The sequence below is a fragment of the Balaenoptera acutorostrata genome, chromosome 1, assembly GCF_949987535.1.
Source record: "Balaenoptera acutorostrata chromosome 1, mBalAcu1.1, whole genome shotgun sequence".
Lineage (NCBI taxonomy): Eukaryota > Metazoa > Chordata > Mammalia > Artiodactyla > Balaenopteridae > Balaenoptera > Balaenoptera acutorostrata.
This window is the reverse complement of record NC_080064.1, coordinates 33,210,395-33,336,671: the sequence shown is the minus strand read 5'-3', so window position 1 is coordinate 33,336,671 and position 126,277 is coordinate 33,210,395. Positions and strand designations below refer to the sequence as shown.

General features: G+C 39.7%; 5 protein-coding genes across 22 annotated transcripts; all 5 read right to left on the bottom strand.

The window, feature by feature from the left end:
• Positions 1–11,770: 11,770 nt before the first annotated feature.
• Positions 11,771–30,773, bottom strand: LOC103001588 (zinc finger protein 239-like). Of its 7 annotated transcripts, none has more exons than XR_009005525.1 (6): positions 30,709–30,767; positions 29,896–30,078; positions 29,676–29,731; positions 27,466–27,532; positions 19,742–19,868; positions 11,771–17,192 (listed from the first exon to the last, which is right to left on the bottom strand). XR_009005525.1 is itself a non-coding variant. In XM_007164688.3 (4 exons), exons 2-4 carry the CDS (start codon positions 29,688–29,690, stop codon positions 16,837–16,839), a joined length of 498 nt encoding a protein of 165 aa, XP_007164750.1. In that variant the 5' UTR covers positions 29,691–29,731; positions 30,709–30,773; the 3' UTR covers positions 11,771–16,836. The 7 variants fall into 7 exon arrangements, 1 of the variants encoding a protein (XP_007164750.1); XR_009005526.1 differs by lacking the exon at positions 27,466–27,532 and having other exon boundaries at positions 11,771–13,565; positions 13,646–17,192; XR_009005528.1 differs by lacking the exon at positions 27,466–27,532 and having other exon boundaries at positions 11,771–13,759; positions 15,513–17,192.
• Positions 30,774–41,651: 10,878 nt separating this feature from the next.
• On the bottom strand, positions 41,652–58,987 carry LOC103002217 (zinc finger protein 684-like). 2 transcript variants are annotated; one of them, XM_057539158.1, is made up of 5 exons: positions 58,873–58,987; positions 52,054–52,162; positions 48,290–48,416; positions 47,499–47,594; positions 41,652–43,087 (listed from the first exon to the last, which is right to left on the bottom strand). In XM_057539158.1, the coding sequence occupies exons 2-5, from the start codon at positions 52,054–52,056 to the stop codon at positions 42,162–42,164; spliced, it is 1,152 nt and encodes a 383-aa protein (XP_057395141.1). In that variant the 5' UTR covers positions 52,057–52,162; positions 58,873–58,987; the 3' UTR covers positions 41,652–42,161. The 2 variants fall into 2 exon arrangements, with proteins under 2 accessions (XP_057395141.1, XP_057395092.1); XM_057539109.1 differs by lacking the exon at positions 58,873–58,987 and adding an exon at positions 52,703–52,786.
• A 1,066-nt stretch (positions 58,988–60,053) lies between these two features.
• ZNF684 (zinc finger protein 684) lies at positions 60,054–97,267 on the bottom strand. Of its 7 annotated transcripts, none has more exons than XM_057530026.1 (6): positions 97,200–97,267; positions 96,318–96,373; positions 71,440–71,477; positions 66,220–66,346; positions 65,799–65,894; positions 60,054–61,644 (listed from the first exon to the last, which is right to left on the bottom strand). In XM_057530026.1, the coding sequence occupies exons 3-6, from the start codon at positions 71,452–71,454 to the stop codon at positions 60,740–60,742; spliced, it is 1,143 nt and encodes a 380-aa protein (XP_057386009.1). In that variant the 5' UTR covers positions 71,455–71,477; positions 96,318–96,373; positions 97,200–97,267; the 3' UTR covers positions 60,054–60,739. The 7 variants fall into 7 exon arrangements, with proteins under 7 accessions (XP_057386009.1, XP_057386012.1, XP_057385986.1 ...); XM_057530029.1 differs by lacking the exon at positions 97,200–97,267 and adding an exon at positions 96,478–96,532; XM_057530013.1 differs by lacking the exons at positions 96,318–96,373; positions 97,200–97,267 and adding exons at positions 71,846–72,204; positions 72,904–73,048 and having other exon boundaries at positions 60,055–61,644.
• EXO5 (exonuclease 5) lies at positions 90,421–97,276 on the bottom strand. 2 transcript variants are annotated; one of them, XM_028163805.2, is made up of 4 exons: positions 96,748–96,886; positions 96,478–96,647; positions 96,318–96,373; positions 90,421–91,919 (listed from the first exon to the last, which is right to left on the bottom strand). In XM_028163805.2, the coding sequence occupies exons 1-4, from the start codon at positions 96,819–96,821 to the stop codon at positions 90,798–90,800; spliced, it is 1,422 nt and encodes a 473-aa protein (XP_028019606.2). In that variant the 5' UTR covers positions 96,822–96,886; the 3' UTR covers positions 90,421–90,797. The 2 variants fall into 2 exon arrangements, with proteins under 2 accessions (XP_028019606.2, XP_028019609.2); XM_028163808.2 differs by lacking the exons at positions 96,478–96,647; positions 96,748–96,886 and adding an exon at positions 97,200–97,276.
• A 5,173-nt stretch (positions 97,277–102,449) lies between these two features.
• On the bottom strand, positions 102,450–118,869 carry ZFP69 (ZFP69 zinc finger protein). Of its 4 annotated transcripts, none has more exons than XM_057532009.1 (7): positions 118,220–118,869; positions 116,266–116,749; positions 114,817–114,902; positions 109,007–109,133; positions 108,577–108,675; positions 106,562–106,669; positions 102,450–105,214 (listed from the first exon to the last, which is right to left on the bottom strand). In XM_057532009.1, the coding sequence occupies exons 2-7, from the start codon at positions 116,390–116,392 to the stop codon at positions 104,079–104,081; spliced, it is 1,683 nt and encodes a 560-aa protein (XP_057387992.1). In that variant the 5' UTR covers positions 116,393–116,749; positions 118,220–118,869; the 3' UTR covers positions 102,450–104,078. The 4 variants fall into 4 exon arrangements, with proteins under 4 accessions (XP_057387992.1, XP_057388000.1, XP_007164757.2 ...); XM_057532017.1 differs by having other exon boundaries at positions 108,577–108,672; XM_007164695.2 differs by lacking the exon at positions 106,562–106,669.
• Between the last annotated feature and the right edge of the window lie 7,408 nt (positions 118,870–126,277).

Here is a 126,277-nt window from a genome sequence, read left to right as displayed (position 1 = left end):
AAAATTAGTTTGATTAAGTCTTGAATGTTGCTTATTCAACTGGTAGGGGGAGTAACTCTAGTCAGGGGAGTAACGTGAAGGCAGTCAATGTTGTGTGACTTTATTCCAACAACAATCAGCTGCTGAGTACAGCTGCTGAGTACAGGCCCAGAGTCAGAGTTGGGGTTATCAAGGGTTGGAGGTTTTCTAGGTTAGTATGATGGGTGGAGAGAGGGGAGAGAGTTGAAGCTTTTTACAAAGATTTATAATGATGGAAAGGTGGAAAGTGGAGACAGGAGGGGAGAGACAGATAGTGGAAAGTAAACGGCATCAAGTCCTGGGAGACCCCAGTGGGGTTGAAGAATTATTGGAGTGTAGGTACCAGAGAACCTGAACTGGAAAGACGGGAGGTGGTGGTCAGTGATGTTAAGTAACTTCTGTGAAGTCATAAAGCCACCAAGAGGGGAGATGGTGGCCTTCCGTCAGTTAGACTGGTAGTCCCCAACTCACGCTCATTGTTTCTGTTCTATTACGACCACTTGGAATAAATCTGACCTTTCCATCTTCATAACATTCCCTCCTGGAAACTATGGTGTCAGCTTGAATGAATACTATATTTTCTACCACCAATTTTCTCCTTGTTTTCTATAGTTTTTCTAGGAAATAGCTCTTAGGTCCTCCCATACTCTCCCTTCCCACTTATGCTGAGCTAGGTCTCCATCTGTCACATACTTTCTAAATAATGTCTCTGCCTGAAACAACCAGTTTTGTTTATTCCACACCTGGTATAAAACCTTAAGTGATTCCTTATTCACTGCTTCAAGTCATAGATGTCTACCTAATTTTCTAGGCCATCCACACTTTCTTCTGCTATTACTGAGAGCCTTCCATGAAATCTGAGTTCCAGTTACTCATAGAAGATGAATAAAGGGAATCATGCTCTATGTGATCTCATTGATGTCCTCAAAAGTAACAATTCTTATTGAAGTTTCAGAATGCTCTGAGTGATGCATATAGTGCTGGCCAACCTGGGCTAGCTCCCAGAGAGGACACGCATTTCCAGTCCAACACAGAGGGGCACAAGGAGGAGGAATGAGCAGACCAGCCTTTCCCATCAGATTGCCTGGCACAGGACTTGCACTCAATGCATTCTCCTTAAATGAGTGAATGGCTTTCAATGCACGAACATTTACTAAATCTATCCATCCAATTAGACTGCTAAGGACAATTCATGGTTGAATTTAAGTCAATTTGAATAGGTAAGTGAAGCTCTGGAAATTTTAAAAGCAAGTGAGGAAAGTGGCTTCAAGGACTTTATGGCTATAGAAGGTTAACAGTATTTGGAATGAAATGAATATCAAGATCATACAAATTCATTTTGAGGATTGCAATTCATTTAACTAGAACAATATGACTAAATTAAGCAAAGCGTGGCTCTGTATCCCAAATGTAGAGAGGCGCTAACAATTATATTCAGAAATGGTAGAGAAGCAATTATACTCCAATAAAGATGTTAAAAAAAAAAAAGAAAGAAAGAACTGGTAGAGAGGGAGATTGAGAGACAGGGAGAGAGTGCCAGCTACCTGGTACTACCAAAGCTACCTGCTTTGTACTAAATTCCTCTACTTATACCATTAAAAAAAGAACTTATTTTATATATAAAATAGATAAACAACAAGGACCTACTGTGTAGCGCAGGGTAATAACTTAAAATGGAAAATAATCTGAAAATGAATATATATATTATATAATCATACAAGTAATTATATATATAATCACTTTGCTGTACACCTGAAACTAACAAAACATTGTAAATTAACTATACTTCAATTTAAGAAAAGAACTTATTCAATGCTTATTTATTTTTGTCTCCATTGAGAGTCTTTTAAATAAGTCATAGTCATACTTTTTTTTATTGAGGTGTAATTGACATATATCATTATATTAATTTTAGATATACAACATAATGATTCAATATTTGTATATACTGTAATATGATTATCACAATAAGTCTAGTTAACATCTGTCACCATACATAGTTACAAAAATAGTTTTTTCTTGTGATGAGAACTTTTAAGATTTACTGTCTTAGTAACTTTCAAATGTGCAATATAGTATTATTAACTATAGTTACCATGCTGTACATTTTATCTCCATGACTTATTTACTTTATGACTGGAAGTTGTGCCTTTTGATTCCCTTCACGCATTTCCCCCCAACCCCTCTGGCAATTACCAATCTGTTCTCTATGGTATGAACCTGTTGTTGTTGTTTTTAATATTCCACACATAAGTGAGACCATAACGTATCTTTCTCTGTCTGACTTATTTCAATTAGCAAAATACCCTCAAGATCCATCCATATTGTCACAAACAACAAGATTTCCTTCTCTTATGGCTGAATAATATTCCCTTGTGTGTGTGTGCACGCGTGTGCATGCATGCATCACATTTTCTTTATCCATTTATCTATGGATGGACATTTAGGTTGTTTCCATATCTTGGTTATTGTAAATAATGCTGCAATAAACATGGGGGTGCAGATATCTTTTTGAGTTAGTGTTTTCCTTTTCCTCAGATAAATACCTAGAAGTGGAATTGCTGGATCATATGATAGTTCTATTTTTAACTTTTTGAGGAAACTCCATACTGTTTTCCACTGTGGCTGTACCAGTTAAGCCATGGTCGTCCTTGATGTTTGAGTGAAAGAACTTGCAATCAGAATTCTGGATGGTGAAGGGACTACACACAAGAAGCCCATCAAGGATTACCAAGAACTACACTCTTTAGAGATTATTTAGCAGCAGGATAGCCCTGGCTTAAGAGATGTTACTCCTTTCCAATTCTGAAGCTCAGCATGAAGGCAAAGGGCAGATGAGAAATAGATCAAAAGTAAAGATGACAATCGTAGTCACTTGAGGGTAACATTTCCAAGATTTGGGGAATAGGGACAATGGGAGAGGAGAAAAGTAACTCCCTAAGTGAAACCTGATAGCCATTCCAGGACTTAGGCATTAATTTAACAAAGCTTAACACAAACTAAAACTTTAACGAAAATAACTATTTCCTATTTAAGAGGAAATTTTAAGTTGGGAGAAAGGCTTGCTAAAGAAGTTGATTTAGCTGCTTATGGGTGAATTTGCCAAGGATGCTTTGGTGTTGCAGATGGCCCAGGTTAGCTGGAGGAACCAGAGGAGGTAAGGGGAATGGTTTGTCTTTATCCTCCATAACCTACCCATGTGGACTGATCATATTAGTTGCTTAATAGTAGATTATTAAAATAAAGGCTTAAGCTGCAAGGCTATATTGTACAGCACATGGAATACAGCCAATATATATATATTTTTAATTTATTTATTTTTTGTTTATTTATTTTTGGCTGTGTTGGGTCTTCATTGCGGCGCGTGGGCTTTCTCTAGTTGCAGGGAGCAGGGGCTACTCTTCGTTGTGGTGCGTGGGCTTCTCATGGCGGTGGCTTCTCTTGTTGCGGAGCACGGGCTCTAGGCACGCAGGCTCAGTAGTTGTGGCACACGGGCTCAGTAGTTGTGGCTCGTGGGCTCTAGAGTGCAGGCTCAGTAGTTGTGGCACACAGGCTTAGTTGCTCCATGGCATATGGGATCTTCCCGGACCAGGGCTCGAACCTGTGTCCCCTGCATTGGCAGGCGGATTCTTAACCGCTGCACCACCAGGGAAGCCCGTATATAGCCAATATTTTATAATAACTTTAAATAGAGTATAATCTATAAAAATATCGAATCTATTTTGTACACCTGAAACTAACATAATATTGTAAATCAACTATACTTCAATTAAAAATAATAATAAAGCTAAATAATTCTCCTAAAGGGACTTCCCTGGTGGTCCAGTGGTAAAGAATCCACCTTCCAATGCAGGGAACGTGGGTTCCATCCCTGGTTGCGGAACTAAGATCCCACATGCCATGGGGCAACTAAGCCCGCATGCCACAACTACTGAGCTCATGCACCTCAACTAGAGAGCCCGTGTGCCTCAAACTACAGAGTTCACGCTCCCTGGAGCTCGCACGCCACAACTAGAAAGAATCCCACACATTACAACGAAGAGCCCCCTCCCTGCAATGAAAGATCCCACATGCCACAAGGAAGATCCCGTGTGTCACAACTAAGACCCGACACAGCCAAAAAACGAAACAAAACAAAACAAAAAACAAAAAAACCCCAAAACTCTCCTAAAAATAAATTTTTAAAAATAAAATAAAGGCTTATTTGTTAGGGTGCAGTGAACCCTCCAAAACAGTGACTCCCCTCTATCTCTGCCCCCAAATTTCTCACCTTTAGTCCCAGATGAGTGTGCTGGCAAAGCACTTGGTGAGGAGGCTTCTCCTGACCATGGCTTGTCTCCTGAAGGGACCTCATCCTTAGCTGTTTGTTGATTTCAGGGAAGCCAAGGTGTTAAATGTCTTAAAATGTCATCAAAATAGGATGGACAGGGACTTCCCTGGTGGTGCAGTGGTTAAGAATCCGCCTGCCAATGCAGGGGACACAGTTTTGAGCCCTGGTCTGGGAAGATCCCATATGCCACAGAGCAACTAAGCCCATGCATCACAACTACTGAGCCTGTGCTCTAGATCCCAAGAGCCACAACTACTGAGTCCTCATGCCACAATTACTGAAGCCCGCTCACCTAGAGCCCGTGCTCTGCAACAAGAGAAGCCACTGCAAGGAGAAGCCCACGCACCGCAACGAAGAGTAGCCCCAGCTCACCACAACTAGAGAAAGCCTGCGCATAGCAATGAAGACCCAACGCAGCCAAAAATAAATAAATAAAATATATAAATTGAAAATAAAAACAGGATGGACAGCACAGTAGCCCTGCCCTGACAACTGCTCAATCTTTTTTTATCTCTTTGCCCCTCTTCAGCCTGTTTTCAGAAGTAGATACCTGCTCCTTATTTAATGCTATGGAATGTCTCTGAAAAAGTATCAGAGCCCCATCTTAAGGTTTCTGTAGAGAACCTGGGAGTGGGTGCTTGGAGCTTATTGGTTCACTCACTCGTATGTACCATGTCAAAAAAGGGGGCTTATTTATTATAGGACCAACAGCTTCTTACTTATAGAGCAAGTGTTCCAGTACCAGAAACATTTTTCAGTGAGGAATTGCTGATAAGTGCAAAATTATTTTTATACTCTTTAAACAGTACTTGAGGAACATATTCATTGGCCCTAAGGGTGAGCACAGATTGCTTTGACAACTCGAATTGTGAAGCCCTCTTCCTGTGTGGTTCCTTTACTTCCCTTGATCATGACCCCAGTAAACTCTGTCAGCATCAGTACTTTAACAGGATGTTCCAGACCCCATCTTAGTTGCCACGACCAAGATTCTGAATCAGCCATCCTCTAGGATGGCCAGATTCCATTTAGAAAAGGAGTATAAAGCAGCAGTTCCAAAACCTGGAACTTAGATGCTCAGTCAGGCCTTCTCACAGAAATGCTGAATCTCAGCCTCCTGGGGTGGAACCCAAGATAACTATATTTTTAACAAGCTGCAGTTGATTCTGATGCCCAGGCACATTTGGGAACCACTGATACAGATTCAGATTAGGCTATAAATTGCATATTTATGCCACTCCATATGACTAATTACAGTAAATAGGCTGATGCCAGAGACAGCACAAATTATTTCAGTGACAGACTGAATTTATGCTCATGTGCCTAATTTAATCATAATTGTGCTAAGGATAATTTAACCGTTATCCTACTTGACTATAGGAATTTCTCAATCTGTTTATATTTTTATATATAATAGACTCACACCAGATTCCCCTTATCAAGTTGTATGTTCCCACAGCAAACCATGTTTAACGCTGTTTGAAGCTTTAGAAATAACATCATTTAAAAGCCGAGTTGTGGCTGCTTGTGCCCATAAGTTTTCATTTATGGTCATCACCCATCTCATCATGGGTGATGTCAGAGAGCCCTTTGTTAATATTTCCTTGGGCAGCCAATGTGCATTTTCAAGTCTCCTGAATTTTACCTCCTACTTCGATCAATTTATTGGTAGAAATTTCTGTATTCAGTAGGTTCAGCACACTAGTAAAATGCCACCTAAGATTTTGTTTCTTTTTTTAACTTTATGCAAACATCCCATAGAGCAGTAATTCTCCAACTTTGGTACACATAATAATCACCTACAGGGGAAGGAGGAGCCTTTACAAATGCAAATCCTTGGTCCCCACACCTGTAGACTGATTAAGAAGACGTGGTTGAGGCCCAGGAATCTGCATTTTAACAAGTGCGCCCCCCCCCCAAGATAATTATGTACCCTGAAGTTTCTGTGCACTAAATACTAAGGTATTATTTACACTGTAGTACTCACCTTGAGTAATTCTGATATAGGTGATCTGCAAACCACACTGTGAGAAACAAGGATACTCACATAAGAAATGGGAAAGTGGAAAGTTTCACCTATCTCAAGACAAGATTTTAGACAATACATAGGACATCATCACCCAGGAAAAGCAGCATTGTGGACCTACTTCCGTGATTACTTACATTCTTGGCAGAATCTTGTACCACTGGACAAGTCATGGTATGAACCCAACTCTTCGTGAGGTTTTTTTCAGTCTCATTATGGGTCCAGGATGTTCCATAGATATAATTCTTTTCAACTTTTTTTTATTGCTCCTTCATAAACAGAACCTTAAGGTGATTGCTTCTATATCTTGTAACATTAAAACACTTGACAGATAATATTTTCACTTAAGTTTCACTTAGGCTATTGGTATGGTTTATTTCTTATGTGCAACGTCATTATGAGTTTTAAAGTTCTAGGTGAACTTCCCCCCCCCCCCCCACGATTGTCATATTTGTAATAGGTGTCTCTGCTGCATGTCTGTAACTTACAGTTTTGACCGTCCTTATTATCACATCGATTATAGAGGATTTCTCTTCCACGTAGATTCTACTAAAGGTGAGTATTTCCTTTCTGACTGAAGTCCATATCACACTTGTTCATATCAATTTTTCTCTTGTGTGGATTCTCAGATGAATGTGAAGTGTTGAAGTCTGAGAGGAGCCTTACCACACTCATCACATTTATAGGGTCTCTCTCCCCGTGGGCTCTCTTATGAATGCCAAGTTTCACACTCAGAAAAATTCTTGACTGTGGTACCACACGTACCACACTGATATATTCCTCTCCCGAATGGGAATGGGGTGTATAATGGAGAAGAGTGGAGCACCTGGTGAAGCCCTTACTGTGCTCTTCATGTGGATCTGGTTTCTCTCCCATGTGGACTCTGATGACCTCTAAGATCAGCAGCTCTGTAATAACTCTCACCACCTTTACCTCCTTTATAGGGTTTCTCTCCTGCATAGATGCTTTCATGATTGCAAATGTTTTTGTACTGGCTGATACCCTCAACCCACTCAGCACATTTGCAAGGCCCTTCTACTGTGTGAACTCCAAGATTGTTAGAAGTTTTTATTTTAGCTCATCTAAAAAGGGTGTGTGCTGGACTTCCCTGGTGGCACAGTGGTTGAGAACCTGCCTGCCAATGCAGGGGACATGGGTTTGAGCCCTGGTACAGGAAGATCCCACATGCTGTGGAGCAACTAAGGCTGTGTGCCACAACTGTTGAGCCCACACGCCACAACTACTGAAGCCTGTGCGCCTAGAGCCCATGCTCCACAACAAGAGAGGCCACTGCAATGAGAAGCCTGTGCACCACAACGCAGAGTAGCCCCCACTTGCTGCAACTAGAGAAAGCCCACGCGCCGCAATGAAGACCCAATGCAGCCAAAAATAAATAAATAAATATGAATCTCATGCAAATAAATAAATAAATAAATAAAAAGGGTGTGTGGTAGGAAGCTTCTGATATGGCTCCCATGATATTCAACTTGCTTCTAACAAATAGAATAAGAAAAACTAACAATATTAATTTCCCTTTCATTTTCTTAAACTGAAATGATATGGTAATGGTGATGGGGATGCTACTTCTGTGATCAGGTTACAAATGACTGTGACTCTGTCTTGCTGGTCATCTCTTTCTGGCTCTTCTTGCATGTTTGCTCATGGAGAGAGCTACCTGGCCAGGGACTAAGGGCAGTCTGCAGCCAACAGCCAGTAAGGAACTGAGGCACACAATCCAACAGCCTCAAGTAACTGAGTCCTGCTAATAACCATGCTTGGAAGTGGATCCTTCCCCTGTTGAACCTTCATTTGTGACTGCTGCCCCAGCCAACACCTTGACCGAAGCCTTGTGAGAGACTGAAACAGATGACCCAGTGAAGCTCTGCCTGGACCCCTGACCCACAGAAACTGAGTTAATAAATGTATGTTGTCTTAAGCCACTAAGTTTTGGGGTAATTTGTTACAGAGCAATAGATAAATAATACAGCGTGTAGTGATATCTCATTGGGGGTTTTATTTATTTATTATTTATTTATTTATTTTAGGCTGTGTCAGGTCTTAGTTGCAGCACATGGGATCTTTCGTTGCAGGGCGTGGGCTTCTCTCTAGTTGTGGTGCTTGGGCTCCAGAGCTTGCAGGCTCAGTAGTTGTGGTGCACAGGCTTAGTTGCCCCCTAGCATGTGGGATCTTAGTTCCCCAACCAGGTATTGAACCCGCGTCCCCTGCACTGGAAGGTAGATTCTTAACCACTGGACCACCAGGGAAGTCCCTCTCAGTGTGGTTTTAATTTGCATTTCCCTAATGACTAATAATGTGGAGCATCTCTTCAGGTGCTTATTTACCATCTGTGTACCTTCTCTGGTGGACTATCCATTCACATATTTTTTTTTAAATCGGGTTGTTTGCTTTCTTATTGTTGAATTTTGAGAGATTTTTAAAAGATATATTCTGGCATATTCCTTTGTCATACAAGTGTTTTCTCCTAGTCTGTGGTTTGTCTTTTTATTCCCTTAACAGTGTCCTTCACAGAGCAAAAGTTTTAAATTCCGATGAAATCAATTTTTTTCTTTCATGGATTGTGCTTTTGCTATCTTATCAAAGAACTCTGCTTAACTAGAAGTCATGAACATTTTCTCTTATGTTTTCTTCTAAGAGTTTTATAATCTTATGTTTTACATTTAGATCTCTGATCCATATTTTTGAAAAACAGCTTTATTAAGGTATAATTCACATACCATACAATTCACCCACTTAATGTGTAAATTAAATATTTTTTAGTATATTAAGAGTTGTGCAACCATCACCACACCTAATTTTAGGACATTTTTATCCACCCCCCCCAAAAACAAAACCCACACCCATCAGCAATAAATCCCCTTTTCCACTTTCTACCTTTAGCCCCAAGCAACCATTAATCTACATTCCATCTCTTCAGTCTCACTTATTTTAAGCATTTTATATAACTTGAATCATACAATATGTGATATTTTGTGACTTCTTTCACTTAGCATATTTTCAAGGTCCATCCATGTTGTAACATGCATCAGTACTTCATTTCTTATTATAGCTGAATAATAGTCCACTGTATGAATATACTATATTTTATTTACCCATTCACCAGTTGATGGACATTTAACTGTTTCAGCTTTTTAGTTATTATGAACACTGCTGCTATGAACATTTGTGCACACATTTTTGTGTGGACAAATGTTTTCGTTTCTCTTGGATGTACCCAGGAGTAGAACTGCTGGGTCTTTTGGCAACTCTATGTTTAACTTTTTGGGGAACTGCCAAATTGTTTTCCAAAGTGGTTGCACCATTTTACAGTTCCACCAGTAATATATGACCGTTCCAACCATCACTGCTTGTTACTGTCTTTTTGATTAGTGACATGCTAGTGAATGTGAAGTGGTATCTCACTGTGGTCTAGCTATGATCCATTTTGAGTTAATTTTTTACAGTGTAAATTGTAGATCAAGGTTCATATTTTTGCATATAGACGTCCAGTTCTAGCACCATTCATTGAAGACTTTCCTTTCTCTACTGAATTGCTATTGCACCTTGGTCAAAAATCAGTTCATCATATTTGTGAGTCTATTTCTGGGATTTCTATTCTGTCTCATTATTCTATGTTATCCTTTTGCCCAGATTACACTGCCTTGACTGCTGCAGATTTATAATATGTCTTAAAATCAGGTATGAGTCCTCCAGACTTTGTTCTTCTTTTTCAAAATTGTCTTGGCTAATCTAGTTCCTTTACCTTTCTATATAAATTTTTGTTTGGGATTGCATTAAATCTATAGGTCAATTTGGGCAGAACTGCCATCTTAATTAACTATATTGAGTCTTCTAATCCATATGCATGATATGTCTCTTCACTTTAGTTCTTTTTTCACCTCTTTCCTTAGCACATAAAACCTCACATAATTTGTTATATTTATACTTAAGCATTTCTTTCTCCTTTGGAACTAATACAAATGGTACTGTTTTTTAAATTTGTGTTTCCAGTTGTTCATTGCTAATATATAGAAATACAACGGATTTTTGTATATTGATCTTGTATCCTGCAACCTTGCTAAACTTTTTAGTTCTAAGAGCTTTTTAATAGATTCTTTGGGATATTTTACATAGACAATCATATCATCTGTGAATAGTTTTACTTCTTCCTTTTCAACTAGAATGCTTTAGTTTTCTCCAGACTTACTACATTTGCTTAGACTTCCACAGCAATATTCAATAGGAGTAATGACAGTAGACATTCTTGCATTAATTTCCAGTCTTAGGAGGAAAGCATTCCATCTTTCACCATTAAGTATGATGTTAGCTGTAGTTTTATTGCAGATGACCTTTACCAGACTGAAGAATTTCCCTTCTATTCCTAGTTTGCTGAATTTTAATTATGAATGAATGTTAATTTTTTAAAGTGCTTTTTCTGGACCTATTTATATGATCATGTAGTTTTTCTTAAATCTGTTAATGTGGAGAATTACATTGATTTTCAAGTGTTGAAATCAGTCTTGTATTCCTGGAATGAACACCATTTGGTTATCTTTTTTATATATTGCTGAATTTCACTTGCTAATATTTTGTTGACGATTTTTGCTTCTATGTATGGAGGGCAGAGATATCGGTTTGTAGTTTTCTTGGATCTTTGTCTCGTTTCGATATGAGGTTACTGCTGGCTTTATTAAAATGAGCTAGGAAGTATTACCTCTTTATCTTCTGGAAGAGATTGTGAAAAATTGTTGTTGTTTCTTCCTTAAATGTTTAGTAGAATTCACCAGTGAAATCATCTGGACCTAGAGTTTTCTTTTTTGGAAGCCATGAATTAGATGTCTTTAATAGGTATAGGACTATCCACTTTATTTCTCCTTGAATGAGTTTTGGTAATTTGTGTCTTTCAAGAAATTGGTCCATTTCATTTAAGTTGCTGCATATATGTGCACAGAGTTGTTCATGGTATTTCCTTATTATACTTTTAATATTTGTAGGGAGACTAGTGATGTCCCCTCCTTCATTCTTTATGTCAGGACTTTGTGTCTTCCCTCTTTTTATCTTGGTCAGTCTGGCTAGATATTTATCAACTTTACTGATTTTTTTTTTTTTAAGAATCAGCTTTTGGTTCCATTGATTTTCTCTATTTTTCTGTTTTCGATTTTATTAATTTCTGCTCTTATCTTTATTATCCCCTTCTGCTTGCTTTGAGTGTATTTTGCTCTTCTTTTTCTAGGTTATTTAGTGAATTACCCACTTTGGAGACTCCAGAACCATAGTAACAAATCCTGATTAAAATAGGCCAAAGAAAAAAAAAAAAAGAGGAAATCAGACAAATCTATAGATGCAAAAATTACATATAAAACATTTTATTAAGATAATTAATCATAAAATAATAAAGAGGAACCAATATTATAATATCAATAAATGCCAAAATGACATTGGATCTCATTCAGCGTTATTTTAAAAATAGGTAGAATGTTCAAATCAAAACTACATTAAGGGGCTTCCCTGGTTGCACAGTGGTTAAGAATCCACCTGTCAATGCAGGGAACATGGGTTCAAGCCCTGGTCTGGGAAGATCCCACATGCTGAGGAACAACTAAGCACATGTGCCACAACTACTGAGCCCGCGTGCCACAACTACTGAGCCCGCATGCCACAACTACTGAAGCCTGTGCACCTAGAGCCCGTGCTCTGCAACAAGAGAAGCCATCACAATAAGAAGCCTGCGCACCGCAATGGAGAGTAGCCTCCGCTCGTCGCAACTAGAGAAAGCCCACATGCAGCAACGAAGACCCAATGCAGCCAAAAATAAATAAATTAATTAATTAATTAAAAAAAAACTACATTAAGAATACGAAAAGAAAAAAAGTACAGGAAATCCTCACTCTCACTCCTGTCCTCCCAGACAATTATTTTATTAGTCCCTTGTTTATCCTTCCAGTGTGACATTATGCAAATATAAGCAAATATGGATATATATTCTCATTCTCCTTCTTACATAAAATTCATTATATATATATTTCTATAAAATATATATTTATATACACATATACACATTGTTCTTCACCTTGCATTTTTCATTTAATAATATATCTTGGAGGTATTTCCATTTCAACAAGGAAATTTTCCTTACTTTTTATTACAGCTGCATACCATTCCACTGTGTGGATATAGTTTATTAAACCAGTTCTCTGTTGGTGGACATTTGTGTTGTTTTCTATTTTTTACTATTGGAAACAATGCCAAATATTTGCGAAGCATATGTACAAGTGTATCTGTGGGATAGAGTCTCAGAAATAGAATATCTGCATCAAAAGGCAAATGTATCTACAGTGTTGGTAGATATTGTCAAATTCTTCTCCATAGGAGTTGTTCCATTTTGCAAGCCCCACGGCAATGTATGAAAATGCCTACTTCTGTATGCCTCATTAACAACAGTTGTTTTTTTTTTAATTTTCAATTTTTTGCTAATCCCATAGGTGAGAAATGGTATCTCAGCATGGTTTTGATGTGCATTTCTCATATTATGAGAAAAGTCTGTCATCCTTCCATACATTTAAGGGCCATTTGTATTATGTCTGAACAGTCTCTTCACATTTTTTTGTGTGCTTTTTCTTCTTAATTAATTAATTAAATTTTGGCTGCCTTGGGTCTTTGTTGCTGCGTGGGGGCTTTCTCTAGTTGTGGCGAGTGGGGACTACTCTTCGTTAAGGTTCGCGGGCTTCTCATTGCGGTGGCTTCTCTTGTGGTGGAGCACGGGCTCTAGGTACATGGGCTTTAGTAGTTGTGGCCCGCAGGCTCTAGAGTGCAGGATCAGTAGTTGTGGCGCACGGGTTTAGTTGCTCTGCAGCATGTGGGATCTTCCTGGACCAGGGCTCAAACCCGTGTCCCCTGCATTGGCAGGCGGATTCTTAACCACTGCACCACCAGGGAAGTCCCTGTGCTTTTTCTTCTTGATTTCTAAGAGCTCTTGATAAATAGGCAGATGAATCTCTTTGTCTGTGATATGGATTGGAAATATTTTCACCAGTTGTAATCTTTTATCCAGTTTGTATTCTTCTTCAGGGAATTGGTGAGGGAAAGCCTTCCTCTTTCCTAAAGCCCTCCCTCAATGTCTCTTTCCCACTCAGTACTCACTCATTCATTCATTCATTCATTCATGAGGATTCAACAGAACATGGATGAAGGCAGAGCCTGGGGGGAAAAAAGAACCATTTCATGATCTTATATACCCCACTGAGTTGACACTCCATGATTAAACCAGTTACACTTACTTTTGTTTCATAATGTTTTCATATTTTACAATAGGCATGTATCATTTTGTAATTAGAAGAGTTAATACTGTTGTCAGTAGGGATTGGGAAGCATTAGAGACTGCTTGCAAAATCCTGAAAAACATAAAATAGAAAATAAAAATCATCCATTGACACTATTAATATATTAGTATATTTCTTTCCAGTTTTTTCCTCTATGTATGTGTCTTTATATCTGCTATATTATGCAAATTTTCCTAAGTCATTAAAAATGATTCAAAAACATCACTTTTCTTGTTGGAGAATACTGCATCATAGAGATATACTATGATACATTATGATATCCTCTGGATTGTAAAGTAATCCTTTCCTTCTTTTAAAAAATGTAGAAATAACACATGGTAATGTGTACCTTTTACACATAATTTATTTGATTATTCCCTTAACACAGATTCTTAGATGTAAAATTTCTCAGTCAATTGGCATAAACATTTTAAAGGCTTTTGATACATACTGCCAAATTGCATCCTGCGAGGGATGCTGCCAAAGTATTCAAGGGAAATTTAATTTCTAATAAATGCACTGAAATGCATTTATTAGAAAACAAGAAAGGCTAAAAATAAATAAACTCTAACCATGTAACTCAAGACGCTAGAAAAAAAAAAAAAGATACACCTAATAGAAGTAGAAGGATATAATAAAGAATGAAAAATTAACAAAAGAGAAAATAGCATGTAAAAGCTATTTTACATGCTACTATCTTGATTAGGGAAAATATAAGTAAACCCACTCCTATATACATTTAGTAAAATGGCAGAACATGCTTCTGCTTTTCAGGATTTTGCAAATTCTAATTTTAAAACTAACCAGAGAGAAAAGTCAGGCTGTCTCAAAAGAAACAATAATTAGACTAATAACAGACTTTTAATAGCAGCACGAGAGGTTAAGGAATTATTGAGAAAAATTAAATGCCAATTTAGAATTCTATACCCAGCTATGCTATAATTCACAAGGGAGAAATAAAGAATTTACTACGCTCAGACATACTTGCTGAAAAACTACTGAAGGATTCATTTATTTTACTTACATAAGAAATACTTTTATAAGGCTTAGTATGTGCCTGGCACTATTTTACTCATTCTACAAATATTAATTCATTTGATCCTAATAACAATCCCATGAAGTAAATAATACTATCATCTCTCTTTTACAGATGGAGAAATTGAAGCACAAAGAAATTAAGTAAAAAACACATTGCTCTTAGGTGAAGGACTCAGTGGAAATGTTGACCAACTTTCTCTGTTCCCTACCCAGATTTAGAGATGACACTGGGTCACTGACCTTTTCATAACCTCTACTGGTCCAGGTCTTCCCTTTTCATTGCCAGACCCCCAGGCTGTTCTCTAGTTAATTTATGCCTCCTGAAGGGGGTCAAGCTTATTATAGCCTGCATATATGATCCTTCCTTCTATTGGAGGAATAATGGTCCCACCTGACTTGGGCCACGTGGGGAAATGACGGGGCATAGAGTTGCCTTCCAAGGCCCCTCACAGCAGCTCTTCCACCTCTGGTCCCAATTGGCCCTGATGCCACTGGGGTCCATCTCTACCCACTACAGACCACACTCTGGTCAACATAGATCTCCAAGGAGAGCCCTGTACTGGAGGTCGAGACACTTGCTAGAGACTTAGGAGAAGCCTTGGGGCTTCCCACCCCCATCAACCCCCCCAACTACCTCCCAGGCACTGTTCTTTTCCTTTTCCCTCTAACCATTCCCTACCCTTTCAGACTTACTTTCCTCTCCTCTAACTCCCCTCTGTAAACCCTGACCCAGCCCCCTTTTTTTTAGCTATCTCTTCTATAGACACTTACCCTGAAGATGCCTCACCTGGGGATTTCTATAATCCATGGTGCGAAGCTCCCAGCAGCCTGATGACATGATGGGCAGGGAGACACTCAATCAGGGCCAGGAGGCTTCCAGTCTAGAAGGGCACTTTCCAGGTAAGGGGCGTCTCTCCCAAAAGGAAGACCATGTTAATCTTTGGCCCTGGATAACTCATTGGTTATGTCTAACATAAACCTCTTTGAGATGAAATATAAAACAAAAGAAGAGCTACTGCTACCAGATACTGGCGGAGTCCACCTTATGTGGAGGTGGTCAGTCCAGAGCCTGACACATAACTTCATTAGGGTACACATAGGATTTTTTTTTCCTGAATAGATACACATTCTAGTGTATGAGTTTTGACGAAAGTATTTTCCTAGCTGATATAGTTTTGGGGGTGTGGATTCTTATGCTGAAGACATGTATTTTTAAATTTACTGCACCGATTTAATAATTTGATCATTTATCTCTAAGTCCATTAGTATAATCATCAGGTTCACAGGATTTCTCTCCTGCAGGGATTAACTCATGACAAAACCCATGATCTGACTGTGAACACACTTTCTAAAAAGGCTTCAACATGTTGACCTTGAAGTCCTTACCCCACTATCACACAAATAGGGGTTCTCTCCCACATGGATTCTCATTCAACAAATATTTACTAGGTGACTACTCCTGCCAGGCACTGTGCCAGGAGCTGGGGACACAATGGCGAGCAAAGCACACGCAGCTGCCCTCTCTTGGAGCTGCCAGAATCATGGTAGAAACAGGCTCTCTGGGGAAGGGGGAGATATGCACACACCTACACCTGCAGGGTTTTCTCCCACGTGGAGTCAGATGGAGGTGAAGGCCTGACTCGCTTCTCACGCGCACAGGGTCTCTACCCCGCGTGGACTCTGATGTGCATGAAGGTTTGTGCTGTAACAGAAGCCCCAACCACAGACACTGAAATCAATGGTTTCTCCCCTGCGTAGATGCTCTGCAGAGAAGCTCTGTGTTCCAAAGAAACCCTTTACCACACTTGCACATTTGTAACATTGCTCTCCTGTGGGGACTTATGGAACTCAAGGTTAGCGCTCTTTCCAAAGCCCTTACTACACTTAGCACATATAAATGGGTTTTCTCCTGTATTAATTCTTAGATAAACTTGAAGATCTAAGCTCTAACTGAAGAAACCCTTATCACACACCCATCACATTTACAGTTTCATTCTCTGGAGAAAGTGAAGATTCACTGTGATCGAAATCCTTCCCACGCTCCTCACACCTACAGGTTTCTCTCCTGTGTGGACTTTCTGATGAGCACAGAAGCTTGTGCTTTAAGGGTTTCACATTGAAACGGTTTCTCTTGTGTGGACCCTCTGATGCTCTTGGAGGTCTACGTTCTGTCTGAAGCTCTCACAACACTTCTCACATTTGTACGGTTTTGCTCCAGTGTGGACTCTCCAGTGGATGCGAAGGTTGGGGCTCTGACGGAAGCCCTTGCCACACTCCTCGCACTTAAAAGGTTTCTCTCCTGTGTGGACCCTCTGATGCACGTGAAGATTCGTGTTATAACTGAAGCCTTTACTGCATGTATCACACGTGAAAGGTTTCTCTCTCATGTGGACTCTCTGGTGGATGTGAAGGTCTGTGCTCTGACTGAAGCTCTTGCCACACTCGGCACAGTCATAAAGTTTCTTTCCTGTGTGGGAAAGGGGATGCTTTAAGAATGAGAAAATGTTTACAATGACAAAAAAATATGACTGTCAAGTTAAAAGACCTCAATGGAGGTTGTAAGCAATAGAGTATCAGACTGGAGAATGTGAGAAACTATGTTAGTGGATTAAAAGATCAACTTGAAGAGGAGACTTCCTGGTGGCACAGTGGTTAAGAATCCGCCTGCCAATGCAGGGGACACGGGTTCGAGCCCTAGTCTGGGAAGATCCCATATGCCGCAGAGCAACTAAGCCGGTGCACCACAACTACTGATTATGTGCTCTAGAGCCCGTGAGCCACAACTACTGAGCCCACGCTGCACAACTACTGAAGCCTGCGTGCCCCAGAGCCTGCACGCTGCAACTACTGAGCCCACGCACTGCAACTACTGAGCCCACGTGCTTAGAGTCCGTGATCTGCAACAAGAGAAGCCACTGCAATGAGAAGCCCACACCGCAACGAAGAGTAGCCCCCGCTCACCACAACTAGAGAATGTCTGTGTGCAGCAACGAAGATCCAATGTGGCCAAAAATAAATAAAAATTTTTAAAATAAATAAATACAAGTTCTTTAAAAAGAAAAATGATCAACTTAAAGGGTTCTGCTAGGACTCAGAGGAAAGGATTTTAAAAATGGAATTATGATCTCGAAGCTCTTATATATTATATGTATAAGAGATTCAAAAGGAGAGAAGAAAGAATATGAAATAATAATAATAGTAAATAATGAGAATGTACTTAGTCTGAAAGAGAACTTGATTCTCTTAAATTGAAACTATTTTCCCAGGACCACTTAGGAGTGCTAAAAAAAAAAAAAAAAAAAGACAAACTAACATATACACCTACCGGAATGAAACTTATGAATTTCAAGGATCAAGAAAACATAAGCATACAAAACATTAAAAAAGCAAAACAAGCTACTCCCTTGAAAAGAGACTAAGACTGACCAAAGACAATAGTACAATATTTTCAGAGTCTTGAGGGAAAAAAGACTATCATCAAGCAAGCTAAACCTAAACCAATGATTCCCCTACAAGGACAAAAGGAAGGAAAAAAAGGGGGGGACAAAGATGTCCAAAATTTGTCAAAATAAAAACTCGTAAAAGGGAAGACATGAAATATAAAAAGTAGAAATGAATAAATTAAAGCTTTTCCTTTTTTTCCCTCAACAAAACCTCATGAAATATCAAGGGAAAACTCCCATGAGCTGAAGGCTTCAGAGATGAACGGGCTCAATGACAGGCAAATATAATTACTGGGGGGGGGGGGTGGGGGGAAGAAGGGGGCCGGGGAGGACTGCCTAGCTAGGCACATTCTGGTAAAACTCCTAAATTCCAAAGAAGGGAGAGACGAGAAAAACAGGTTAAACAAACAAAAATAAGATAAAATAAAACTGAGAAAATTACTAAACGAATGAATCAGATCAGAATCAGCAATATCTGAGGCTTAAAAACAAAGATACAATGGCTAGAACATTCTCAGGGAAAATGATTTTGAATCTAAAGGTCTCTACTCAGTCAAACTACTATGCAAGGGACTTCCCTGGTGGCGTAGTGGTTAAGAATCCGCCTGCCAACGCAGGGGACACAGGTTCAAGCCCTGGTCCGGGAAGATCCCACATGCCGAGGAGCAACTAAGCCCGTGCGCCACAACTACTGAGCCTGTGCTCTAGAGCCCGCGTGCCACAACTGCTGAAGCCCGTGTGCCTAGAGCCTGTGCTCCGCAACAAGAGAAGCCACCGCAATGAGAAGCCCGTGCACCGCAACGAAGAGTAGCCCCCGCTCACTAGAGAAAGCCCGAGTGCAGCAACAAAGACCCAACTCAGCCAAAAATAAATAAATTTAAATAAATAAATTTAAAAAAATTAATTTCAGTATATCAATACATCATACAATGGAATATGATATAGCCAGTTAAAAGATCAAGATAGGTCTAAATATTTTGACATGTAAAGATATCTAACATGTTACTAACTAAGAGGAAAGTTGCAGAACTAATTTTTATAACATAAACAGATAAATACACAAATAGAAACAAAACAAATATGTATCTGTGAGCTTATGTATTTTCTGTCTGCTTATATGTAATATAAATAGAAAATAGTCTGAAAGATACTTTTTACTTTATATGCAGTATACTTTTAATACCTTTCTAATTAAAAAAGTAATTACAGGGAGGGGGTCATGGGGAGTGACTGCTTAATGGGTATTCTTTTAGGGTGATGAAAATGTTCTGGAACTTGATAGAGGAGGTAGTTACACAACATTGTGATGTACTAAATGCCACTGAATTGTACACTTTCAAATGGTTAATTTTATGTTATGTGAATTTCACCTCAAAAAAAAAAAAAGAAAGAAATATAAATGGTGGAGGGGGAACTCAAGTTTTTACTTAGTAGCAACATTTTTCTTTCTTCAATAGTGATTTGAACACTCTGATATTTGAATCTCAAGCCCTCACCTAGTTAAACACTTTAAGAGCTCACAGCTTTCAACAACCAAGGGAACAAAAATTCTCCAAAGAGCAGTTGTCCTCACCCACTGAGACCAGGTTGCCATAGATCTCCAGTATCACCTCTTTGTACAGGGCCCTTTGTGTGGGGTCCAGCTGCCCCAACTCCTCCTCGGTGAAGTCCATGGCCACATCCTTGAACGTAACAGGCTCCTAAGACACCAATGAACAGTAATTCCTCTTCAGTGAGCAAACATCTACACCAGCTTCTGTGGTACAAAGGGTACAAACTTGGCAACACTGAGAAAGGTAGACAGTATAAAGGGGACTTCAGAATTTTGTCCTAAGCCGTAAGAATAATTTAAAGAACAATAAAAAAATTTTAAAGATATGTATATCTTTTGCAGAGGCTCACCAACCCTAATAATATGAGGAGCTCTTAAAAATCAATTAAAATGCTCCCGTTAAAAATGGACAAATGATAAATAATCTGAATGAGTAATTTCAAGAAGAAAAAAAAATTACCAATAAACACATGAAAAGACATGCTGCCTCACAAATTATCAAAGAAATGGATATTCAGATAACGAGGCATTATTTTCCCCTATCCTTGGAGCAAAGATTAAGACTGGGGATTAATACCCACTACCAGTGACAGTATGAGAACACACATACCCCCATATACTGTTGGAAGGAGTATAAATTGGTATAAACTTTTTTGGAGAACAATTTGGCAGTATTTATCAAACATATCTTTTGATCCAGCATTTCCAATTCTAGAAATTCATCCTCATAAGATAACTAATGACTTCCTTGCTGATAAACCCAATGGAAAGTTTTCAATCCTTTTTATGCTTGACTCCTTGGCATTATTTGGCCCTGTTGACCACATGGTCTTCCTCAAAACTCCTCCAAGAGTCTGGATATCATAGTATCCTAACTCTCCTAAGTCTCTGTTCAATCTTTCTCAATCTCCTTCTCTACTGGTCAATGTGCAGGTTTCCTGGCTTGGATCCTAGGCCTTCTTCTCACTCTCCCTATGTGATCTCATCTATTCTGATAGCTTCAAACGCCAACTGAATGCTGACAACTCTCAAACGTACTTTGGCTGCCAAGACCTCAAGCTATACCTAGAGTTCCAGACCCAAATATCTCCTTGGTGAACATCCAGAGTGAAGCATAGTGCCTGATCTACAGTAGGTAATCAATAAATTTCTACCAAGTGAAAGAAATATCTATTTGGATGTCTCAAAGACATCTAAATCAATATGCTCAGTTCTGACTTTATCTTCCTTTCCAAAACTGCTTCTCTCCCAATGCTCTCTAACTCAGGAAACCCCACCTCCAACCACCCAGATGTTTAGGTCAGAAAAAAAAGAGTCATCCTTGACTTCCTCTCTCCCAGCCCTCACATGATCCATCACTAAATCTTCTAAAATATCTCTTTTACCTCCACTGCCCCCACTTTATTCTGAGCCACCATGATCTCACCTCTGCCTCCTAATTGGTCTATACCATCCTGCCTTCCTGCAACATAATCTCTACTCTGGCTCCTCTTTTTGTGCCCATTCCTTAAATATTAATATTTGTGTTCCTCAAGATTTTTCTCTGGTTATCTTCGTTTTCTTCTCTTCTCACATATCAGCTGGATGATCTCAACCAAGCCCATGACTTTAACGACCATATACATGGTGACAACTCATAAATTTGTATCTTTCACCTGGATCTGTCTCAGACCTTGATATCTATCTACCTTCTAGACTTCTTTAATTGGATGTCCCACAGGTGCTTCAAACTGTCTTCTAACTCCCCTCTGCACACACAAACACACACAGAAACACAGAGGCTCCATCTCCTCTGTTCCTTATCTCAGTGAAGACTATCACCTTTCACCCAGTTGCCCAAAACTTGCATTTCAGCCTTAACTACTCCCATTCCCTCACTCTCCACCACTATATACAGACCCACAGTGTTATATATGTTTTAGATACATACTTGGAAATGTCCATATTCTTTATGTACTTATTTATCTACAAAGCCAAGTTCTATTCCATTTCATTTCAAAGTTATATTTCAACATAAAGTTCATTTGACGCTGGCTAATTAGCCAGGCTAACTGATACCTTTATTATTAAACAAATCCAAGGATTCTTTGATCTATCATTCTTTTTGGAAGCCCAGCACCTTTAAACATTTAATTAGGAAGATATCATTTCTATTTTCAAGCAAGCTTGTAGATTCTTAGACTATCTTAAAGACTAACCACCAAGTGTAAATATAGCTGCATCCATACCTGAACAGAGTGGCTAGGTATTAAAATGCCCTTGATAAGAATTGGCAGTTTGGGGAATAGACAGGAAGGTGTCCTATGAACTGAAAATGATTTTATGAGATTACTTAAAAGCTAGTGCTTTCCTTTCCAATCACTGCACTGTAAAGAAGTCTAATATGGGTACAGCCACTGTGGAAAACAGTGGTTCCTCAAAAAACTAAAAATAAAACTACCATATGATCCAGCAATCCCACTCCTGGGTATATATCCAAAGAAAAGGAAAACACGAATTTGAAAAGATACATGCTCCCCAATGTTTATAGCAGCACTATTTACAATAGCCAAGATACGGAAGCAACCCAAGTGTCCATCAACAGATGAATGGCTAAAGAAGATGTTACACACACACACACACACACACACACACACACACAATGGAATACTACTCGGCCATAAAAAAGAATGAAAATTTCCCATTTGCAACAACATGGATGGACCTAGAGGGTATTATGCTTAGTGAAATAAGTCAAACAGAGAAAGACAAGCACTGTATGTTACCACTTATATGTGGAATCTAAAAAAAACACACACAAACAAAAGCAAATGAATGAATATAACAAAACAGAAACAGACTCGCAGATATAGAGAATCAACTAGTGGTTACCAGCGGGGAGAGGGAAGGGAGTAGGAGCAAAATAGGGGTAGGGGAGTAAGAGGCACAAACTACTGTGAATAAAATAAATAAGCTACAAGGATATATTGTACAGCACAGGAATATACCCAATATTTTATAACTTTAAATGGAATATAATCTATAAAAATTTTGAATCACTATGTTGTACACCTAAAACTAACACAATATTGTAATTCAACTATACCTCAACTTAAAAAAAAGTCTAATATGAATGAGGATGTGATAGATCTTTTAGTGTGGTTATTTGTATTTATTATGGTTCTAAGAAGAAAGACTAAGTTGTATTGTGGGAAGGCTCTACGAATGAAATTCAATGTCTTTTATAAAGCTTTGAAATAGTTTACTAGTGATCTGTCAGTCTTGAAATTCAAGCATCAACGTCATTAATACTTAGTCTACAATAACTGTAACTCATTTTCTAAGACTATATATTATGTGACTCAAAGGCACACTTAAGACTTATGTTCTGTATATCTATCCACTGTCTTAATTCTGTTTCTCAATCATCACAACTTATTTCCTATATAGAGCATTCACTGCAATGCAGTGAAGTAACAGAAAATTTGTAAGTCTAGAAATACAGCAACTTTAGAAACAAAGTTGATGAAAATAAATTCCCAGTAATTAGGCATGTTCACACTGTAGTACTAATTTTCAATTCTTAATTATGAGAAGCTTTTAGGAACTGGCTGTAAAGGTGAAAATATTCAAGTTTGTCTTGAATAAAGGGACACTGCTAATGTTTTGTCTATTTGACCCTAAGAATTCAGACTGATAACAGCTGGCATTAGAAAATCTATTAACATACATAATCATAACAAGTAAAAAAGGAAAATCCATATGACCATCTCACAGGATGGCAAAACAGCATTTAATAAAATAAATCAAATTCTAATTTAAAAACATTTTATTTTTTTTGGCTGCACTGTGCGGCATGCAGGATCTCAGTTCCCCAGCCAGGGATTGAACCCGCGCTCCCTGCACTGGCAGCATGGATTCTTAATCACTGGACCACCAGGGAAGTCCCTAAAAACACTTTTAAAGGACATTGGTCTAGTGAAATAAACAGACAAAACATAAACCCAAATGAGAATAACAGATTATCAATATGTAATGATAATATTTTGACTTGGTCTTGAATATCGGGAGATTGAAAATATTTGTAAAGGAGTCTGTTTTACAAATTTAACCAGATATGAATAATGAATGATCACATCAATTAAATTCTGTCACTTTCTAAAATTTATTCTTAAATATAGTAGGAATGTGTCATTATAAATGCCTAAAAGCACAGTTTTTAATGCCCAACCCTAGGTTTTATTTCAGCTATTAAAGAAGCAACATCAAGTGTATTTAAGGCTGTATCACTACAGATTGTGCTGAAAAATCACTTGCAGTGTTGCAATGTCTCACATCTATAATGATCCTACACATGGTGAGTAAGCAGTACAGGCACACATAAACTAGCTGCTGATATAAATGAAACCTCTAAGCCTATGATCTATTTGATCTCATGTAAAGAAATACATTTTTTGGTTCTTCTTCATATTCCTTGTTTGTAAAATGTCTGTGCAATACAGCTGTACTATTTATTCACTTGGCTGAGGATTTTTTCTAAACAGTGTATATTCTTTTTATATAATATAAAAAATGCAGTGGCAACTTTGAGTCTCTAATCTAGCCCACTAGTTTGACGAAGTGCTGGCTTGTATGTCTAGGCTAGACACTTAAATTATAACTTTTTCCTAGGGTATGTACTGACATAATTAACATTCATCTATGGAAAGAAAACTTGATGATAAAACAACACACATTTCAAATAACGCCCTTCCTCCCACTCTTGCAATGAGAATCACATTTCATTTGCTATTTTTTTCTGATAACAAAAGTGCTATTATGGAAGATAAGAGAAAACTACAAAAAAAAATACAAAATATATAATCATATTGCCCCCAAATAACTACTATTTACATTTTGGCATATACATGTAAGTTTTAAAACTTGGGGATATTCTTTACAACTTTTTAAAACATTTTTCAATTAAAATATCATGAACATTTTCCCCATTAGTAAATATTCTTCTACACCTTGTTAATGGCTGTATAGTGGCTCTTCTCATGGTTATATCATAATTTATTTAACAATCTCCCAGGACTTCCCTGGTGGTCCAGTGGTAAAGAATCTGCCTTCCAATGCAGGGGATGCGGGTTCGATCCCTAGTCAGGGAAGCAACTAAGCCCACGTGTCACAACTACTGAGCTTGTGGGCCTCAACTAGAGAGCCACAACTAAAGGGAAAACCCGCATGCCACAACTAGAGAGGAGCCTGCGCGTCACAGCAAAGAGCCCATGCATTGCAACGAAAGATCCCGCGTGCCGCAGCTAAGATCCAACACAGCCAAATAATAAATAAATATTAAAAACAAAACAAAACAACAACAAAATCTCCCTATACTGGACACTAAAGTTACTTACCATTTTTCAATACCATAATGATACTGCAAGTTATATCACTGTATTTAAATTATATGCACTTATCAACTCTTTTTCTCAGGGTAAATTCCTAAAAGTAGAAGTGTTAGCTCAAAGACTTTTGTTAGGTTTGTTAGGTAAAGACTTCTGACACATATTTCCAAAGCCCTCCAAAAAGTTTGTAGCAAAATGACATTTAGTTTAAAAGTATTTGAGTGTCCTGGTTTTACCAGTAGGTATTTTTTAAAAACACATCTCTGCCAACTTGATAGGTGGCAAAAATACCATTTCATTATATTATAACATTTCTTGGATTACTAGTTAAGTTGAAAAATAGTAAACCAGATGTTACAAATATTTATAAGATTTACAGGTCAATAATATCATGTCACAAAAATAAGGAATTTCACCTAACTGGAAATAAAGAAAAAGGACTACTCCTTTCCCCACAACTGAAAAGGAAAAGTAAGAGAAAACAACCCAGTGAGCTGAGGGCAGAGTGGCAGGCAGCTGGAAAGGACGAGTTGCCCTGCAGAGATGCCAATAGCAGCGCTGCTGTGGTATACGGAACCTTATGCCCGCTGCAGGGTGGGAAGCTTAGCCTGACCTGGGACCTCTGAGGAACTGGGACCATCCCATGTTAGTACCATCCTCTAAGCTACTGGCAGAAACAGAAGCATATTTCCCCTGGAGAAAAATTTCCCATAGGACTAATATATATAAAGATCAATCAATGAGCTCACAACTAAAGTCATCAAAGGGGAGAGTGAGCAGAAAACAGATTTACACTACCAACAACTATAGATATTTAAACTATCAGATACAGAACCAGAACAACAATACACGAATTATTTGAAAAAATAAAAGATGCAATTATAAGATGATAAAGCAAAGAAATTATCTGAAAATAACATGCAGTTGTGAAAAAAAATAACAAATGGAATGTCTAAAGATGCATTAAAAAGAAACTTCTAGGAAGAACGTATTTCAGGAAAAAGAAAAGTGATCCCAGAAGGAAAGCCTGAGACAGAAGAAAGAATGGCAAGCAAATAAATGATAAACATATATGTAAATCCAAACAAACATTGTCTGTATAAAATAATAATTCTAATAATATCTAATTTATTAAGAGGACAGAATTAAAATGCAAAAAACAGGACTTTCCTGGCGGTCCAGTGGTTAGGGCTCTGCACTTCCACTGCAGAGGGCACAGGTTCGATCACTGGTCGGGGAACTAAGATCCTGCAAGCTGCTTGGCAAGTCCAAAAAAATAAAAAGTAAATAAAATGCAGAAAACAATAGCTTTTAAATCAATGGGGGATGTGATCAGTAGTAAAGAGTTCCTAAGTCCTTGCATTATTCTGAAAGAGGTTAACATATTGTTTAAACCTAGGCTTGCAAGTATGCACAATAAAATTTCAAGGGTAACCACCAAACGAATGGATATAAGTTATAAATTTCAAACATGTAAAGAGGAAAAAAAAAAGAAAAAAACCCTCTCCACTTAAGAAACAAACAAAAAGAAAGGTAAGAAAGGAGGGGAAAATACAGGAAAAATGGACAAATAAAATTAAAGTGCAAGACAGTACAAACACATCAAATATATCAATAACTACACTAACTGCAAACAGACTAAACTTGCTAGTTAAAAAGGTGCTGATTATCAGATTGAGAGTGGGAGGAGATAGAATACAGCTATAAGCAGTTAATGAGAGATATACCTAAAGCATAAGGCCCTGAAAAGGTTGAAATAATGGAAAAAGATAAACCAGGTAAATAATAAACAAAAGAAAGCAGGAATAGCTATACTAATATCGAACAAAATAGATTTCTAGACACAAAACATCACTAGTGATATAAAAGGTCACTACATAGGGATAAAAACTTTAATTCTCCATGACGATATAACAACCCAACTTGTATGTACCTCATAAAACATCCTCAAAGTAATATATTTTTTAAAATGGAAGTACTACAGAGAGAAATTGACGTATCTACTACTCAAAGAGATTCCACACACTTTTTTTCTCAATTCTCGATGGGTCAAGCAAACAAAATCAATAAAGATACAAAAATTTTAAACAAGTCAGATCTTACAGACACATATAGACAGCTTTAAAAATTGTATAGAAGTATTAAAAAGTAGGGGGAAATGCTGTAAGTAATTTCCAATTAGCATTATTATCTATGACCTAGGCTGCTTAGCACCAGATTTCTGTTGGTAACAAGAAAGTTGAGATGCTCCTTTACCATGCAGACGAAAAGCCCTCAGACCCTCTCTGGTAGAAGAGAAAGAACACCCATAGCCCAGCCCAAGGGTCACCCTTGGATTTTAAAGAACACAAACCCTGTTCAATGAATAAATACACTCACTTTATTTGGGAGAATCCTGCGGCTTCAAGATGTTTCTGAAGATCAGTGTTCCGTTATGGAAAGAGCACTAGATATGAGGAGTAATAGATGGGGGTTTAAGTTTTGTTTTTTCCAAAAGTAACCATCTGACATTGGATGAACGTAAGGAGGATGATAAGGATGATAAAGATTTATTCAATAGATATTTATTGTGTACCTACAATGCATCAGATATTGTTCCTGACTCTGGGGATACATTAGTGAATAAAACAGACAAACACCGCCCCGGTGGAACTAGCTTACATTCTATCAGTATGTGACAGGGAAGAAACATAATACATAAGTATACTACATAGTAGGTTAGAGGGTGATATGAAGGTTAATTTTATATGTCAACTTGGCTGGGCCACATTGCCTAGATATTTGGTCAAACATTATTCTGGATGTTCCTATGAGGGTTTTTTAGATGAGATGAACATTTAAATGGGTAGACTTTGAGTAAAGCAGATTGCCCTCCTTAATGTGGGTTGTCCACATCCAATAAATTGAAGGTTTTAATGGAATAAAGACTGACCTCCCTAAAATGAGAATGAATTGTGCCAGCAGAAGGTCTAAAAAAAAAAAGTTGGTACCTACCCACTTACCTTTAGAGAATATGCATTCTACTCAAGCACACATGAAACACTGTAAAAACTGATCATAAACTAGGCCATAAGGCAATTATAAACAACAAAAAACAGTGAAGACTTGAAAGAGGTATGGAAGTTCATATACAGGTATCCTTGCTATTTGCCACTTCGCTTTCATGAAAGACCTACATTAAGACCTACATTAGCGGGCTTCCCTGGTGGCGCAGTGGTTGAGAATCTGCCTGCCAATGCAGGGGACACGGGTTCGAGCCCTGGCCTGGGAAGATCCCACATGCCGCGGAGCAACTGGGCCCGTGAGCCACAACTACTGAGCCTGCGCGTCTGGAGCCTGTGCTCCGCAACAAGAGAGGCTGTGATAGTGAGAGGCCCGCGCACCGCGATGAAGAGTGGCCCCTGCTCGAAGCAACTAGAGAAAGCCCTCACACAGAAACGAAGACCCAACACAGCCAAAAATAAAATAAATAAATAAATTCGAACCTTGGCATTAAAAAAAAAAAAAAGACCTACATTAGCACCTGTTTTCGCTAACAGAAAGAAATCTGAAAAGCATTTTCACTTTTATGAAGAAAAACAAAAATCAAAAAAAGCATTCAGCATTTGTTTTGCAAAGAGTCATTACAGAAGCAGCACATACCCAGGGCTGCTAGAGTGGCACTGCCAAACTTCTTCCCCAGGAACTTCACTCAGCATCAAGCTTCCATAGCTTTGAACTGTGTCTGTGAGCATCTGTGCTTTATCTCGATTTATTTCGTGTGTCCATTAGCAAGATGTGTCCTAAAGTAATTGCTTCTTTCCACCATTTCGGCTTCGGAAAGGTTTCATAGGAACACCCTACTTTCAGATAGCGGGGGAAACCTGTAGTACTCAAATTTTCTCTAGCTCACCTCCTTTAGTCTTCCTCAATCACCCCAGTGCACACTGATTTTTTCCCCTCCTCTAGCACTGTTATCACTGAGTGCAGTCTTCAAACTGACACTTAAGAGTGGCTTTTCATATTACTCATTGTATATGTGAGTAGTAATCACTATTTTATACATGTACATATTAATCTCCCCCAAAGAAACCACACACTTTGAAGTAAGAATTGTATCTAAGTCAATTTGTTTTGCTCTTACAAATAAATGAGCACAGAGCAGCCATGATGAAGTAGATAAATGAATGAGCAACACGTTAGGGAGAGAAGAGACCTAACCTAAAGGAGGGCACCAGGCAAGAAAGTGCATTCCTTTCAGAGTCCTTCATTTCACAGATTAGGCCCAGCCCTCAAGATGTGCACAATTTAGGCTCAGTCCCTGGATGAGAAGACTTGTCCACTGACAACATGTACAGCATAGGCAATGGGCCTAAAGACAAATCTGGCTCCACCATTTAATAGCTTGGTGAACTTTACAGGTCTCTAAACCTCACTGAGCCAGTTGCTACATCTGTAAAATGGAAATAATGTCCACTTCTCACAACTGTTGTGAGTATCAAAAGAAAAAGTCAACGTTGAGTATATCCAGCACATCCATAAATGTGTTTCCTTCTCCTTTTCTTCAAGAGTATATATACCGGGACCGAGAAAGGAAACCTGCATCTCACCTGGGAATTGGTCATCTCTTCTTCCTCAGCAAGGTCAAGGAGTTAAGGAGGCAAAGCTGGAAAAGAAAGGAGCCATGAGACAAGCCTGCCTTGCAGCTCCCAGAGTGGCCAGCTGGGACACCTGTCCAGCCTCGCCCGAACCATTCCCTCAACCAGCCTGCCCTACGTTGCCTTCTCTTCTCCACACTACAGACTGTTCCCTGTTCTCTGAAGGTGTCACCTGCCCCAAGCCTTGCTGAGGAACGTCCACAGCCCCAGCAGCTCCAGAACCACTTCCTCCTCCAGACCCCGGTCTCGGCTAGTAGTTTTGGCAGGCAGCCTCAGGTCACAGGTGTATCCTCTCAAGATGGGGTCCAGCTGCCTGAGGAGATGCGGTCTTCTTTCCTACCAGCATGGCTTGTTCCTGTGGGCTCAAGAACAGCAAGAGTGCCACAGTCGGAAATCCAGCCGGGCTCAAAGTTACACTAAGCGTCTCCCAGGATACATACGGAGGAACTCCGGCTAGGGAACTCTGGACACCGGGACTGCAAAGCCGGCGGCCAAACACTTGAAGGAGAAACCCGAGACATCAGAGGGTGGAAGCGCCCGCACACACTGCTCTGGGGGAGATACGCGGCTGACCCGCCCCGCCGATATGCTGCGATCGCAGCCCCAACCTGGGGGCGCCCACAGCCGGGAGCAGCGGGGCACAGGGGGCTGAGCCAAGGCTGGAGTCTGAAGGAGAAGGGGATCCTGGAGCCACGGGCGGGGGTGGGGGGCTTCCATGAACGCTCCTGTCTGCGGTGAGCAGAGCCGGTGACTGTGACTGCTTTAGAGAACCTGGTAGGATCTGACCCTCCACAGCCAAATCGCGGGTGACACACTCTTTCGGGGACCATCGCTCCCGGGGCCCCAGACTTGGGGCTTCAAGTCCCTCAATCCCACCCCTACTCTGGCCCTCTGATATCCATCTTCCCTTTGACCCACAGTTCCCCTCTGAACCCCAGTCTTGCCGGAAGTAGCTCCTGCCGCTGCCAAGAGCCGCCAGACTCACCTGGCTCAAGCCGGGTCTCGAGTCTCTGGTCTCCCAGCGCGGGGCCAAGCCCGCTGGGGCTGTACTGCGCCTGCGCGGAGAGAGCCCGGCGTCTCCCACAAGACCCCGCGGCGCGCCGCCTCGGTCCCTGCCGCCGCTGTCACCATCGCCTGTGCCCCTGGCTGTGGCGTGTGGAGGGTTCTCCTTCAGCCTTGCCAAGGGCTAGAAACGCCACTTTTTAGTTTCAGTTCCTGGGATCCTACAGTGGCAGTGCCATGTAGAAGCTTGCGACCTACTACGGAGCTTTGAGTGGGAAGGGGAGGGTGTGCAGGCTGGGTGAGTCTGCGCGCTGGGACTTCTCCCCCTCACGCTTGGGAGCCTGGCTTTGTTGTCAAACCCAAGTTCATGTGCCCAATCAATGCCCAGTGATACCAGGGTTTGGAGCCAAGAAAAGTCTGTTGCAGGGCTGAGCAAGGAGAACAGGGCAACAGGGTGGCTCATGATCAAAAGAGCTGCAATCCCTGATGACTTGGAGGAAGAGTGTTTATACGCAAAATTTGGGGGGGTGGGTTTGCAGAGCGTGTGACCTTCCTCTGATTGGTTGGTGGGAGGTGTTCCAGGAATCTCAGTCATCAGCCTTCTGGTTCCAACCAGTTTGGGGTCTATGTGCTTATGCTTAGCATAAAGTTACCATCCTCTACCTGGGTGGAGACCTTAGTTCCTGTAGAACTAAGAGATACAAGCTGCATTGTTTCTGTATTCCCTCACTCCCCTTATTAGTCACTATTTGAATCTGCCCTTTGGAACTCAGGGAAGGTCTAAGAGGCTGCAACATTTTTCCTACAAACAAAAACTGGGGAAAACAGAAAAGCTTTCGTTCTTGGGAGGGCCCCACGGGGTCCTGCTCAGTTTCAATCCCCCCTTTTCTTTGCTACTCCTCAATCATGAGGGGAACAGGTGTTGGACAAAAAAGGGAATAACATTTTGGATAGATTAATCATAAACTCAGCAGAGGAACGTGGTTTTAGGGGCACTCAGTTTCAGCTTCTTGGGGTTGGGGGCTGAGAAGGGGAAAGGGACTGGCATCTCTCATTTGGCCAGTGGTCCTTTCCAGAATGTCCCCTCATATGCACCTCTGGGCAGGCAGGTGTTCTAAGGCAGGGTGGCGAGGGACCTCTCAGTGCGGCTCGCCCTCCCGCACGGTTCTCGGATGGGGAGGCCTGGCCCCGTGTGACATCTTCCTATCCTCTGCATCCGTCCCCTGCCCCCAGCTAATGTACTCAATATGGTGGCCCCTCTGCCCTGCTGTTTCTATACAGGCTTCACTCCTTGCAAGCAGCCCCAATCTACATGGGGGAATCTCTTGCAACCCTCTTCATGGTACCAACTCAGGTCCTTGGGCTCTTTAATTAATAGAAATGGATAAGAGGCCAGATGAGAAAATCAGGCAAGGCTTTATTGAGACTTGTGCTGCAGCATGAGGGAGGGAAAACAAGTAGAAGATTCCCTTGCTCGCTACCGGAGGAAGGGGGTGAGTTGGTACGTTATACGGGGTGAGGCTAGGGGCAGATGGGTGGGTCGGCTGGAGGGGTGGCTGAGGTGACCTGCCCACCCCCTTGGTAGTGCTGAGTGCAGGGATAATGCGCGGTACCCTGCTTTTGCTCCCGGCACCTCAGAAGTGGCAGTTGGTTTTTGGCCTTTTTGTATCTTACTGTTCATAATTTGCCCCAACTGTGCATGCATGCAGTTATTTTTAGTCCCTTACAGTTTCTTTGTATTTTGTTGCTCAAGGAGACGTTTGTCCAGGTGCAAGCACTCCAGTAAAGTGTCCTGGGTCCCAGGTCCCAGCCTATCTCACTCACTTGATTTTTGTAGAGAAATGCCAGGGCAGTCTCCGTCACGGCTGACTCATGACTCTGCTGACTCCCATCCCCACCCTCCGACCAATCTTCCGGTTATATGAGGTTGTAGGGCTTATGGGGCAGGTCTGAGAAGATGGTTGAGGATGGAAATGTCGGTTTGGTCACCCTTTAACAAGTCCTGGAAGCAGAGACGTTGTCTGACCCCCAATTATTTGTGCCTCTTTTTACAATGTGGGGTACTTAATGCCTCACCTGTAAATCCTAGTTTCTATCCTAGGCTAAAGGACAAATCCCACTTAACATCTGTTACATAACATCCTGCACATGGATGTATCAAAAATTTAAACTATTCTCCCATTGTTGAACCTGTAGCTGTGGTAGTCAGCCCTATTCACAAATATTCTGGGTTCCCTCTTCTTTCCAGTACATGGTAGGATTGCAGTTTCCCATCCCTTGGAAGTTAGTGGTGACAATGTAACTTGTTTGGCTGCAAAATATGAGCAGTAATGTGTGCCACCTCCAAAAGGAATCTCTTAAGAGCCAATGCACAAATTGTCATGTTTCTTTTCCCTCTACCCCAGAAATTGTAAGTTCATTGTGGCAAGCAGCCTCTAAAATGGCCCCCAATGATCCCCTTCTCCTGATATTCAAGCCCTCGTAATCCCCTCTCCTTGAATGTGCACTGAACCTGGTGACTTGCTTCTAATGAATAGAATATGACAAAAGTGATGGGATATCACTTCCAAGATTAGGTTACAAAAAGACTCTGGCTTCCATCACGCTTGGCCTCTTTACCCTCCGCTGCTCCCTTAATCACTTTAAGAGCAGCCAGCTGCTTTGCTGTGGGATGTCCACGTGGTGCCTGGAGAGGGCTGTGTGGTAAAGAGCCGATGTATCCCGCCTGGTAGGACCTGAGGCCTGCCAGCAGCCACGAGTTAACTTTGGAAATGGATTTTCTGAGGCCTGCCAATCATCACATAAGTGAACTTGGAAGCACGTCCTTCCCCCTATTGAGGCTTGAGATGACTGTAGCCCCAGCAGACACCTTGATTGCAGTCTTTTTTTTTTTTAAATGAAGTTTATTTATCTAGGCCATGCAGCATGGCTTACAGGATTTTAGTTCTCCAACCAGAGATTGAACCCGAGCCCTCGGTGGTGAAAGCGTAGAGTCCTAACCACTGGACCGCCAGGGAATTCCCGATTGCAGTCTTAAACGCCAGAGGATCCAGTGAAGCTATGCCCAGATTCCTGACCCACAGAAATTGCGACAAAATAAATGTTTCTTGTTTTAAGCCACTAAGTTCTGGAGTAATTTGCTATGCAGCAGCAGATAACAAATACATTCAAGATGGTTCCAGAGTGGGGCAACATGGAGCTGAGGCCCCAGCCTGTCCAGCCTGGGCAGGTATTAAGGGTGAGAAACAAATCTTTGTACTTACAAGCCACTAATTAGATTGGGGGGTTGGTTTAGTACTACACTAACCTTTGCAAGTGTAAGTAACACAATGATAAACATCTTTGTACTGAAGTCATTTACTATATTTCTAATCATTTCCTTAGGACAGATTCATAGAAATGGAATTGCTCCTTTAAATGGTATGACAGGGACTTCCCTGGTGGCGCAGTGGTTAAGAATCCACCTGCCAATGTAGGGGACACAGGTTCGGTCCCTGGTCCAGGAAGATCTCACATGCTGAGGAGCAACTAAGCCCGTGCGCCACGACTACTGAGCCTGCGCTCTAGAGCCCGCGAGCCACAACTACTGAGCCTGCATGCCACAACTACTGAAGCCTGCACACCTAGAGCCCGTGCTCTGCAACAAGAGAAGCCACTGCAATGAGAAGCCTGTGCACCACAACGAAGAGTAGCCCCCGCTCGCCACAACTAGAGAAAGCCCGCATGCAGCAACAAAAACCCAAGGCAGCCAAAAATAATAAATAAATAAATAAATAAATAAATTTATTAAGTAAATAAATAAATAAGTAAATGGTATGACATTTTAAGACTTTTAATGCACATTACCAAATAATGGTCCAAAAAGTTATGTTGATTTACATTTCCACCACTGAGGGGTAGTTTGATTCACCAAACCCTGACCAGTTTATTTACCTTTCAGTCATAACTTATGTGTTGATGAAAAAAACCTGTTCATTACCTCCTCCAAATTATCTTTTAAATATAATAGTTTCTGTCTCCCAGTACCACAGTCTTGGTTCAGGCTTTCATCATTCCTTATGTGGCCTACTGCAGTATTCTACTCAATGGCCTTGCTTTCTGCAATCAATGTGCCACTCAGCTTGCCTAAGTTATCCTTCAAAAAATAGTAACCTGGTCATTAGTCTCCTTAAACTACTTCAATGCCAACCCGTGTATTAGTTATAATAGACTAAACTGGTGTAACAAATAGATCTTACAATGCATTGGCTCAGGAAAATAGAAGTCTATCTCTTCCTCATTTCACAGTCTGGGTAGGTGGCCCATGTTGGTGGGTAGCTCTTTTCTGTGTGGTCAATCAGCGACTGTTTTAGTCCATTCCGGCTGCTATAAAAAAATACCACAGACTGGGAGGCTTATAAACAAGAGAAATTTATTTCTCACAGTTCTGGGGGCTGGAAGTCTGAGATCAGGGTGCCAGCACGGTCGGGTGAGGGCCCTCTTCAGGGTGGCAGACTCCTTCTTACATGGTGAAAGGGGCTAGGAAGCTCTGTGGGGCCTCTTTTTTTTTTTTTTAAGGAAACATAAATAAATGCATTGACATACCATATTCACAATGGAAAGTACCAATATTATAAAGATGGCAGCTGTGCCCATATTAACTCCTAAATTCAGTTCCAATCAATAACTGAACAATGAAAACATTTTTCATCACAGACATTTTCAAACTTCACAAAAAAGAATAGTGTAATGAACTCCATGTACCCATCAACCAGCTTTGACAGTTATCAACATTTTGGCAATCTTGTTATAATTACAGGTATTTAAGGGGAACTGTGTGTTATTTTCCTGGAGAATTTTAAATCAGGACCAGAAATCATCATGTCATTTTGCCTGTAATTACTATAGTTTGCATCACTAAGTACTTATTTTTTAAAGCCATAAGTACTATTCTATTATCATACCTACACAAATGAATAGTTATTCCTTAATATCATCTAACTTTCCATCCACATTCAGATTTCTCAGGTTGTATCCAAAGATGGCTTTCTACAGTTGGTGTATTTGAATCAGGATGTAAATAGTCATTACATTGCATTTGCTTTTGTCCTTTAAGCCTCTTTGGCCATGTAACAGCTTCCCTTCTTTTTATTTCCTGCAGTCTATTTGTTGTGTGTGTATGTGAAGGAAGGGATGTGGGTGGGTGTGTGTTCCAGTGGTATGTGTGTGGGGCCTCTTTTATAAAGGCATTAATCCCAGTCATGAGGGCTCTGCCCTTATGACCTAATCCCTTCCCAAAGGCCAAACCTCCTACTACTATCACCTTGGTTATTAGGTTTTCAATATATTAATTTGGGGGCGGTGGGACACAAACTTTCAGACCATAGCAGTGACCCAGACTGACAGTGGCTCTGCCCTTTTCAACACAATGCTTCCAAAGTTGACACATTCCAGCCCCTAGAAGAGCACCTCCACTACTAAAACACCATGCTCTGTCGTCTGGACTCCAAGGCAATTGCCTCTTAACTGGTCTCCCTATTTGCCCTCTTGCCATCCCTACTATCCATTTCCCACACACAGTCAGAGAGAACTTTCCAAAAATAAACCAGACTATACCACTCTTCCGCTAAAAATCTTCAAAACCTTCCCATCACATTTAGAAGGAAATCTCACATAATCTGGCACCTGTCTAATGCACAAAACTCACCTTCACTTCTCTGCTCCAGCCACACTGGACTTCTTGCTGATTCTCCACAGGCCAGGCTCACTCTTGCCTCCGGACCCTTGCACAATCTTTCCAAGGCTCCCTCCTTCGCTGCATTCAGGTCTCTATTTAAAAGTCTCTCCTTCTCAGAGGTCTTCCTTGGCCACTCTACCTTAGTTTCCTATTAATTCAATCACCTGACGGGGTTTTTTTTTTTAATGTTTTACTTATCAATATCTGGGGTTATTATATATTTGTTTGATTATTGTTTTTTGAGTTGAGTGCTGGCATCATGCCTTTTTTTGCTCACTGCTATATAATCAGTATACAGTCAGAACAGGGGTCAGCTCTGGTTTGCTGCCTGTTTTTCTTTTTTCTTTTTTTTTGGCCTCACTACACAGCATGAGGAATCTTATTTCCCCCATCAGGGATGGAACCCGTGCCCTTTGCAGTGGAAGCTTGACCACTGGACCACCAGGGAAGTCCCCTGCTCACTGTTTTTGTAAATAGTTTTATTAGAACACAACCACACTCGTTCGTTTACGTGTCTATGGCTGCTTTCATGCTATAGCAGAGTAGTTGTAACAGAGACTGTATTGCCCACAAAAGCCTAAAATTTTTAATATCTAGCCCTTTACAGAAAAAGTTTGCCAACTCCTGATCTATAGCAATTAATAAGGATGTATCAGCTTTCTATTATTTGCTCAGTGGATCTTGTTCCATTCCTTTATTTTCCATCCTTTCTGTATGATTTTGCTTCAGTCTTCTTGTATGCAGTTTATACCTGGATTTTAAAAAACAATCTAGTAGTCTCTGAAAAAGTATGGATTTTTAAGGCCTTTCTGGTTAAAAGGAGGAATAAAGAGTATCTCTCTTACCATCTTGATTAAAATATAATGAAGACAGAGAACCCTGATGCAAGAGAAACAGCTGCTCTGATCTTAAAGATACTTTCTACTGCTGCTGTGCTATATGAAACATCTTGCTCAAAAATCAGACTAAATCCCATCTCTGTCCAAAAGAAAGGAGTAACTGTTATACTAATTAAACACGTTTACTACCTTCCTAGCTATAGTTAATTTCTAGACTTGAAAAAATTATTTGAAGAAAACATTTTTTATAAGAGATAGTATTACTTCATGAAATAATATGACAATATCACCAATTTATCTTCTTTCTTCCTTCCTTTCTCCAGAAAGGCACCAGCTCTTTCGATTTGGGGTTAGGGAGAGCACCTGATTATCTACCTTTTGCAATGTAAGTTATAAGGTGCTTCTGACATATTTATTTAAAAAAAATAGAACGTTATTATTCCGTAGGAAAGGTGATTTAATCCATTTGCATTTATTGTGATTAGTGATATACTTTGACACATTCCTGTTGTTTTATTTTTGCTTTCTATTTACCATGCTTTTCCTTTATTGCTTTGGTTTTTCTTTCCTGTTTTCTATTGGATTTACAGCTCTCTTTATCCTCTTTTTTCTCTCTAGTGATTTGCGACCTAGTCTATTTCTTTCAGTGGTTAACCTTCAATTTTTAACATGCATATTCGACAAGGTATAAAGTTAGTATCGCTATCCTTTCCCAGATCAAGGATTTTATAACACTTTAGCCCTGATTCCTCCCACTTTTCCAACTTTATTCTCTAGAATATTCATTTTACCTTATTTCTAGCCCTCTCCCAAAGCAGTCATCATTTAAATTACTTACACCCAACATAAACTCAGCTTTACCAACTTGTTTACAACTTGTTTGTTCATCGATACTTCTTGCATCCTGCTCTTCTCGGGTGGCTGATGTTAATGCTGGTTTCTCAGGAAAATGAGATTTCAGGTGATATTTTCATCGAGATATTTTTGGCCTTCTATATATATATATATATATATTAATAAGCAGGTATTATAAAAGCATTCAAAAATAAACCTATCTTCAAACTGGAAAAAAATCAACTTAATGTCCGTGTATAAACACTTAAACAGAGAAAAAATAGCATATTTGAGTGTTCCTGTTAAAAGGAAAAAAGTTAAAGTAAAAATATCTCAAAGTGTAACATTCTTGAGGGAAGGTGGGTGTGAAAAAGGATAATCTGCTTGCATTATGCATGACTATTTCAAACATTTTGGACAACTAGACAAAGGCACAGACTTCCAATGAAGAAAAATGGGCTTCTGGGGATATAAGATCATACTTGACCTGAGTGTAAATAACATTTTGGTTTTCTTCCTGCCAAAATCATGTTCTGGGGTTGAGGTCATACAGGAAAAGAATGAAGTCAATGGTAGAAAGCTCCCCACGTAGCAATTTTTATGTGTCCAGTACTAGAGTCCAGGTGTCAAAGAAGTCTGGAAATGTGAGAAAATAACTTTTTATTGTTCTTTTTTCAGATAAATGGTCATATCTCTAGCTTTAAATATAGAAGTACTTTGCCCACAAACATGTCTGAAGTTGAAAGAAAACATGTTAAACATATTATTTGAAAATATAACTAGTTATTGTTTGACATTTTTTCTTGCAGCATTATTTACGATAGCCAAGACATGGAAGTAACCTAAGTGTCAATTAATGGATGAATGGATAAAGAAAATGTGGTATATACACAATGGAATATTACTCAGCCATAAAAAAGAAGGAAATCCTGCCATTTGCAACTACATGGATAGACCTGGAGGGCATTTTGCTAAGTGAAATAAGTCAGACAGAGAAAGACAAATACCATATAATCTCACTTATATGTAAAATAAACAAAACAAAACCCAAACCCACAGATTACAGATAACACATTGGTGGCTGCCAAGGGCTGGGAGTGGGGGCTGGGCAAAGTGGGAGAAGGGGGTCAAAAGGTACAAACTTTAAACTTCCAGTTATAAAATATCTAATAGGGATGTAATGCACAGCATGGTTAATAGTTAGTAATACTGTGTTGCATATTAGAAAGTTGCTGAGACTAGATCTTAAAAGTTCTCATCACAAGAAAAAAATTTTAGTAACTGTGTGTGGTGATGGATTTTAACTAGACTTGTGGAGAACGTTTTGCAATGTGTACAAATATTGACTCATTATGTTGTACACCTGAGACAAACATGATGTTACATGTCAGTTATATCTCAACTTTTTAAAAAAGATAGGGAATTCCCTGGTGGTCCAGTGGTAAGGACTCTGCACTTTCACTTCTGAGGGCGTGGGTTCGATCCTTGGTCGAGGAACTAAGATCCCGCAAGCCACACCCAAAAAAAAAAAAAAAAAAAAGAAAAGAAAAGAAAGATAAATTGAGCAATATATTAAATATGTTCAAGAAAGTAAAACACTACAATAACTTGTGATCACAACAATCACCAACAACAGGGTCTTGGCAGATATAAGAGTCTTCCAAATATATGTAAATGTCTAGTACCCCTTATCCTATTTTATTCAATAAAAATGTATATGTTTTATTAAAAGTACTTCAAATTCACTTGACTTTACTTAAAAATAATTTGTATATTTGATTATTATTAGACATGATTTTCTGCACATCTCACAAATGTGAGCTCTAGACCCATGAAATGCATTAGAATTAGTGAGAGTCATGATTTTGTTTTATTGCCTGACAATGACTTGGTTTAAATAGAAAAAAAAATTTTTTTTCTTTGTTTCAACTTTTTAAACACCTATTTAATTTTGTTTCATTATGGTTCATACTTAGCTAATTATTTTACTCTGTTAATTAAGAAAGGGAACAAATAGTTTAATTCAGAGCTCAGATCATAATACCAAATACTCACTCTAGCAGCAATGAGACAGTCCCCACCCTCCAAGGGTGTCTGTCTTCTTGCTGTCTTAAACTTTATATTTGCTCAGATACTAATATTACTGCTAAAGTCAGGAGCTGAGAAAGAGCTAGGAGGGGAAGAGAAAATGTTAAATAAGGCAAAAGAACAGCTTTAAAGGGAAGTGAGAGAAAAGGCAGTCAAAATTGAAAAAAGATCCCTGAGTTTATAATTAATTTACATATATACTTCTGTGGTTTGCCAAGTGATTTGGTGTGACTACCTAAGTTTAATTAGCATACAGTCTCAGAATGAAAACTCTGTAAGACAAGGCTTCACTTAGATTTGATGGATATTCAGAAAATCACTCTCATTCACGTCTGTCATCATCACCCTGCAAAAATGTTAATGAGGGAAAACAATTCCAAGTTCACACATATAATCCCAAAACTTATGTTTGCAAGAGAAAACCTGATTTTGTGAATATAGGTTCAAGCTCAATGCAGTACCTAAGCTTCAACCAAGTCTGAAGAAAGGGCTTAAAGACTCATATTAGCAAGCAACACTTAAAGTGAAATACAGCATTTTCACTTAAATCATTGTGAGTTCATGTGTCTTTAAAGGCAATACACAGAATTTATGTAATGTCAAATTATAAAAGAGTTGCTAAGAAGTTCAAGGAAGCAGAAACACTTTTCGATATAGCTTGATATGATACCTATGGTAGTCACCTGGAAATTTCCAAACAAGCCTGAGATATCTCTGAATCGATTTCCTAAACAAAAAGGTAATAATTGATTTTAATAATAATATAGACAATTTAATTTTATTTTAATCAATAATATTGATTTTAATAATTTCCTTCCAGAAGTCTCACAAAGTATTGTGACACCTAATTTTTCTAAACTAAGTACCCCAGTTATATACTGCTTTAGGTTCACTCCTACTTATGCAGCTGTTCCAGTAAAATAGGATGGCTTTTATTTATGACTATTTATCTGGAAAAATGCCTCTTTCCCTGTACTAAGTGCTTAGAGTAATACAGAACACAGCTGTTTTCTTTCTTCAGTGTCCGGTTAATCAGGATTAAATACACACACGCACATACACACACATGCACACACACACGTTTTGCACAGAGAAGAAAACATATTACACAATGTCCTTAGCTGAGCAGAGCAGAAGACTTCATAACTGTCCCTGACTATTATTTAAGAGGAGGCTCAAGAAGGCTCAGTAACAACTGCCGTAACTACTCATAAGTGCCATGAAATGGTTAGAGATCAAGTTTATAGCACTGACCTTCATCCTACATAATAAACCATATTATTTCATTTATATTTGGCAATTCTGGATATGGCGATTTTAGGCTTTGAAGAGACAATGATGGTGTTTACCAGAGATCTTAATAGCTATAATTTTAGAAGGGGTTTAAGTTTTATTTATACATTTTTTATTGTAGTAAAATATACAGAACATAAAATGTACTATCTAAACCATTTTTAAGTGTGCAATTCATTGGCATTAAGTACGTTCACAATGTTGTGCAACCATCATTATAACAGATATAATTTTGTATAATGTGCATAGCATATATTTCAAACCCACGGTTATACAAATTTCTTAAGCAGTGCAGACATTTGTATAAATTGTGTAAAAATCATAAATCAGGGGCAGTGTACACATGCAATTATAGTCAGTCTGATGCCTTAATTATTCAATTTTTTCACAACTTCCTCAGTTTTACTGTCAAGTTGTCTGTAGCTCAAAATTTTCTGTTATCTTTTCAATAAAATTAGTAATATCACTTATAGAACATGAATTTCAGAACATGCCTTTCCACATTTATTCAACTGATAGGGTTTTTCTCATGAGGAATTCTTTGCTGCTTCAGTAAAAGGCTAATTTTAAGTTTCCCACATTTACAAAGCTCCCTTGTTTTTATGACTTCTTTGATGGAGAATGAGATGTGTCTTCCAGTTAAAAGATTTCCCACATGTGTTGCATTTATTTTGTTGCTCTGCTGTGAGTTGAGTAATGTTTAAGGAGATGTGATCTCTTGATGAAGGCTTTGCCACATTCAGTGCACCCGTGGGGTTTCTCGCCTGTATGAATTCTCTGATGCATGACCAACACTGATGAGTCTGCAAAGGCTTTGCCACATTCTCTGCATCGGTATGGTTTCTCGCCTGTATGGATTCTGGAGTGTTTATAAAGGGATGAACTGTACTTGAAGCTTTTCACACACTCCTTACATTCAAATGAGTTCTCGGGTGTGTGCGATTTCACATGCTGAGTAAAGGAGGAGTTCCAGGTGAATGATTTCCCGCATTGACCACATTCATAAGGCTTCTCTCCAGTGTGGAGTCTCTGATGGACCACGAGCTGTGCTTTATGCGTAAAAGCTTTCCTACAATCACTGCACACAAAGGGTCTCTCTCCACTATGAATTTTTTGATGAGCTGCAAGGTGTCCCTTACTGTTAAAGGCTTTCCCACAGTCACTGCATTCAAAGGTGTTTTTTTTCCTTGTATGCTTTTTTTCATGTCTAATGAGACGAGACTTCTTTTGGAAGCCTTTCCCACATTCACTGCACCCAAAGGTTTTTTTCCTTCTGTGCTTTTTTTCATGTCTAATAAGACACAACTTGTTTTCGAAGGCTTTTCCACATTCCTTGTATTCATAAGAGTTTTCTCTGATATAACTTTTATTATAACTAAGAAAGTATAAGTTAGGTTGCAAACACTTTCCATTTGATTCACATTTATGTTGTTTTTGTCTTGAAGAAATAAAATTTATACTCAGATTACAATTTTGGACTGTCTCGTTGGTCAGTGTTTTCTTGAAGGTGAACATACCTTGGTTCAAAAAATTGTCTTTGCTTCCTTCTCCTTCCTGTCCCTCTAGCTCATCATCAAGTAAGCAGATAACTTCTAAAAAGGAGTAAAATGAAATATTCTCAGTTCTCAGTTACTCCTTCCAATATCATGTAATAGAAAGAAAATTTTAAAGTCTATGTTTTCGGGCAAGGATGCCTATTCTGACCACTTCTAGTCAACATAGGACTAAAGTCCTAGCTAGACCAATTAGGTAAGAAAAAGAAACAAAAAACATCCAAACGGGGAAGGAAGAAGTAAAAGAATCTCTGTTCACTGAAGACATGATCTTGTATTCAGAAAACCCTAAAGATTCCATGAAAAAACTGTTAGAACTAATAAATTCACCAAAGTTGTAGGATACAAAATCAACATACAAAAGTCAGTTGTCTTTCTATACCCTAAAAGCAAACAATCTGAAAAGGAAATTAAGAAAACAATCCATTTACAATAGCATCAAAAAGAATAAAATAAACTTAACCAAGGAGATGAAAGACCTGTACACTGACAACTACAAAACACTTCTGAAAGAGATTAAAGAAAACACAAATAAATGGAAAGACATTTTCCATTTTCTGTGTTCATGGACTATTGTTAAAATGTCCCAAATGTACCCAAATGTATCTACAGATTCAGTGCAATCCCAGTGGAATTTTTTGCAGAATTTGAAAAAGCAATTCTAGGGGCCTTCCCTGGTGGTGCAGTGGTTAAGAATCCTCCTGCCGGGACTTCCCTGGTGGCACAATGGTTAAGAATCCGCCTGCCAATGCAGGGGACATGGGTTCAAGCCCTGGTCTGGGAAGATCCCACATGCTGCAGAGCAACTAAGCCCGTGCACCACAAGTACTAAGCCTGCACTCTGGAGCCCACGAGCCACAACTATTGAGCCTGCATGCCACAACTACTGAAGCCCATGTGCCTAGAGCCCATGCTCCGCAACAAGAGGAGACACCACAATACAAAGCCCGTGCACCGCAACGAAGAGTAGCCCCGCTCACCGCAACTAGCGAAAGCCCATGCACAGCAATGAAGACCCAACGCAGCCAAAAATCGATAAATAAAATAAATAAATTTATATATATATAAAAAAGAATCTACCTGCCAATGCAGGGGACAAGGGTTCGAGCCCTTGTCTGGGAAGATCCCACATACTGCAGAGCAACTAAGCCTGTGTGCCACAATTACTAAACCTGCACTCTAGAGCCCGCAAGCCACAACTACTGAGCCTGTGTGCCACAACTACTGAAGCCCACATGCCTGGAGCCCGTGCTCTGCAACAAGAGAAGCCACCCCAATGAGAAGCCTGTGCACCGCAACAAAGAGTAGCCCCCACTCGCCGCAAATAGAGAAAAGCCCACACACAGCAATGAAGACCCAATGCAGCCGAAAATAAATTTTAAAATAAATTAATTAACTAAAAAAAAAAAAGAAAAAGCAATTCTAAAATTCGTATGGAACCACGAAGGACTCCCAAGAGCCAAAACAATCTTGAGAAAGAACAAAGCAGCAGGCCTCACATTTCCTGTCTTGAAACCACATCACAAAGTTACAGTAATCAAAACTGTACTTTATGGTACTGGCATAAAGACAGACATATAGACCAATGGAAAAGAATAGAGAGCCCAGAAATAAGCCCATGCATATATGGTCTTCAAGAAGTGTGCCAAGACAACACAATGGGGAAAGAATAGTTTCTTCAACAAATAGTGCTGGGAAAACAAGATACCCACATGTAAATGAGTGAAATTGGACCCCAATCTTACACCACACACAAAAATCAACTCAAAATATATTAAAGACTTAAACATAAGATCTGAAACTATAAAACTCCTAGAAGAAAAGATAGGGGAAAACTTCAGAATATTGGTGCTCACAATGATTTCTTGGATAGGGAACCAAAAGCACTGACAACAAGAGCAAAAACAGACAAGTGGTACTACAGCAAACTAAAAACTTTCTGTTAAGAAAAGGAAACAATTAATAGAGTGAAAAGGCAACCTACAGAATGGGAAAAAATATTTTAAAAACATATATTGGATAAGTCGTTAATATCCAAAATACATAAGGAACACTTACAACTCAATAGCAAAAAACGGGCAAAGAACTTTAATAGACATTTCTCCAAAGGAGACATACAAATGGTCAACAGGTATATGAAAAGATGCTCAACATCACTAATCATCAGGGAAATGCAAATCAAAACCAAAATAAGATATCACCTCACACCTGTTAGGATGTCCATTATTAAAAAACAAAAAAACAAAATAACAAGTGTTGGCAAGACTGTGGAGAAATTAGAACCCTGGTGCACTGTTGGTGTGCATGTAAAATGGTACAGCCACTATGGAAAACGGTATGGAGTTTCCTCAGAGTATCAAAAATGGAACCACCATATGATAAAGCAATCCCACTTCTGGGTATTTATCAAAAAAATTGAAAACAGGATTTCCTAGAGATATTAGCACTCCTGTGCTCACTGCAGCATTATTCACAATAGCCAAGAGTTGGAAACAATCTAAATGTCCACTGACAGATGAATGGATAAAGGAAATATGGTATATGCATACTTTAAAAAAGAAGGAAATCCTTCATATGCTACAACATGGATGAACCTCAAGGACATTAGGCTAAGTGAAATCAGCCAGTCACAGAAGGACAAAAACTGCATGATAGCACTTACATAAGGTATTTAAAATAGTCAAACCTATATAAGCAGAAAGTAGAGTAGTGGTTGCCAGGGGCAGGGAGGAGTGGGAAATGGCGAGTTGTTCAATGGGTTTTGAGTTTCAGTCCTGCAAGATGAGGAAGTTCTAGAGATCCCCTGTACACCAATGTGTATACAGTTAACAATATTGTACTATACATTTAAAAGTTTGCCAATGAGGGTAAGTTTCATATTATGCATTTTTTTTTTTTTTTTACCACACACATGCAAAAAGTCTCTGGTTTCAGGTCTAGTCTCCCATTCTGGACTATAAAACAAAAAAGAAATCTGTATTTGTCCTGCTCTGGGCATTAAGAAGAAACTGCTGAAATGGAGGCTTCCGGAAAACAATAATGAGAACAAGTAGCTTTTTCTATTTATAAATATGACTTTCCATTCTGTGAAAGACGGTAAAATAGGCACAAAGTAATGTTATAACAATGACAAAGAAAGTTAAAAAGGGCTCTTAACAAGGATGCAGAGTAGCTCTGAGAATGGGGAGAGCCATTTCAGAGGAATGAATGAGGAGGGTAACCAGGGGAACAAGGAGATAAAGGCATTCTGAGAAATGAGAAGAGCTAGATTGGGTTGGGGAAATTTGACCAGAGTCAAAATCTACAACATCTAAGAATTAAGTTATCCTGTTAGGATGCTCCCGAGTCTCCTTCACACACTTCTCCTTCTCCTTCCTCATCCTGCACACAACCACAAAAGAACTGTCAAGCCATTAACTCCCTTTTACCTATAGGCACTTTCCTATATCCTCTCTAGCCACCCAAGCCACAGTTGAGGCCTATTTGTAGAAAGTTCTCCAACTCCGCTTCTAGCTAGGATTCATTCTCCGATGTCTACACATACCCAGGAACACAGAGGCTCAGTAGAACGTTGAAAAGAGACCAGATGTCAATTCTTTTGCTTCTATCATCAGTTATTTCTACTACTTGATAAGAATTTTTCCTGATAAATAATCCTATTTTTTTATAACCTCTTTCAACCTTCCAGATGTACTAGCCTCCAAAACTCTCCTTTGCCCCTGACACCACACTCTTTAACTCAAATTTCGCATTCTGGTTTCCACACATACAGATTCCATGATTTCTGGGGATCTGAACCATAAGACTCCTAGGCTTTACCAACTTTTGCCTTTATATACTGTGTGGTTAAGAAAGTTAACTCTGACTATTGTTACTATGGTGCCACACCATGTCGAAAACAACATCATCACTGCTCAAAACTAATGCGAAGTCCACTGATATAATAATGTTAGGGAAAATGGAGGAGAAGGCAATTCTTCACTGCTTCTGAGATTGCCTTCCATCAAGGGAGAATCTTATTAGTGTGACAATTTGGACTCTTACCTCATTCCTTATGTCTCAAATAAACACAATCTGATTACATTATTAGAAACTGATGTATGGAAAGATCGGCCATCATGTTGAGGAGGGAAGAAGAATGAGGATTCTAGGAACCGAGAGAACCAACAAGCACTTCGACGCAACAGGCAGCGTGAGGAGCCAGAGCAGAGAGGAAGGACATCCTCCCAAACAAGAGCTGAGAAACAGAAAGAGCAGCCACGTGGAAGAGTGGAAGTGAAGGTGCCATCTGGGGATCTGAGGATGTTGTGTCAGGTGTACCCAGTCACTTTCAAAGGTGTGTGGCTTTAAGAGGTGCTTCCTGAAAAGTATTTCAGAGGTGCCTGTCCCTCACTCACTAACTGAGACCTCAGTTCCAGAGACTCTCATCTACCTGCTTTCTCTGACTCACCTGGAGAGCGCCAACGTGGGTTCTCTCCCTCCACCATCCATGGCTCTTGTCCTTGCTCCACCTTGAAGATCACTTTTGTTTTGGTGACTGGACACCCTGTTCATGGGAAACAACACAGAACTGGGGACAAAGTGCTAGGAACAAACGACTACCTCACAATTCGGGTTTGCCTCCTGGAGTCTTAGGGCCTGTGAAGATAACAAACAAGCTTCAGAACAGAAAAGACCCTTCTTCATTTGGGAGGCAGAAGCATTAAACATACTACCTGATCCCCAAAGGGGATTATGAATCTTTGACCGGACTAAGCTGGTGGCGCAGTGGTTAAGAATCTGCCTGCCAATGCAGGGGACATGGGTTCGAGCCCTGGTCCGGGAAGATCCCACATGCTGAGGAGCAATGAGGCCCGTGCACCACAACTACCAAGCCTGCTCTCTAGAGCTCGCAGCCATAACTACTGAGCCCGAGTGCCACAACTACTGAAGCTCACGCGCCTAGAGCCCATGCTGCGCAACAAGAGAAGCCACCACAATGAGAAGCCCATGCACTGCAACGAAGAGAAGCCCCCGCCTGCCACACTAGAGAAAGAGAAAGCCCGCACGCAGCAAAGAAGACCCAACACGGCCATAAATAAACAAACAAACAGAAATAGCAAAAAAAAAAGAAAAAGATTCTTTGACCACTAAAATTCAGGGTCAGACTTACTAATGCTTCAGAATGTTCACAGGTTTCTCAAGTCTTAACGGGAGGGTACTATTAGTATATCCTGAGTTACACAGGGAAGTTGTCCTTACCCACTGAGATGAGGTTTCTAAAGTTCTCCAGCATCACATCCCAATACAGCTTCCTCTGAGCACATCCCAGCAGCTGCCACTCCTCCAGGGTGAAGTCCACAGCCACATCCTGGAATGTCACTGATCCCTGTAATAGTACATTCATCTTCGACCTGAAGTGAGCACCACTGGGGCACGTGGAGGGGATTCAGAGCAATTCCTCTAATTATGTTCATATGTTCAGAGTTTGCAGGAAGTTACCTAGAATTACTAAAAACTACGTACTTGATTTAGAATTAAAATTTGTGATAGAAGAAAATCATATTAAAACTGTCCCACTATATACATATACACACATGCGTATATATACATATGTATACATACATATATATGGAAAGAGGGAGAGGAAGAAAAGGAATAAGATAATACTAAGTTCACTGAGCATTGTTTTGGCCTCATGTATTCTGCTTATACAAAGGGACACTGAAAAACAGTCATATGAAAATGGCTACTCATTTATGACAAATCATCAAATTTTTTTCTTTCACGATAAGTGCCAGGAAAATCTTTATCTATGGAATTGTTATACCTTATTCTCTAGGACATGGCCAATAACTTCACTGATTGGGTATCCTGTTTTTATGACTGCCAAGATTAAGCATAAATTTGCATCTCAACATTACAAAGTATGTGCAGACCCTACGGCCTCCGTATCAATTTTCTAATTTTTCTTCAATTTAAATTTCAATCTATATTTTTCCCATTTATATTCTTACTTATTAATACTTTTCCACTTTAATATATGGAATCTTACAAGTCACTTCAAATTCACCAGAAAGCAAAGTGGAATTTGAATGAATAAATGGATGGATAGACGTATGGATGGATGGATATCTTGCCTGGAAGTTGGTCACTTTCTGCGGCTCATGAGAAAGGACACCGATCTACGAAAACAAGACAGGGGGAGTCCCCTGCCTTTCAAGCCTAGAAATAAGTACCCATATGCCAGCTACAAAAAAGGCTACTGGGGGAAGAATGACCTTTCAAACAAGCAGGGAAGTCCATGTTATAGAAAGACCAACTTGTCCACTTTTAATCCTGATATGATCACAGGAAACTTGGGTAAGGATGGTCTCTCTTGGGTAGATGTACACATTTCTGCCCATTGATCTATTATAATTTATTGTTAATTTCTGATCTAGTGATTTCTTTTCTCCCAGAAACTTATCCCAAAGAAATAAAAATTGATGGATATGAAGATTAAAAGCCTGAGTTCTGGAGCCAGGCAACCGAGTTCAAATTCAGCTACTCCACTTACTAGCAGCAATGACCCTGAGAAAGTTACTTAACTACTCTATACCTCAGTTTTCTTATCTGCAAAACGCTGATGATAATAGTACACACATCATAGGATTTTTACAAGGATTAATAAGTGAATACATGGAAACCACTCAGAACAATATGTGGTAAGCATTCAATAAGACTGTGACTACTTTTAAAAATAAAAAAGGGGAGAAAGGGAGAGATGAAAAATCATGTTTTTATATCATTGCTTATAATATGAAAACACAGACAATAGCTTAAATGTCCATTAACAGAGTGTTGATTTAAAAAAAAAGATGATAGCTTAAATGTCCATTAACAGTGTTGATTTAAAAAAAAAGATGCTGTAGAAAGACACTGCTTTGGAAAGAGGTTCCATTTATATTTGTAGGTGAAAAAAGTACGTTAAAATATATAACATGATCCTCCCCTCCCTTTTAAAAGAATATGCACGCAGATACAGAGACACACAAGCTTGGTGGTCTCTGCAAATAAATAATAGCTATTTACCAAAATGTAAATAACTGTTATTTAGGGTTGTAAAGACAGCAGAATCATATGTAACCTCTATTATATTTTTGTACATATTTGTACTTTCTAAATGTTTATAATGTATTATTTTTTCAAATATATACATATACACATACATGTAAATATATACAGTTTAAAAATATACATATAAAATCTAAACAAAGGTCTGTAACGCCCTACAACATCTTGGTTCCACCTCTTCTAACCTCATCTACTTCAATCCTTCAAGCACCCTCCTATAGTCACTCTGATCAGACATTCAGCTTTCTTGCTCTTCCTCCAAAATACCAAGGATGATTACTCAGGATCTCTGCACATCTCTTCTGCCTGGGCTGTTCTCCCCCAGGGAAAAATCGAGATACTGCACAGCTCACTCTCTAAATTCCTTCAGGTCTCTGTTTACAGGTCACTTAGCAGCGAGGCTCTTCTTGACAACCTCAGATAAAAGAGCTTCCTCCCTCACAGTCACCACCACTCTGTACACCCTTACTCTGTCTTTTTCTCCATTGCACCTACTATCAAATGACAGATTGTGTATCTGTTTATTTGGTTTTTGTTTCTCTACCTCCATGAAAAACATAGATTCTGTTTTGCTCACTGTGGTACACCAAGTACCAGAATGGTGTTTGGTCCACAACAGACACTCAGCAAATATTTTCTGAATGAATCAAACTCCTTGTTACATGTTTTCAAAAGAAACTTATTAAGCAACTTTGGCCCAACTGAACTGTGATACAGAGGACTTCCTTGGCAGGCCAGTGGTTAAGACTCCGCGCTTCTACTGCAGGGGGCACCGGTTCAATCCCTGGGCAGGGAACTAAGATCCTGCATGCTGCTGCGGTGCGGCAAAACTTTTTTTTATTTTTATTTTTTTTAGTTTTGGCTGTGCTAGGTCTTCGTTGCTGCCTGTGGGCTTTCTCTAGTTGTGGCGAGTGGGGGCTACTCTTCATTGCAGTGCGCTGGCTTCTCATTGCGGTGGCTTCTCTTGTTGCAGAGCATGGGCTCTAGGCGCACAGGCTTCAGTAGTTGTGGCACAGGGGCTCAGTAGTTGTGGCGCAAGGGCTTAGTTGCTCCGCAGCATGTGGGGTCTTCCCGGACCAGGGCTCGAACCCGTGTCCCCTGTATTGGCAGGCGGATTCTTAACCACTGCGCCACCAGGTAAGTCCCATGGCAAAACTTTTGAACTGTGATGCAGGAAAAAGAACAGTCTGGGAATTGAAGACTGGATTTCAGGCCTGACTCAGCCACTAACAAGCTGTGGGACTCTAGCACTCAATTGCCATCTCCTTAAAATGAAGCAGAACCAGAAGACTCCTAAAAGTCCTTCTAGCACCATGAGGCTGTGATTACTCTGTAAACTAGTTCTGCATTTAGGTAAGGGGAGAAAGGGAATCAGCATAACCCCAAAGGGCAAATATGACAACTAAAATAGTAAGGAGCCAGCTTAATTGTGAAGGAAGCAATGAGGAAGGGAACGCACTGGTGTGAATGTGTGTTTGTGAGAGCCTGAGAGAGAGAGAAAGAGAGAAGGGGAATGAATAAATGTGTTTAGGAAAGAAGCAGAATTTCTTCTGTAGTAGCTCTTGATTCTTCTTTCCCTTGACCATACCCTCATTCTCTTCCTGTGAGTTTCATTTTCCTGTGGAGCCTGACCCATAAACCCAAACTCATTTTCTGTAATTCTCACCTCTCTCCTCAAACATTTGGGGCAACACCTCCATAAACACAGTCCTTGATGGTACTTACATGTAATGCCATGAGTCAAGCCCTACTCTCACTAGATAGTAGAGACAGAAGTTGCTTCTTGCCTCAACTGAAATGGGGTAAAAAAGTCACAGGTCAGGAGAGCCTCTTCCCGGGGTTAATCTGATGGAGAAGCAACACTCCTTCAACGAGAACCTTCACGTTGGGCCGCGATTCTTTAAACTCACCATCCTGTGGCCCTGGGTTGGCTTTTTGTAGATTTTAACCAGGGCCGCTGGAAACTAAAACAGGCAAGAATACGCAAGAGGGACCCTCAGGTTCAATTACACAGTCTTCCTGCAGAGACACCAAGAGTTCTCTCAGTAACAATGATCACAAGTTGAAGTTCATTTAGCATTCACTCAAGAAGAATACAAACTAACTCTTTGTTTTAGGCAAAGTACTAAGTTGCAAAAATAATGAAATTTGGGTAAAGTGGCACTGAGTTTGAATACTCGCTCCTCCACTAACTAGCTGTGTGATTTGAAGCAGCTTCATAACTCCCTGTAAAACGATGAGTACACTTACAAAGTCATCGTGATAAACAAATGCCAATACTTTAAAATAATGTGCTTAACAGTGTCTGGCACTGGCTGTATTGGTTCTCTTCCCCGCCGCTTTGAAGGGGTTTACTGCCTTCGGCGAGTCAAAAATCTTGTGGAATGAGATGAGTTACGGTTCAGCGCACAGGCGGGGGCTCCCTACGCGGTCCACACTACCTACAACACAGCAACGCAGACTGGCCCGCCACGCCCCTGCCAGACCTGGGCAGAAAGGAGCCCAGCCCTTACTCGGCTTCCTCTGAGCCAAATGCCCCCGCGCATAGGAGTAACCTACAATTTTGCTTTCTTCACATGAACTGAGAAGCCGGTCTCTGCTCTCCACCTGTCCCTCAAGCCCTTCTGGCTCACCCGCCGCTCAGTACTGAAACACGTGGAAGAACGCAAACACTTCCTGAGGTCCCCACTGCGCGTGTGCGGAAGTAGCGACGCACCCAGACCCTCCCGCCAGGGTTCTCTGGGGAAATCCACCAGAGACTACATTTCCCATATGGCTCCTGGAGTTTATGTCCGGAAGGCCTCAGGGATTTCCCCTTCATCTAGCGGAGATTTCTAGTACGTGACATATAGAAAACATATGCCATATAGACGTGGTAAATAGAAAACAGAAATTTATTTAAAGGAAGAGTTTCTTCTTTTATTTTATTTTTAAAAAGAATTAAACTTAGTAACACTGTAATAACATATCATATGTAAATAGTTTTAAAATCTAAACTATGTAAATTAATGTATTAGATCCCTGTTAAAAAGGTTTTTAGTTTCAGACAGCTTAGTTATAAGTACGTTTCAAAGCTTTATTACAATCTAGCTGTAAGGGAACAGCAAGAGGGCAATTTCAAGTTTCACTCAGGGAAAAGAGTTTATATAGGAAAAGAGAAGGGTTACATAATCGTTGGCAAGCTATAAAAATGAGAGTGTATCTAACAGGCATCAGGTTGGGTGGATAACTAGTTTCTGTAACAAGTCTTAATTCCATTAAAGTCATTTAGAAATTGCTTATCAGGAATGATCATTTTTTCCCAGAAGGAAGTCATGAATTATAGTATGCAAAAAAAAAAAAAAACCCTTTACCCAGACGAGCTTTGGGACAATTTCTCTTCTATAGGTTTCTTCAGACCTTCCTCCTCCACCCCTCAGCCCCAGCTCTCTCTCTCTCTTTTTTAAAAAAATTATTTATTATTTATTAATTTATTTATGGCTGCATAGGGTCTTAGTTGCAGCACATGGGATCTTTCACTGCGGCATTCGGGCTTCTCTCTAGTTGTGGCCCACAGGCTCAGTAGTTGTGGCGCATGGGCTTAGTTGCCCCATGGCATGTGGGATCTTAGTTCCTTGACCAGGGATCGAACCCATGTCCCCTGCATTGGAAGGCAGATTCTTAACCACTGGACCACCAGAGAAGTCCCTTTTTTTTCTTTTTTTTTAATGTGTGTATACTGTCAGGCCTTATCATAAGCATATATCTAATATTCATTCAACAAAAACATGTTGCCTGAGTTCCTGTTATATACCAGACATTGATTTGGGTATGGAGTAGTGAGCAAAACAGACAAAAATGCCTGCCTCGTGGAGCTAATGTTCTATTTTATTAGATATTGATAAATGCTATGGAGAAAAATAGTGCAATGAAAGGGGTTAGGCTGTAGTGGAGGGCTGCAGTTTTAAACAGAGTAGTCCAGGAAGGCCTCTCTTAGGAGATATTTGAGCAAAGACCTGAAGGAAATGAAGTTGCAAACTCATGCCGGATGGAAAAGGGTTTTAGGTAGAGGAAACAGCAAGAGCAAAGACCTGAAGCAGAAAGTGCCAAACACATTTAAAGAACAGCAAGGAGGGCCATGTACCTGGGGAAGGGAGAATAATAAAGAGGTAAGGAGGGGTGAGGGCCCAGACTGTGGAGGGACTTGTAATCGATGTAAGGACTTTAGCTTTTCCTCTGAGTGAAAATAGAGGCTTCTGGAGAATTTTGAGTGGAGGAGTGGCATGGTCTGACTCAAGTTTTAATATGATCAGTCTGGCTGCTGTGTGGAGAATAAACTGGAGGAAAGCCAGGGTACAACCAGTTAGGAGGTCATTAGAATAATCAAGAAGTGAGATGATGGTGGCTCAGACCAAGTAGTAGCAGAAGAGCTAGTGAGAAGTAGTTGCATTCAAGGTCTAGTTTGAAGGCAGACTCGATATTGATTTACTGTAGATCATATGTAAGGTATGAGAGAAAAAGGAGACTCAAGGATGATTCCCAAGTTCCAGGTGTGAGCAAGTGAAAGGATGGAATTGCCATCAGATGAGATGGAGAAGGCTGCAAGAGGAGCACATCTAGGGAGAAGGAGAGAGAGCAGGACCTGTTTTGAACGTGTTGAGTTTGAGAGGCCGATTAGAGACAACCAGGTGGTGAAGTTCGGCAAATATGCTTGAGTTCAGGAGAGATGTCTACAAGAAATACATTTGGGAGATATCATTATATAGATAGACTTTAAAACCATCAGACAAATGGGGCTACCAATGAAGAGTGTATAGAGAGAGAAGAGGTCTGAGGATAGAGCCCTGGGATATTCCCAAGTTGAGAGTTTGTAGAGATGAGAAGGACTCAGCAGGGAGACTGAGAAGGAAAGATCAGAGAAGCAGGAGAACCAGGAGAATGTGGCTGCTGTAAGCAACGTGGAAATAAATGCTTCACAGAGAACCGAGGGCTACATCGTGTCCTAAGCTGTTAATAATTAAGGCCGACGACTTGGTCATTGGATACAGCAAGTAGAATTTTATCGGCAACCTTTACCAGAACAGTTTCAGCGTTCAGAAGTGGTGTAGGGGAAAGCCTGTTTGGAATGAGTTTAAGAGAACGTGACCTGAAAAGTCTAGATTGGGGGAATTTCAGTGAGACACAGAGATGGTTTCTGTGGGGAAAAAAAATTCAAGAAGGAAAAAAAAAAAAGATGGAAGGGGAATGGGTAGATTAACAGAGTGCTAAAACTAGCACTTTGGTGAAAGTTTGATGAGGAACAGGATATTATTTCCCCTGAAAATTACTTAATTACCATTTTCCCTTTGTAATTAAGTAATTAATTAATTAAGGGGAAAATGGTAATTTTACAATGTAGAAATGTGGTGGATGCCACCCTAACCAAATAATTAAAGTTAAAGTGACCAGTAATGGGACTTCCCTGGTGGCACAGTGGTTAAGAATCCGCCTGCCAATGCAGGGGACACGGGTTAAGCCCTGGTCCGGGAAGATCCCACATGCCGCGAAGCAACTAAGCCCATGCACCACAACTACTGAGCCTGTGCTCTAGAGCCCGTGAGCCACAACTACTGAGCCCGCATGCCACAACTACTGAAGCCTGCGCACCTAGAGCCTGTGCTCTGCAACAAGAGAAGCCACCACGACGAGAAGCCCGTGCACCGCAACGAAGAGTAGCCCCTGCTCGCCACAACTACAGAAAGCCCGCGTGCAGCAACGAAGACCCACCTCAGCCAAATAAGTAAATAAATAAATAAATAAAATTTTAAAATAAAATTTAAAAAAGTAAGATCATCAGTAATAAGACAAGTTTGACATTGTGCCTCCTGACATGAAATACTAAGACTATCACTTACGTGATATACTTGCCCAAATGCATAACTTGAATCTAATCATGAGGAATCATCAGACCAACCAAAACTGAGGGGCACTCTACAAAATAACTGGCCTGTACGCTCCAAAAATGTCAATGTCATGAAAGATGTTGAAAGGCTGAGGAATTGTTCCAGATTAAAGGAGTCTGAAGAAATATGACAACTAAATACAATGGGTAATCCTGGTTTGGATCCTGGACCAGAAAAAAAAATTTTTTTAAGAAAAACATTATTGGTTTAAATGCAATGTGGTATCTTGGATTGGATCCTAGATCAGAAAAAGGACATTTATTGAAAAACTAGTGAAATATGAATAAAATCTGGAATTTAGTTAATTGTGATAAACCGGTGTTGGCTTCTTAGTTGTGCTCTGGTAATAAAAGATGTTAACTTTAGGGGCAATAGGTGAAGGATATATGGGAACTCTCTGTACTAGCTTTGAAACTTTTCTGTAAACCTAAAATTATTCCAAAATTAAAAATTTCTTTAAAAAAGAACAGTATTGAGACAATTGGGGAATTTTATGGATGATAGATTAAGAATAGTACTATACCAGTGGTAAATTTTTTTAAATATTGATCATTGAACTGTGGTCATATAACAGAACGTCCATGTTCAAAGGGGTGAAATGTTATTGGACATCTTCTCAGCCTCACTTCTTCCTTTTTTTTTTTTTTTTTTCTGCCCACAGCATGCAGCTTGCAGGATCTCAGTTCCCCAACCAGGGATTGAACCCAGGCCACTGCAGTGAAAGCCCAGAATCCTAGCCACTAGGCCACCAGGGAACTTCCTCTTCTTCCTTCTTTTGGTAACAGACCCTATTTTTCTTTTGGGGGACTACTCTGCTCCTATTACATGAGATCTTGGTGGTAATGTAAATCAAGGTTTTCTGTGGTATCAATCTGTCTTTTCAGTGGTATGCACTAGCTCACTGGAAATAATATGCTTTTAGTTTTGCAAAGGAAATTACTAAAAGACTAAAGTGCTTCTAAAAAAATAAGAGACCATTGTTTCTTCCTCATCATAGGTGAGTTTAACACATTTGCAATTAATATTATTATTGATATGCTTTTATTTATTTCTACTTTTTTTTTGGCTTTCTATTTATTATATCGTTTTCTGCAACTTTCACCTTTCCTGCTCTGTTGGATTTATGAAGTTTTCATTATTGCTCTCTTCAGATTTTTTTTTTTTAAATCAAAGCATTCTTTTTTTAAAAAAAAATAATTAATTAATTTATTTATTTTTGGCTGTGTTGGGTCTTCATTTCTGTGCGAGGGCTTTCTCTAGTTGCGGCAAGCGGGGGCCACTCTTCATCGCGGTGCGCGGGCCTCTCACTGTTGCGGCCTCTCCTGTTGCGGAGCACAGGCTCCAGACGCACAGGCTCAGTAGTTGTGGCTCACGGGCCCAGTTGCTCCGCGGCATGTGGGATCCTCCCGGACCAGGGCTCGAACCCATGTCCCCTGCATTGGCAGGCAGATTCTCAACCACTGCGCCACCAGGGAAGCCCTCTCTTCAGATTTTTAAGTTACACATTATATTTCTATGCTTTTCTAGTTACCCTTACTTTTTTTACACCTTTATAAAGCCTAAACTCTCTTTTTCCAGAACTCAAGGACTCCTAAACTTACATCTGCCTTTTCCACTTTTTCTGTTTTCTTCTTTTCATTATACGTTTTGTATTTGATTCTTAAAAGTTAGCACATATGATATAATCAGAAAAAAATGAAGTTTCATTGGGGAGAAAACGCCCTATCTGCCATCTGTGTATAAATAAAAGAGAAAGAAGGTATTTTTCAGTGATCTTTTCATAAAGTAAAAAAAGAAAGAAAGTCTCAAGGTATGACAAACTCTTAGAGGTGGGAAAAATCGAGGGAGTTCTCATTTAGATTGTGTATGGCTGTTTCAGCCACAGAATACAAATAGACTAGGGAGTTCTGGGAATCTGAGATGTTTGGATGGAACTAAGCATAGTTTTGGTTTTCTTCTTGCCAAAGTCTCATATGGCCTAAGCCAATGAGCTCAGTGACAAAAACTCTCAAGGTGGCAGTTTATATTTGTCCAGTAAGGAAGTATATATATATATATTTTTTTTAATTTTTAAAAATTTTTGGCTGCATTGGGTCTTTGTTTCTGAGCGTGGGCTTTCTCTAGTTGCAGCAAGCGGAGGTTATCCTTCGTTGCGAACGGGCTTCTCATTGCGGTGGCTTCTCTTGTTGCAGAGCACAGGCTCTAGGTGCGTGGGCTTCAGTAGTTGTGGCACATGGGCTCAGTAGTTGTGGCTCGCGGGCTCTAGAGCGCAGGTTCAGCAGTTATGGCGCACGGGCTTAGTTGCTACACGGCATGTGGGATCTTCCCGGACCAGGGCTTGAACCCGTGTCCCCTGCATTGGCAGGCGGATTCTTAACCACTGTGCCACCAGGGAAGCCCAAGGAAGTATATTTTAACTTGCTCTACTGTATTCCTTCTTCCACTTAAGGGAGTGAATTAATTTATGGAACCTAGATAACATGCTTCCTGACATATTACAATTAAAATTCCCTTGTTTTATTCGCAGACCATTGCACACCTCTTGCCACCTCGACCTACACAGCTGCTCTTCCAAGGGGACCTCACATCATGCCTACAACAGTAGAGCGCCCTACTGCCTCCTAATATGTGTCCTCTTCCTGTAGCCTTACATAGTTTGGAGTTTCTCAGATGAGAAGCATGGGCATGGGAAGGGGAGATAGGATGGGAATGGAAAGCACTGAGTAGGGTAAAACAAGGATTTCATGTAGGAAATGAGAGAAGACTGTTGAGTTGGAAAAAAAAGGCAAGTCCCGTGACTATACATACCTAAAGAATTCCCTGTGTGGCTGACAAATGGATCCTGAAGACAATTCCAAAAGAAAGAAGGTAACAGAAAATTCTGAAACTGCAAGAGTGTAACCAGTATGCCGCCTCCTAAAACAACTGGGAAAGTGTTAAAGAAAAAAGGTATTCAGTGACATTTGTTAAAGATGACAAATGACAAGACAGACTTTACTGAGGACCAGTGTGATAGGTATAGGGACCACTGCCATGGGATTTTAGTTGGGGAGAGATTGCGCTCAACTCTGAATACACCATGCACAAGTAGGAATTTATAGCTAAGGAGTAGGGTAGGGGTCAGTGGGTGGAAAATTACTAAGAGAAAACATCACGGGTAAGGAGGGTTCTGGCTGAATCTGCCTTATAGGATTCCTGCTGAAGACAGGCTAGGGTGATCAGACATCACCTGAAGGATGATGGAGGATGAGGAACCTGATCAGATATTGAGGGTGCAGGATTCTGGTTAAAATGACTTAGCAGGGTTCTTGCTAAAACTAGATTTTACAAGTAAGTGTGCAAGTGGGCCTCGGAAAGGTTCAGGAGCCTGACTAAAGTTTGGTCAAGCAAAGAAGTCAGTAAATAATTTAGATCCTTAAGTGCTAGTCTGCTTGTTCAAAAAAAAGCACTATCATTCATTTATAATCATTACTCAGCATTAGTCTTCAAAAAATGGCCAATGAGAGAAAAACAATGTAATATAGTTGTAACTGAGCTTAAACTTGAAAAGGCTTGATTTCTGAATTTAGGTTCAAGCTGTTTTGTCACAACTCAAGAAAAGGCATAAAAGTTTTTTGACATTATCAAAGAATATTGTGAACAGCAGTAAAAACTGTAGCTTAAATAATGGTTGGTTCATCCTTTTAAGGGAACATGTGGAACTTACAAAATGTCACGTTCCAAAGTGAAGTTGCTAAGCAAAAAAAAAGTGTGCTCTTTTCAACTCGATTAATGCTGCCTGTGCTGTCACATGGTAAATTCCAGGCACCCCTAGGAGCTAAACCTGTATCAATTTCTTACAAGAAAACAAAAAATAGACCCCAAAGCTCACTCCCTGAAAGTTGCAAAGTATCATGATACTCTAGTTTATTAAAATGAAATGTAGATGATACCCTAGTTAACTACTACTTGAGCTATGCTTACACCTTAGGTAAATACATCAATGAAAAAGAACAGGAATATTTGAAGGGCAAATGTTTTATTTACACACTTATTTAAATACTTCTTTTCCTCAACTGAGTACTTACTGTAATACAGAATACAACTGCTTTCCCCCTCTCAACTGGTATCTTGTTAAATTATACATATGTGTAATTCTATACATCTTTATAACAAGTTTGAGAATGAGATTCAGTAACACTGCCATACCCCTTAAAAGTGCCAGCAAATGGGCGAAAATATTACTGAAATTCATACTACATATTAAACCACATGTTTTCACTTGCATGTTACTGTTAGGGTTGGAAGAAAAAAATGGTGAAATTTACTGCAGAAACTCTTAATAGATATAATTTAATATAATATATAATATAAACATTTTACTCACACTTGCATAATTGTATAATTTGTTATAAAAATTAAAAATCAGAGATGGTAAATGTAGTTTTCACTGATTCCTTGATTGTTTAATTTATGCTTACTTTCCAAGCTCTATGTGCATTTATAAATTAACTTTTTCTGTGATCTTTTCTCTAAAAACTTTATTATCACTTGAGAACATGATTGGCATTGGTTTTTTTTAATGGGAATTTATTCTTCCAGTTCATTCAGATTGGTGGATTTCTCCTCATCATAAATTCTCTACTTAATAAGGTTTATCAAATATTTAAAGTTTTCTCAGATTCATAAGTGAATATTACATATGAATTTTCTGATGTACAATAAGATTTGACTTCTGGGAAAATGCTTTCCCACATTTGCTACATTCATAGGGCTTTTCTCCTGTATGAATTATCTGATGTCTGAGGAGATGAGACTTCTTGATGAAGGCTTTGCCACATTCAATACATCCATAAGGTTTCTCTCCTGTGTGAATTCTTTGATGCGTAACAAGCACAGAAGTGTTGCCAAAGGCTTTGCCGCATACGATGCATCGATAGGGTTTCTCTCCTGTATGAAATCTAGAGTGTTTATAAAGGGATGAACTATACCTGAAGGTTTTCCCACATTCCTTACATTCAAATGAGTTCTCAAGTGTATGTGATTTCACGTGTTGAGTAAAGGAGGAGTTCCAGGTGAATGATTTCCCGCATTGACCGCATTCATAAGGCTTCTCTCCAGTGTGGAGTCTCTGATGGACCACGAGTTGTGCTTTATGCGTAAACGCTTTCCCACAATCACTGCACACAAAGGGTCTCTCTCCATTATGTATTTTCTGATGAGTTGCAAGGTGAGCCTTCCTGCTATAGGCTTTCCCACAGTCGTTGCATTCAAAGGGTTTTTTTCTTGTATGATTTTTTTCATGTCTAATAAAATGAAACTTCTTTTTGAAGGCTTTCCCACATTCACTGCATTCATAACAGTTTTCTCCAGTATAACATCTATTACAATTAAGTAAGTCTGAAGTAGGTTGCAAACTCTTCCTATATGACTTACATTTATATGATTTTTTTCTTGTAGGATTAAGACTTGTGTTCATATTATAACCATGAAGTCTCTTCACAGTCAGAATTTTATTGAACATGAACAAAACTGAATTCAAAAAATTGTCTTTGCTTTCCTGGTTCTTGTCTGATTCATCAATAAGTGGGCAGTCAGCTTCTAAAAAGGAGTACAGTGAAACATTCCTAGTTAATTTTTGCCATCAACAGTTATAGAAACATATATGATTTCAAATCTAGTCTCTCGTTCTGAAACAAATCTGTATTTGCCTTGCTCCTGAGCTTTACAAATAAAACTGCTAAAGAGGAAATGGGAGCACAGAATGACAATGAGAATAGATGGCTTAACTTGTGACCTGAGGAAAGATAGTAAAATAGCAAAAGGTACAGTAAGGAGGGTACAAAGGAAATCAAAAAGTTGCTCAATTTCTCAACAAGGGCATATAGTTAGCTCACAGAATGAAGAGAGCCCACTGTGGAGATGTGATCAATGGACTGGGTAGCTAGGGGAACAAGAGACAAGGGAGTTAAGGGAAAATATCAGAGGGAAAACTAGATTTGGAGAAGGGAGATCAGAATCAGGGTCCTTACTACCTAATCCCTAGATTACCCAGGTAGAATAGCTCCTTATTTCCCTCATTCATATCTCTTTTTCCTCTTGATCATCTGGCACAATGTCACTTCCCTTCAGGAACATTTTTCTATCTCCAATCCTCTAACCTCATCCAAACCACGGCTGAGACATATCTGTAGACAGGGCTCCAACTCTACTACAGCTGGGATTCATTCTTACACGTACTTGTAAGCCCAGGAACACAAAGGTCTAGCAGGTCATTTGAGGGTGTGCTATTCTTAGCCCAAGCACAGATTCTATCTGCTTGTTACCATTTTTATTCAGGCTGAGTTTTGATATATGACAAGTACTGCTTTTACATCCTCTTTCAATCTTCCTAACAAACTAGTCCCCAGAAAGCCTCTTTGCTCCTGAAGTCACATTTTTAGACTCCTAGTCTCAAAACCCTATAAATCCCAAATCCACTGTTCCATTAAAAACAAAAAAAATTAGGGAGGGGGTTATAATTCCCCACTCCTGAATTTCCTTCCATGTGGAGTTACTACAATACCCCTAGCCTTTTGCTTCATGCCTTATCCTCTGTGGAGCTGGCTGAGTAGTGGGCTATAGCCATTAATACACATTTCTTTATTGAGTGGTTCTAAATGTGGGGACTGGGTTCCTGTCTTCTTTCCTCTCTACTTCAACCAATGAGAAGCAGCATCCTGTGTTACCTTGGCCAACAATAACCAACTGAAAAATCCAGGGTAATCAGCCTGGTGAACAAAAATATGCAATACAATGAATTCACTCATGGTATCTAAGCATGCACTGCTCTAGTCCTCAACAAATACCTACTTCTGTTCCAAGGATTCTAGATTCTAAATAGCTACAATCATTTGCTCATGTTCCTTCCCCATCTTAACTTGCCCTCCTTCATCCTCTCTCATCCTATGTAGTATTTAGATATCCTTTAGGGAGGAGCCATTGTTCCATGATCTTAAAAGAAAGGCTCCTCCAGTCTTTGCCTACTTTAAACTTTAGGCTCCATTTTCTCTGAACTTCTAAGACAGTCATCACTGCTGCCTAAACCATTTATTTTGACAACTAACTAGATTAAAACCGCAATGTTACTGTGCATTGAACAAATGTTCCACATTCATCAAATTTTAAAATATATGGCTATGTTTTGCCTTTTCAACTACAATTTACACACCCGGAAAAACAATTTTTTTTTCTTTATTTGAATCCTTCTCAGGAAACATTAAAAAGCCTTGTTGAATGAAAGGATAAGAAACATCCCCACAATCCCTGACTTTACAAAAATGAATTAATTAAATATTCATTGAATGTCCATGATATGCTCAGCAATGGTGTAAAGAAAAAAAAATGATACTGGACTTTCTCTTCAGGGAGTAATCATGAGAAAACATGCCTTAAAGCCACAGGTGTTTTTTAAAAAAAGTCTTAAAAGCCACAGGATTAAAAAAAAATCTAAGATAGTATATGTCAAGTTTTCGTGACAGAGCCATAGTAGAGTTGGGATGGGAATTCAAAGAAGGCAGAGATCAATGTAGGCTAAAGTTACCATGAAAGAGGAGAAAACTGAATTCAGACTTCATAGCATGCTGGTTTTGAAACCGAGTGGGGCCTTGAGAGGCTCCCAGGCACTGAAACCGTGAGGCCTGGGCACTGAGGCCTCCTTTTGTCCACCATTTCTTCCAGGCAAGACTCAAGCCTCCATGACCTTCCCTGAGTTCCAAAGGGTGGATTTGAACAGTTGCTAATCAAGGGAGGAGCAGCTAAGAAACCACCTGAGGCAGGATTAAAGGGACCAGAGAAGCTCATCAAGATTAAGAGAAGACCACCTGAGACTGAGGGATTGCAAGCCCTGCTCACACCCTAATCTTGTCAGGACCCCACCTTTGAACCCCTGTTATAAAGCCCTTAATCAAATCCTCTGGGGGAGAGACACATAGTTTTTCAAGGCAGAAGCCCAGTGTGTCTCCCTTTGCCTGGCAAAGCAATAAAGCTATCCTCTTCTACTTCACCCAAAACTGTGATTTGATTCAGCATTGCTGTACAGAGAGGCCGAGCTTTCGGTAACAGCTTTAGTTAGATGGAGCACATCAGAATCAAAAGGACTGATGCGGAAAAGAAAACTGTGTACAGAGGATGCTAAAGAGTCTAATTGCATGGAATAGGGAAAAGACGGACAATTCTGGATAAACGAAATGGGATCACATACAGAGGGATAAGCCATTTAAATACCATAATACAGGTTATACAGGAATAACATGTTTGTCAGAAGAGTGACAAGCAAAATGAAATAATTCAGATAAATCTTGCAAGAACATCTAAGATAAACCAGAAAATAGGCTGGAATTGGCAATATAAGTATTTACATAAACAGCCGAGATACCATATCAGGAGTTAAAATTCATTTGGTTTATGCCAGTAGTAATTAGGGTTCCAGGGAATCTAAAACACATTTAATTGGTATCTTAATCATTTGAAACATACTTCTTTTATGGACTCTGTGCAAAGGGAAGATTTTATTTTGAGTCAGTCTTGGATAAACTAATAGTTGAAATTATAGGTAATAAGTCACAATAGTATTTAAGGAGAAATTCTTAAGAGAAAAAGCCAGATGCTTACCACAGTGATTTTATGACTACAGAGCAGCAGGCCAGTCATTACCTTTTATTGTAAGGATAAAGGTAAAGGGTTGAAGAATATTAAAAATTGGTTACTATGAAAAAACAGACAATAAGGCCAGGTAGGGTAAAATTATGGGAATGGAAAGCTGGTGAGGCAAAGATGCTGGAGATGGCACAAAGTAAATAACTGTAGTCTTTAAAGTGATGAAGTTTCTGAGGGAGTTACTGTGGACAGAATTTCAGAAGATGGAAGAGAAGTCAAAAAGCAAACGGTGAATAAGCTGTGAGAAAGGGTGAGGGCAGATTAGTGAGGAACTAATTCAAATAAAGTTGGAGGACAATTTCCAAAAGATATCAATATTATCAAGTGAAGCAGAAAGATGCACTAGAAGGTAGATACCCCAAGTTAGCCGTAAGATTAAAGATAAGCAAGGTAGGGTACACAGGGGGAGTATATGCTGCAAGAAAAGGAACGAGTTTTTTTAAAAAAGGAAAAAAATTAGGAAGAACATGTGTTATAAAAGTTTTGAAATAAAAACAACTAACATATGCTGAACACTTACTGTCTGCCACTATATGAAGGGTTTTGCTTGTATTAACTCATATAATCTTTACAAAAACCTGAGGTAAAAAGTAATATTATCCCTATTTTATAAATAAAGTTGTGCTACAAAATAATTAGGTTAGACAGAGGTTGGTGGAATAAGACTTCAAATCCACATAATTTGATTACATTATTAGAAATTGATGTATGGAAAGATCGGCCATCATGTTGAGGAGGGAAGAAGAATGAGGATTCTAGGAACTGGGAGAACCAACAAGCACTTCGATGGAACAGGCAGCGTGAGGAGCCAGAGCAGAGAGGAAGGACATCCTCCCACACAAGAGCTGAGAAACAGAAAGAGTAGCCACGTGGAAGAGTGGAAGTGAAGGTGCCATCTGGGGATCTGAGGATGTTGTGTCAGGTGTACCCAGTCACTTTCAAAGGTGTGTGGCTTTAAGAGGTGCTTCCTGCAAAGTATTTCAGAGGTGCCTGTCCCTCACTCACCAACTGAGATCTCAGTTCCAGAGACTCCCATCTACCTGTTTTCTCTGACTCACCTGGAGAGCGCCAACATGGGTTCTCTCCCTCCACCATCCATGGCTCTTGTCCTTGCTCCACCTTGAAGATCACTTTTGTTTTGGTGACTGGACACCCTGTTCATGGGAAACAACACAGAACTGGGGACAAAGTGCTAGGAACAAACGACTACCTCACAATTCGGGCTTGCCTCCTGGAGTCTTAGGGCCTGTGAAGATGACAGACAAGCTTTAGAACAGAAAAGACCCTTCTTCATTTGGGAGGCAGAAGCATTAAACAAATTATCTGATCCCCAAAGGGGATTAAGAATCTTTGACCACTAAAATTCAGGGACAAACTTACTAATGCTTCAGAATGTTCACAGCTTTCACAGGTCTTAAAGGAAGGGCACTATTAAAACATAATGAGTTACACTGAAAAGTTACCACCCACTATCCTTACCCATTGAGATGAGGTTTCTAAAGTTCTCCAACATCACATCCCAATACAAGGTTCTCTGATCACAGTCAAGCAGCTGCCACTCCTCTGGGGTGAATTCCACAGCCACATCCTGGAGTGTCACTGATCCCTGTAATAGTACATGGATCTTCAAACTAAAGTGTGCATCATTTGGGGACTTGTAAGAGAATCATGGCAGCCTCTTAGGATCATATCATGTTCATTGTTGAGTTTTCAGAAAGTAATGTATGATAACTACTGTACACCTGATTCAGAAATATACTTTGTGATAGAAACAAAAATTATATTAAAAATATTCAACTAGTACCAGGATAATTCAATGGGGGAAAGAATGGTCTTTTAAACAAATGGTGTTGGAACAACTGGATCTCCACATGCAAAAAAATGAAGTTGGACTCCCCTCAACACACACACCTCACATCATATATAAAAATGAACTGAAAATGGATCAGAGACCTATGTGTAAGAGTTAAAACTAGAGGTGACCCTTGAACAACTTGGGGGTTAGGGGTGCCAACCTCCCCACAGTTAAAAATCCACATAATAACTTTACAGCCCTCCATATCCGTGGTTCCACAACCACAAATTCAACGAACCACAGGTCATGTAGTACTGTAGTATGTATGTATTGAAAAAAATCTGCATATAAGTGGACCCACACGGTTCAAACCCGTGTTGCTCAAGGGTCAACTGTATATAATTCTTAGATGAAAACAAGGGAGTAAATCTTTATGACCTGGGATTAGGCAGTGGTTTCTTACACATGACAGAAAAAGTGTAAGTGACAAAAGAAAAAAAATAGATAAATTGGTATTCATCAAAATTAAACATTTTTAAGCTTCAAAGCACACCATGAAGAAAGTGAAAAAGACAATTCACAAAATAGGAGGAAATATTTGTAAATCATATATCTAAAAAGAAATTTGTATCTAAATTATAAAAAGAATTCTTACAACACAACAATAAAAAGAAAACCCAATTTAAAAATGGGCAAAGGATTTGAACAGACATTTTTCCAAAAACAGATTATGGTCCATAAGCACATGAAAAGATGTTCAACATCATTAGTAAATACAAATTAAAACCACAATGAGGTATCACTTTATACCCACTAGGATGGCTAAAATCAAAGGCAGACAATGACAAGTGTTAATAAGGATAGGGAGAAACTGGAACTCTCATACATTGATGGTAGAACTGTAAATGGTGCAGCAACTATGGAAAACAGTTCAGGAGCTCCTCAAAATGTCAAACATAGAGTCACCATATGACCCAGCAATTTTTCCTAGGTATATACGCAAAAGAATTGAAATCATACACCCCTCCCACCAAAAAAAACCATACACAAATGCCCATAGCAGAATTATTCATAATAGGCAAAAGTGGCAACAGTATGAGTATCCATCAGCTAATAAATAGATAAACAAAATGAGGTACATCCATATGATCCAATATTATTCAGCAATAAAAAGGACTCTACAACATAGATGATCCTTGAAAATTTTGTGCTGGCTGAGAGAAGCCAGTCACAAGAGATCACATATTGTATGGTTCCATTTGTATGAAATGTTCAGAATAGGCAAATACATATAAACATAAAGTAATTCAGGGCTGGGGGAAGGAAGGAATGGGGAGTGACTGCTAATGGATATGGGGTTTCTTTTGAGAGTAATGAAAATGTTCTGAGATTAGTGGTGATGGGTTCACAATTATGATAATATACTAAAAAACCCCACTAAATTGTATATATTTTAAAGGGGTCAATTTGTAATATATGAATTATGTCTCAATAAAATTATTTTAAAATATTACTTATATGTTCTTCATTCATTCACTCATACAATATTCAATGAGGACATACCAAGTACAGTACTAGAGATACAAAAAAGAATAAAATTATTACTGCCCTCAGAGATCTTACAATCTATTAGACACTGCAAAACAAACATGTAAAGATAATAAGATGTTAGAGGGGCTATAAGGTTAATAGGCCAGACGCACATAAGCATAATAAAATTGAAAAATACAGATTTTTTAATATGATAAAATATATCCTCTCAACCATAAAGTCAAAATCATGTTTAACTTAAACTGAAATTAAAAAGGCATGTGGCAACATGCCTACTGCAAAGAGGTAGTTAAGACCATATAAAGCAGGTGTCAGCAAACTACAACCCACAGGCTGACCGCCTGTGTTTGTAAATAAAATGTAACTGGAACATAGTTATGTCCATTTGTTTACTTCAACTACAAGAGCAGAGTTGAGTAGTTGCCACAGAGGTTATATGGCCTTCAAGCCTAAAATATTTACTATCTGTCCCTTTAAAAAGTTAAGAGAGGGACTTCCCTGGTGGTCCAGTGGTTAAGACTCCTCACTCCCAAAGCAGGGGGCCTGGGTTCAGTCCCTGGTTAGGGAACTAGATTCACATGCCGCAACTAAAAAAGCCTGCATGCCACAACTAAAGATCCCGCACACGGCCACAAAGATCCCACATGCCACAACTAAGACCCGGTGCAGCCAAATAAATAAATAAATAAATATTAGAAAAAAAAAAAAGTTAAGAGACTAGGCAGGGTTTACCCCAGGAATGCACAGATAGTTCAATATTGGGAAATGTATTAGAAATTCTTTAAACTGTTATATTAAAGAAAAAATATATTACTTTATTGACAGGTATAAAAAAAATGATATGAGGAAAAAAGTTCCCAATTTATGAAAACAATCTTAACAAGCTAAAAATTGTTAACTTGATTTAAAAAACAAAACAAAACAAAACAAAAAAACAACTATCTACCAGATTACAAGAGGAAACAGTAAGACACTGGAAGCATTCCCACTAAAATTGGAACAAAAAAGATTTTGGCTAGAAATTACATTCAAAATTATAGTTACTAGAAGTCCTGTCCATTGACATAAGACAAGAAAAAAAAATGGAGCCTACATATTAGGCAATAAGGAACAAAACTCCATTTGAAGAGTATATGATGGTCTATCTAGAAAATCTAAGAATCAACTAAAAAACTCTTGGACTTAGTAAGAGTTCTGTAAGTTGACATAAAGTCAAATAGATAAATCCATACTTTCCTCTACACCAGAATAGCCAAATAGAAAATATAATGAAAAAAGATCCATTCCATTCTCAATAGCAACTTAAACCATATATAAGAATAAACATCATAAGAAATGTAAAAGAATTACCATAATAAACCTATAAAACTGTAATGAAGGACCAAAAAACACTGAATAAAATGAAGAACTCACAAATAACAAATGCTGGAGAGGGTGTGGAGAAAAGGGAACCCTCCTACACTGTTGGTGGGAACGTAAGTTGGTACAGTCACTATGGAGAACAGTATGGCGGTCCCTCAGAAAACTAAAAATAGAATTACCATATGATCCAGCAATCCCACTCCTGGGAATGTACCTGGACAAAACTATAATTCAAAAAGATACATGCACCCCTATGTTCACAGCAGCACTATTCACAACAGCCAAAACATGGAAACAACCTAAATGTCCATTGACAGATGAATGGATAAAGAAGATGTGGTACATATCTACAATGGAATATTACTCAGCCATAAAAAAGAATGAAATAATGCCATTGGCAGCAACATGGATGCAACTAGAGATTATCATACTAAATGAAGTAAGAAAGAGAAAGACTAATACCATATGATATCACTTATATATGGAATCTAAAATATGGCACAAAGGAACCTATCTACAAATCAGAAACTGACTCACAGACATAGAGAACAGACATGTGGTTGCCAACGGGGAGGAGGGGAGGGAGAGGGATGGCCTGGTAGTTTGTGGTTGATAGATGCAAACTATTACATTTAGAATGGATAAACAACAAGGTCCTAACGTATAGCACAGGGAACTATATTCAATATCCTGTGATAAACCAAAATGGAAAAGAATATGAAAAAAGCATGTCTCTATGTGTATAACTGAGTCACTCTGCTGTACAGCGGACATTGGCACAACATTGTAAATCAACTCTACTTCAATTTAAAAAAATGAAGAACTCATTATTGAAAAGTTATGAATTCTCTCCAAATTAATCTAAAAGTGTAATGCAATCACAATAAAAATACCTAACACACCCCCTTATGGACCTTGACAAGCTGATTTTTAAATTCACATGGAAGAGAAAATGCTCAAGAATTGCTGAAGACTCTGGAAAAGGAGCACGGTTTACTTATGGATCCAGGTGAATATTAAAAAGGACACGTACCTGGACTTACAAATTGAGTTCATATAGCACTTCTTGGCACTATGTTCTCTGCTTATTCTAGGGAACACTCTAAGAAAGTCACAGGAGGGACTTCCTTGGTGGCACACTGGTTAGGACTCCACGCTTCCAGTGCAGGGGGCCTGGATTCAATCCCCAGTCAGGGAAATAGATCCCAAATGCATGCCTCAACTAAGAGTTTGCATGCTACAACTAAGGAGCAGGTGAGCCACAAGTAAGGAGCCCCCCTGCTGCAACTAAGACCTGGTGCAACCAAATAAATAAATTAAAAAAAATAAATTTAAAAAAAGAAAGTCATAGGAAAACTGATGTTATATTTATCACAGGATTGTTACTGTCAATATTGTTTCTAACACTATCTCTATGAAAACCCATTGTGGGAATCCCCTGGTGGGCCGGTGGTTAGGACTCAGCACTCTCACTGCTGGGTCGCGGGTTCAATCCCTGGTTGGGGAAGTAAGATTCCACAAGCCTCGGGGTGAGGCAAAAAAAAAAAAAAAAGAAAACCCATTGTAAGATATTTTCTTTGGAGAATTGTGCCAGGAAAAAATTTACTTATCCGGGGAATTGTTCTGCTTTATTCTCAAGGACAAAGCCAGTACTTTAAAAGGTTGGCTATCCATTTTCTATGATCACCAGAAAGACTGGGTATACTTATGCAGCTCCAACTAAGTGCAGACCCTATAATCTGGATATCAATTTAGCACTTTTGGAACTGATCTATTCAAGTTACGTTTTCCCTGACTATACATTTCCTTTTCATTATGTGGATTGTTTTTTTTTTTTTTTGGCTGCGCCGCACGGCATGCAGGATCTTAGTTCCTCGATGGAACCCGCGCCCCCTGCAGTGGAAGCACGGGGTCTTAACCACTGGACCGCCAGGGAAGTCCCTATATGGATTTTTAAAGAGATTTAAAATAGCAATAAATGGATGCCTTACCTCTAAGTTGATCATTTCTGCAGCTCTTACACAGAGATCTATGAAAGTAGAAATGGGGAAGAGAGTAAAGACATGAGAAACACCAGGACTGCAACGTAGAACCCTGCTCTATGAAAACAGAAGCACACACACCGCAGTCTCAGAAAATGCCACCCAGTGGGAGAACGACATTTCTAGCAAGTCAGAAAAGTCTACATTTTATAAGCAATGATCTCTGTATGTGTTATTAATATATGGAGCTTAGATAAGTATCTTGTACATTTCTGTCCTACAAACCTAACAGCAAGTCGTTAACCTTTAAACCAGTGACTTTTTTTTTTCTCCCAGAAATGTATCCTAAGTAAATACAAATACTTGTATCCTAAGTAAATAATGAATGAGTTAAAAGGATAACTAAAAGCCTGACCTCCGAAGCTCAGTATCTTTAGAAGTCATTCCTTCCTGTGATTCTCTGGTCTCTGTTCTGTAGCTGGAGTAAGAGATCTCAAATAGGTTTCTTGAGAAGGCTGGATCCAGGGACCCGGCGGGGAGGGGTGGGGCGGATTTTTTTTAAGCTGGAGTCTTCAGTTTAGACTCTAAATCTGTTTCTCCCTCTCCCTTCCCCTCCCCCTCCCCCTCGGAATTCACTATCTCCTATGAGCCCAGTCTAGGCTTTTTGAAATTCCAACCAGCGCTGCTAGGGCCCTAGAAAGGCTAAAATGTTTAAGATGGACTCCCAGCTTTTTTTCGTCTTCACTGGAAAATCTGAAGATTCACCAAGAGATCCTTAAAAAAAAAAAAAAAAAAAAAGACACACCGAATTTTACTCAGCATACATTACTCAAATATTTCAAAAGGAAAATATGTCCAACGCTTTGTTTTGCAGGTTTTTTTCATCTTGAGAAAAAAATGAAATTTGAAGAAAACTCATCTGGATTTGAATCTCAGATCTTCTACTATACTAAACTGTTTGAGTCTAGGCAAGTTAACTTCACCTCTCTCAGCTTCAGTTAATTCATATGCAAAATGGAGAATATTTACTTCGGATGATTGTTGTAAGAATACCCTAAGAGTGCATCGAAGTTTCTCTAGAAACACTTTATTCCTAGATCCCTTCACATGGTTTAATTTTAAACCATTGTAAATGGTTTTAAATGGTTCTGGTAGGGCCAACTGTGCTCCTGTAATCAGGGACGGTGTAGTTTGATGCACAGACTTCTACACAGTGTCCTTTACTTGCAAGGGCAGGAATGCAAACTGAGCTTGCTCTAGCCCCACCCGGGATCTAGGAACCCTCTGAGTGGCGGTCGGGCCCTTCTCTTGCTTTCTCTGAACTACTCCAGAATTGAACAGGACCCACACACCCAAACACGAAGTCACCGCACGTGAGAGTTTTAAGGTTTTATTTTCAGTTCGGTAAGCCAATAAACCGGTCCCTTTCTTCCCGCCCTTCCCTTATGTCCCCCAAGTTCTGCAGAGTCATACCTGCCAGTCTTTCACTGCCACACTCCCAGCTCCGACTCTAAGCTGGAGATCAGGTTACGGAGATCTCCCAGATCTGGGAGAAACCCCCACTCTCACTTCATACAGTGCTGGTTGGAAAATTACAGACTACAGGCTACTGCTCCACTGCGCGTGTGCGGAAGTAACTGCCCACCCAGAGATTCCCAGGCTCCCCCGCGGTGCAGGCTATTCATCGGGCACTACATTTCCCATAAGGCCCGTGGAGCTCGTTTCCGGAATGCGTCACATGCTTCTGCCTCTTTGGGGGGAGATTCCTGGGTTAGTATCTATGGGGCCGCTTGGAGAGCCAGGGTCATTTATAAAAGGGAGATGTATATATCCTTTTTGTTTAAAATGATAGACATCAGAATTTTTTTTGGAAATTTTATTTTTTTATACAGTAGGTTCTTATTACTTATCTATTTTATACATATTAGTGTATATATGTCAATCCCAATCTCCCAATTCATCCCACCACCACTCCCCACCTCCCGCTTTCTCCCCTTGGTGTCCATACGTTTGTTCTCTACATCTCTGTCTCTATTTCTGCCCTGCAAACCCGTTCATCTGTACCATTTTTCTAGGTTCCACATATATGTGTTAATACACGATATTTGTTCTTCTTTCTGACTTACTTCACTCTGTATGACAGTCTCTAGATCCATCCACGTCTCTACAAATGACCCAATTTCATTCCTTTTTTATGGCTGAGTAATATTCCATTGTATATATGTACCACAACTTCTTTATCTATTCATCTGTCGATGGGCATTTAGGTTGCTTCCATGACCTGGCTACTGCAAACAGAGCTGCAATGAACATTGGGGTGCATGTGTCTTTTTGAATTATGGTTTTCTCAGGGTATATGCCCAGTAGTGGGATTGCTGGGTCATATGGTAATTCTATTTTTAGTCTTTTAAGGAACCTCCATACTGCTCTCCATAGTGGCGGTATCAATTTACATTCCCACCAACAGTGCAAGAGGGTTCCCTTTTCTCCACACCCTCTCCAGCATTTGTTGTTTTTAGGTTTTCTGATGATGCCCATTCTAACCAGTGTGAGGTGATACCTCATTGTAGTTTTGATTTGCATTTCTCTAATAATTAGTGATGTTGAGCAGCTTTTCATGTACCTCTTGGCCATCTGTATAGACATCAGAATTTTTAAATACTGGAAAATCTAAATCAGTAGTATGCTAAAGAGAATAATTTACCCTTAGTTCAGTTTCTTCTAGCCATACACTAGCTTAGGTCAGGGAGATGAAAAGGACCCAACAAAGAAGACTGAGATGGAACAATCCGTGAGGCAGGTGGAAAAGAAGGAGGGTTTGAATCTGCAAAATCAAGGGAAGAAAATGTTCCAAGAAGGAAGGAATGATCCACTGCATTAAATGCTGCTGATAGGTCAGGTAGGATGAGAACTAATAATTGACTACTGGATTGAGCAGTGTGGGAGTTGTTGAAACATGCCCTTTTGGTGTAATGATGGAAGTCTGATAAAGTCTGATAAGAGTTAGGTAAGGGTGGGATGAAACAATGGGAGAAAGCAAGTACATATAGACAACTTCTTCATTATTGCTTTTTTAAGATGAGTAGAAAAATAAAGCTGTCCTCTGCATATGGAATTGGGGTCCAGAATTTTTTTTTAAGATGGAAGAAATTAGTGTTTGTATCCTAATTAAAATGATACAGTGGAGAGGGGAAATGGACAATACAGGAAAAACGACGGTTGCAGGAGGAAAGTCCTTGAGGAAAGAAGGGATGTAATCCAGTACATAATCGGGGGGATCAGTTCTAAGCAAGAGTATGTACAATTTATTCATTGAAATAAAAGGGGAGGCATACAGGGAGGGGGAAGAGTAAGCTGGGACAAAGTGAGAGAGTGGCATGGACATATATACACTACCAAATGTAAAACAGATAGCTAGTGGGAAGCAGCTGCATAGCACAGGGAGATCAGCTTGGTGCTTTGTGACCACCTAGAGGGGTGGGATAGGGAGGGTGGGAGGGAGACGCAAGAGGGAGGAGATATGGGGATATGTGTATACATATAGCTGATTCACTTTGTTATACAGCAGAAACTAACACAGCATTGTAAAGCAATTATACTCCAATAAAGATGTTAAAAAAAAGGGGGGGGGGAGGCAGAATCGATAGGTACAGATGCAGACAGGTGGACAGATTTGGTGGTGGGAGAATGAGGATGTCCTCACCTGAGTGCTTCTATTTTCTCAGTGAAATAGGAAGCTCAAAGTGAAGATAGGGAGAAGGTATTAAAGGTTTGAGGAAAGAAAATACTGTATTACATTGATTCTAATACTTTTTCATATTTCAACATCTGTGAAATTGCTGTCTTACAAATCATGGCATGCCATAGTTTAATTGGCAGCATTTTTTTCTTTCTTAGTAATATGTAAAATAATGATGTATCTTATAATCAATGGCATCTGAGATCATAATGTTATTTAGGAATGGGGAGAGTGAATGGATTACAGAAATGTAGTACAATTGCCTGGCAGCATTAAGAGCCCACTTGATATTAGTAGCCCTTAACTTTACTGGCATTTTCAATGTCATAAAGACATGTTTTTATATCTCATCTTTAAAAAGTCCTTTCTTGACATGTAGCTCACTTGAGCAATTGCTCTATTTCCTAGCTTTCTTTCATAGAATAATTTTCTCTAAAGAGTTGCTTCTTGTTGCTACCTACATTTTCTCACTTCCAACTGTCTCCTCAGTCCATTCTAATTGGCTTCTTGACCATAACTACACTCCTAAAACTGCTCTTGTCAAGTTACCAATGAAATTCCAGTTGAAAAATTAAATGGACTTTCTTAGTCCTCATATTTGACCTCAACGGCATTTAAGAAAATTGAAATACTTCCTTATTTTGGCTTCTAGAACATCTCACAAAAGATCATTTCTCCTACCTCACTAACACTACTTCTTTATTTTCTTTACTGAATACTCTCCCTCTGTCCTGCCTCCAAATGTTGGAATATTCAAGGGTTTGGCCTTGGGCCTTTTCTTTCTGAAGTTTTTCTTAAATGGTCTCATTCAGTCTCATGGCTTTAAATACCATTTATTTGACGTTGACTGAGAAATCTATATCTCCAGCCCTCATCTCTCCCCTGAATTTCTGACCCCTAATTCCTTATGCCTACTTGAAATCTCCCCTTCAAGAGGCTTAAAAGCCACCTCCAGCTTCACATGTTCAAATCAAATATTTAGGAGCCATCCTTGATTTCTCTTCTTCCTTTTTCCTGTCTTTCTCTCATAGTATATATGTTCTATGAGGGCATATATTTTATTCGTTTTTGTGATATTGTGATTTATAATAAGAAATATGTATTTGGCCTTCATCCCCAATTCTGGCTCAGAGCTCCTAAAACTCTTGGAATTCCCTAAGTGATGAGAATGAGCATGGTGTCTTTTGTTATGTTAATTAGGTGACTTTTGGACTGCACCTAAGGATGGGGGCTGATTGCCAGGAAAACCAAACCATGTGATTAGAGGGTTGGAACTTTCAGTCCCATGCCTCCTAACCTCTGGGGAGGCGAGAGAGGCTGGAGGTTGAATCAATAGCCAATGGCCAATGATTTAATCAATCATGGCTATGTAATGAATGATTTAATCAATCATGGCTATGTAATAAAAACCCAAAAAGATGGGGTTCAGAGAGCTTCTGGGTTGGTGAACACGTGGAGGTGTGAGGAGAGTGATGTGCCCAGAGAGGGCATGGAAGATCTGCGCCCTTTTTCCATACCTTGCCTTATACATCTCTTCCATATGGCTGTTCTTGAGTTATATCCTTTAATAATAAACTGGTAGTCTAGTAAGTAAAATGTTTCTCTGAGTTCTGTGAGCCAGTTCTAGTAAACTAAACAAACCCAAGGAGGGGGTTGTTGGAACCTCCAATCTATAGCTGGTAGGTCAGAAGCACAGGTAGATAACCAGGACTTGCAATTGGCATCTGAAGTGGGGCCAGACAGGCAGTCTTAGAGGACAGAACCCTTAACGTGTGAGACCTGACATTATTGCCAGGTAGATAGTGGCAGAATTGAGTTGAACTATACAACACTCAGCTGATGTCTGAGAATTGCTTGGTGATGGGGAAAAAAGCCCACACGTTGGACTTGGTGTGAGTAGAATTTTAGTTTTGTCTATGACTATATCTCCAGAGCCTGACACATAATAGGTGCTAAATAAAGATTTATGAATACTGAATAAGTGTGAAACTGTCTATAGTTTCATGTCCATAAGTGCAACCTGTCTGGCTAGGGTCTTGAATCTATAGATCAATTTGGGGAAAACTGACATCTTAACAATATTGAGTTTTCCAATCCATGAGCATGGTATATCTCATCATTTATTTAAGTCTACTTTAATTTCTCTCAGCAGTGTTTTCTAGTTTTCAGTGTACAACTCTTGCATATTTTTTGGTCAGATTTATCCCTAAATATTTCATAATTTTGATATTATAAATTGTATTTTTGAATTTCCATTAACAATTGTTTGTTGTGACTATGTAGAAATACAATTTATTTGTGAATGTTGATCTGTTAGCTTTTTCAAAGTTTTCATGGGATTTCTTACATAGATAATCATGTTATCTGCAAATAAAAAGTTTTATTTCTTCCCCCTCAATCTGGATGCCTTTTATCAATTTTCCTTAACTTATTGCATTGGAAATAAGTTATCCACCACTACAATGATGACTAGAAATGGTGACAGATGACATAACTGCCTTTTTTTCTGAACTAAGGGGAAAAACATTGTCTTTCACCATTAAGTATAATGTTAACTGTAGGTTTCTTGTAGATGCCCTTCATGAGATTGAGGAAGCTCCCTTTTAGTTTTAGTTTTCCAAGAGTTTTTCTGAAGAACAGATGCTGTATTTTCTCAAAAAAAATTTTTGTATCTATTGAGATTATCATGTTTTTTCATTTTTAGTATATTAATGTGGTGAATTACATTGATATTTTTAATGTTAAACCAATCTTGCATTCCTGGCATAAACCTCATTTGGTCATGTCCTTTTTCTGTATTGTTGGATTCTGTTTGCTAAAATTTTGTTTAAAATCTTTGCATTTATGTTCATAGGGTATACTGGTCTACCAGTAATATGTGGTCTGGGTATCAGAGTAATGCTGGCATCATTGAATGAGTAGGGAAGTTTCCCTCCCCTTCCATTTTCCGGAAGTTTGTGTAGACTTTAGTATTATTTCTTCTTTAAATATTGGGTAGAATTCAGCAGTAAAGTCATCTGGACCTGGAGTTTCCTTTGTGGGAAGGTTTTAAACTACAAAGTCAATCTCTTTATTAGATATAGCGCTATTCGGGTTACAAATTTTCTTCTTGAGAGAGCTTTGGTAGTTTGTGTCTTTCAAGGAATTTTTCTGTATCATCTAAGCTGTCAAATGTATTGGCATAAAGTTGTTCATTATATTCTCTTATTATTTTTAAAAATATTTATTTATTTTTTGGCTGCGTCAGGTCTTAGTTGCATCACGCGGGATCTTTCCTTCTGGTGCATGGGCTCTTCGTTGTGGTGTGCGGGCTTCTCTCTAGTTGTGGCGCACAGGCTCATTAGTTGCAGTGTGCAGGCTCTCTAGTTGTGGCACATGGGCTCATTAGTTGCAGTGCGAGGGCTCTCTAGTTGTGGTGCGTAGGCTCCAGAGCACATGAGCTCTGTAGTTGCGGCACGCAGGCTCATCTCGTTGTGGCGCACGGGCTCAGTAGTTGCGGCGCGCAGGCTTAGTTGCCACGTGGCATGTGGGATCTTAGTTCCCCAACCAGGGATTGAACCAGTGTCCCTTGCATTGCAAGACTGATTCTTAACCACTGGACCACCAGGGAAGTCTCATCTTATTATTCTTTTAATATCTATACTATTTGTAGTACTATCACCTCATTCCTGATATTGGTCATGTGTCTTCCCTCTTTTTTTTTTTCCTGATTGCTCTGGTTAGAACTTATCAATTTTATTGATCTCAGAACCAGCTTTTGATTTTTCTCTATTATCTGTTTTCTATTTCATTGATTTCAGCTCCAATGTTTATTTCATTTTTATGCTTTCTTTGAATTTCATTTTCTCTCCTTTTGTTGGTTTAAGGTGGACACTGAGGTCAGTAATTTGAGATCTTTCTTCTTTTCCAGTTAGTGGCATTAGTGGTATCAATTTCCCTGTAATATACTGCATCCCACACATTTTTGTATATTGTTTTCATTTTCAGTCAAATCTAAATAATTTCTGGGACTTCCCTGGCAGTCCAGTGGTTAAGATGCCACACTTCCACTGCAGGAGGCGTGGGTTTGAACCTGGATTGGGGAACTAAGATCCCACATGCCGCACGTGGCACGGCCAAAAAAAAAAAAAATCTACTAATTTCTCTTTTTGTGATTTTTTTTTTTTTTTTGGCCACATTGTGCAGCTTGAGATCTTAGTTCCCCAGTCAGGGATTGAACCCAGGCCCTTGGCAGTGAAAGCATGGAGTCCTAACCACTGGACCACCAAGGAATTCCCTGTGATTTCTTTATTGACTCATAGGTTACTTAAGTGTGTTATTTAGTTTGCACATTTTTTTTATTGTTCAGATATTCAGATACCTGTCATCAAGCTCTAACTTAATTCCATTGTCATCAGAGAGCATACTTTGTATGACTTTCATCCACATAAATTTATTCAGACTTGTTTTATGGTCCAGAAGTTTATCTTGATAAACATTCTATGTCCACTTGAAAAAAATGTGTATTCTGCTTTTGTTGGGAGGAGTGTTGTATAAGTGGTAATTAGGTCAAATGGTTGATAGTGTTAACTCTTCTATATTTCTACTAGTTTTGTCCTCATCATTTATAGAGAGGAGTATTGGAATCTCACACTTTAATTGTGGGCTTGTCTAGTCTATTTCTCCTTGTATTTCTATCAGTTTTTGCCTCATGTATTTTGATATTCTGTTTTAGATACCTAAACACTTAGGACTGCTATGATCTCCTAATGATTTGACCCTTTTACTGTTAAGTGCCCCTCTTTATCCCTGGTGTATTATTAGGGTTCAATCCAGAGACAGAAACCACAAAGTATTTTGAACAAGGAACATTTAATATAAAGAATTATTAATAGGGAATTGGTGTAACTGGGAATTGGCTAAGTGGGGAATAAAAAGCACTCTAAAGAATACCCTGGAGCTGGGGAGGGTACCCCCAAAAGAAATAAACTTGGAGGGGGAGACTCTTCCCCAAGGCTGGGATTCAGGTGAGGATATGTTTGAAACCCATCAAATGACCAAGTTTCCTGGGTTGTTACAGGCCACAGCTGGTGTGCAACTGACAACCCAAGATTGTTGAGTAAAGAATCACTGGCTAGAATGCTGATGAAATTTGCTAGGAAACTGCCTGCAGGGTTATGGTTGACATGCTGGAAAGCCAGCTGAAACATGGACTGGACTAACAGGAATGCCTCCCAGAAGCTGCCTGAGAAGAGAAGGGTGGTTGTTGACTCACTGGAAAGCTGTCACTAGTAAAAGGCTGGGAAGTGAGTTGGAGCACATGTGGAACTCATTAGCTGCCCTTGGGAATGCTGCTGAACCTGTGGGATGAAGCCATTCACAGGGAGGTGCTTCTTGCCTCTTAAAAATGCTTGAGATGGGGTGTGTGCATGAAGCTGTCCATGAGGAGGTAAGACCAGATGCTTTTGGAAACTTCTGGAAGGGGATGGAGGTGGGGAAACTAGGGAGGTACCACTTGCTGCTGCCTGCCAGGGAACTACCAAAAACAAACAAACAAAACTCTGCAAGAGCCCAACCAGATAAACACATTGGAACTAGGAAAGAAAACCTCTTCTGTATTAGGATTCTCCAGAGAAACAGAACCAATGGGGGATACACACCACACACACACACACACACACACACACAGACACAGACACAGACACAGCTGACCCTTGAACAATTAGGGGGTTAGGGGCGACAACCCTTCGAGAAGTAAAAAATTTGCATGTAACTTTACACCAGCCCTCTTTATCCCGGGTTCTGCATCCTTGAATTCAACCAACCAAGATTGTGTAGTATGTATTGAAAAAAATCCAGGTATAAGTGGACCCATGTGGTTTAAACCGATGTATATATATGAGAGAGAGAGAGAGAGAGAGAGATGAACTATAGGAATTGGTTCAAGTGGTTATGGAGGCTAAGAAGTTCCCCAGTCTGCAAGCTGGAGAACCAGTAAAGTCAGTGTGAATAATTCAGTCTCAGTTTGAATGCCCATGAACCAAGGGAGCCAATCAGTGGTGTAACACCTAGTCTGAGGCCAAAGGCCTGAGAACTAGAGTAGAGTGGGTGCACTAGTGTAAGTCCTGGAGTACCAGGTGCTCCAGTGTCTGAGGGCAGAGGATGGATGCCCCGGTACAAGAAGAGAGAGCAAGAAATTGCCCTTTCTTTACCTTTTTTTGTTCTGTTCTGACCCTCAACAGATAATAGCTGCCATTGGTGAGGGCAGATCTTCCTTACTAGTCAGCACCCTGAATCATATGCTAATCTCTTCTGGAAACACTCTCACAGACATATCCATAAATAATGTTTCTTTCCCAGCTATCTGGGTATCCCTTAGCCTACTCAAGTGGACACAGAAAATTAACCATCACATCTTCCTCCTCCAGTGCACCTCCAGCACCTTCTACTGACAAAGTTTCTTTTGAGTAGTGTTAACATGGTATCGTTTTCCATTCTTTGAGTTTTAACCTTTTACTGTCTTTATATTTAAAGTAAGTTTCTTTTAGGAAGCTTATATTTGGGTCTTTCTTTTTTATACAAGCTGACAATCACTGCCTTTTAATTGAGGTCCTCAGAACATTTACATTTAATATGATTGATATGACTGGTTTAAACCTTCCATCTTATTAAGTGTGTGTGTTTTTTTTTAAACTAAGTGTTTTTTTATTTCTCCATCTGTTCTTTATTCCTTTTCCCCCACCTTCCATTGGATTAAAATTTTTAATGATTTCATTTTAATCTACTGTGTTGGCTTATTAGCTATATATCTTTATTTTGTCTCTTTAGTGGTTGCTTTAAGGTTTATAGTATACATTTTTAACTTATCACAGACTACTTTTCAAGGTATATTATACCACTTCACTTACCAGAATATAAGAACTCTATAACATATAATGTTATATGTCAATTATATCTCAATTTTTTAAATGGCTTTAAAAAAAAAGGAACTTTACAACAGTAAACTTTCATTTCTCTCTTCCTGGTTTTTGTGCTATTTTCATACTTCTAAGTAGATTATAAATCCCAGAAAACACTCTATTATCATTACTTTAAAAAGGCAAGTTACCTTTTAAAGAGATTTAAATAATTTTTAAAGTGTTTTATATTTTCTCATGTAGTTACCATTTCCTGTGGGCTTCTTTCCTTTGTGTATATCCAGATCCTTTACATCCAGATTTCCAGCTGGTATCATTTTCCTTCTGCTTGAAGGACTTCCTATAACATTACTTCTACATAGGCCTGCTTGATGAATTCTTTCAACTTCTGTATGTCAGTAAGTCTTTATTTCACTTTCATTTCTGAAAAATATTTTCACAGCACAAAGAATTCTAGGTTGCGGTTTTTATTTTCAGGATTTTAAAGATATTACTCCACTCCTTTTTGTGGCTTCTATCATTTCCAACAAGCAATCTGCTATCATCTTCATTTTTTTCCCCCTCTGGCTGCTTTTAAGATTTTCTCATTATCACTGTCTTTAAGCAATTTGATTACTATGTGCCTTGGTTTAATTTTCTCCATGTTTCTTGGGCATAGAGGTCATTGAGCTTCTTGGATCTGTGGGTTTAGAGTTTTCATTAAATCTGGAAAAGGTTTCATCATTATTTCTTCAAATACTTTTTCTGTCCTTCCTCCCTTCCCTTCCTTTGTGGACTACAATTACATATATATTAGACTATCACTTAAAGTTTTCCCATAGCTAATTGATGTTCTGTTTTTTCCTTTTCAGTACTTTTTTTCTCTCTGTTTCATTTTGGATGTTTTCTATTGCTACGTCTGCAAGTCCACTAATCGTTTCTTTTACAATGTCAAATCTGTCATTTATCCCATCCACTATATTTTTCATCTCAGACATTGCATTTTTCATCTCTAGAAGTTCAATTTGGGTATTTTTAAAAAATCTTAAGTCAATTATTATCAAGGTCTATTAAAATAGAGGATCCATGTCATTAATGACTACTCTAGACTTCTGAGAATTATGACTTCCAGTTTCAAAGGCTAATATGTCTAAAATTAAATAAAAGAGAGGTTAAGAAGTGGTCCAGAAGACACTGATCTTGATCACTCAATGTAACATTTTCAAGATTTAGAAAACTGAGACAGTGACAGATGAAACAATTATATCTCTAAGTAGGAGTCCAGAGAGTATGTTAGGAGAGAATTTACATTATTATGTTCATAATGCAGCTAATGAACCATGAGATTAAACGATAAAAAGCACTTCTATTAGTTTTTTTTTGAACATAAGTCTAAAAAAGAAATACACCCATAGCTACTGAGTGACTTGCATGTTAAACATCCTTGACCCGTTTTTCCACGAATACCAGTTTTACATATTTCACTCTACTCACGGTACTAATGAGATTACTTTCCTAGATATTGTCTCTTTTATGGAGTTAGAAACATTCATTAAAATGTTCTCCCCAAATTTCACATTTAAGAGTTTCTCTGTATTTCAGTGTACAAAAACAGAGTAGAATGGTGGTTACCTGGGGCTGGGGCTGGGGCTGGGGATAGGGGTAGTTAACTAGATAAGCAGTTCAAAGAATTCTTAGAATGTAAAGATAAAAAATAAAAAGAGTGAAATACGAGAGAAAGATAACAGATATAGAAGGCAGGTCAAGGAAATTTAGTGTACATATCAAAGCAGTTCAGAAGGAGACAAGAGAATAGAGAGATAATACTCAAAGAAATATTTTCTAAGTTGAAGAAGTTGAAGACCAGAACAAACAATTTTCTCAGTATTAAGAGAAAATGACAAAGAGAATAAAACAATAAGAAAAAATTAGGAGATACAGAAAGTATATATAATAGAAATACACATAAAAGTATTCCATAAAGAGAAAATAAGACAGAGAAGCAATAACCAAAGAAATAATAGTTGAAAAAATTTAAAGAGAGTACTTTCTTCTTTACATTTTAATGTATTTTTTTGGATTTTTAAATAATGAACATGTATTATTTAATCAGAAAAATCCACCATAAAGGAAATTTAAAGACACGCAATAAACTGGATTTTAAGAATCATTTAAAAAGACTAAAATCTCCATTAAAAATGGGCAGTTAAAAAAAAAAAAAAAGAGCAGTAGACTTCCCTTGCGGTCCAGTGGTTAGGACTCTGCGCTTCCACTGCAGGAGGCACGGGTTCCATACCTGGTTGGGGAACTAAGATCCCACGTGCCACGCAGGGTGGCCAAAAAAAAAAAAGAAAGAAAATGGGCAGTGAATATGAGCAATTCATAAAAGAAGTACAAATTATCAACAAATAAAGGACAGATACTCATCTTCCTAGATTATCTGAGTAGTGCAAATTAAAATATTAAGGCTGGACTTCCCTGGTGGCGCAGTGGTTAAGAATCCGCCTGCCAATGCAGGGGACACGGGTTCGAGCCCTGGTCTGATCCCACATGCCGCGGAGCAACTAAGCCTGTGCACCACAACTACTGAAGCCTGCAAGCCTAGAGCCCATGCTCCTCAACAAGAGAAGCCACCGCAGTGAGAAGCCCATGTACTGCAACCAAGAGTCGCCCCTGCTCGCCACAACTAGAGAAAGCCCGTGCACAGCAACCAAGACCCAATGCAGCCAAAAATAAATAAATAAGTAAATAAATAAATAAATAAAATATTAAGGCTAAGATATCAATTATCTCAGATTGGCATCATTTAAGAAGAATTATAATACTAGTGTTAGGGTGTGGAAGAATATACACTTTTATGTACTTCTTTCTCACAAATAATTTGAGTTATTATATTATGTCATAGGATGATAATATAATGATACATACAAAAGAGCCTTGTTTTGGGGAATCCTGGAGTCTAAACGGTATAATATTTCTGCTGGGCAATGTGGATCTTATCTATTTATTTGTTTATCTTAAATTGAAGTATAGTTGATTTACAATGTTGTCCAGATGTATTTTAATTGTGCAGCCTTATATCCCAAAATTTCTAGGCCTTGGAATAAGGAGGAAAATCAGAAAAATATTTACAATATCAATGTTTATATATAGGCTGTGCATTTATGTGTCTATATCTATCCCTGTATGTGCCCACTGGGAAGGGATAACTAAGTGATGAATTATATTACACCTATCCAGTGAAATACTGTATTATCCAGATATGACACTATCCATGAATTATCCAGATATGACACTATCCATGATAAAACTTGACTGAAACAAGCATGTTACAGAGGATTTTTTGTGTCTAATCACATACACCCCAATACACACATACTTGTTTTATATTTAAATATATGTTGATACATCCATAAAAATATTTTGAAGAACCTTATCAACTTCCTATCGATGGTTATTTTGGGATTCAGGATTAATAGGTATATATGTGAGAGCAACGTTTACTTTCTACTTTATATATTATTATAGTGTTTGTAGTAGGAAAAGATAGGAAATAGCCTAAGTGGATGTAAATAGAGGCCTGATTAGATAAACAGTAGTATTATATCTTTACAACGGAATCCTTTGTGGCTGCTGAAAGGAAGGAGATAAACTATAAATACTAATATGAAACAACTCCAAAATAAATTGATAAGTAAAAGAAACAAGGTGTGTTAAAGTAGGAAAATATACCTTAAATGAGATACAAAAAGCACTAATGAAACACTGAAACTGGTCTTCAGTAAAATTTTGCTCATCAAAAGACACCATGACTGAATAAAAAGGTAAGCCACAGACCGGAAGAAGATGCTCTCAATAAAGATATCCAATGAATGTTGTGGTTATTGGAGACATTACTGAAGGACAGCAGAAGTGAAGTTCAGTGGAACTGGAGAAACCGAGGCTAGGATAATAATTCTTAGCTTACTTGTGGTCCGCAGGCACAGATTCTGCTTATGGGGCCTAATCAATATTCCTAGGATACTGACCTGGAATTCAATACAGCTCATTTTTCACTTCATCCAGACCTCCAGGGCTTGGAGCCTCTTCTTTCTCCCATGCCAACAGGACCACTCTGCATTTTTTGCTTCCACATTTGAGGATCTGATGCAACCTGGTGGATCGTGACACCACTACAATAGTTCCAATTTCAGATCCACCTGAGATAAATCATTCTGCAACACATTAACTTTTACCAAGTCAGCTCCTCCTCTGGAATACTACTTTGCTCCCACTTACTTTTAAAAGATATTGACACAATAGAATATTATTCAGTCTTAAAAAGGAAGGAAATTCTGACACAGGCTATAACATGGATGCAACTTGAAGATGTTAAGCTAAGTGAAATAAACCAGTCACAAAAGGACAAATACTGTATGATTCCACTTATATGAGGTACCTAGAGTGGTCAGACTCATAGAGACAGAAAGTAATATAGTGACTGCCAGGAGTTGAAGGGAGGGAGGAATGGGGAGTTCATGTTTAATGGATAGGGAGTAATTTCAGCTGGGGAAGATGAAAATTTCTGAAGATGGATGGTGGAGGTGTCATGTTCACATCTTCCTCTTTTCCTCCAAGAGTGTCGGGTCCTTAGCAAGGCAAAAAGTGCAAGCTCTGTTACTGAAAAATCTCAGTGTGGCAGAGATGGCAAGCTGTCACTCAATATCCATTCTCTGGTTTTTGCAGTTCATAGACTCTCCAATTTTTGTCTGCACATATGCTTTCCCAGAATAAAAATTACATATCCCAACCTCCCTTGTAGTGACCAAATTTTGGTCAGTGGGATGTCAGTGCTGCAAATTTATGAAGTGTCCTTAAAATAATACCCTTTTCCTATTTCAGCTTTATGCTGAATGTGTATAGGTGACTAGAGTTTGGGCAGCCATTTTGGACTATGACATAGGAAGACACTTATTGATTTTAGAGAAACAAGAGAGAAGGAACTTGGGCTCCGGACATCATGACCTAGACTAACTATATCTAGGGTTCTTTTTCATGAAAGAAATCCATTTCTATTTTGTTTAACCACTATTGTTTTGGCAATTTCTATTATGAACAGTTGGACCTAATCCTAATTTAGGTACTTAACCCATTCTCTGGCCCAAGAAGCAAGTATTTTTGCTTTTTTTGAAATCAAGAAATAGCTTCGTTGTGACATGTCTTTTCATTTACCCATTCACTGAACAAACATCCAAGAGGTTCATAATTTGGAGTCAGACACCTTAGGCAGAGTTCATATAAATATATGTTGATACATCCATAAAAATATCTTGAAGAACCTTATCAACTTCATATCACATCATACTGTATGATACATACATGGGAGAGATGACATTATTAGATATGAGGCAGCTGCAAACCAGGGAAGTATCTCTTGTAGAGAACAGCATCAGTGATCCTGGGGTGATCCCAACTACAGATGCCTCAACTACTCTGTGAGAAACCATAAAGTGATGACCGAAAGGTGTTAATTTAAAATAAGGATTTGTGGACTTCCCTGGTGGTGCAATGGTTAAGAATCCGCCTGCCAATGCAGGAGACACGGGTTCGATCCCTGGTCCGGGAAGATCCCACATACCAAGGAGCAACTAAGCCCGTGTACCACGACTACTGAGGCTGCACCCTAGAGCCCACACGCCGCAACTACTAAGCCCGCATGCTGCAACTAGTGAAGCCCGCATGCCTAGAGCCCCTGCTCCGCAATGAGAGAAGCCATGGCAATGAGAAGCCCACGCTCCGCAACGAAGAGTAGCCCCCACTCGCCACAACTAGAGAAAAGCCAGCGCGCAGCAACAAAGACCCAACGCAGCCAAAAATAAATAAAATTTTTTAAAATAATAAATAAATAAATAAATGGACTGTGTCATGGCCAAATTAAAAAATAAAATAAAATAAGGATTTGAGAGCTCAGGGAATTACTGAATTACAGAATTCTGACTAAATTCTACTAAATTAGTCACTGTCTAAAACCAACTGATTTTCTTTTTCCTGTTCTTAAAGATGCTAATATAACTAAGATTGTGCTACAGAGGCCTGAGCAAGTTCTTTTTTTTTTTTAAGAATGGGGGATTCTTTTTGTTTGTTTGTTTGTTTGTTTTTTATTTATGGCTGTGTTGGGTCTCCGTTTCTGTGCGAGGGTTCTCTCTAGCTGCAGCAAGTGGGGGCCACTCTTCATCGCGGTGCACGGGCCTCTCACCATCGCAGACTCTCTTGTTGCGGAGCACAGGCTCCAGACGCGCAGGCTCAGTAATTGTGGCTCACGGGCTTAGTCGCTCCACGGCATGTGGGATCTTCCCAGACCAGGGCTCGAACCCGTGTCCCCTGCATTGGCAGGCAGACTCTCAACCACTGCGCCACCAGGGAAACCCCAAGTTCTTGTTTTGAAGACTATTAGCTTAATAGTATTTATCTCATAAGGTTCAGTTTACCATGCCCCAAATTTGAGTGCAAACTTCTTAGGGCCTATAATGACGTACAGTGTAGGCAGCTTAACACAGCAAGAAAAATTTACAGTGTAATAGTTAAGAGCATAAGCACTGCAGTCAGACAATCTAGGCTGGAGTCAACCACTTCCAAACTGTGTGACCTTGGGCAAGTTTTATAACCCTCTAAGCTTCGGTTTCCTCATCAGGGATAATAATGGATACACAGATTTAATCATAAAAAGTGCTTAGCACAGTGCCTGGGACAGAATACTCCCTCAGTAAATGGGAAGAGTTATTACAAGATTCCCACTGTCCATAAGAAAAGAGTATGTGTAGCTCAGAAGGCCTGCAGAGGTAGCCTACTGTAACTCTTATAAATGTCCAGGTTTTACCAGTTCATGTATAACATGCAGCTATGCTAACAATATTCACTGTGTTCTGCTGGCTCCTGGCCTTCTAGTTAATATAGAAACCCCACCCCTGCCAGCTCCTCTCCTTCCATCTACTTTTGCAAATTCTCCAGGAGTGTGTCCATAGATAAGCCTCCTCCTTCCAGGTGATGTCCATATCATTCTTTCCTCTGGTCTTGTTGGAGATGCCTGCAGTTAAGGGCTCCACTGAGATTCCTCTAAGATGCACTGAGATTCCTCTTCATTATCTTTAAATATCTTAAAATGTTCTTACTTTGTTGTTTTTCACTTTATAAACAGAATATCATGCCATATGTAACCTTTTGGGACTTACTTTTTCACTTAATATTGTGTGCTCATTTTCATCCACATGGTTGCATGTCATTGTAGCTCATGTGTTTTGGCTGCCGTACCACATCACCCTACTCTTCCAATGATATGCACCTAGGCAGCTTCTAGGTTTAGATTTTGCTATTGTGAAAGCGTTACAAAGCTCTTGTTAATATTCCCTGTTGTACATGTATAAGAGTTTCTCTTAGCGTATACTCAGGAATGGTATCGCTGGATTGTACAGTGTGTGAATGTCACATGTTACTTAATGTATTATGTTTTTCTTTTTTTTTTTTAATTTTTAGAAGTTATTTTTTAATGAAAATATTTTATTTATGCTAACATATGGGTTTATTGTTATTTTTAAATGAATTAATAAACATATATTTAGATTCTCAGTTTTGACTTATAGTAAATATCATTGATAAAACCAACATAAACAATATGTCTTTGGTATCGTCAATAATTTTTAAGCATGCAAAGGATCTGAGACCAAAATATTTGAGAATGTTGCTCAATGGAAAAACAGAGATGAATGAAGCAAAGGACTAGAAACAACTTACACTATCATCAACATTATCTTCATTATTATCAGCAGCAGCGGCAGTAGCAGCAGCGCCATCCATATACTGAATCATCGAATGATTCTGATGTGCCGAGTACTGTCCTAAGCTCTTTGCACGCATCATCTCATTTAATCCTCATAATAACTCTATGAGGTGAGTATAATTACCATCACTCCATTTTCCATATTGGAAAACTGAGGCTCAGAAAAGGCTTAGAAACTTTCCCAAGGTCCCAAGCTAGTAAAGAATAGAGTCCAGGTCTAATTCCAGGGCATCACTTATGCTCTGGTCTTAGAGTAGGAGATGATGGGTACCTGTGGGGTTGAAGGTAATACAAGCTTCCACTCACGTATTCATTCTTTTGTAAATATTAATATCATATTTACTATTTTCATTTTTTAGGACTTCCTGTTCCTGCTTCATTTTTCCTTATTTCTTTGAGCATATATATTAGGCTTCTTTTAAATTCCTGCTCTGCTCATCCCACTACTTCAGAAATATGTTTATGTATGTACTTAAAGGCTTGGAATAACATGCACACACAACTATTCTGGTGGTCCTCTTTGAAGGGTTGAGATTATGAAAAAAACCAGTTCAACCAACCTGGACAGTGTTTCATTTTATTTCATTATATAAAACGTAGAAACCCCGATTGAGAAAAAATAGGGAAGAGACTTAAAAGAAACTGAAGAATCTTCTTAGGAAAGCAAAGATTGCTGAAGGATACCTTGCTCCAGCCATGATAAGCATATGTCTTCTTGGCAATCTATGGCGAAGCTCCAGAGACAGTATAATCCCAGATCTCTCCCACTCACCCCTGAGCCTTGGTCCTGGATTTGTGTGGTAAGAGGCTGAGGAAATATGAAAAGAACCAAAATAAGAACACTCTCCATGGAAGTCAAGCTCAGAGACTGGTCCTCTTTCACTCTGCTGAGTACATTAGGAGCAAGAAAGATCAAAGTTCCTGAAAGTCTATCTTCCGTTCATTTGGCTTTTTTGGCTTGCGGCTCTAGCATGGAGTTGGGCAACCCACCGCTCTTCCTCCACTCACAGATATCTGCATAGTTGCATGTCCGGCATTTCCAAGCCTCCTCCACATCAACCCCTTGAGGCTCTCGGTGGCCCACCCAGTAGGCCATATAGTGCTGCACTTTGTTTCTCACCTCCGTCTCTTCAAAGGCCACTATCTCTGTACCCAGCACAGTGGCAGTCTCTTGGTGGATATACTCAATCTTCAGGATATCAATAACTGGGAGGTCAGACAGTGTTAGAGACAAGAAGACCAGCTCCATGAGGTCACCCAAGGACTTCACAGAGAAGCCTCCCTGCCGGGCATGCCTCAGCACTGAAGGTCCCAGTGGCTTTTCTGGACGCAAGTTTGTGTGGTGGATTAGGCTAGCAGTGGTCACTTTCCCTTGTACCATGGCATCAAAGATATATTTGTACAGGCTGACCTGAAAACAGTCTTTTTTTTTCTGAGCGTCCGGAGGGAGCACAGGGCGCCTGCGTGTCTTGAGTTCAGCCAGCTCCAGTTCCCCCCTGGCTGTATAGTGCAGCTCATCAATCACTCCAACAAGGAGCACACCCTCCACTTCTCCAAACACTGGAAACTCTCTGATGCGTCCTTCTGACTGCAGGGTAGGAATCATTGATAATATGTTCAGAAACTTAACTGCCCAAGCATCTTCTTTAGAGGTGATGGGGACAGTCACAAGATCATGAACTTCTAGTTCTCTAGCTAGGTGGATGCTAGCACCAGTGTCCAAAACAGCTGACTTCTCAGGTGTCAAGAAACCAGGAAGCTCCTTCCCATATACCATTTGCTGTTCGCACCAGTTCTGAGTAGACAGGTCAGTGACATACAAATATTTAAGATGGAATCGTTCCATAGGTGACGAGACATCCAATCCTCTTTTCCACTTTGGTAAGCTTATGAGCTTGCCATCCTTCCCAGGGAGTTCAGAAGAAGGGCCAGGCTTGTTAGGTGAAGTACTTGACTCTTGTGTATCCTCCAGGTCCAGAAACTCTGAGTCACTCAAGTCTGAGAACCCTGAGGCCTCTGCTGACACCGTCTCCTCTTCCCTAGTCTCTGCCATGGCACAGCTCTGGATTGGGCAAAGGCCGTGCATATCATGTTAAAGAAATGCATTACCCAAATGAAAAATTTCTCAAAAGCACTTTCAAATTCCAATGAGGTAAAAAAGAATCATGACTAATTATTTATATACAGTCTTTAAAGATGTGTATTTATTTATGACCAATTAGTAATGCTATAGAGTTGTACTATGGGTACAATTTACAACAATAAGACTCATTGTATCATCCATATATGAATACTTGGCAAAAATTTTTAAGTGCAAAATAAAACTTAAGTTTTATTACTGAATCTGGTATTAACATACCATGTGTGACTTTAAGCAAATCACCTACTTTGTCCTCAGTTTCTTCATTTAAAAGGAAATTAGAGGTTTGCCTTTTTTCCTTCAAAATTCTACTGACTTGGGACATTATTTCATTTTTTAAGAGAATGTAGACCATTGTAAATGTTGGAGCAATGTTTGCCAGTTTACCATGAACCACTTCTACAATTCTTTTGATACAAAGTCCTTGACTAGGAAAATAAATCTCAATAACAAACTGTTCCTTGAGCAGAATCAGCTCTACAGTGACTGCTTTTATTAATTTATTTATTTATGGCTGTGTTGGGTCTTCGTTTCTGTGCGAGGGCTTTCTCTAGTTGCGGCAAGCGGGGGGCCACTCTTCATCGCGGTGCGCGGGCCTCTCACTATCGCGGCCTCTCCTGTTGCAGAGCACAGGCTCCAGACGCGCAGGCTCAGTAATTGTGGCTCACGGGCCCAGCCGCTCCGCGGCATGTGGGATCTTCCCAGACCAGGGCTCGAACCCATGTCCCCTGCATTGGCAGGCAGACTCTCAACCACTGCGCCACCAGGGAAGCCCTACAGTGACTGCTTTTAAATGTAGTTCTCAGAAATGTAGTGCGGCAAAATTCAAAGACTAACTACAGATAAATACAAATAGATCTACTCATGAAGTAATAGCATGAAGTAACGAGAGAGGATATTCACAGCAACATGTGAAAATCAGTTGTTTTTTGTGTTTGAGATATATTAAGAAAATGACAAGAAGAAAAAGCTCTTGGTGGGTTTTACTTTACCTTTACTGACTGTATAAATTCCTCCTAACACTATAGAAATTGGTGTTTCCCACTAAGTTTATTTTCTCCCTCCACAAGAAATTAGCTTATGATGGAAACTATGTAAGTGAAAACTCTTAAAATATTACTGTATTTTGCTATAAATAATAGTGAATATTTATTGCAGTTATTGCATGCTAGACACTGAGCCAAGTGCTTCACACCCAATATCTCACTACTCTACTGAGGGACAAATACTCTCCCTTTTTACAGCAAACAATTTCATAAGCACAGGAGACAGAATAGAACAATGAACACAATCTAGATAAATAACTGTTGACATGTTGCTGTGTTTGCTTCTTTCAGGTGCTTTTTTTTTAGCCTAACTATTTTAAAGTAAATTACAGACATCATCATGCTTCAAATACAAATGCTTCACATACATTTCCAAAGAAGCCTCCTACATTAACTACAATATTATCATATCTACCAAAATTAATAATTCCCTAATACTCCAGTCCATATTCAAATTTCCTCAGCTGCCCTAAAAAACATTTGGATAGCTTTTCGTTAAACCAGGAAACAAAGACCATACATTATGTTTGATTGTTTTGTCTCTCAAGTATTTTTAATCTTAAGAAACTAGGGGAGTTCCCTGGTGGCCTAGTGGTTAGGACTCCGGGCTTTCACTGCCGTGGGCCAGGTTCAATCCCTGGTCAGAAAAAAAGAAACTAGTAGGGGGGAGGGATAAATCAGGAGCTTGGGGTGAGCACATGTACACTACTATATATAAGATATTTAGATAACCAACAAGGACCTACTGTATAGCACAGGGAACTCTACCCAATATTCTGTGATAACCTATATGAGAAAAGAATCTAAAAAAGAATGAATATATGTATATGTATATGAATCACTTTACCGTACACCTGAAACTAACAGAACATTGTAAATCAACTATACTCCAATAAAGGGACTTCCCTGATGGTGCAGTGGTTAAGACTCTGCACTCCCAATGCAGGGGGCCCGGGTTCAATCCCTGGTCAGGAAACTAGATCCCATATGCATGCTGCAACTAAGAGTTTGCATGCCACAACTAAGGAGCTGGCGAGCCACAACTAAGGAGCCCACCTGCTGCAACTAAGACCCAGTGCAACCAAATAAATAAATAAATAAATGTAAAAAAAAAAACTATACTCCAATAAAATTAAAATATTAAAAAAAAAGAAACTAGGCAAATTATCTTGTGAAGATACTCTTTTTAAGCCTTCCTTCTTACTTCACATATCTAACCCTGCATACAAAAAAACCCCAAAAAACAAAAAACAAAACAAGGTATGAGCAGCCCACTAGTATTTTGACTTTGGGTGACAGGAAAATAACTTGACACAGAATTGAAGCTGATTGAGGTAAAAACTATGAGCGAAGCTTCCTCCTTGCTACTCTAAGGAGCAATGAAAGAGCCGTATGTACCAACTCCCATGTTGAAAACTTAACACTGATACCTTGAAAATGGTATTAATATTAGTTATCATTGTACTTAACTAATTTTTAAATAGTCTAAATGTCCCTAATGAAGGAAAACACAGATAGCTGGAAAACAAGTTATCTGCAATGAACCAAAGTAATACAATGCTAAGACTTCTGGGTATATCCTATAAAGTTATTGCTTTATAGGATACTTCAACAGTAATAAAACACAGAAGCTGCACGTTTGCACAAGTGTCTTAAAGTATAAATGTGCCTTAGATGATGATAGTTTCAAAATGAGTAACGTTATTTGGACTCTGAAGTCCCTGAAACTGGGAGAGAATCTTTACCCTCTACCAAGAAACAAAAATTAAATGGCAATTAACATGTATACTTCGGGTTGCCCCCTACCCCCACCCCTCTGCAGGGGAGGGCACTAAATCCAATCAACTGACCTTGAAAATAGTTCACTTCAAATATCCAGTTCTGGGCTATCCAATATGTAGCCACCAGTCACATGCAGCTTTTTAAATTTAATTAAAATTAAATAAAATTAGGCACATTTCAAGTGCTCAGTAGCTACATGTGGTTGGTGGGTACCACATTATAAGGCACAGATATAGAACACTTCCCTGTCACACAAGTTCTATTGGACAGTACTGGTTTCAATTATTTCATACGTTATCTATTAATTCTCCAAAGAGAGCGTAAGCTCCTGAAATGTATGGACTTCCTACTTGTTTTACATACAACACTCAAAACAGGGTAGCTCTTAATAGGTAAGTGAAATGTTTGTAAAGAAGACACAAGGGGCTTCCCTGGAGGTGCAGTGGTGAAGAATCCCCCTGCCAGTGCAAGGGACACGGGTTCGAGCCCTGGTCCAGGAAGATCCCACATGCCGCGGAGCAACTACGCCCGTGCGCCCCAACTACTGAGCCTGCGCTCTAGAGCCCACGAGCCACAACTACTGAGCTCACAGGCTGCATCTACTGAAGCCCGCGCACCTAGAGCCTGTGCTCTGCAACAAGAGAAGCCACTGCAATGAGAAGCTCACGCACCGCAACGAAGAGTAGCCCCGCTCACCGCAATTAGAGAAAACCCACGCGCAGCAACAAGACCCAACACAGCCAAAAATAAATAAATAAATAAATTTGTATTTAAAAAAAAAGAAGACACAAAAGGAGAGCATTCTTTGTGGAATTATTTACCTAAAAGGAAAAAACAATACAATGGGGATGGACAATTTAGACTCAATGTGTTGCTTGGACTTCCCTATGCAGAAAAAATCCAGGCAAGGGCATGATGCAGTGCATTGTGTCCCAAAATTCAGTTTGTATCTTTTTGACAGGAGATGATTTTACATGGTACATGTATCAGCATCTTAGAATAAATATAAAGCTTAGAGTGTTCTTCAAATGCATAATTTCATATGTAGTGTTTCTCAGCACAAGCTTGATTTTTTAAATAAATGTAAGTAAAAAATTAAAAATATGAGACTAACAATACATGTGGTACATAGGTATGGTAGAAATAGGTGGTAAGTGAATGAGATGTTTGGGAAACACCAGCATGCTGTCAAGAGTCTGGGGGTCCTACAGATCTGGATTCTGAACCTGAGTAGGTCAATAGTATTTAGTATGCTACTTGCCTTATGAGTATTCTTGGGCAAGTTTTCAGTTTTCCTGAGGCTACTGACACATCTTTAAAATTAGAGTACTTCTTCCAACCATACTCAGCTACCCAAACAATTGAGTGATGACAAAGTACACGCACTGGCACACAACAAATGTGGATCTCCTTCTCCTCAAGGGAGAGATGAGATAGTACACCTATTCCCTCTGACAAATTAAATTTTAGGAGAGAAGAAACTTCTACTCACCTGGGACTTGGCTATCTTCCTCCTCACAGGAAAGGCAGAATGTTGAAATGACAAGGCTGGGGAAGGAGGAAAGAGCTCTGAAAGACCAGGTCTGCAATCGGAGAATCCAGATTAGCAACTCTGGGCCTTGCTAGAACAGAGACTTTTGGTCCTTTCTCACCTGACCAGTCCCTCACATTGCGGCGTTTCCTCCTCTCTGATCCACACTGCACAGACTGTTGCCCACCCCAGATCCTACGTAACGCTTGCCTCGCTCCGAGGGCAAATTCTCCGTGACTTCTTCGTTTTGCCCATACCCTGGATGCAGTTACTTGATCCAATCCCTGCTCCCTGCAAGTAAAAGGGTCAGTAATAACGAAGGTCCCCCAGGAGCTCCGAGAGCAGTTTCCTCTTCCAGCCCCAACTTCGGCCCAGAAGCTCGGGCAGAGACCTCAGATCAGATGTTCTTCCCCTCTGATGGGCTCCTGCTGCCTGCGGCACTGCCTCTGCCTTCACGCTCAACATCCTGACTTGTTCGGTGCAGCCCGGACTTGTGGGCTCCAAGAAAGTCTGCCTTCAGCGGGCACCTTCCCACCGGTCCCAAAACCACTGTCTCCCGGGGAGTTCCATGCTTGCCCGAAAGTTTACTGAGCACCTCCCTACAGTGTCCTGGAGGAGAGGGCAAAGGATTGCTGGACTAGGGAAGGGGTCCCAGCCGACAGCAGGGTCTTCCAAGATCGAAAGGTCCTGAACCCACAGGAGCAGACGAGATAAGCCGCTGCCCCGGAGCCGTTCCCACCCAGAAAGGGGGTTGGGGGGACACGGCATCCACGGGGACAGATCCCTGGGTTCCAAAACTCAGCCCCTCAGCCCGCCCCCCGCATTCGCCGGCCTTCCCCTAACCTGGGATATGCCTCGGAACCCCGGACTCCACCGGCTCCGCCGCGGCCTCGGAACCGCTCCCGGACCCTTTCCCCGGACGCGCAAGTGCAAGTCAGGGAGAGGACCTCTGGTTTCGCGCTTCGCACAAAAGCCGCCTGGACACCAGGCCCAGAATGCCCAGCGGCTGCCCAAGGTCCGCCCCCTCCCGGAGGCCTCAGCTGCGCCGCTTAGTCTTCGCGCGTCTGCCGCTCAGACGCGAATCCCACTCGCTGCGGGGCGGAGGAGGGTCCTGATGCGGGTCCGCCTCTGCGGAGGTCGTGCTTGTGGGCCGCTGGCTGTGCGTGTGGGTTCATTCGGGACGGAACTGCGCCGTCACTTGACCAAGAAACTCCCACCCTGGCGGCTCCCGGCTACTGCCAAGCCAGTGTAGGAGAAAGGTCTGGGCATGTCCCTTTCCGCGGTGCCCTTGGCGTCTGCCCGTTAGCGCTGCGTCTGCGCTTTGCCACCTTGGGTTCTGTACGGCTTTCTTTGCACCTCGCACCAGCTTTCCCAGCTGAGAGAACAACCACGAACTCACTTTTCAAAGATGCTGACGCTCGTCTCATCAATGTATTTCTTTTTTCTATTTGCTTACTTTTTAATTAACCCTTTTATTGGGAAATATAACACAATTATATTCTGAAATAGAAAGGTAAGTATAATAATTATTGAAAAGACATGTCATCATGTAGAGCAAAAATAGATAGTGTCGTGCCCTTCCCAAATATACTCCCATGCCTCCTTCCTGAGGAAACCACTAGTCTGACTTTTATGACAATTATTGCTTTTTTTTTTTTTTAAGTCATCACATATTTGGAAACGATTTGTGACAAAGGTGGCATCGCATTGCAATGGAGAAAAAAAGATGGTCTTTTCAATGAAGGTTCTGAGACAATAGGGTATCCTTATGAAAAAAAATATAAAATGAGACCCCTTGTGTCACTTCATCACAAATATCAATTCCAGGAGGATTAAAAACCTAAATACATTTTGGACTTCAGAATAGGGAAAGATTTTACTTATTTATTTATTTATCTATTTACTTACTTATTTATGGGCCTCGCAGCTTGCGGATCTTAGTTCCCCCACCAGGGATTGAACCCCAGCACCAGCAGTGAAAGCGAGTCCTAACTACCGGACTGCCAGGGAATTCCCCGATTTCTTTTAAAAAAATACAAAAACGTTGGGAGTTCCCTGGTGGTCCAGTGCTTTCACTGCCCTCGCCTGGGTTCAATCGCTGGTCAGGGAACTAAGATTCCGCAAGCAGCGCAGCACGGCCAAAAAAAAAAAAAAAAGTTAAATAAAAAAGAAAACTACAAAGGAGATTTTGGGTCAGTTGGGGGAATTTAAATGCGACACATATTAGATAATAGTATCAATCAATTATCAATATCCTGAGTGTGAAAATGATTTTGTGGTTGTGTAGGAAAACGTCCTTGTTCTTGGAAATACGAAAGTTGAGGGAAGTCTTACACATCAAGTGAAATATGGGTGGGCATAGCTGTATTGAGGCTGGAGGTTTCTGCCTCCTCCCAAGTATAACTTTCCTTCACCAGGATGCAATTCCCAATGCACGAAAGCCCCTCCTCAACCCTTTCATACATGGACCTGTTATCTTCAAACGGAGTTTGAGGGGGCAATGCTGATTGGTGGAGTGAAGCAGAAGCGATTCAGAAATGATCATGCTGTGGGGAAAAGAAATTTCCAAGATAGCAGGACGATGTTCCCCAAAGCTTTCATTCTCAAATTTCAGAAAATGTTACCCTTTCCCCAAAGGAAAGAAGAAGAAGTCGGGGCATTTAAGGTCCATCTGTATACAAAAGCCTTTGATTTAGTTCCTCCACCTCCAGGGATATCTGTAATATGGGAAATACTGTTAGACACAAATTGTCTGTTTTCCTCTTTCCATCTTACTTTCCTTACTCTTTCAGAGGGTAGAATTTGTACCTCTAAATCACACTGATCACAGTCTTCCATTGAAGTGTTTATATGATAAAAGTAAGTGTTTATCTATGTGAATGCTCTCGAGACCTTCGCTGTCCAACACAGTAGCCACTAGGCACGTGTGGCTCTTAAGCATTTGAAATGTGGCTAGTCCGAAATGACATCTGCTGTAACTATAAAATACTGTATTTTGAAGATTTAGTAAAAAAAAAAAAAAAGTTAACTCACTAATAACTTTTATATTGATTACATGTTGAAATAGTAATATTTGGATATATTGTATCAAATGGAATATATTTTTAAAATTAATTTTACTTACTTCTTTTTATTGTATTAATGTGGCTGGTAGAAATTTTTAAATTATTTATGTGGTTCGCATTTGTGTTGTGGCTCACATTATATTTCTCTTGGACAGTACTGCTCTTGAGCATCAGACCTAAGGGCAGGGAATTTATCTTGCTCAAGTTTGTGTTCCTTACAGGTGCTAGAACAATTATTGACATAATTTTTATATGCTTAAGAGAAAGCCACTGATGATATTCTGTATTTGAGAATCTTCTCTTCCCTGTATTAAGATCAGCCTCTCTTTAGCCAAACACCAGTTTCTGGTAATTGAAAAGGGCATTGCTTAGTTGGAGAAAGCCAGAAAAGGTAGCCCTAAGCTAGGAAGTTGGGGGAGCTGGGAATGAGTTAAGGATGTAAGACTGGGCCATGCTTCTGCTAAAACAGGCAGCCTCAGATGTAGGACATTTGAACTCTTGAATCAATTAGGGTTTATTCATTTATCAGTTTGAAAACCCAGGAGCTCTAGCTTCAGGTGAGGCTTGATCCAGATGTCAAACAGTGAGACCAGAACTGAGTTTTCTCTCTCCATTTCTTGGATCTATTTCCTCTGTGTTTTTGCATTTATAGGCAGTCTTTCTCCTCTTCCACTGCCAGTAGCTTCCAGGGCCACAGTCTTCCAGATTTGTGTCCAGTGGAAAAAAAGGAAGTCCATTCCCTAATACCTCAAAGATAAGTCCAGAAATTGTCCAGTTGGCCCTGATTACTCAAACTGGGGCTGTGTGCTTGTCTTAACCAGAGTCTTCAAGAAAACAGAGCCTGAGGCAAGGATTAGATGATTTTTTTTTTTTTTTAGGTGCAAACCCATGGTAGCAAGGGTAAGAAAAGAAGGAAGTGTAGCAAGCAACAGTGTGAAGCAAATTGAAGTTGAATAGCCCTGGCTATTGCTTCATGTTGAGCCATGGTCCTCCATAGAGATTCCAGAGTAATTTTATAAAATTAAAATCCCTTGCTATCACTCTCTAGTCAAAAATCCTGTAGGATAAGGCCTAGATATTTATTTAGTAAATTCAGCCAAGACTTCAAGTGTTCATCCAAAACTTCATAAATTTTGTGTAGTATTCCCTGAAGATGTGACACAAACTAAATCTGGGAGGATGAGTAGGAGCTAACAAAGAAGTTAGGCAGAAGGAGGAAAAAATAGCATAGTTGATGACCAGAAACCAGGAAATAGCATGGAATATTTTGAGGACCATAAGATGTTTATGGCTGGAGAGAAGTACGCTTGGGGGGAAATTTGGGAGCCACTACTAGAAAAATAGGCAGTGCTCTATACCAAGTATTCTATTAAGGAATCTGACATTTAGCTTCAAGTTATAAGAAACCATTGAGGGATTTCAAGCAATAATTTGATTAGTTATATGTTTTAGTGTGACCACTCTAGCAGCAGTGGGGACGATAGAGAGATGAGTCCAGATTAGATATAGAAAAAATATTTGGGAATCTATTTAAGCAGTTAGGAAATGCTAAGAGCCTGATTAAAGTACTGACAATGCGAATAGAGCAGAGGATATAAACTGAAGAGATCCTAAACAGAATGTATGGGACCTGGTGACTGATTGGGAAAGGTGATGGATGAGAGGGAGAAGTTTAAACTGGAGAATTGCATGAGTGGTGATACCACTTCCTGGATTAAGGAATACAGATTTTATTGAAAAAATTGAGTTGAGTTTTGGACACACTGACTTTGAGGTGACTATGAGTTACCCAAGTGGAGATATCCAGTGGGATATTGAACATAATGTTTTCTCCTAGAGCTCAGGAGAGATTTGTAAGATATACATGTAGATGTAAGAGGCGTTGGGATGTTAACAAGATCAGACAAAATGTCTAGCTTGAGAAGAGAATTATGCCTAAGGACACAGTTCTGGGGAAGAACAATCACATAACCAACAGAAGGAGAAGTGCCTGTGGGATAAATCGAATGAATGAATAAGCACTGATAAAAGGCAAAGCCAGTGGGTAGGCTCTGAAGCATAATTTATGAAAGACCTCCTTGGGGCAATAGATCTGAGAAGTAAAACTCTTACAATGGCGAAAATCAGCTAAGGGCAAGTGTTTGGAAAGCCAGGCTAACAAACTTAGAGGGAAAAATGCTCAAAAATATGACTCAAGTGAAAAGATGTGAGTAATTAAAGAAGGGGAATCTCCATTTCTTCATCTATAAAGAGAGAAGTTTCAATTAGGTGAGTTCCTAGATCCTTTCCAGTTCTAAAGATCTGATCTGATGAGCCAGCATTGAAGAGTGAGTAGGATCTGGAATGCTATGAACAGTAACCCTTTCTTCTGCTCTCCTGCCCCTCCAGCACCCCACCCGCCCCATTCACCACCACACCATCCACATAGTTCCCACAGAAGCTGAGATCTCTGCCTACAGTTGATTTGTTTAGCAGTGGGCACCTGACCTAGCTGGGCCAGTAAGAGAGCTTCCCCATGACTTTGAGATAAGAAGTGAGAAAGAGAAGACAGTTTTTCTCTGAGTGATGGAAACTGAATATATGTAAAATCTAAAGCTGATGGTAACCATGATTTGCAATGAGGTGTTGAAAACAAAAAAGAAAAGCCAGAATGAAGAAAACACAAGAAGCAGAGGTCGGAGATGGAGAGAAAACTGCCTGGGTTTTCCAAAGCGTTTCAGATCCTGGTCTCAGTCCACTGTTATAATCTATCGCTGCCCTGAATTCCATGAGATACCCCAATATCCCTCTATTAACACCTCTCTTTGAGACTTAACTAACCTCAGTTGATTTCTGTTACTTGTAACTTAAAGATTCTCAACTAATATATTTGAGTGTAGTCAGAGCCCATATGGGAAGGAGATAAGTAAATGGAAGAGGAAGCTGTAAGGTAGGACTAGATGTAATGAAGGATCTTAAGTGCCAGACTTTGGTTTATAACTGAGTAGTGGCTGTGGGGATGAAGATGAGGGGAAATCCATCAACATTTCACAGAATCACTAAAACTTTAATAAAACTTTACCAGAATGAAAAATGAACATGTACAAAATCACTGTGGTCCTGACCTTGGCACTCAGCTTTCACACATAGTAAGCAATGTCAACTAATTAATTAATGCTCTCTTCATTAATTAATGTTTATTAATTAGAAAGTCGTGTCCTACCTCGTTTCTGTCTCCTCTCACATGTGAACAGTAACTCGCTAACATTGCCATCCCGTAAAATGCTACGTATGGTCAGTTGATCAGCTGTGGTATATCCTGCTATATTAAGTACCCTGACTCCATTGTCAGTTTTCCTCCATTCCAAACAAAGGGGTTGCAGCCAAGATTATACTTGCTAAGGCAGGTGGATCAGTCTCTTTAAAGGAACTCTAATTCATCAGACAGTTCCAGACTCAGAAGTCAGGGACTGTAACAGTTGGTGGAGAGATGTCTTCTCCTTCTCCAACTGAGACTTTGGTGGGTCTGGCTGCTATTTGATAACATGCAGATTTCTCTCTGGCTCCAGGGATGGCAAGTGCTGCTCTTTATGGGGATGCAGCTCAGCTGGCACTTCTAGGCTATGTTATTGAGAGAAGCTGATACTTCTTTAATGGATGATGGGGCTGTTGGCTCAGGAGATGCTTCAGCACCAGATATGGTTCCCACAGTTCTGTATCTTGCTGGTGGGAAAATAAATTGGTCCAACCTCTATGAAGGTCAATTTGGCAGTATCCATCATACAAATGTGCATACCCTTTAGCACAGAAATTCCTGTTCTAGGAATTTACCCTATGCATGTACTTACATTGTGAGAAATAAAAATGCATAAGACTATTCATTGCAACATCATATAAATAAAAGATTGGAAATTCAAAAATCCATCTATAGTGAAGTGGCTAAAGTACATTCAAACCATGGAATACTATCAGCTATAAAAAAAGAATGAGGAGGCACTTTGTTTACTGATATGGAGTGACCTCCATGATATACAGTGAAGTAATAAAAGTAATATGTGTTTGTATGGGGGGCTGCCATTTATGCTTAAAAAGTAAAAAATGTATATATGTATTCTCTTGGATTTAAACAGAATGATCTCTGGAAGGGTGTACAAAAAACTTAGTTATAAAAAATGGTTGCCTCTGGTAGAATTTTCTGATGGGGGATGGAGGAAGAAGTCTTTTCACTTACACAACTGACTGTACCTTTTGAAGTTTATACCATGTGAAAGTTCTCCCCATTAAAAAAAAATTTTTTTTTAATTAAAAAAAAATTTTTTTTAATTAAAAAAAAATAGGGGTGGTGATGTTTTAAACAGTAGTCCCCAAATGCTGGTCTGTAAATCAGTGAATGCCCATGATGAATAATTTATTAATCTACAATGAAATCATAAAAGTAATAATGTGTGAATTTTCTATATTGTTGAATTTAATTTGAAGGGCCATCTTTTATTCTTGATTAAGTACTTTGTGTGGAGATATTAGTAGGCAGTAGTTATCAATGTAATGTTTATTTACACAATGGGCAAAATTAGAAGTTGGCATCATTATGTCAATTCCTCCAATTTAGAGTCCTGAAATTCAAAGCACAGAATCACTGATTTAGACCTGGCTTTTGTTCATGTTGAATAATCTGTTTTTAGGCATTATTCTGGAAGGCATTTCTCCTGTGTATTTCATGGTGTCGAGTAAGTGATGAATTATAGCTGAAGGCTTTTCCACATTCATTACATTCATAAGGTTTTTCTCCTGTGTGATGCCTCTGATGTTTCTTAAAGGATGAATCATGCCTGTAGGCTTTTCCACAGCGGTTGCATTCATACGCTTTCACTCCTGTATGAACAGTTTTATGGTTGCTAAGGTGTATCCTTTGCCTAAAGGCTTTCCCACATTCCTTACATTTGTAGGGTCTCTCCCCAGTATGGATTCTCTGGTGATGCGTTAGATAAGCTCTATGACTAAAGGTTTTACAACATGTGGTGCATGCATAGGGCTTCTCCCCAGTATGAATTCTTATATGTTCACTAAGGTGTCTAATCTGTCTAAAGGTTTTCCCACATTCATTGCATGTAAAGGGTTTCTCTCCAGAATGAGTTCTCAAATGTTGGATCAAGCTAATGTTCTGGCTGAAAGCTTTCTGACATTTATCACATACATAGGGTTTCTCACCAGTGTGAGTTCTATGATGTTGATTAAGAGATGAGCGATGTCTGAAGGCTTTGCCACATTCTTCACATTCAAAGGGTTTCTCACCAGTATGGATTCTTTGGTGGGTGGTAAGGGATGCACTTTGACTAAAGGCCCTTCCGCATTCCTTACATCTGAAAGGTTTCTCACCAGTATGAATTCTCATGTGTTCGGTAAGGTGAATGGGTTGTTTGAAGACTTTTTCACATATGTTACATTCGTAGGTTTTTGTTCTTATGTAACTTGTTGGATGATTAATCAAACCTGATTTGTATTTGTTTCTCTTTCTAGGTGTGTCATATTTATGGTGCCTCTGTTCTATAACAACATTAGAACTCACAATATTTTTGCCAAATTTGTAAGTTTTTTGGCCTCTTGTCTTATGGGTCAAGATGGTTTGTCTCACGTCTCTTCCATGGCTATCCTGGTGGTTTTCTAACTCATCATCATATTTTGAGACTTTTCTCAATGTGGAATAAATGACATCATCCCTCATGAACCTTTCCATCATCATGCCATGATAGAACTGTTCCTGTAAAACGTCGTTCTTTGCAGTTGACGCAGCTGTTTCTGTTTTACCCTTCAAGTCTGAAAGAAATGGAAAAAATGCAAATAACTCATATTCATTATGCTTTGAAAAATCAATTATTATACTGGGTATGGACTAGAAATTTAGATAACAATACATATAAAGTACATGAAGTTTTGAGTATATTTAAATATGGTTGGGCAGTCTGGAGAGCTAATGGGAAATTAAGAAACAATGAACCAGGTAAAAGTGTGATTTTATATATAGGGTAAAAATTTGAACATTTTAGTGCTCTTCTTTCTATTAATACTAAATAATGAAATTTCATAAGGCTATGTCTTAACAGTGTCTTTTTAATTCATAACTACTTTTGGAAAACATTCTCAGAAAGATAAAAAGATTTCCCTCTTCCCACTCCAGCTAGTTCAAAAAATAAGGTTTGAGGGAATTCCCTGGTGGTCCAGTGGTTAGGACTGTGTGCTTTTACTGCCAAGGGCTCGGGTTCAATACCTGGTCAGGAAGCTAAGATCCCGCAAGCTGCACGGTGTGGCCAAAAAAAAAAACAAACAAAAAATTTTGAACTAACAGCATTCACAAGAATGTCAAGCTGTCTTTTACTGAAGCTTATATTAATATTTACATATTGTTCTGCTTCCTGTAGTTATTAATCTGTCCCAGGAAGTGTTAATTATACAAAGGAGACTTGTAAGAAACCCAGACTGCTATGTTGCTACTATTGCTATGTTCTATGAAAATATCCTTTCTTTAAAGGATATTTAAAATTCTGACTGTTTTTTTAAAATTACTTATTGCACCATTACTAATATTTCAACTGACAGTTCCATATTCCTGAAAAGTATAACTTCTTGTAGGATTTTTGGTTAACACAGAAGGATCACTGGTACTTCCAAATTCCAAATTCTAAATGAATAGATGCAAAAATAAAGTCTATGTTCTGCAGGCCCCTGATTCTGGTCCTGGATCAGGGAGAAGGAAGAGGAGAAGAAGAAGATAGGGGAAGAGAGAACAGGCCATCTATGACCCCTTCCCAATTCAGTATCCAAGCTGAAGCAGGCCCAAGCTAGGGGAGGAGAGAAGATATAACTTTGAAGTTGGGAGTTTTTATTATTATACTGAATTACACATTTCACTAAAATCAGACTGTTCTTATTATTTAAAGGGACTGGACCACCTATGGGACCTCTCTGAGATTTCATCCAGAGGCAGGGAAAGAACATTCATGGTAGCTATTATTATTATAAGTTGAAAAAGAGAAAACCCAGGAGAATGTACAAATTATTGGAATTAATAACAGAGTGAAACAAGGTGGCTGGCTAGAAGATCAAAACCAGTTATGTTATTACACACTAGCAAAAAAGAGAAAACATAATTGAAAAAATTTATACCATTTAAAATAGCAGGGAATTCCCTGGCCGTCCAGTGGTTAGGACTCCGTGCTCTCACTGCCAAGGGCCCGGGTTCGATCCCTGGTTGGGGAACCAAGATCCCACCAGCTGTGCAGGGTGGCCAAAAAAATAAAATAAAATAGCAATAAAATATAAGTTCTCCAGGAAAAATCTGACAAAAGATGTGCAATGTGTACAAGACTTTAATGGGGGAAAATCCTTTATTTTAAAAAATTAGGAAATATCAGTAAGTGGAGCAATATACCACGTTCCTGGACAGTAGGACTCAATATCATAATATCAATTCCCTCCCAAATTGATCTATAAATTCAATTCTATTCCAATCAAAATACCACGAGAGTATTTTTGTGTGTGTGTGTAATTGATGCACTCATTATATAATTCATATGGAAAAGCAAGGGGCTAACAATAGCCAGGACAATTTTGAAGAACAAGATATTAAGTCTCACTATGAAATATAGTAATTAAGACAGCCTGGCATTAGAAACTTGGCAGGTGACAGAGTGGCATTAACTATTCAATAATTGGTTCTTGGACTGATTATCCAAATGTAAAAAGTTAAACTAGAGCCTCACCTCATACTACATATAAAATAAATTCAGATTTAACCTAAGTATGAAAATCAAAATCTTAAAGATATAAAATAATATATATATTTTTTCTATAAATCAATAAGGAAAAAGGATAATATAAAAATTCACAAAGGATATAAACAAGTAATTTACAGAAAAGGAATCCTGAATAGATGGCCAATAAACATGAAAAATATGCTCCCTCTTATTAGTAATCAGGAAAATGAAAAAAACCAACAAGATATTCACCCACTGAATTTATAAAAATGTGAAACTTTGACAATGACAAGTGTTGACAAAGATGCTGAGTTCTGGAACCTCTCAAAACCTGCTGATAGGAGTACTAATTGGTGCAACTAGTTTGAAGAACAATTTTGTAAAACCTAGCAAAATGAAGGTGACCCAACAAGTCTGCTTCTATCAAATATCTCAGAGAAACACGAGAAGTTTTACACAAAGTTTTACTCCAGTATCTTTGTAATTCCCAAATTTAGAAACAGTACAAATGTCTATCAACAGGAAAATGGATAAACTGTGCTTTATTAATTCAACAGAAATGAATGAACCAGAACAATATGGATAAATATCAACGGTGTTGAATGAGAAAAGCAAGTGGAAAAGTATATATACCATTTATTTAAAGAATAAGAACATGCAAAACAGCATTATATATTGCTTGGGGATATACACATGCAATACAAGTATGAAGATACATATACAAATGAAAATATTTAAACTCAGAAGAGTTAGTTGTTTCAAAAGGTAGGAGGGGAATAGCGGGGCTTAAACTCTGTTTTATTTCTTAATCTAGGTGGAAGCTACATAGAAATTTATTATAATGTTCTCTATGCCTTTCTGAATATCTAAGATATTTCATAATAAAAGCAAAGTTTAAGGAGATTGTTAAAAACCATTGGATTTGATGAGAAGGAATCCTGTGGTAATTTCTCTTGCAGGACTTTCCATAAAATAGTTATTACAATAAATAAAGATACTTGAGTTAAAGGGAGAGTGAGAATCAAACTTAGGATTGTAAACTGAAAAGTTCGTGAAAAGTAGAAATAGAATGCAAGAGAGAAGATTAAAGATTTGTAGAATGCAGTGAGAGTCCTGAAAAGAGATCTGTTTTCTTTGAGGAGAGACCACGTACATCTGACTGCTTAGGGAAAGGAGCTTTCGATTGGCAGACTTTAGGATACTGAAGAAAGAAGGAAAATCAAGTTTAACCTTAATGAAGAGAAGACTTCTTTTCCCTCCAACTTCAGTGAATTTTGCAAGGTTAGGTGAAGGAAAGCGGTGCAAAGGGAGGGGTAAAATCGGGTTCAGTGCATGCCTGTCCACCCTCTCAGCCTTCCCGCAGCCTGGGAAGATGCTGGGCACTCTGGCCTACATACTGAAAGGCACCATCTGCCTTGGTCTCACCTGAACTGGGATCTCCTGGGCCTTCTTTCTCTGTCATCCATGGCGCTTCTCCTTTCTCCAACTGGGAAATCACACTAGGTTTGGAAAGTTGACATCCTACTTACGGAGTGAAAAAAAGGGTATGAATATTTACGCTGAGGTCTAAGAACCATCCCTGGAAGGTAGTTCCAGTCCTCTGGTATTTAGGGTCTCTGAAAACAGAAAGGGGCACCACAGCATGTTTTTCTGTTCTCACTCTACAAAGTAAAACTGTTCCCCCAAGGGAGGAGATTCAGGTATGCTCTGGCTTGATTTTCAAAGGAATGAGACATCTATCTCCAACACAGAACCCAAGGCCAGGCTCCAGGGAATCTACAGCATTTAATAATTTAGGAATAGTGACTGTCCTGTAATGGGCAGGTTTCTGGACGTATGTGTAACCCATGCTTACCCACTGAGACCAGGTTCCCATAGTTCTCCAGCATCACCTCCCGGTACAGATTCCGGTGAGCAGGGGCCAGCTGCCCCCACTCCTCCTGGGTGAAGTCCACAGATATGTCCTTGAAGGTCAACAGTTCCTAGAATATCAAATATATTCCTTTTCAGTCTGAGACCACCTTCATCAAGATCCAAGATGTTCTTACAGTATTCTAAATTCTGAGAGATTCTAAACTAGTTTTACTGGGAGCCTCCTCTGGATCTGTTTGGTGATTCTCGGAGACTACCATAAATAATTAAACATACAGAAGGACAGATGGTCATATATGTCTTAGAAAAAAATTAAGCAGGATAAGGGGAACAGGGAGAGCCACAGTGAGGATGGGGAGGATCTTTCACGTAGGGTGGCTGGGGAAGGCCTTCCTAAAAGGGTGATATTTGAACAGAGACATGAACTCAGTGAGGAAGAGCCACATGGAAATCTAAGGGGAGAGCCTTCCAGATGGGGACAAAGGACCTGAGGTGAGAGTGTCCTTGGCTTGTCTGAGGAACAGGAGAGTAGCCAGCATTGCTGGAGGTGGGCTAGTGAAGGAGAATGCAAGGAGATGAGATCAGAGGGCCTGGGGGAGGGAAGAGAGAGGCTTTTAGCACTTATTGTCACAAAGACCAGTGCATCCCTGCTGAGCTGAAATTCTGGGGCCCTGCTGGAGTTTAATGCAAGAAGAACAAAACTGTCTGGAACTGTGGTCTAACCCCTCCCTAGCTCAAGTACTGAAGAGGTAAAAAGGATCGGACCCTCAGCAGTGGTGGCATGGGGCACTGGTAGTTGGGTTAATCAGAAGTGAACTCAATCAAATTAAAGTGTATCTCAGCCAGAGCTCAGCCACAGCTCTAGGAAAAATATGAATAATCAGTCCCTCACCTTAACCACCAGTCAGAGGAAAAGGCTTAGAGTCTTCTGTAAATAAATGGAACAGACAAAAGAAATAAACAGACTATATCTATGTATCTATCTATCCATATATATCTTTATTTGTTAATTGTTTATTTAACAAGAGAAATTATTCCTTAGCCCAGATATTCATGTTTCATAGTTCAGGAACACAGGTCAGTGACAAACTTCATGCAACTCAACCCAAAGAAATTCTTTACATTCTAAAATCACTTTGCACTCTGAAAGATACCAGCCTTCCTCATCGCCTCAAAATTTTTCATGGAACCACAATTTCTGTAGAAATCTGCATATGCCTTCCTTCTTGGTTCAGCCAAAGCAATCCTGTAGAAAGCTGCAACTCCCAGGGATACAATGAATGCTCTAACAGTATGAAATAGCAGATGCTTGGCCAGGAGGCCATGCATCTGAGGTTTCGTCAAAGAACTGGAAACCATGGTAGTTATTCACCTCAACACCAACGTCCTTCCAGGCTGATGGAGAAATGGACCTATCTATGCATATTTCATCCTCCACCATTCTTTTATACACAATATCTGAACTACAATAAAAAATTATTAGACATACAAAGAAGGAGGAATATCTGACCTATAATCAAGAAAATAAAAACATAAGCAAACACCTAGGTAACCAAGTCATTGGAATTAGAAGAAAAGAAGTCTAAAGAAATTATTAAAATATATGTTGAAGAGGGCTTCCCTGGTGGCACAGTGGTTAAGAACCTTCCTGCCAATTCAGGGGACACGGGTTCGAGCCCTGGTCCAGGAAGATCCCACATGCCGCAGAGCAACTAAGCCCGTGCACCACAACTACTGAAGCCCGCACACCCTAGAGCTCGTGCTCCACAACAAGAGAAGCCATCACAATGAGAAGCCTGTGCACCACAAAGAAGAGTAGCCCCCACTCCCCGCAACTAGAGAAAGCCTGCACACAGCAATGAAGACCCAACGCAGCCAAAAGTAAATAAATAAATAAATTTATTAAAAAAATAAAATATATGTTGAAGAATTTACAATAAAATATGGATAGAATAGGTGAAAACGTGGGGTTAATTGAGGAGAGAGATAGAAATGCTAAAAAAGAACTAAAAGACAATTCTACAAGTGAAAAATACAATATCTGAAAAATCCACTGGATGGGCCTAACAACAGATGGACTCTGATGAAGACAAGATCAGTGAAACTTAACACAGGTCAACAGATAGTATTCAAATGGAAGCACCAAGAGAGAAAAAGAAAAAGAAAAAAACAAAAAAACCTGGGATAATATCAAGTAGTCTAATATACATGTAATTAGAATCTAAGAAGGAGAAGAGAGAATGAGCAGAAAAAAATATTTGAAGAAATAAAGGCTGAAAAATTTCCAAATTTGAGTAAAAAATCAACCCACAAATCCAAAAGCCAGCAAATCCCCCATGGCGGGAATAAAAAAGTCAGAGAATATCATGTCTATGCACATCATTAAAACGGCTGAAGAGCAAAGATAAAAGGGAAGAACATAAAAGTAGTGAAAAAAAAGGTAGGAAAGGAGGAACAAAAAAAACAAGAAAAGTTGGTATAAAACAAAGGAACAAACAGAAAGACATGTCACATCTGGGGAAAGAATAAGAATAATAGCTGACTTCTCATCTGAAACAATACAAGCCACAAAATCATGGAACATCTTTAAAGTGCTTAAAAGAAAAAACAGTCACCCTAGAATTCTATATTCAGTAAAAGATTCTCAAATAGGAGGACCATATAAAGACATTTTTAGATCACCAAAGCTGTGAGAATTCATCATCAGAACACCCCCACTACAGGAAATGCTAAATGACATTCTTTAGGCTGAAGGGAAATAATGTCAGTTAGAAACTTGGAACTTAGTGGTGGGATGAATTGGGAGATACTGATTGACATATATACACTAATATGTATAAAATAGACAATTAATAAGAACCTGCTGTATAAAAAATAAATACAACAAAATTCAAAACTTCAAAAAAAAAAAACTTGGAACTAAAGGAAGGAATGCAAAGTGCTTGAATTGGTAAATGTGTGCAAAGATGAAAGGCTCGTTTTTTTTCCTTTTCTTAATTTCTTATAAGACAATTTACTGTTAAAAGCAAAAATAAGAACAATGTATTATGGGGTGTATAAGATGTAAAGTGAAAAGCATGACGACAATACACAAAGAATGGGAAGAGTAAATGGGAAAATAAGGCTTTCATATTATATGTGAAACAGTATAGTAGTAATTCAACTGTGACATGTGAAAAATGCATATTGTAATAGCTAGAGCAACCACTAAAAACAAATGAAAGAAGTACAGCTAAAAAAGTCATTAGAAGACATAAAATAGAATACTAAAAAAACTGCACAATCCAAAAGAAGGCAGGAGAGGAACAAAGAGACAAAAGAATAGATTTGACGAACAGCAAACAAAGAACAAGAATATACACTTAAATCCCACCACATCAATGATTATGTAACTGTAAATGAACTAAGCAAGCACAACCCAGCTATATTTAAGAAGGTCACACTTTAAATATAAAGGCACAAATACGTTAAAAGTAAAAGAATGAGGGACTTCCCTGGTGGCGCAGTGGTTAAGAATCCGCCTGCCAATGCAGGGGACACGGGTTTGATCACTGGTCCAGGAAGATCCCACATGCCACGGAGCAACTAAGCCTGTGTGCCACAACTACTGAGCCTGCACTCTAGAGCCCACGAACCACAACTACTGAGCCTGCATGCCACAACTACTGAAGCCCGCACACCCTAGAGCCCGTGCTCCACAACAAGAGAAGCCACCACAATGAGAAGCCCGTGCACTGCAATGAAGAGTAGCCCCCACTCGCCACAACTAGAGAAAGCCCAGGTGCAGCAATGAAGACCCAACGCAGCCAAAAATAAATAAATAAATAAATAAATTTTCAAAAAGAAACTAAAAGAATGAGAAAAAGCTATCCTATACCAACAATAACTAAAAACACTGGAGGAGCTATGTTAAATCAGACAAAGTGGGCTTAGGAAAAAGAATATTATGAGGCATAAAGAAGAGACATTTCATAATGATAAATGGTCAGTCCATCAAGAAGACAACAACCCTGTGTTTATGCACCTGATAACAGAATTCAAAATAAATAAAGCAGAGCTGACAGAACTAAAGGGAGATATAGATGAAACCATAATAATTAGAGATTTTAACACTCCTCTCAGTAAATGATGGAACAAGTAGACAAAAATTCATCAAGGATATAGATTTGAACAACCTATCAACCAATTTAACCTAACTGACATTTGTAGAGCACTATACCTAACCACTGCAGCGCATAAATTCTTTTTTTTTTTAGATTCTTTTTTAAAGTAAACTTTTTATTTTGAGATTACAGATTTATTATATAATTTTAATTGTAGATTTACATGCAGTTGTAAGAAATAATGCAGAGATCCCATGTACTCTCTACTGGGGGTAAAACAGAGTTTTAATTGGAAAGGGGCACAAGGGAACATTCTGAGATGGTGGAAATGCTCTATATCTTGATTTGGTTACATGGTATAAACATACGTCAAAATAGAACTATGTACTCTCTTAAGTGTATTTTCCTATATGTAAATTACAACTCACTTTTAAGAAATTTAATCTTATCCCAGTGCTAAGAATCCCACCAGTTTTTGACAAATGTCAGGTGGTAAGAATTCCAGATAAGTGGAATGTAGATATAAGATACCTCTTCAAATAATTAGAATATTATTACTTCTTCCATATTACCAGAAATAACCCTGGAATACATTTCAATCCTAAAAGGTGCTAGCATCTGAATTAACAGAGGAAACTGGGATTGTAAACAGCTAAAAAAATCACCGAGCAAGTAAATACAGGAGATGAGTTCAAATCCTGTACCATCTAATTTCAGAACCCAAGTTCTCACCTAAAACTCTTCTGTCCTCGAATAACATCTCCTCTTTAACAGTCTTCCTTTCCCGTTTATTCTACAGTTTTCCTTCTGTTTCACCTATCCTTCTACCAGGTGGTAAGGACACTGTTTCCACACCCTGTTGTAACCGTGCAGCCTGTCTAATGTGTATGCTCTGTGGCCTGACCATTTCTTCTCTACTCACGTCTTTGGCTGCAGTTTGACCTCTGCTCCAGACACTATTCTAAGGGCCACCTCATGAAGTGATAGATGTACTTCACTAAAAATGTCAAAACTTTATTCTCATTAAGTTTGTTTTTGAGTATGAAATACTCATAAAAATTGAGGTTTATCGGACTTCCCTGGTGGCACAGTGGTTAAGAATCTGCCTGCCAATGCAGGGAACACGGGTTCCATCCCTGGTCTGGGAAGATCCCACATGCCGTGGAGCAACTAAGCCCGTGAGCCACAACTACTGAACCTGTGCTCTAGAGCCCACGAATCCCACGCGCCTAAAGCCCGTGCTCCGCAACAAGAGAAGCCACCGCAATGAGAAGCCCGCACACTGCAACGAAGAGTAGCCCCCGCTCGCCCCAACTAGAGAAAGCCCACACGCAGCAACAAAGTCCCAATGCAGCCAAAAATAAATAAATAAATAAATTTATTAGTTTTTCAAAATTGAGGTTTATCTTAGGTCCCAAGTTTTTAGGGGCTAGAATTATATCACTCATTTTGCTTTCTCTACAAAAATTCACACAACATTAGATCTAGATGTTGGTTAGAAACAAGCGTTTTCTATGAGTAAGGAAACTGCTGCCACTGCAGCCCAGTTTTCTGTAAAAGACTAACTTGCACTGAGTTCCCTGGGTGAAATTCGTTAGCCTCAATATACTCCAACTCCCCAGAAAAGGGCAAGTTATAATCTTAAAAACCAAAAAGCATGTCAAGAAAGTGACAGAAAACTTCAACCCACCTGGGAGTCTCTTGTCAGGGCCCCAGGAGTCACTTCATCCTTTAAACTTTCTCCTTGGGTCTCATCAGCATCCTGAGATAGCAGAGCTGAGGAAGGAAAAGAGCCAGAAAGTTTGCATCTCCCCAAATCCCCCAAATAGAAAAACTGCCTGTAGATCTGCTGAATATGGCCCCCCTCTCAAAACATTCACAGAGGGACATTCAGAGCAACTCAAGAGCAGACTGGAGCCTCCTTAATGAGGAGGATCTGCAGGGCATTGCTTTGGGCATTAACGTTTCCCAATGGCCAGTGCTGGTCCAAAAGCACAGACCTACCAGGCCACTCCTTTGTTCAAAGGTTCCCGACAAGAAAGAAAAATACAAACACCTCCCATGGACTTCAAGGCACTCTATAATCTGCCTGAAGCACATTTTCCCAGCATTAGTTTCCTCTAACCACCATCCTTTATCTGTGGGACCCATACAGTGACCACATTCTTAACCCTTAGTTAGACTAGAACAGTCTCCATTCTCTGAACCACTCTTCAAGGTACCCACTTTTGTATCTTTTCCTCAATTCTTCCGTAAAAAAAACTTAGACATCTTTTAAGGCCCAATTCAATGCTATCTGCTTTGTGAAATTTTCTCTGATAAGTACAATCAGAAGAATGTTTCCTGTCTCTTGTCTTCCAAAAGAATTTTACCATAGAATGTATTTAGGCTACTTTCTATTCTTTTGATCTGAGTATGTGTCTATCTCCATCAACTAATAATTAGCATTAGAGATCATTATTCATTTTTCCATCCATCAAGATGCTTAGCAAAGTCCCCTGCCTGACAGAGCTAGAATATAACAAATACAAGCTGGATTTGAAGTGTTATAGGTACGAACTAAGAGACCACATGAGACATAAAAATTCTTCTGTCCACCCATCTATTCTGACCCAACCACCAAATACTGGGTAATCTTGGTTATGTTTCCCACTGAACTCATATATTTCAAGGTAAAAAGAGAGTTACTAAGCATGTCATTCCTTCTTCCTGGCAAGAGATGAAAAGAAAGAAAAAAATATTGGTTTGGGGTTAAAATGACTGAAACTTGTGAAGGAAAACCACTGGAGGGCTTAAGAAAGTAGAAACCTTTGATCCCAACGTCTGTGAGTCACACTTACACACTTGGGAGCCGCTGGTGGGGAACACCCTGAATTCTGTCTTCCTGTCCTGTGTTTATTCGAGGACACGAGATGGGAGCAGCATGGCACACGTGTCGCAAGGATCCAGTGCTCAGGGCCCAACATTTTCTCTCACAGCTATCCCTTTCCCCAAAGCCGTAAGCATGAGCCCCAAGGACCTCCTTTCCTCCAATTTTCTCCCCTAGAGACACCTCAATGACGTGTGTACCTATCTTTCTGCAAGCAAACTGAGACCCCTTCCTCTACTTCCATCCCCTCCCTCCATCAGCCTCTCTCACCTTCTCCTTCAAACATCTTGGTCACGTCCTCCCACAGGGGCGCCCCTTCCTTGGTCTTCTGTGGATGGTGCAACTTCACCCAGGTGCTGGCCTCAGTGGGCAGGGTAATCAGGAGCTGCTGTAGCATGATGATGCCACCCGACTGGCCTTGTCCACTTCTGGGGAGGACACTGCCAGAGCCTCTGCTGAGATGCCTCACAGTTGTATGGTCCTCCTCTGATCACAATCTCCTGCCCTCAGGACTTTGGCGTACCCCTGCGGCACCAGAACCTAGGGGCTCCTAGAGGCTAATGTGGCTTGAACAGGTCTGAAAAAGTGACTCCTTTCTGAAATTAAGTACTGCCTGCTTGGGAGGTGGCCGGTTGAGTAGGTCTGAGTACATGCCTCTTCATATTCTTCTAGAGGAGCAAAAGGCAGGAGAGGAGGGATCCAGAAAACTGATCATACAGCTAGAACTCCAGAACTTGCAGAAATATATTTAAAACTGCAAAAGATCCAAAAACAAAGATGTGGCATCAATGTGGAAATAAGTATAACTGGTGCTTTGGATGTGGCTTTAATTTCCAGTTCTATACACACTTTCATAAACAGCCAATGACACACAAACACCAAGGATACACAAACATACACAGTCCCTGCCCTGACATCCTTCCTTGTAAGCTGCATGCATCTTCTGCCTGGATACAGACTTGGGAGTTAAGAGGGCAAGCTTAGAAACCAGACAGCCTGGGTTAGAATCCTGACACTTGCACTTCAAAGCTCTAAGACACTTCAGTTCTCTGAGCTTCAGTCTCATCATCTAGAAAATGCAGATAATAAATGTACTTCATAGAGCTGTAACAATACTGGGAATACAGTACCTTCATAGACATTATTAAAAACCTTTTGCTTTGGGTTTCCCTGGTGGTGCAGTGGTTGAGAATCTGCCTGCTAATGCAGGGGACACGGGTTCGAGCCCTGGTCTGGGAAGATCCCACATGTCGCGGAGCAACTAGGCCCGTGAGCCACAACTACTGAGCCTGTGCATCTGGAGCCTGTGCTCCGCAACAAGAGAGGCCACGATAGTGAGAGACCCGCGCACCGCAATGAAGAATGGCCCCTGCTTGCCGCAACTAGAGGAAGCCCTCGCACAGAAACGAAGACCCAACACAGCCAAGATAAAATAAAATAAATAATAATTAAAGGTGCTAATAATTTAAAAAAAAAAACCTTTTGCTTTAATGTTGCAATCATAGCATTACCTTTTAAAATTATTTTTTAAAAACAATTACAGATCTGAATTTAAAGTTCAAGTATCTCAACTGATGGAATAATCACATGGCTGTGTTTTCACATGGGCAAGTAGTGACAGACACAGCACCACCCACGTGGATGCCCAGCAGCTGGCAAGTCCTTTTAACCTCTGGGTTAAGATACATCCTGCTTTCAGAAACGTTCAACTGGGGGAGAGGGGTATGTCTTCAAATGGAGGAAATATAGTACTTTGAATATAATGAGGACTATTGCATAACTGTTTGTAGCAGGAAAATTTGGAAACAGCCCAAATTCATCATCTCATCGAACCCCCTGGCATCTGAACATGTGCCTCCACAGCGACCAGGTCCAGTGTATCCCGGCCCCAAGAACAGTCCTAGTCCTAGCTCCCTGGAAAGGGAGCCGGCCTAACTTTTTGGAGTTTGTGGGGCAGGGTGTTTGGCTTCTTCTTGTTTTCAGCTGTGACTGATGCAGAGAAAGGAGCTGCCTCCTATGGATAGGAGCATGTAGGAAAATATCTTAACCCTGAATAAATAAAAAGTAAAATGGCTTGTTACCAAAGTGAGGAAACTTTCGAATCTTATGAAATGGTTAAAAACAGAGAAGCTTCATTTCGAGACGCCCCTTCTCACTGCTCCCAGAAGTGCCTCCCTCGGACTTAAGAGACTTGCAGACACAGGCAGCTTAGCTTCCTACTCACCAGACCGGCCTTGGACGCTGGCAGGACGAGAGATTGGGGGCGTGAGAGAGCCCGTTCTTGAGGCTTTCAGCTCCAGAGGGTGTCTCTTTAGAGAAGGGCCGTGGGTAACAGATTTTGTTCTTTCCCGGCCTTTTATAGACAGACCACATCCCCACCCAACACAATGATTCTTTTAAAAACGCCCAACGTTCACGCAGGCTTCCTTCGGAAGCTCAGAGGACTATCGGCCTCCGGACGGGACCGGGGAATCTTTTCCAAATTCCCGAGAGGCGGCCTAGGGCGGGTGCTGCGGCACCAGGTGAACCCACCGCCCCTCCAAGGTATCCTTTCCCGGCCGCACCCCCGGGAGAGGGGCTTTGGGGGCCGCAATGCGAGGGGTGCCCAGAACCGGCTTCCCGCAGACCTGGGCGAGGCTACAGCTCGCCGGCCGCTGCTTTGATGCCGGCCCGGCGGCAGCAGCCAGGCCCACCGGCGCCCAGCTTCCTGGGCCGCAGCCCGGGTGTCCCGGTGCCTCCACCCTCCCGGCGCGCCGTCGCCTTTGCCCGTGCCCCGGGTCGCTCTCGCCCGGACCCTGGCGGGTTCGGGGTGCGGCCCCCGATGCTGCGGCGCAGCCACAGACCCCGGCGCCCGCCCTTCTTCCGGCGGCTCAGCACGCCTGGCCGCCCGCTCCGCCCACGGGGAGCCGCGAGGGCCCCGCCCTCTCCAGGGAGGCAGGCGCTCCCGAAAACCCGGAACCCGGACTCCGCCGGATTCCCCCACGGCACGCGTGCCCCCAGGGCTGCCAGACCCTGGTCAGCGGCCACCCAGGCGGACCGCTTGCGTTTCCTGACTGTGGTCCCAAGAGACTAGGTGGCCCGCCCAGCTCTTCTGGTGGGGAAGCCCTTTCTCTGTCGTTCATTCATTCATTTATTCAACTATCTTCTGAGTGCCTAGATCTGCCACACATTGTTACAGGCTCTGGGGAGATACCAGTTATCAAAAAGCAGTCCCTGCTTTCTTGGATCTTAATTCTGGCAAAATTAAATAGATAATAATATTGTAGAAAGGGAATATTGCCTGCCATTCCAGTAAACAACAAATTGCCTGACATCAAGCCATCAGCCACCGCAGCCCTCACTGAGAGGGGAATTCAGGATGGAGACAAACAGGAAACACTCTGCACTCTGGATACTGGCCCTAGATAGTTAAGATGCGTATCTAAGGAATAATTTCAATGAGCCCAGACTCTTGCATCTTCCCATACATAGAAAAGCACTAAAATCATTAAGTTTTTTTGAGATGTCTGTAGATTAACAGTAATCGTTTTATGTTTGACTACATGTCTTTCTTCAGCAAAAAATCCTATGTATCCTGGCTCCTCCCTTACCTCTTCAAAGCAGTTCCTCAGAGCTATCTGAGAGGCTGTCTCCCAGGCTATAGTCCTCAGCAAGTTCCCCAAATAAAACTTAACATGCAACTTTTAGGTTGTGCACTTTTCTTCAGTCCACGATAAGTAGAAAAATAAAGAGATAATCCCCCAAGTGATGGTAAGGGCTATGAAGAAAAAGGAGGTAGCGTGTGGAGAGGGGGATAGGCGATGACTGGAGTTCCTCTTTCTGGTAACAGTGGGCTAGCATATTTATATCAACCCACCTCAGGAAACAACAATCAAATTAAAAAAACTCTGGAATACATGCAGAGTATGTGAAGTTCTTAAAGGAATGTATTAATTTGCTAGAGCTGGGCTTCCCTGGTGGGGCAGTGGTTGAGAATCTGCCTGCCAATGCAGGAGACACGGGTTCGTGCCCTGGTCTGGGAAGATCCCACATGCCGCGGAGCAACTGGGTCCGTGAGCCGCAATTACTGAGCCTGCGCGTCTGGAACCTGTGCTCCGCAACAAGAGAGGCCACGATAGTGAGAGGCCCGCGCACCGCGATGAAGAGTGGCCCCTGCTTGCCACAACTAGAGAAAGCCCTCGCACAGAAACGAAGACCCAACACAGCCATAAATAAATAAATAAATAGATAGATAGATAGATAGATAGATAAATAAATAAATAAAATTATTTAATTTGCTAGAGCTGCTACAACAAAATACCACAGACTAGGTGGCTTAAATAACAGAAATTTATTTTCTCACAGTTTTGGAGGCTAAAAGCCCAGGATCCAGGTCTCAGCAGGATTGGTTTCTCCTGAAGCCATTCTCCTTGGCTTACAAATGGCTCCCTTCTCCCTATGACCTCACATGGTCTTTCCTCTGTGTGCTTTCATGCCCCTAGTGTCTGTCTATGTGTCCAATTTTCTTCTTCTTCTTATAAGGACACTTCTTAAAATCTCCTTATATGAAGATTGGATTGGATTAGAGTATACCCCAATGCCTCATTCTAAATTAATCACCTCTTTAAAGTGACCAAGCTTAATCACTTGAATATGTGATTAAATACAGTCAAATTCTGAAGTACTGGGGGTTAGGATTCCAACATCTGAATTTTAGGGGGATGCTATTCAGCCCATAGCAAGCTGTCTAAGAGATGGCATGATATTAGGGAATTGCCAGACCAAAAGCTGGAAAGCCAGGATCCAGGGACATGATATGACTTGGAAGATGCCTTTGCTGAGGGTATTTACCTAACTGGAAAATTATAATTTTTCACTTCAAAGAAGAAAAAATAAATAAAATACAGTGTGTGGGGAGTGAAATAGAAGACCCTCTGTATAATAACTGGGACCCCAAAGGGCTATACGCTCAGGAGAAGAATGAATTGGAAGTGGAACAGCTTCAGGGGAATTTACAGGCTAGGGTCAAATTGCCTGTCCAAGTCTTGATTTTGGTTTAAGGTGGGCTCTGATTGAGATGCTATCAGATGCCTGGCAAAAACAAACACAAATCCTCTCTGGAGGAAAGCATTATAATTATAGGCCTTAGATTGTTCCTACATGTAAGTTTTCATAGAAATGGTGAGTACAGAGTTAAAGATAGGCTGGTACACAGGGAAACTAGACTCCTAGTGAGTGTTTCAGCAGAAACACAAACAACAGAAATAGATCTACAAAGACAACTGCTTTTGGAATTACCAGATGCAAAGTATAAAACAAGTTATGTTTTCTTTGTTTAAAGAAATAAAAGATAACTCAGACAGTTTTGGCAGATACCTGGAAACTATAAAAAGTGATAAAACATATATTTTTAAAAAACTAAATAGAAACTCTATGACAAATACACTAACAAAATTAAGAATTCATTGAATGCATATAATGGCAGATTAGACATAGATGAATAGAGAATAAATGAAATGGAAGATAGGTCAGAAGAGATTATCTAGAATGAAGCATTAAGAAAAAAAAGGATGAAATATATAGAAGAGAGAATAAGAGACATAGATGTTACAGTGAAAAGATCTAGCATAAGTTTAAGAGGAGAGACAGAGACAGTATTTGAAGAGATAATGGCTAAATATTTTTCAATACCTGTGAAGGCAAACAGATGACAGATTTAGGAAGCCAAATAACTCTCTAATGAGTTAAATAAAAAGAAATCCACATCTAGACACATCATAGTGAAACTGAAAAAAACTAAAGACAAAGAGAAAATCTTAAAAGTGTCTGTGGTAGTTTTAAAATATGCCCTTTCCTTCCTCCCTCTCCCCTTGAATGTGAGTCAGACTAACTTCTGAAGAATAAAATGTGGGATTCCCTGGCAGTCCAGTGATTAAGACTCCATGCTTCCACTGCAGGGGGCGTGGGTTAGATCCCTCATCTTGGAACTAAGATCCCACATGCCATGCAGAGTGGCAAAAAAAAAAAAAAAGACTGGAATGTGGTAGAAGTGACAGTATGTGATTTCAGAAGTTAAGTCACAAAAGATTGCCACTTCTGCTTTGCACACTCTTTGATTGCTTGCTCTGAGGAACTTGCCAGCCATTTGAGTTAGCCATCTTGGAAGTGTATCCTTTAGCCCCAACCAAGCCTTCGGATGACTCCAATCTCAGCTGACATCTTACTGCAACTTCATATTGACTGAATTCTGAGCCAGAACCTCCCAACTAAGCAGCCTCTGAATTACTGACTCATTAAAAAATGTGAGATTTAAAAATGTTTATATTTTTAAGCCATTAGGTTTTGGAGTTACTTATTATGCAGAAATTCCTAATTAATACAGTGGCAAATTTTGATAACTAGCACAAGCAGCATTGTGACAGCTAACTTATCATCAGCGATAATGGAAGCCAGACGACAGTGGAATGAAATCTTCAATGTGTTGTGAGGAAATGACAACACAGAATTCAATGCAGAATTTTTAAAAAATCTTTCAAGAATAAAGGAGAAATAAAGACATTTTCAGACAAAAAAAATGAGAGAGTTTGCCACTAACAGACTACATTAAAGAAAAATTTCAAGGCTGAACTTTAGGTAGAAAGAAAATGATTCCAGACAAAAGGACAAAAGTGCAAAAAGGAACAAAGAACAAAGAAAAAAAATATGTAACTATAAATGAGCATTAATGATGTAGAGTAAAAATCTTAATAATTTGTGAGGTTAAAAAAATAGATTTGGAGATACAGGGATATATGTATATGTATAGCTGATTCACTTTGTTATAAAGCAGAAACTAACACACCATTGCAAAGCAATTATACTCCAATAAAGATGTTAAAAAAAAAGATTTAATATCCAAAAACAATGGCATAGAGGTTGGGAAGAGGGTGAATTGAGTTAAAGTATTCTAAGTTAAAGTGTCATAGTTAATGTGCTCTAAGGACTATTGTAGAGGAGAGTAGAGGTATTCATTAACATTACATTCTGATAAGTAGAAAATGTATGTTGTTAGCCAGTAGACTTATATTACTGAATATGAAAACCTATTATAAAGTTATAGTGTCAGTAATTAAGACAATGAGGTAGGTATTGGTGCAAGAATAGATAAACTGACAATGGAACAAGAGTCCAAATTCAGACCTACATATAGACCATCACCTGATTTAGGACAAGGGTGGAGGAAAAGAAGTTCTTTTAAATAAGTTGGTGATGGGTCAGTTGGACCTTTATATTAACCTCTACTTTACAACATAAACAAAAATCAGTCCTGATGGATTGCAAATCTAAATGTGATAGATAAAACAAAATTTTTTATAAGAAAGTAGGAGAGTATTTTTACAACCTTGAAATGGGCATAGATTTATTACATGGAATAAAAAGTGCTAAACATAAAAGACAAAATTGATAAATTAACCCCTATTAAAATTAAGGACCAGAGATTTCAGGTATTTTTGGTGAGGGTATAAACTGGTACAACTATTTCAGAAAAGCATTTGGTAGTAGTATTTACTGAAGCTGAACATTATGATCCAGCAATCCTATCCTTTGGTATATAACCAAATGGATACATGTATTTACCAAAAGACATATACTAGAATGTTCATAGAACATTCTTTATATTAATCCCAAACTGGAAACCACCCAATGCCCATCAGCAGTGGACTGAGCAAATAAATATTGCTATATCATACAATAGAGTACACACAGCAATGAAAATAAAGACTAGAACTACACACAACAATATTGATGAATCTCACAAATATAGTATTGAGCAAAAGAAGCCAGATACAAAAGAATACATGTAATTCTATTTAAGTAAAGTACAAAAACAGGTGAAGTTAACCTATGGTGTTAGAAGTTACCTTTTAGAGGAAAGTGACTGGAAGGGAGCACCGCTTCTGGATGGCTATAATTTCTGTTCTTAACCTATGAGCTGGTTACACAGATGCATTTAATTTTGAAAACTCATTAAGATATTTATCTCAATATATTTGCTTTTCTGTATGAGTATCATAACTTAATAAAGTTTCTAAAAAATGCATGTTGCAAAGCAGAAATAGAGACACAGACATAAAGAACAAATGTATGGATACCAAGGGGGAAAGGGGTGGGGTGGGGGTAATTGGGAGATTGGGATTGACACATATACACTATTGACACTATGTATAAAATAGACAACTGAGGGGAACCTACTGTATAGCACAGGGAACTCTACTTAATGCACTGTGGTGTCCTAAATGGGAGGGAAATACAAAAGGGAGGGGATATATGTATATGAATGCCTGATTCATTTTGCTGTGCAGTAGAAGCTAACACAACATTGTAAAGCAACTATGCTCCAATAAAACTTAATTTAAAAATTAAAAAAAAAAAGCATGTTGTAACATTCATGGTAACCACTAAAAGAATAGAAGTAGAATATATAACTTAAAACTAGTAAAGAGGGGGGAAGAAGTGATAATATATAATCAACCCAAAAGAGAACAGCTATAAGTGGGGAGCTATTTTATACAGGGTAATTCAGGAAAATCCCTCTGATGAGATGCTATTTGACCAGAGACCTGATAGAAGTCAGGAAATGAGCCACATTTATATCTGGAGAAAGAGCATCTTAGAGAAGGCAAAGGCCCTGAGGTGGGAGCAGGGATGGGCATATGCATGGACCAGCAAGGAATGCTGTATTGCTTGAGGCAAATCATAGTGAGAACATAAATCATATGGGTGCTATCTGGAGAATAAACTATAGGGGATGCAAGTGTGCAATAATCCATTGTGAAAGAAAATAGTGAACTGGATTAGGTGGTAGCAGTGGAGGTGATGAGAAAAGATATATTTTGAAGATAGAGCCGACAGAATTTTCTGAGGGATTGAGGAGTCAAGATGATTCTGATTGAGCAATTGGATGCTCCCATTTACTGAGACAGGAAATACTGGAAACAGAGCAGGTTCAGAAACGGACTTGTTAAATTTGAGATGCCTAATACACATCCAAGAGTCAATTATGCACTTGGAATTAAGAGTCTGAAGTGCTGTTTGGGGTCAGAAACATAAATTTGGGTGTGCAATGATCTGAATGTTTGTGTCCCCTCCAAATTCATATATTGAAATCCAAAATACCCAATTGACAGTAGTTAAGAGGTGGGGCATTGGGAGGCACTTAGGTCAGGGGGGTGGAACCCTCATGAATGAGATTAGTGACCTTAAAAAAAGAGCCCAGTTGGCTCCCTAGCTCCTTCCACCATGTGAGAACACAGGGAGAAGTTGGCAGTCTGCAACCCAGAAGAAGGCTTTCACCAGAACCTGACCGTGCTGCTATCCTGATCATGAACTTTCAGCCTCCAAAATTGTGAGCAATAAATTTGTGCTATTTATAAGCCACCCAGTCTATGATATTTTTCTTACAGCAACTGGAACAGACTAAGGGTCCGTTAGTAACAGACCATTAGTAACGGAGGGAGAGGGAAAGGGAGTTTGTTCTCTGGCGTCTCTTCTTATAAGGGCACTAATTCCATCATGAAGGTCACTCTCATGACCTCATCTAACCCTAATTACCTTCCAAAAGCCCTTCGCCAAATACAATCACATTGGGTGTTAGGGCTTCAACATACATATTTTGAAAAGAAACTTTTAGAAAAATAAAGGTAAATAGAGGAAACTTACCTGTGTTTTGAAATCAACTACATATATTTTCATAAAAATGTCTCATCAGAGAAATTAAAAGACATGTGAGGGCTTCCCTGGTGGTGCAGTGGTTGAGAATCTGCCTGCCAATGCAGGGGACACGGGTTCGAGCCCTGGTCTGGGAAGATCCCACATGCCACGGAGCAACTAGGCCCGTGAGCCACAACTACTGAGCTTGCGCGTCTGGAGCCTGTGCCCCGCAACAAGAGAGGCCACAACAGTGAAAGGCCCGCGCACCGCGATGAAGAGTGGCCCCCACTCGCCGCAACTAGAGAAAGCCCTCGCACAGAAACGAAGACCCAACACAGCCAAAAATAAATTAATTAATTAATTAAATAAATTTAAAAAGAAAAAGAGTTCTTAAAAAAAAAAAAAAAAAGACACGTGAATGTCACACACAGCCCAGTTCCTGTCCCAGCAGTTTAACCCATCCAGCATTTCAACTGCTTAGCTGTGCAACCTTGGGCATATCATTTATCCCCTCAGATCTTCAGTGTCTTCATTTATAAAATGGGGGAAAATAATAGTATCCATTTCATAGGAATGATGCCATTTAAATAAGGTCATCTCTGTAGATGTACAG

What these genes read in the sequence shown, in the direction of transcription:
- ZFP69 (XM_057532009.1), bottom strand. Translation starts at nt 116,392, where the DNA reads ATGCTACAGCAGCTCCTGATTACCCTGCCCACTGAGGCCAGCACCTGG. An exon ending in CCCTGACAAGAGACTCCCAG is followed by an intron (nt 109,134 to 114,816) that starts GTGGGTTGAAGT and finishes TTGATATTCTAG; the next exon opens with GAACTGTTGACCTTCAAGGA. An exon ending in ATTCCCTGCTATTTTAAATG is followed by an intron (nt 105,215 to 106,561) that starts GTATAAATTTTT and finishes CATTTCTTTCAG; the next exon opens with ACTTGAAGGGTAAAACAGAA.
- EXO5 (XM_028163805.2), bottom strand. Translation starts at nt 96,821, where the DNA reads ATGTTGAGCGTGAAGGCAGAGGCAGTGCCGCAGGCAGCAGGAGCCCAT. An exon ending in GGAAGAACATCTGATCTGAG is followed by an intron (nt 96,648 to 96,747) that starts GTCTCTGCCCGA and finishes TTTTACTTGCAG; the next exon opens with GGAGCAGGGATTGGATCAAG. An exon ending in CAATGTGAGGGACTGGTCAG is followed by an intron (nt 96,374 to 96,477) that starts GTGAGAAAGGAC and finishes CTCCTTCCCCAG; the next exon opens with CCTTGTCATTTCAACATTCT.
- LOC103002217 (XM_057539158.1), bottom strand. An exon ending in TAGAAACCTCATCTCAGTGG is followed by an intron (nt 47,595 to 48,289) that starts GTAAGGACAACT and finishes TCCCATGAACAG; the next exon opens with GGTGTCCAGTCACCAAAACA. An exon ending in CCCACGTTGGCGCTCTCCAG is followed by an intron (nt 43,088 to 47,498) that starts GTGAGTCAGAGA and finishes ACTCCTTTTTAG; the next exon opens with AAGTTATCTGCTTACTTGAT.
- LOC103001588 (XM_007164688.3), bottom strand. An exon ending in TGGCAACCTGGTCTCAGTGG is followed by an intron (nt 17,193 to 19,741) that starts GTGAGGACAACT and finishes TTTCCCACACAG; the next exon opens with GAAAGAAACTTTATGACTGT.
- ZNF684 (XM_057530003.1), bottom strand. Translation starts at nt 82,382, where the DNA reads ATGATACCAGCTGGAAATCTGGATGTAAAGGATCTGGATATACACAAA. An exon ending in AAAGAAGCCCACAGGAAATG is followed by an intron (nt 71,478 to 82,312) that starts GTAACTACATGA and finishes CTACTTTCATAG; the next exon opens with ATCTCTGTGTAAGAGCTGCA. An exon ending in CAGAAATGATCAACTTAGAG is followed by an intron (nt 66,347 to 71,439) that starts GTAAGGCATCCA and finishes GTACTATTACAG; the next exon opens with GGATCAGTGACACTCCAGGA.